The 144179-nt window shown below is 34.3% G+C and overlaps 7 protein-coding genes and 1 long non-coding RNA gene across 17 annotated transcripts; 4 read left to right on the top strand and 4 right to left on the bottom strand.

Moving 5' to 3' along the window:
• Positions 1–16544: 16544 nt before the first annotated feature.
• On the top strand, positions 16545–19546 carry LOC142529318 (APO protein 3, mitochondrial-like). Of its 7 annotated transcripts, none has more exons than XR_012815882.1 (4): positions 16547–17434; positions 17564–17994; positions 18468–19352; positions 19393–19500. XR_012815882.1 is itself a non-coding variant. In XM_075634827.1 (4 exons), the coding sequence occupies exons 1-3, from the start codon at positions 17049–17051 to the stop codon at positions 18872–18874; spliced, it is 1224 nt and encodes a 407-aa protein (XP_075490942.1). In that variant the 5' UTR covers positions 16547–17048; the 3' UTR covers positions 18875–18878; positions 19415–19546. The 7 variants fall into 7 exon arrangements, 6 of the variants coding, with proteins under 6 accessions (XP_075490943.1, XP_075490942.1, XP_075490939.1 ...); XM_075634827.1 differs by having other exon boundaries at positions 18468–18878; positions 19415–19546; XM_075634824.1 differs by lacking the exon at positions 19393–19500 and having other exon boundaries at positions 18468–18878; positions 18982–19388.
• A 4375-nt stretch (positions 19547–23921) lies between these two features.
• Positions 23922–28094, top strand: LOC142529301 (putative LRR receptor-like serine/threonine-protein kinase At1g74360). The gene is made up of 2 exons (XM_075634805.1): positions 23922–24379; positions 24734–28094. Exons 1-2 carry the CDS (start codon positions 24271–24273, stop codon positions 27946–27948), a joined length of 3324 nt encoding a protein of 1107 aa, XP_075490920.1. The 5' UTR covers positions 23922–24270; the 3' UTR covers positions 27949–28094.
• Positions 28095–43484: 15390 nt separating this feature from the next.
• LOC142528314 (uncharacterized) lies at positions 43485–44659 on the top strand. Its single transcript, XM_075633356.1, has 3 exons — positions 43485–43803; positions 43944–43987; positions 44138–44659. Exons 1-3 carry the CDS (start codon positions 43485–43487, stop codon positions 44657–44659), a joined length of 885 nt encoding a protein of 294 aa, XP_075489471.1.
• Positions 44660–58232: 13573 nt separating this feature from the next.
• Positions 58233–62195, bottom strand: LOC142528205 (uncharacterized). Of its 2 annotated transcripts, XM_075633228.1 has the most exons (7): positions 61617–62195; positions 61450–61539; positions 59633–59734; positions 59483–59557; positions 59252–59404; positions 58634–59164; positions 58233–58530 (listed from the first exon to the last, which is right to left on the bottom strand). In XM_075633228.1, exons 1-6 carry the CDS (start codon positions 61747–61749, stop codon positions 59013–59015), a joined length of 705 nt encoding a protein of 234 aa, XP_075489343.1. In that variant the 5' UTR covers positions 61750–62195; the 3' UTR covers positions 58233–58530; positions 58634–59012. The 2 variants fall into 2 exon arrangements, with proteins under 2 accessions (XP_075489343.1, XP_075489344.1); XM_075633229.1 differs by lacking the exon at positions 59483–59557 and having other exon boundaries at positions 61617–62192.
• Positions 62196–62586: 391 nt separating this feature from the next.
• LOC142528313 (uncharacterized) lies at positions 62587–63359 on the bottom strand. The gene is made up of 3 exons (XM_075633355.1): positions 63330–63359; positions 63141–63194; positions 62587–63084 (listed from the first exon to the last, which is right to left on the bottom strand). Exons 1-3 carry the CDS (start codon positions 63357–63359, stop codon positions 62587–62589), a joined length of 582 nt encoding a protein of 193 aa, XP_075489470.1.
• Positions 63360–66745: 3386 nt separating this feature from the next.
• On the top strand, positions 66746–70743 carry LOC142528312 (uncharacterized). The gene is made up of 8 exons (XM_075633354.1): positions 66746–66914; positions 68041–68160; positions 68279–68431; positions 69166–69279; positions 69400–69614; positions 69848–70026; positions 70129–70324; positions 70600–70743. Exons 1-8 carry the CDS (start codon positions 66746–66748, stop codon positions 70741–70743), a joined length of 1290 nt encoding a protein of 429 aa, XP_075489469.1.
• Positions 70744–84640: 13897 nt separating this feature from the next.
• LOC142528590 (uncharacterized) lies at positions 84641–87617 on the bottom strand. Its single transcript, XR_012815685.1, has 3 exons — positions 87523–87617; positions 84939–85329; positions 84641–84862 (listed from the first exon to the last, which is right to left on the bottom strand). It is a non-coding gene; the product is annotated as an uncharacterized LOC142528590 (long non-coding RNA).
• A 6086-nt stretch (positions 87618–93703) lies between these two features.
• On the bottom strand, positions 93704–98758 carry LOC142528921 (uncharacterized). Of its 3 annotated transcripts, none has more exons than XM_075634210.1 (9): positions 98590–98758; positions 97555–98328; positions 97039–97475; positions 95097–96821; positions 94876–94990; positions 94707–94796; positions 94299–94364; positions 94112–94215; positions 93704–93984 (listed from the first exon to the last, which is right to left on the bottom strand). In XM_075634210.1, the coding sequence occupies exons 1-9, from the start codon at positions 98662–98664 to the stop codon at positions 93876–93878; spliced, it is 3495 nt and encodes a 1164-aa protein (XP_075490325.1). In that variant the 5' UTR covers positions 98665–98758; the 3' UTR covers positions 93704–93875. The 3 variants fall into 3 exon arrangements, with proteins under 3 accessions (XP_075490325.1, XP_075490323.1, XP_075490324.1); XM_075634208.1 differs by having other exon boundaries at positions 93705–93998; positions 94120–94215; positions 98590–98757; XM_075634209.1 differs by having other exon boundaries at positions 93705–93998; positions 94120–94215; positions 97561–98328; positions 98590–98757.
• Positions 98759–144179: the final 45421 nt, after the last annotated feature.

Raw genomic sequence — 144179 nt, 5'->3', positions numbered from 1 at the left:
GATTCACGGCAAAAGATATATCAGGCCTTGTACAATTTGTAAGGTACATAAGGGCACCGATGGCACTTAGATATGGTACTTCTGGACCAAGAATATCTTCATCATCTTCACATGGACGGAATGGATCCTTTTCTATGTTTAATGATCTAACAACCATTGGAGTACTTAAAGGATTTGCTTTATCCATATTAAAACGTTTAAGGATCTTTTCTGTATAATTTGTCTGGTGAACAAATATTCCACATTCTTTTTGTTCAATTTGTAAACCCAGACAATACTTGGTTTTTCCAAGATCCTTCATTTCAAATTCTTCCTTCAAGTATGACACAACTTCTTGAATTTCTTTATTCGTTCCAATGATGTTTAAATCATCAACATATACAGCAATAATTACGCATCTGGATGTTGTTTTTTTAATGAAAACACAAGGGCATATTGAATTATTTACATATCCCTTTTTCATCAAGTGATCACTTAGTCGATTATACCACATTCGACCTGATTGCTTTAACCCATATAATGATCTTTGTAATTTCACAGAATAACATTCCCTGGGTTTTGAACTTTGTGCTTCAGGCATCTTAAATCCTTCAGGGATTTTCATATATATATTACTATCAAGTGATCCATATAAGTAAGCTGTAACAACATCCATAAGACGCATTTCTAAATTTTCAGATACCGCCAAGCTAATCAAATACCGAAACGTAATTGCATCCATCACAGGAGAATACGTTTCTTCATAATCAATTCCAGGCCTTTGAGAAAAACCTTGTGCAACAAGTCGAGCTTTATATCTTACTATTTCATTTTTCTCATTTCGCTTTCGAATAAAAACCCATTTGTATCCAACAGGTTTTACACCTTCAGGTGTAAGGACTATAGGTCCAAAAACATTACGTTTATTTAGCGAATTTAATTCAACCTGGATGGCATCTTTCCATTTTATCCAATCCTGCCGATTTTTACATTCACCAAAAGATTTTGGTTCAAGATCTTCGTTATCATTTATGATGTCGATTGCCACATTATAAGAAAATATATCATCAATTTCATCTATATCTTTTCGGTTCCATATTTTTCCAGCATTAATATAATTGATAGAGATTTCATGATTCTCGTCAGTTTGTGGTTCTGACAGAACATTTTTATCATCATGTGTTTCTTCAGGAACACCATTCTCTATTTTGTGATCATCATGTGTTTTTTCAGAAACGTCATTCTTTATTTTGTGATCATCGTGTTTCTCTATGAATTTTCTTTTTCGAGGATTTTTATCCTTGGAACCGACTGGCCTTCCACGCTTCAGGCGTTTAATGACATCATGAGTATCTTCCATTTGTTTCTTTGGAATTTCAATTCGAGCAGGGGCATTTGCAGCATGTATATATGATTTAGTTACCCCTTTTGTGTCTGCAAATGCATCTGGTATTTGATTTGCTATTCTTTGCAAGTGTACAATTTGTTGTACATCTTTTTCACATTGTTTTGTTCTTGGATCCAGATGTAACAATGATGATACATACCATGTAATTTCTTTTTCGGTATGTTTCTGTTCTCCCCCTAACATTGGGAAGATTTCCTCATTAAAATGACAATCAGCAAAACGTGCTGTGAACACGTCGCCTGTCTGAGGTTCAATATATCGAATGATTGATGGACTATCATAACCGATATAAATTCCAACCTTTCTTTGAGGTCCCATTTTCTTTCGTTGCGGTGGTGCAATAGGCACATACACCATACATCCAAAAATTCTCAGATGAGAAATGTCTGGTTCTTTACCAAATGCAAGCTGCAATGGGGAGTATTTATGATATGCACTTGGTCTGATGCGAATTAATGAAGCAGCGTGTAAAATTGCATGTCCCCATATAGAAATAGGGAGCTTTGTTTTCATTATCATTGGTCTAGCAATCATTTGCAGACGTTTAATCAATGATTCAGCCAATCCATTCTGTGTATGTACATGAGCAACAGGATGCTCAACAATGATTCCCATAGACATACAATAATCATTGAAAGTTTGGGAAGTAAATTCACCAGCATTATCAAGTCTAATTTTCTTGATTGTATAATCGGGAAATTGATTCCTCAATTTTATTATTTGAGCAAGTAATCTTGCAAATGCAACATTTCGAGTTGATAATAAACATACATGTGACCATCTGCTGGAGGCATCAATCAATATCATAAAGTATCTGAATGGTCCACATGGTGGATGGATTGGTCCACAAATATCACCCTGAATACGTTCAAGAAACATTGGTGATTCAGTTTGGATTTTGACTGGTGATGGTCTTATAATAAGTTTTCCAAGAGAACATGCTTTACATTGAAACTTATTATTCTGAAAGATCTTCTGGTCTTTCAGTGGATGACCATGTGTATTTTCTATAATTCTTCGCATCATTGTTGAACCAGGATGTCCCAATCGATCATGCCAATTGGTTAATATCGAAGAATTATCAACTACCATGTTTGATTCAATGGGACTTATATGTGTATAATGCAATCCAGTAGGGAGCATTGGTAGTTTTTCAATCACATATTTCTTTCCTGATTTATATGTGATAAGACACATATATTTCTCATTCCCTTCATTCATTGTTTGAGTATCATACCCATGGGAATATATATCATTAAAACTCAACAAATTTCTTTTCGATTGTGGTGAATATAAAGCATCATTGATCAAAAATTTTGTACCATTAGGTAACAAAAATTGTGCTTTACCACATCCTTTAATCAAGTCTACAGGACCTGATATTGTATTCACCGTTGTTTTTGTTGGTTTTAGTTCCAAGAAATATCTTTTATCTCGGAGGATAGTGTGCGTTGTACCACTGTCGGGTATGCAAACTTCAACTTTGCTCATAGCATTTTTCATATTTGAACTTCAAAAAAATATGCAATGAAATAAATTACTTGCAATATATATTTAAATATAACACAAATCATAATTATACAATAAAACATTATTCTATGAATACATGAAAAATAGATTATTGTACATTTATATTCTACCATTATATTGTTCATTTTCAGAGAAATCGTTGAGAAAATCTGCAGCATCAATATTGTTCATTTCTATCCCACCAACATATTGATCATTTCCAGAGAAATCATTCATAAAATCACCAGCATCAAAATGAGTTGAATCACTCAAACGGTCACTGCGTTCAGTGAAGTTGGTCTCCTTTTCTTTCCCCTTTAATGATTCTTTATAAAGTTTACAAAGGTGCTCAGGGGCTCGACAAACTTTGGACCAATGTCCTGGAGTACCACATCTGTAACAAGAACTTTCATATCTTTTTGAGTGCTTCTCATTAACACTTGTATTCTCATGATGCCTTTTCTGTGGATGGTTTGGGACGTTCTTTTGAGATGAGTTATAAAAATAACTATCTCGATTATTTTCAAAACCACGGCCTTGACCACGACCACGGCCAATTCCACGTCCACGTCCACGTCCACGACCTCGACCTCGACCTCGACCAAAACCTTGTCTTTGAATTTGATTTTGGTTTCCAGGTTTAAATTCATTTTTACTTACAGCATTTACTTCTGAAAATGCTGTTGATCCAGTGGGTCGGGACTGATGATTTCTCATTAATAGCTCGTTGTTTTTTTTTCCGCCACAAGAAGACAGGCGATGAGTTCAGAATATCTCGCGAATCCACGTACTCTATATTGTTGCTGTAGAGTAATATTTGATGCATGAAACGTGGAAAATGTTTTTTCAAGCATCTCAGATTCTGTGACCTCATGTCCACAAAATTTTAATTGCGAGATTATTCTATACATCGCCGAATTGTAATCACTGACTTTTTTAAAGTCTTGGAATCTCAATGTATTCCATTCATCCCGGGCGGTCGGAAGTATAACTTCTCTTATATGTTCGAATCTTTCTTTTAATCCCTTCCACAAAGCCATGGGGTTTTTTTCAGTCAGATATTCACATTTCAATCCATCGTCGAGATGTCGACGCAAAAATATCATGGCTCTTGCCTTTTCTTGTGACGTGCATATGCCATTTTCTTTAATGGTCTCGCTTAGACCCAATGACTCAAGATGCATTTCTACATCTAGAGTCCATGGCATATAATTCTTTCCCGTGATGTCGAGCGCAACAAATTCGAGCTTTGTTAAATTTGACATGGTGGTACTAAAAAATTACGATGCATTTTATTAGTTAATAATTATTGCAATACAAAGTAACGGATAAACAACAAGTACAAGTATTTGTAAAAATAAAGAAAACACACGAGGAGGATATTCTCCGATAAATAAAAGACTCGTGAGTATGATAACCAAAATAATTAAAAATAACCTTGAGAAAGCCATCTTCTTTTTTCTTCGAAAAATTTGATGATGAATAATTTTTAGAGAAGAAGAGAAAGTTGGAGTGATGGAATGTGTTTGTGAGATCATATTTATAGGGCAAAAAATAGCCGTTGTTTACCATTTATGACCGTTGGGGTACAAAAAAAATAAAGGTATGTATTTGTATAATTTTATGATAATAATATGATATATATAATATTAGACATGTTTAAATAATTATGTATATCATATCATAATATTATAATGAGTGTCATAATTTATTTTTTTTAAAAACCTTATAGGCTTTTATACTTGTCGTATCCCTTACCGGGAGTGTGGGATGTCGTCTTAACATCCTCCCAGGATTTATAACAAGTTTTTGAAAAATTTATTTTTATTATTTCTAATAATAACATTATATTGTATATTAAATAAATACACAATAAATAAATAACAGTAAAATAAATATAATTATTTTTGTTACCTTTTTCTTCTGTTTGGAGCTTGGAAAAGTATGCAGGACTTTTAGAGCTTCGTGCTGATAACGTGTTGTGAAAAAGTAAAAATTTATGGTAAAAAGTAAAAATCTCAAACTCTCAAAATTTACCAAACTACACACTTTATAATATTTTTCTCTCTACTCAATTGTGATTTTCTTCACAAATGAGAGATCTATTTATAGGAAATCTTTACAAATAATCCAAAAATAAAATACATCATTACCTACATCATCACACACTAATTTTCAATATTTACAACTCTTATTTTCAACATTCAAATATTCAACATTCAAATATTCAATATTCACATTTTAAATATATTTTTCAACATATATATCTATATTTATATCAAGATCTACAATATAACACTATTTCAATATAATGAATATTATTCATCACATAAAACAGTAACATCGGAATTGATCATGTATCTTGAGTTATATTTGATTTTGGTCCTCTGATTTGTCGAAAGTAGGTCGTGATGTAATAACTTGATTTTTATTTTATATTTTGTATTTCAGTACTTTTTCGTCGAAGTAATGCCATGACACCGAACATATTTTCATTCCAACTACTATTTTGTCCTATAATAATTACTTTTTAATAAATTGCTCCACTTCTAAAACTGTATTACCATATATTTTAAGAAAATTTTATATAATAATTTTGACGTGATTTTTCACTTACAATAATAATTTTATTTTCTAAATTAAGCACATATATAAATCAGGTGACAAACCCAAACAAGACAGGGGGATAGTTTGCACAGGCCTCTTAGTTGAATACTTAAAGCCCAGCCCAGATTCCTGCCTCTTAGTTGAATACTTAAAGCCCAGCCCAGATTCCTGCCTCCTTTTATTCTACAAGCAAACCCGGCTCCTAATTTATTATAAGATTTCATTTTTTTATATATATTTTTTGATTAATATAATTTTTATATTGTTTAAATTAAAAACTTAATAATAATAATATTGATAAAAAGAAAGAATAAACTATGTAAAATAATAATAATAATAATAATAGTAGAAAGAATAAACTATGTAGAATAAACTATGTAAAATGAAACGATTTAATTCAAATTTTTGGTTAGATTTGAATAAAAAGAGGTTTAAACTGAGAATTTTGAAAGTAATATAATTCATTATTTTTCTTCTAAAAAAAGAAAACTTGAGAAATGAAGGGCCAAATAATATGCTATTTGTGACTAGTTTTACAGAGGATTATTTTGCCACATAGGTGATATGATTGCATTTAATCTCAACACTCCCTTAAGTTGGTGCCAAGATGTCTCTTATACCCAACTTGTCTAATGAATCGTAATTTTTAATTTTTAATTTTTTTTACTAGAAACTGCTTTTGATTTCTCTTTTTATTCAATGAAATTTGATTTGAGTGTACTACAGATTTCTGGTTTTTTTTATTACAACTCACGCGAATAGGGGGGAAGTGTAGTATTAATGGATCTACAGTCAATCATGCTCACTTCGGATAACAAATCCAATACATATTTTCTTTCTGAGAGAAATATTCATTGACTTGATCTGACTACTTCAATCCATGTATAATCATATCATCTACATAAATGATAAAAGCAGTTATCTTCCCTTTTCTTTGCTTAAAGATTAGAGTATGAGTCGAATTGTTTTGTTGAAATCCATAGTCTTTTATTGTCAAGCTAAATCGACCAAACTATGAATGAGGTGATTGTTTTAGCCCGTATAATGATCGCTTTAATTTGCACATTGCTCCAATATTGGATGTTGCCGCATAACCAGGTGGGATATCCATGTACACCTCTTCATCAATATCACCATGAAGGAAAGCATTCTTCACGTCAAATTGGTGTAATAGAAAATCTAAATTTGTTGCCAATGATATCAATATTGGAGTACCGTTTTCTCGTACCCAAAACGCTTCGGAAGTATAAAATTTTTCAAAGAATTATAATTTGACAATAAACTATTTATTGGATGCCGTATGATTCAAATAACATCCATAGTGTGTTCAGAGTTTAATTATCTTAGCGTTCAAAAACACTTGCATCAAACTGGTCTGGAATTAATGGATATACTCTTCTTGTATATCCTAACGAACGGCTTGAAATCTTCTTCGATTTGCCTAATTAAGTCCACAATCAAAGATTGTGTCCTTCGTATAGATCGTAATATAGATTTATGAGAAATTCTGCATTGAAAGTAGGGATGGGAATGGAGCGGGACGGGGGCGGGTTTGCCATCCCCATTCCTGTCCCCGAATTCCATCTCCACCCCTATACCTGTTATCCAAAATATATGGAATGGTACAGAGCAGAAAGCAATGTGCAAAACAAGCGAAGCAGTGCGATAAACAAAACAGCAGGATAGTGCAAAAAATAAAGCAAACCGAGGCCTGTATGAAATACAGTGTCTTTAAAACAGATTCGTCCCCTCCGTTGTGTGCTGCGAGGATGAACGTGGACGTCTGTTTCCCAGGATACAACGGAAAACCAGTAGTACCGTAGCACAAGGCACCACCACGGCGAACTGAAAAAAATACCCGAACTTTATCACGAGGGCAGAGGAATGACAGAGGAACAGCAACAGCAGCCGAGATAGGAAAGCAGAAGAAAGCTTCGAAAATTTGAGAGTGCAGGAGAGTGTGTTGGATTATCCCTGATGGAGTTGAGGCTGCCTCTGTTTATAGGCACTCCGGTTCCATATGACTGTAACTGTTGGTCATCCGAAAGGCCAAAGGCCAGCCCAGCTGGAGCACCAACCGTCACCCAGCTGGAGCACCAACCGTCACCCAGCTGGAGCACCAACAGTCACGCAAGCCATATGAAGAGTCAGGCAGCTGGAAGGTCATTCATAACTGAAATTTCGGAAAAGAAAATTAGCAAAAGCCAGGTGAACCTTGGTGGGAAATTTTGCCTTGATCGGTCCGACATTCGACACACTCAGGTCGCGCTCGTACGCTTGCACATAAGTCAAGCCTTTTTCCACTGCAAATCGGGCCCATGATTTGCACCCTCCCCTGCGCCGGCGGGCGCGAGAGAGAGCCTCTTGACCAATCTTACTTACACCTCTACAAAGTGTAAATCAATATAAGCTCACCAATGCCTAGTTCTTTTTCTTATGTGGGACACTTCCCACTTACCATCCACAAGCTAGTCCAATTTTTCATTCAAATGGACCAAGCTCAATACTACAAAAGTCCAACAATAGTCCAACAATACCTGTCCCGATCTTCGCTTTTTCGGGTTCGATGAATCCTCAAACCCGAAACTTCGGGGATCAACTTCCCATCTCCGCCCCCATCCCCGTTTCAAAAATATTAATATGGCAAGACGATGATGGATTCGGAGCTTTTCTCAAACCAAAACTTATTATTATCTATTATTATTAGTGATAGTATTAATATTAATATTAATATCAATAATAATATTATTATTATTATTGATATTTTAAAAAATAATATTACTATTATATTATTGATACTATTATTTTATTATTGATATTATTTTCGGGGCGGGTTCAGGAATGGATATAGTAATCTCATACCCGCCCCGAACTACATCGGGGATTTAAAAAATCCCCGAACCCGAAAAATCGGGGATCTCCATCCCCGTTTCGTGTTGTCACCGTGGGACATCAAACCCGTGGGAAAAATTTCATCCCTAATTGAGAGTAATCGTTGGAATGAAGCGGCGGTGCAACAGCGATGTGGCGACATGCTGCGGTCGACGACAACGTTGTGGTTGCTTGGCTGCGCTCCAAGGGCTAATGGTCGAGAGTTTTGAGAGAGAAAAAAAAAATTTAGTTTAGATTTTCTTGCGTTGTGTGTATTATCAACTCTTGGTAACCAATTTATTATTTCTCAATTAATGAATCATCATAATATTATGACTATTTCTTTATCATGTATTTTACCATGTCAAAACCTCTCTATATATTTTTTCAATTTTAGAATAAAATACTGCATGGTATGATAATTAATTAATTATCAAATAAAGTATCTTATAGCATCTAGATTGTTTAATGACAATTTTGACTTAATAGTCAAATACCAATAATCAATATTTAATTTTTAAATTCTAAAGTCACTAATTAATTAATTGTCGCTTCATTATAATCTCAATTAGCTATCATCAACGTCGATGTGACGAAAGTACAAATCTCGTTCATATAATCAAAAAATGAAAATTTTTGAGGAAATTTTTTCTACTGATTCATTTTTGGCAGCTGTCTATTTTGGAAATTCCTTAACTAAATTAAGCATTTACACTCTCTAACTTAATTTTTAATCATGCGAACTTCCACAACTTCCAAATATGGCAACAACTTATAAATACTTTTATAAGAAATATGTTTAATCTCCATCAAACTACAGTCGACAAATTCAAATCTTTGAACTTGACTATCTCAATGGAAGCACGAAAATCAATACTCGTGTGACTCTCAATGGTTCAAAGTTATAACTAACAGTGGATTCATAACTTCATGTGATTCAAAACAATTTTTTTTTCTTGTTAGGTCTTATCCTAATTAGCCTCATTCTTTTCATCAACCTCTTGATCAAGAACGCCATAACTCAAATTTGATCGAACCCATCAGATCATAATAAAAGCGACTAGTATCATCACCCTATGATCTAGTAGGTATTACTGATAGAGTCGACAAGAACCTGTAAGATATGGTTAGTGCACAATACGTCCTTCTACTCATATATCTTGATCGAATTAACAACCATTAAAATCAAGGGTTGCGTATGAATTCTATAACAATGTGATGTATATTTGAGTAATAATAGTGAAATAGTATGTGCAACTAGTACAACACCTTTATATAAAGTAAATGTCTTTCTCTGAAAAAGAGACTCTTTGTAATATTAACTCATCATATCACATATGATATTTTCACTCATAGATGAGTGATGATCATCGAATACAAAGCGTTGACTCCTATATATTTTGGAGCTATACCCAACCTCACCACCTGAAGACCGTTATGGAGTCAGTAAACGAGTCAAAGTGCACTTTCAGTACATAGAACCTCCATATTATCCCAAGTTTAAGGACTAATGATGTTCGACCATAACCGCGGATTATTCCACTTGATAAGTGATATATTTATAAATAGATATCTTCTTGCCTTTACCAATGAAACGTGACATTTGCATCACATATGCTAGTCTAGAGCTCAAAAACATTTATCCTTATTTTAGGCGGTTGAATCGACTAGGAACTGATTTATAATATACAATACACTTCTTAATGAATTTCATAATCTACGTTGCGAGATAGATCTCATTGTTTGGATTTATTAGTTTCAAAGTTTGACAAACTGGCCAGTAACTGATTAGAAGATCTGAACTTAACCGATATTGAACTGGTAAAGTGTAACTAAATTGAAGGAGACTTGGCAATTTAATGGAACTAGTAGAACTGAATTAAACCAAATAAAGTTCTTAAAGGATTTAAAGTCTCAAACTGATGAATCGAAGATTGACGAACTGATACCAGATCTAAAGAACTGAATGTGTTATTCACATAACTGATACAGCTTAATCGAAAACTGAACTGGAACGTCTAAACTGAAAAGACATCAGTTAGACCTGAGGTCGTCCAGCTGAACTGCTCAATCGACTAGTTTGACTGCTGATCAGTTAGCAGTGAGTTTGTACAAAGAGTTGTCCTTATTAAATATTATAGTGAAATCCTTCTAGAAATAGAATAAGGGGAGAAGTGGAAGTTTAGTCTTCGAATTTTCATAAACAAATTCTCGTCCCTATTTACTTACAGTTATTTATTTTATCTGATATGATATGAGTATTTAATATTCACTTTGCATTTTGAGTTATTCCTGTATTGATCTGTTTAGTTGCTCTTATACTTAGTTTGATTAAAAAATCAATTTAACCTGCTCACATGGCTTGAGTTATCTCATTTGTCAGTTTTATATGAAAATGTTTATTCACCCATCTTAGCTTAGTTTTCAATCCTAACAATGAAGATTACTTTTCAAAATGTATATTTCATGATCATATTTAATTTATATTTATTTTTATTAATTATTTTTAATTATTTAATGTGTGGTGTATTTTATTGGAATTTTCGAAAATGAGGTGTTTTGAGTTGTTTCTATACGTTGATTCGTATTTTAAATCGGTAATCGATTTTTGATAAAACTATGGTTTTTTTGAGAACTCAGCTAATATTTTCACAAACTTTTCAAAATAAAATATTTTAAATATTAAATAATGGGATTAATAGGCCTATTATACTAGGTTAATGTGTCTAAGCTTGTATCATGTATTTTATATCAAATAATCAAGGCTTCCAAGTCTTATATTTCCTTCAAACTCACGCCCCATCACCTACAAAACTAGGACTCTCCCATCAGCACACACCACACAAAATTTTTGAGAGGAATTCACGCAGTTTGAAGAAAAATTCAGCAAGCTTCTTCCCCCGTCTCGCCGCCAACGTCCCTCGCATCACAAATTGATTTTCGTGCGTAATATACTCAAAGGCACGTCTTAATCTTCCTTCAAACATATTTCACACCATATTATGTTTATTTGATTATGTTTGCATGAAAATATTATGCACCACTTGTATTTTCGTTTTTATGATTAAATATGCATAAAAGTATAGTTTTATTTTTTAAAAACTCTTCCTAATGATACACAAAGGAGCTGCCATGGTAGGGGTACTTGAAGGGCTGTTTTTCCACATGTTTAAGGGTCCGTAGATGCATAGAGAAGGTCTGCACGTGAAGGGCTGATGGATTGAACGAAAATTGGAGTTTTATGAAGGTTAGGGTTTCGGCTAGGGTGCGGTTAGCTTTCTAGGTGCATGCGGCTACTAGCTGCTGTTAGGGGCACGTCCAGGGGTTTTAAGAGGGCTGAGCCATGGTCTTAGATAGGCTACACGATGGCTGGTTCGAAGGCTAGGCATGAGCCGCGCCTATGGGAGTCGCGCATGGCTTCCTAGGGAAAGGGTGAAGGGCTGCGCATGTTTGGGTTGTTAGGTTTAATCCATTGACTTTCTCTGGGCACAGTCATGGTCCTAGGAGAGTGGTCTAGGGGCTGGTCTTGATGGATAAGGGCTACGGCCGAAGGGTGCATGGGTAGGAGGCTAGGGTTTCCAAATTAGGACAAGAAGATTTAGTAGCAGATCTAGGCTTGATCGAAGGTCTTAATTGGATTGATTTAGGTTGAATATGGTATAGTTAGGTGTTATTAAGCTATAGTTCAAGTTTGGTTAAGTTTCGAGTCAATACGACTCAAAATCGGGATGTACGTCTAAGTTTAAAAACGAATTAGGAAATTAGTCGAGAAGATTAAGTTTAGATATTTATGGATGTATTTTAAGGTGTCGTGTTAAGTTTGGATAGATTTGGGTCGTCGTTTTAAGATCTAAGGATAAATTGGGAAAGTTCGGGTTTCAGGGGCAAAACGATCATTTTACATCTGAAAAATGTTAGACGTCCTGGAAGTGCCCTGAATGCTGTAATAAATGTTAACATGTTTATTTTAAATTTTTATGAAATTTTATGATGAAACGTGTTGGAACATTTCATGTTCGCAATCTTGATTTTGATGTTAACAAAACTTGTTATTTTGTTTCTAATGATTTTACCTAAGTGCGCAGATATTGGAACTGATCAGGATTCAAACTGATCAGTTATAAAGCCAAAACTGAAGCTATCGAGACGCTAACTGAAAGTGCCAACTGAGTGATCGAACTGAACCAATCCAACTGATGTATCAAGAGCAGTTCAACCGATTGTTCAATTGATAGGTGGTTCAGCAGAAGACCTTCATAAGCCCAGGCCAGCTGATGAAGTGCTCAATTGATGAAGAGCACAGCTGATCAGTTCAACTGAAAGAGTGAAATCAGTTCAACTGACGAGTCAACTGATTTCACCAGCCAACTGAAGATCAGTTCAGATGACCAGTTATGAGCATCAGTTAGGAATTAACAAGTTGCAGATCAAGACAAGCTTATCTAAATGGATTCCAGCTACGCACAATGGTACCAAAGCATATGTACTATTATATTACAATAATGGACGTTGCAACAAAATTTAAAGACAAAATGTTCCAGCATAGATTTCGGAAAAGAGACACGAATCTCAAGGAACACATTCAAGCTACAACAGATACAATGGTTGAGTCTCACTGTATGATTAGTTTCCCGCCTATAAATAGAAAATCAGTGAAGAACAACAATAAGAACATCAACAACGAGAAGAAGAAAAGTGTGTGGAAAAACAATAGAAAGGGCACACATATTGCATATCAGCTTACTAGAAGCAATTTTCCCAGATGGAACACTTCATCATGTTATCAAGCTTAGTTTAGAAGCACAATTCTCTCAGTGTGTGAGAACACTTTCTGATAGTGTTCATTGTTCAGTACTCACACACAAACACACACCACCACCCAAATACAGTCTTGCACAAAGACATTAAACTTGTGTATGTAGTCTTTGACACACAGACGTTAAACAAGTGTTGACTGGAAGGTGCTGCCTTCAGTCTAGTCTAGGATTTCAGTTAGGCAGTGGGTAAGTCCTAAGCTGGGTGGGTTATTAAACATGTTGTAATTAATCAAAGTTTTCTAGTGTATCTTACCCGAGAAGGTAGAAGGGGTGACGTAGGAGCAATTGAAGTCTCCGAGCATCCATAAACATATCTTGTGTATTTAATTGTTTAACTGCTGCTTTCAAACTGATTTGATCAGTTAGAGCATCCGTCAGTTCAGTTTTCATCATAACTAAACTGATATATATCACAACTGATTCATGATATTTTCAGTTATTCAGTTACACATGATATAAAATATATACTACAAGAAAAAAACAAAATCAACAACGCACATACGACAACGGTATTTCACTAAAACTGTTGTCGTAGACTTTTTAACAACGGTTTTAGTGAAAATCGTTGTCGTATGTGCGTTTTTTTAAGCAAAAGACAACGATTTTAGAAAATCGTTGTCTTTTGAGGGGTCAAAGACAACAATTTTCTAAAAACTGTTATCTTTGAGCGGTTTTTTAGAGTCAAAGACAACGGTTCTGTAAACCGTTGTCTATTAGCGTGTTTTTTTAGACAATCGACAACAGTTTTACAAAACCGTATTTTTTGGACAAACAACAACGGTTTTGTTATATTTAGCGACATTTTTGCTAAAACCGTAGCTAAATTGTTTGCTGAAAGCCGTCGTAATTTTTAAATTAGCGATGGTTTAATAAAAAACTGTCCAAATTGTCTATAAATATCCGTTTTTTCACTCCATTTTCCTCCACACCACTTCACAAAGGACGTTTGTGCGTCCTAAACATCAACATAATTCAACATGAAGTGATGTCTGAGTAATTTTTGTTATTTTACTAAAAAACATAGCGACTGAAATCATGAAAAATCGTCGCTAAAATTAGCGACGGACATTATGGAAAACCGTCACGAATTTTAGCGACAGTTTGTTATGATTTCCGTCGCTAAATTATAAATTGTCGCTATGATAACCGTCGCTAAATAGCGACAGGTATAATCCGTCGCTAACATCGACGGTTTTTGATAAACCGCCGCAAATAATGAATGTACTTTCAACAGCACCATCAGTTAGAACAGTTGTAAACTACCTACAACGGATAATATCCGTTGTCGTTGTCGTATGCCGTTTTTGTTGTAGTGATATCAATGTTTCTTATCGAAGGATTACTTCTAGTGTTTTCCGCTTGATTTGTAACCAAACTCGATTTAGTTCATTGGTGTATACATTCTTAGAATACGAGCTATTGTAGCTCATTAATTTATTATATTCAAGGCACCTCAAGGTTCCCAGCACACGGTCCTTGAAAACATTAATTCTAAAAGACATATTGCATGTTTGATTTAAAAGAAAAATGATTTATATATGTATGAATTTTTATAAGTGATGAAAATATGAAAAGTTGAAGGAGATATATTGATTGTGACTAATACGATGATATGATGATATGTAAGGCCGCTGCTCAGTTGACATGTGGGAGTGTCGCTGTTGTCCCCGTTGTTCGGTATCGTGGTAATACGTAGATGGATCCATCGACCTAAGACTAATACGAAAGTCACAATTGAGGATCTGAATTCAATAAAAGGGAAACATATACGTATATGATGAAAGAAAAGAAAAGTATATGATGAAAGAAAAAATGTTTAAGTTTATGCATGTTCAGGAAAGGCTAATTTCTTAAAAATATTTTCACTGTTGCTTGTGAATGCATATGCATTGCTTGCTATCATGATTAAGGCTTGCTGAGTCAATAAATTCACTAGGTGTGATCGATGCAGGTGAGCATGATATTGATGAAGGACTTGATGGTTGAACTAGCTGGACTGAAGATGCACACAACCCGAGGACTGTCGCTAATTTTCCGCAAATAAAAATTAAGTTTATGATTTAAGCTACTTTAAGGGTTTTACGATGTTTATGACTTTTATGCTTTGGAGGGATTTTGAGAGATTACAATGTTTATGCTTTATTTTGAAAAATGTTAAATTTAGGTTTGGTTAACGATTTGCGATTTCAAGTTTTGAATTGCGTTCTTTTGGATTTTTAATAATAGGTTGGTTGGTATTTTAATATCAAAAATATTTATACACATATGCATAAAATTTCAGCCGAGAGTAGTAGAAAAAAAATTTCTAGTACATTTTAAAGAAAAACGAGTAGTGAACGTTTCACTTTAATTGCTATAAGGTTTAAAATATTTGAGTTACACCATTACCATTGACTGTAATTTTTGATAAAACAACAATCGGTTAGTCCTACAATTTGTATCCAAGGTCATGTGTTCGATTAACATTGATTGCAATGAGAGTAATTATTGGTTGGGTGATTGTTGGGTACAATAATTGTCTATGTTGTGTATAACAATCGAAACATTACGTTTGAGCTGCTATAAAATTTAAAAGATTTAAGTTGCACCATTACCACCAGCTATAACTTTTGATAAAACGACAATATTTACTTCTACAAAAATAATAATAATAATAATAATTTAAATTTAATTCTCTTTTAAAATGTTTAATTTTGCAGATAAATATGAAATACATGAATAGAAAAATTGTCAGATCTATCAACACGATGACCAAACATAAAATTGTTTTATATTAAATTTGTAAAAATTCCAAAATCGAAAAGTTTATGTCAATATGTATTTGCTAAAAAACATAATTATATCACGTTTGTATTTACATAATGTATCCAATGTTTAATGATAAATATATAATTAATATATTATTACATTTGAAATCATTCAAAATTTATTTATATAATAAATGAAAAAAAAAATTAATTTTTAAAAAATATATATTTTTTAAAAATTTTTTGAAAGAGAGAAAAAATTTTATTTTTTAGATTTTTTTAATTTAAAAACAATTACATTCAGTCAATATATCGAATACAATAATAAATAAATTATTATTGACAAAAAATTATTATTTTTGTTTAAATTTTATCTCAAATAATTTAAATATTTATAATAATATTTTAAAATTAAAAACATTCGTTACCTAATATGAATAACGAATTTTACTAATTTTAATAATTGAGAAACTAGATTATTTATTTATAAATAAAAAGGCTCAACACTTGCGAGGTGAATATAACAGCCCACACTCCATCCACCGCTTTCGCCGCTGCCGTCGGCCGCGCTGAAATTCCCGTTTTTACTTAGGTTATTTTCTCCTCTTATTACCCCATAGTTTTCTAGTTTTTAATGCAAGTTTGTATCTTCAGTTTTTTGTTTTTGAGCGAAGTTTATATCTTCATTTTGATAGCTGTTGAACCGGTTTCTTTTGGATAATTGACGCTATTTTCTGGTTAACAGTCTATTAGTCTAAGCTTTATCTGTTTTATTTATTTACTTTCTCGATTGCTAGCCCACTGTTTCCCGCTTTCGGTTGTTTTTTTCCTTTTTTCCCCCTCAAATCTTCAACTACATTTGTTACTTTGTGATCGGGGCTTGCTTTGTTCATTTCTTGGGTTTTAAAGAAGTGGAAAAATGTACAGATATGTGAAGACTTTCTGCATTCCTTATGTTAGAAAAGCAAGAGCTTATTTTGGTTCTTGATTAGCTTTGAAGAGGCTGGGAGGAAGCCCGGGAGGGAAGGAAGGAAGGAGGAGGAGTAGAATGACCTGAAATTTAGGAGTTTATGAAATTATAAGAATTTCTTTTAGCGAGTTAAATAGGTGATGCTCACTGCACGAGGCCGAACGTTCTCGAACCTACGCCAGATTTTTATAAGAAATCTTTACAAAGAAACTCGAACGAATGCATCAGAATCAAGAAGTTTTGCTTGCGCATCGAGCTCAAACAGGTTGGATTCGTTGGAGCTACCAAGAAAGCTTAGAAAGTTCGAACGGAAGCCATGGGTGACAGATATTAACGAAGTGAAGCGAAAGGCTAGATTGGAAAAGCAAGAGAGAACAATGGTTCGAGAGACTAATTTCAAGCCTCCCAAAAATGGGCTGTTGGTAAAAGGACTAATCCCAGTTGCTCATGATGTTTTAGCTGCCAGAAATCAATTACTATTTTATACATCAAGAGTCGCTCATAGTATATCCATTTATTTTTGCAGGTAATCAAAGATATTAGGATACATAATTAACCTCTTATATGCTTGATACTGTATTAGAATTGTGTAGAATTATTGTTCTCTTTTCTTTTTTGGCAATGATTGGCTAACTTATATTCTACTTATTTGTAGTGTTTGTGGAGATGTTCATGTGGGTGATCCACCACATAAGATTCGGACATGTAACGTGAGCGGAAGCCAAACAAATAAAGAACATGTGTGGGAGAGAGGAGGAGTTGAGCATGTGTTACCTGTTGTGAAATCTTTTCATCTGTATGATAGACTGGGAAGAGCTGTTTCGCACAATGAACGTCTACAAGTAGATCAGATTCCGGCCATCGTGGAATTGTGCATTCAAGCTGGTGTGGACATTCCTAAGTATGCAACAAGAAGACGTGAGTTCCCTGTTTACTACGTTGCTGGAAGGCTGATTGATTTTGAGAAGAAGTTTCCGAAAACTGATTCACATGAAAAGGACATAAACACATCTGGCTTTTGGGCATCTCCAAAGAGTTCGAACGATGATCAGAAATTTTTAGATTTTCCATTTGACAATCTCAAAGGTTCATCTCGATGATGCTCGAGTTTCTAACTTTAGAAATTTTTCAACGCTCTTGTAGCATAGTTTTCATCTTCTATCGTTTAGTCAACCTGACACCTTTTAATTATATTATTAGATATTTAATTGCTTGTAGTTGTGATTAGTTGATTTAGCTTAGGAATTTCCACTCACTGTCACACTAATGCTGTTGAAGTTGTAAATACGATAATTGTGGCTCTTTCCCCTTGTTCAAACTTTTGAAAAATACTGATTCCTAACATGGTATTAAAGCAGGGGATCACAAACTCGATTCCTACATGCACAATTCCTATCATAGTTTATTAATGTGGTCTTCGACGGTTTTTATGCGTTTCTGTTGTCCAATACTTATCCACATGTATCTGTAGATCTTAAAAGTTACAGGAATAAATGTATTGTTCAACCGCATACCTTGAAGTTGAGCTGCTTCTAAGTATTGCAGTGCCATTTGCATAGGTTTTGCTGTGCGAGGAATGGAAGCACTGGATAAATTACATTCCGGAGTCCTAAAACTCATGGAGAAATATGATGTCCAAGCATGTGGATATTGTAATGAGGTGCAAGTTGGGCCTAAAGGGCATAGGGTGAGGCAATGCCAGGCATTCAAACACCAAATGAGGGACGGCCAACATGCTTGGCAACAAGCGTCCACTGACGACATTATTCCCCCTGTATACGTGTGGCATGTTGGGGATTCACAAGATAGACTTCTCATTGATGCTTTGAAGCGGTATTACGGGAAGTTACCTGCTGTGGTCGAGTTGTTTGCACAAGCTGGAGCATCAGTAGGAGAAAAATATCAGGGAATGATGCAGGAAGATGTGATCGTACCTAGTTTAGATGAAGAAAATCTTGTTGTTTGAAGAGGTAAATTCTTTATGTTTGGTTTTTCATAAATAATTCGATTCTGGTGTCTCAACAACTGTATACTGACAGTGAAGATGTCAAACATCTCTGTTGTCATGCATAGATCTCAAGGATCTTGATTACTGTGCTCTCTGATATACATGGAGATGTTGGTTAGTTCGATGCTGGCCGGTGGGTTACCACGGACTTGGCCATTGATCATCCACCCTTTGGGCAGCATCGAAACACCAACATGCTCCACAGTTTGCAGTTTCCGATCAGCATCAGTCAGCTCATATGAAATTCTCATATCCTCTCATATCTAAAGATCATCGGTATAATCCGAGGTTTGCAACAGCGGGATCAGAATTGAGTTCCGTTGTATGAAATGATGGATGCTAATACTATATAGGAAATATGTTGAAAACATGTTTTGTAGAGCAGATGAGCTGGATATGAATTTTATATTTGACGCATAGATTGCTATATCTTGATGTAAACTTGTGCTCAAATAGAATTGATGGTTGGATATGAGACTAGTTTCATGTTTCGTGCAGTAATAACGCTATTTTGTGGAGCACACAAGCATGGAAACCAATACAAGCAACTCCAAGTATATTTTCTTAGTTCAATTTGATGGCCTGTTGTTTGGCTTGAGCTCCATTGTTTAAATCGAGGGATATTCGACTCTATGAATTCAAATTCCATTCAATTTTTTTATGAGTTATCATTAAATGTTTAGCATTAAAATATAAGAATTATATTCCCATTACCCCTTGGTGAAGGCTAAACTTTTAGGAAATAATCATCCTTTTATCTCATGTTTGTTTCATTTTTAATTTAGCATGTAGGCCCTTGATTATGATTGAAAGCCCTCACTATTTATGTTATTTGTGTGATTAAATATGCCTCCTCAAAGTGTGATAATGTATAATTCTTGAATAGTGATAATGATAAATTAATATAATATTTAAATTTTTATTATATTTTTTTATAAATTAATTTTATATATTTTCAATCATTTTAAAGAAAATAAACTGTAATGCAAATCTATCTTAAATTAAATTTTTATAAATTTTTAATCTTCTTAGTTAATTCTTTTATGAAAATAAGTATTTATTAAATTCTAATTTATTTTGTTTAATGATTACCGTAATATTTTCAATTATATTTTTAATAAATATATTTAAATTAATTTTAATAAATTTAAACTATAATTATAAATATTTAATTATCTATCAAATTATTTTAAAAATATTTATAATTATTTTAAAAAACAATAATATTGTAATTATTACTAAATTTTATTTAACATTAACAGTCAAAATATTATTGTTATTTTAATTATTAAAGTAAATGCATATTTACAAATTTATTTCTAATAAATATATTTAAATTAATTTTAATAAATGTAAATTATAATTATAAATATTTAATTATCTATCCAATTATTTTAATAATATATATTTAATTAACATTTGAGGCATTTTGATTATTGCAATAAAATTTACAAAATTAATCCATCATTTTAAAATCATATCAAATATCATGTTATTTATCCCACCATACTATTAATCCATATATCTCATTTTTTAATCACGCTAATTACTAATCATTTACTTATCTCATCACACGTACCAAACGGAGCCTTATTTTTAAATAAAAACTAGAAAGAAAAATTGCATTCTTTAATAAAATACAAAAACTTGTATGAGACGGTCTTACCGGTCGTATTTTGTGAGACAAATATCTTATTTGGGTCATCAATGAAAAAATATTACTTTTTATGTTAAGAGAATTATTTTTTATTGTGATATCGTTAGGGTTGACCTGTCTCACAGATAAAGATTTGTGAAAGCGTTTCAAAAGAGAGCTACTCTCAATAAAATTAAATATTAGATTTTCAATTTTGTCTTGTATAGGCAAGTGGTGAGTTTATTTTCTAGACCGGAAATTGTTTGTTATGCCAACTTTTTCCCCACACGTGAGTGGAATTTTGAGTCAAAATAAAACTTATTTCGGTCAAAATAAATTACTAATATTGGGAAAAAATTTAAAATAATTCAGTCAATGTTAACTTTTCTTTTCTACCTTTATTATTAATTTGATAATTTACCAAAATGTGGTTGTCGTGCTGTCCAAGGCAACAATCGATTGATATTTAATTAAAACATATAATATAAATATTATTTATAAGTATATGATTAAATTAAAGTCAAAGGACTCTAGTATTATATTTAAATTTTAAATGGATGATTTTAAGGATAAAAGTAAGATAAGTGCCAAGTTTATACTTATTATAATAAAATGTTAAACCAAAACTGTTATTTTTTTTTATAAAATTAAATTAAGTTACATTTTCTTGAATGAGAATACTTTTAAAAACAATTTAATAAAACAAATATTTAATTATATTTAAACTTTTTATTTCAAAAATGATATAATTATTTCTTAAGATACAAAAGTTAATGATATTCGACCGTTTCAAATATATAGTTTAATTTTCATATTTAGTAAACTATGTTACTAATATATTTTTGAGTATGTCTCTTGTGAGACGGTCTCACGAATCTTTGTATGTGAGACGAGTCAACCCTACCGATATTCACAATAAAAAGTAATACTCTTAGCATAAAAAATAATAATTTTCCATGTATGACCCAAATAAGATATCTGTATCACAAATACGATCAGTGAGACCGTCTCAAACAAATTTTAGCCTATATTCTTACTTAATTCTTATAACTATATTCAATTTGTTTTTCTAATATCATTAAATAATGATGTATTACAGTATTAGCAAATTTATTTTTCTAATAATATTTTTAAACTACGTGAAAAAATAAAGTAAATTATATAATTGAGACAAAGAAAATAATAAAGAATTACAGCGACTAGTATTGATTAGTGGAGAAGTCAATACGTAATTAATGTAATTAATTATTTTGGTGAAGAATTATTCTGTTTATCTGTGTAAAACATAAATTGAATTAACTGGTCTCAACATTTTTCTCACCACAATTAATTTCAAAGAAAATCTAGGAATCTTCCCCAACACCACCAAGAAAATCCAAGAATTCCTTTTCACGTTTTTCTATTATATATATTATCATCATTAATTTCTTATAGTTTTTTACAATTTTGAAAATACTTTTTATTATTTCATATTTTAATTTAAAATTCATTTTTTAGAAAATGTTTGACAATTATTTATTCAACTACATCTATATCAACAATTTAATTTATCTAAATAAAAACAAACACATTTTTTATTTTCCCAAAGTATTTAAATATTTATTAAAAAAAATTACCTCAAAACTTCCAAAAGATATAAAACCACAATTTCCAATTTACTATTTTTTTTAAAAAAAAATACATTATATATATATATATAAATATAAATGAAAAATAAGATGTATGACTGCTCATACTGGTCGGTCGACCCTCTTTGTTGGGGACAAAATGAAACAAAATGAGGTCGAAATTTCTTTTCCTTCTTTTTAAGACAAAACTGAAATAAGCCAAAAGCCCGACCACTTTTGTACCCGAAACCACGAAATAATTACAAGGAGATATTGATTATTAGACTAGATATTTTTGGTACGTCTTGCTTGTCATTAATATACATGAAATTTCTCTACCCATATAAATTTATGAACGATAAATATTTTTGTAAAACATAATTACGTTCTTCTCATTTAAAAAAATTGGGTTTTGATATCGTTATGTTTTAGTTCTATCTAGAAAAAAATTGGTTCAACGCAATATTGCGGCCTAAGAAGGTTGATGAAGAAGACAAATATATTAAGTTGTACTATAAATTTTTAGTGAAACAAGAGTTGTTTCGATTATAGTTTTATCGTTAACAATGAAACAACAGATGACATCTTAAATCTATGTCTTACTTATTTACATATTAGTTACATAAAATAGAATAAATTTCAAATAACTATGTTATAAGATGAACTTGAAATTTATTATATTTAATACGAAATAATATATAAATATTTTTTCAAACACTCTTTAATAAAATCTTTTTATAAATTTTTAATTTTTTATATGTAGGAATCACTACAACGCTTTCGTTTGACCAGTCTCCACCAATGAATACAATTGTGTGCACATCATCAGCCACTAAAATTTGTGGTTTATTTCATGTACTTTTCTTCCTCGGTCAGTGTCTTTGGTACCAAAGATTTTTCCATAAATTTTTTCTTGGAGTATTCTAAATAACGTTTCATTTTGGGTTATGATTATTCATAAAATTAGCATTTTATACATGAAAATGTTGTGTGAAATGTGTATCTTAACCAAATCTAATTAACCTTTTTTTATTCAATCTTATTTTAATGAATTTTTCTAAAGAAAAATCATGGTAGCTAGGCTTTCAAGTTCGACTTTAAAATTTCGTCATGTATCTTTGCCTCTCTGAAATTTTGGTGTTTTATATTGTCCAAATTTTATTTTAATCTTGTATCTTTCAATTTGGAAAATTTTAGTCAATTTTCATTAGAAGTGCTGATGTCACAATATATATTTGAATGTTTTATTAGAAAAAAATTGTCAAAAAAAAAAAAACACAAAGAATAACAGACTAATGCTTATATTTGACCACACGAAAACCCAAAATCTCAAATAGATAACTATACACGACCAAAATTACAAATTTTCTGGGGAGATGTGATAATTGAAATAATTATAAAATCAAGATGCTTAATACCGTAAAATTTTACTATTGACATCAACAAAAAATGTAAAAAAAAAAAAAAAAAAATCGAAAATTGCTTCTAATATGATACATTGACAATTTTTTTTTTAGAAAATACATAATTGAAATATTTCAATATAAATATTCTAGACCACCAATCTCCATATCATTTAATTTAAACTCATTAACTCCAAAAGTTGAAAAAAAGAGCAAAGCGTACTTTTAAAACTGAATTTATAGGGTGTTTCTTCAGTCAATGATCAAGGAAATCAAAGAAAATTTCTGTTCTTGAAATATACAAGAAGATTACATTTACACGTCAAATTGGGCGGCTTCATTTAAAACTGGAAAGCTTTCCTTTTCACAACTAAACAAATAACCAAAAGGGAAGAAAAAACAAGAAGAAAATAAGCACTAATCCACTTATTCATTCGTAAATATATTCTTGAAATCAAATTTTTTATCCAAAGAGTGCTTGGAATCGACTATAATATTTTTTTTTGGTGTACGTGCATCTGTCTCAAGTTTTTGGATCTGTCCTTCTGCAGGCTCTTTATTATTCAACTTACACTTGACAAGCCTCAACTTTCTCATTTTTTTTTCATATATTTGTTGATCTTTCATGTGTTCTTCCATTCTTTGATTTTGTGGAGCATGAAATGAAATCCAACCGGCTTGTCTGAAAGAACCCGAAAATCGAAGAGCATGGGGAAGACAGGATTGAGGTTTTATGTTCCAATGATCATGCCAGAAGAGGAAACCGATCAGTGTCTGTTTCGTGCTGCTTTGCTCTGTTTCTTGATCCTCATTACAGGTATCTGTAGCTGAAGGAACTGGGAATTTTTCGAGGGCCGAAAAAGTTCAAATTACAATGAGAAAGTTTGCGATCTTTGATAAGATTATACGTGAAATCCGCCATTATGTCACCGGTTATATTAATATATAGTGTTTGGGGTAGCATGTTTTCTTGTTCAATCACATGTTTCCTCAATTGTTATTTTGCTTGGTTTTGGTGATTTTTAAAGAATTCTGCAGATTTTATTCTTTGTTTGAGTTGGGTTTTCGAGGATGATCGTTGACTTGCATTTTACTAACATATAGATAAATAAATGTATGTATTATATATGCGTGTGTAATTTTATTAATTTGCATATTATTTCATTTACAGCAAAGCTTGCCATTGGAGACTCACTACAATCTGATAGGGAAGTACTGCTAGAGCTTAGAGCATATCTTGAGAAAGAAAATCCCGTCTCTATGAATCGAAGAACATACACACAGTGGGATCCTCAAGAATTGTCTCCATGCAACTGGCCTGGAATTTCTTGCAATGAAACGACCAATCGTGTGACGAAAGTCGATCTTTGTGACTGCAATATATCGGGTAATCTCTTCCAAAACTTCTCTGCCTTAACAGAGTTATCCTATCTCGACTTGTCCTTGAACACGATTGGCGGGGTCCTACCAGAAGATTTAGGCCAGTGCCGGAACCTCAGATTGTTGAATTTGTCACACAACATTCTAAATGGTGCACTCAACTTCACTGCTCTTGCAAATTTGGAGGTTCTTGATCTGACCCTGAACAGAATTCAAGTTGATATAGAACTAAGTATACCCAAAAGTTGTGATAATTTGGTGGTTGTAAATATTTCCAATAACAATTTCACTGGCGAGGTAGGTGGCATCTTTGAAACGTGCAGTAATTTGAAGTATCTTGATCTGAGTGCAAATTCTTTGCAAGGAGATATATGGATTGGACTTGATAGGATCGAGGAACTTTCGATATCTCAGAACAAGTTCTCCGGCACGGTTCCTTCGTGGATTTTCACTCAGAATTGCAGCTTGCGTTTGTTGGATTTCGCGGATAATCAGTTATTCGGAGAATTTCCAGCAGAAATCTCTCTTTGCGAAGGCCTGGAGGTTCTTAGTTTGTGGGGTAATGATTTTACTGGGCTTATTCCTAAGGAAATAGGATCACTACCTAACATTCAAGAACTTTACTTGGGAAACAACAACTTTTCAAGAGAGATTCCAGAAACTTTACTGGACCTGAGAAGCTTGACGTTTCTTGATCTGAGCAGGAACAATTTCGGAGGCGATATACAGACGATTTTTGGAAGGTTCACGCAGGTGAAGTTTCTTCTGTTGCATAAAAATTCGTACACGGGAGGAATATATACGTCTGGTGTTCTTGGGCTATCCAATCTTTCTCGGTTGGATTTGAGTTACAACAATCTCTCTGGTCCATTGCCGGTTGAAATATCCCAAATGGCTGGCTTAAAGTTCTTGATTCTTTCCTACAATCAGTTCACAGGAAGCATACCCAGCGAGTTCGGAAATCTTTCTGGCCTTCAAGCACTTGATCTTTCTTTCAATATGTTGCAAGGTTGGATTCCTCCAAGTTTAGGGAATTTAACCTCACTTCTGTGGCTGATGCTTGCTAACAATTCACTGAGGGGCGAAATCCCACCGGAAATGGGGAACTGCAGCAGCTTGTTATGGTTGAATCTTGCAAATAACCAGCTTTCAGGATCAATACCACCTCAGTTGACAAGAATTGGCATGAACTCTAGGGCTACGTTTCTGTTAAACAGGAAAAACAACCAGAGTCCTGGCTCGGGGGAATGCTTGACAATGAAGAGATGGATACCGGCAAATTATCCTCCATTTATCTTTGTGTACAAACTTTTAACAAGAAAGAACTGTAAAAGCTTGTGGGACAGGATTCTCAAAGGATATGGTCTGTTTTCTGTTTGTTTACCGGGGTCTAATGTTCGAACTACTCTGATATCTGGCTATGTCCAACTTAGTGGGAATTGGTTATCTGGTGAGGTGCCTCTAGAAATTGGAAATATGCTGAATATCAGTATGTTGCATTTGGGATTCAATCAATTCAATGGTACACTACCTTCAGTGATTGGAAAGCTGCCACTAGTTGTCCTCAATATTACGAAGAACAATTTTTCTGGCCAAATTCCTGGGCAGATTGGCAACCTCAAGTGCTTGCAGAATCTGGATCTGTCATATAACAACTTTTCTGGTGCATTTCCTAATAGCTTGAATAACTTGAACGATTTAAGTAAGTTCAATGTTTCCTACAATCCTTATATATCTGGTGTGATCCCACAGACCGGTCAGTTATCAACATTTGAGAAATCGTCATTCCTTGGGGATCCCCTTTTACACCTTCCATCCTTCATTGAGAATGCTACAGACCATTCATCAGGAAGAAAGGGTACATCAGATAAGAAGTCTAAAGGCCTAGTTGTAGTTCTTTTTGCTTTAATACTAGCATTCTTGATCTGTGGGCTCATGACACTCGTAGTTTACCTCGTCGTAAAAAGCCCTGTTCATGAATCTGGATATCTTTTAGAGTATTCTAAAAAACAGCAGCTCGAATTTGCATCAAGCTCTGGTACATCTTCACCATGGTTGTCAAACACAATAAAAATCATTCGCCTAGATAAAACAGCCTTCACTCATTCTGACATCTTGAAGGCCACCCGAAGCTTTTCAGATGACAGAATCATAGGTCGTGGAGGATCTGGAACCGTTTATCGAGGAGTTCTACCAGATGGCAGGGAAGTAGCCATCAAGAAACTCCAAACAGGAGGCATTGAAGGGGAAAGAGAGTTCAGAGCCGAAATGGAAGTCCTAACCGGAAACGCCTTCGGTTGGCCTCATCCGAACCTCGTTCCTCTATATGGATGGTGCCTCGACGGATCAGAAAAACTACTTGTTTACGAGTACATGGAAGGGGGAAGCTTAGAGGATCTCATCACCAACCGAATAAGCCTAAACTGGAAAAGACGTATAGAGATCACAATCGACGTAGCACGAGCTTTAGTCTTTCTGCACCATGAGTGCTTCCCTAGTATAGTCCACAGAGATGTGAAGGCTAGCAATGTGCTCCTCGACAAGAATGGAAAGGCTCGAGTCACGGATTTCGGCCTAGCACGGGTAGTGGATGCTGGAGGAAGCCATGTCAGCACGATGGTGGCAGGAACCGTGGGATACGTTGCACCAGAATACGGGCAGACATGGAAAGCAACAACAAAGGGTGACGTTTATAGCTACGGTGTTCTAGTGATGGAGCTAGCAACCAGTAGAAGGGCTGTTGATGGTGGCGAAGAATGTTTGGTCGAATGGGCTAAACGGGTTGTCGGGGATGGGAGACACGGTTACAACCGGACAACTATACCCGTCGCGTTATTGGTATCAGGCTTAGAAGGAGGAGCAGAACAGATGAGTGAACTGCTTCGGATTGGTATCTGGTGCACAGCTGAGAGCCCTCATTCGAGGCCTAATATGAAAGAAGTTTTAGCAATGCTTTTCAAGATTTCTTGCAGCCAAAAGGATGGATTTTCTGTTCCCTCAGATTGATGTAAATTAATTGGTGTGGCATATTAGAGTGGATCCAACAACATATTGTGTCTCCCCATCAGTTCAAACTAGAAAGTTAGCAAACACACACACCTTTATATGATGATTTTTGTTGTGAGTAAATAAAACCTCCCAATTTGATCATAACCCAAATAAAAAAAGTCCATAACGTATGCATTTCTGGTAAATGTCGAACTTCATCTATTCATCTTTCTACACCAAAGATACCTAAAATAATCAACTTTATTATATTATTTTTTCTATAATATTATTGAATCATATTACTTTCACAAAATTACTTTACTTTTATGGAAAATAATATCAAAATAAAAGTTCAAATACAAAATAAAGTAGAAAAAATTATTTTAACATTATTACATTTCACATAAAAATTTAAAATTTAATGTGAATCCACGGACAGCAGCCTAAACAAAATGAACAATTATAACATAACATCTAAAATTAAATTTTACTTCAAATATCATATTTTGCTCTTAACTTTGGAAGATAATTTGTTTCGTAAAAATTGCATCTTTATTAAAATAAAATAACTTTTAGTTATCTAACAAATTAAATTTAAATACAAAGAAAAAATTTATAACCTGCAAACAATGGTTTTTGATACCACCTTTTCAAGCTTGCTTTGCTCAATACTACAATAAATGTTTAGTTGGTCTTAATGTCCAACTCCTTAAACCCACTTCCCATAACTAGGGGCATTTGCAAATTTGAGCTCCAAACAAAAAAATATTAAGGTCAAAGGCTTTAAAATATATTTTTTTTTGGTCAATAGACCTTATTATAATTAATAGTTAATCTAAATATTAAGTAATATGGTTTTGAGCTAATTGAGAAAACCCAACTTCCCCTCCTCGTTCTTTCACGCTCACAACTTTGATCTCTTCTTCCTTTGCATCAACGCTATTGTCCATTTACTCCCATTTTTCTCATTCTCAATCTTCATTTTATTCCTCTTTCATTTTCTTTTCTCCAAGGAAACAGAAATTAGAATCAAAGTTTAATGACATTTTCATTCTCATATAATATGTTTTTTCATAGGATAATTGAAAGATCAATATAAGGTATTTTATTTGGCCATTTATGTTTTCATGTGTGTGTATTATCATCTACTCAAGTAATTTCGTTTGTCATTCAGTTTGTTAAAACATTTATTTCAGTCAGATAAGCTATATATTGCAGTCGGTTAATATCATTTTTTCAGTCAGTTAAGTTTCAGTAGGTTAAATCATATAATGCAGTCGGCTAATAGCATTCAGTCAGTCGGTTACTTTTCTGTAGGTTAAATCATACATTGCAGTAAGTTATTGTAACGTCTCACTCATTTTTAAAAATTCCACTGGACATTTTTTTTAAAATAAAAGCTCGAATTTTCGAAATATCATTTAAAAATTTCGCATGCATGCGCTCTACCGAAAATATAACATTTAAATAATCTTAAATATTTGACATTAAAAATAGCGCATTTTAAAATAACCAAACATCCAAAATCATACGTAAATATGAACCAATCCAATAATTAAAAATCATCAACGTAGGAAAATATTCATCTCCACTCAATCTCATAAATTATAATGCGGAAAATATGCGGTCCTCGGGTCGTGTCACCCACCAGGTCTGCCTACTCAGAGTTCGGCACCTCCAGTCTCCTCATCATTAAGCTCACCTGCATCACACACGCCTAGTGAGTCTAAAGACTCAACACAACTGCACCGTTAATAGCAAATACATATACATAGCACACAGCAGTGAAAAATATCATACTCAACATACCTTTCATGAACTTTAAAAATGTAACATAAATGTGTCGTGTAAAATCATGGCGTGTCAAAACAGCTCATCGTTAATCATCATTCATCATTAATCTTTTATCATTTATTGTTCATCATTCATCGTTCATCGTTTATCATTCATAGTTCATCATTCATCTTTCATAATTTATCATTGGTGAATTAAGCTCATTAGAGGTGACTATCGTACATCATCATTTACGATGGATCCATCATACATAGAACTGCGGTACCCGACGGCTGTCGGACATCACTGACATGATCACCCATCCACTGTGCCTAGGCCTCATCATCAGCATTCACTATACGTCTTAAACATTTACATATACTTCGATAGCCACAACTAATTCCCGTCATTCAAAACATTATCATTTTCATCACTTATAAAATTCATGTATAAATGCAATTTCCTTTAAATTCAAGCATGCAACGTATATTTTTATAAAATCTTAAAAATCGTGAATCATGATGCGTGAACATTTAAAATATCATGAATTTACGCTCAGGGCGCTGCCAGGACCAAAATCTCACCCCGGGTGCAAAATGACTATTTTGCCCCTGGAAACCCAAAAATTACCGTTTTGCTTCTAGACGTAAAATTTCAAGTTTTCGACATTTTCTTAATTTCATTGACTCTAACATGTCCCAAATAATTATTTAAGCCTACATGAATTTTCTCATATTTTTATTTCGCTTAAATCGATGACCTTTAAATAAATCTTTAACTATAAAATATTAACGCGTTTTAATCCCGAATTAAACCAAACATTAGCATAAAATTCTCAAATTAAAACATTATACTTCTAATAATTATTTGAGTTTAAATATAATTTTGAATAATTTTATTAAGCTTAAATCTAGGCGTTTAAATTAATTCTTTAATTAACGTTTCGTACGGCGATTAAATCCCGGATAAATCCAAAACTCAATATTTTGATCCGAAATTTACCAAACTCCTAAAAACGTCCCAAAACATATTTAAAAATATTTCTTAGACGTAAACTCGAACCCATTTGCATAACTTAATCAAATTGTTTTAAAACTTGTACCGAGGTCCCGGTTTTAACCCGAATCGAATCGAAACTTAACCAAAACTTTCCCAACTTTTTACCACATCTTCAGAACACTTAAAAGGTCCTAAAGATCTCAAAATCAGGCCCTTAAGCTATAGGTCAGACCCCTGAACAGCTGCTAAAAAAAAATCTGCTACTTCCTTTCTTCAAACCGCAAAGAACCACTCGCATCCTAGCGCTCCTTGGCTCGCACCAGCTTGCACCAGCCACGAACCCACCTACAAGGGATCAAGACCAGACCCTAAGGGACCTACTGAACCCACGCAACCAGCCCAATACATGAAGCACAGCTCGCCCGATCGCTACTCTCATCAAAACACACAATTCGAACCCAACTCGCCCAACTCTCTCTTGCGGCTTCTAGGATAGGACCAGCAGCATTCGTTCCTTTCCAGGCCATGGTTCAGACCTACCAGAGTCTGTCCAAGGTCTAGAGTTGCCCTTGCACCACCGGCCCTCGCCTACACCCCGATCTAACCAAATAAAACAAGGAACCCCTATCCCTCTACCCTCTCGGTCTTCACTCTAACCCCACCAAACCTTACACCAGCTTCACAACCTCGCTCTGCTCTCCCGAACATTCCCTTAACATCAACAAAACAGCAGTCCCTTTGCACAATTCCAGAAAACGTGAGTGGATGCAAAGCAAATATACATTTCGTGCTCAACCGAAACATACCCGTAAAAACGATGCATGAACTGAAAACAACATGAATGACACACATATCAGCATGTATTATGGCGTATAAGATGCAGAAATAATGTACATGGCGTGCCTTATGAGTTTGAAGAGCAAGAACGAGACGACGGAACTCGGAAGAACTTTTCCTTTGCAAGAACAAGAGAAACCGAAGCACAAAGAGGTTATTTAATGAAGGAAACCGAGGAGAGTTGGCTGAAAAGGAGAGGAATTGATGGGGGATGGGTTGTGTCCGCTGTTGGGCGATGGTAATAAGTTTAGTGGAGCCTATGATTTAATTAGGAAATTATTTAAAAAGACAATGGTTCCTAAATGATCTTTTAAGAATTTTAAAAAAAAGTTTTAAGTCAAATAAACTTAAAAATAAACTCATTAAATCGAAACATACTTCCGAAAAATATTTCGTGTCGGAAAGATTTTAAAAATATTAGTCGAACCCTCAAAAATTTTCCCGATTTGATAAAATTTTTCGTACCGGTTAAAATAAAATCATGCGGGCCAAATACCCAATAAAATCTCATTTCTTGAAAAATACATTTAAAACACCTTATATTAGTTAATAAAAATTAATCATGTAATAAAATAATTTTTTCCTGAAAATTCTCCGGTCTCCGTTCCTCGTTCGAGCGCGAAATGAAACTTAAAAATCTTTAATGAATGAACCTTTATAATTTCATGAATTAAATTCTACCATGCATGAATTATGCATAAAATGCATAAAAATATTTAAACACAAATTAATGAAATAAAAATGCATTTAAAACTTTAAAACAATTTAATAACTTGCATGCATGTGGTTCACGTGGACCTTCAAATTTTTTCGGGACATTACAATCTCCTCCCCTTAAATTGAATTTCGTTCCCGAAATTCGCTTATTCTTGATAATCACAAAGTTTAGACTTAGTTCTAGTATCCCAATACTCCATGCTTCTGCGACGCTACTCTGATAAAATAATAAATCTTAAGGTGTCCTTATGTCTCCCCGATCCTAATTATTTTGCCTGTCAAAATCCTCGTTTGTGAATCACAAGTTAAGACGATTTATAGTGACTTAGTTTTATTCTACTATGTTCTCGAATTTTGACTTTTCTCGCAATTCCCAATATTAGAAATGACAGTCCAAACTTATCGCATCTTACTTTCCTTATAATATATCCAAGATGTTCATTGACCTATTATATTCTAATATTGAAATCTTAACAGCATCATTTCTTAAATTTGTTGAACTCAAGATATGTTAAAGCTTCAAATCCAATTATTGGCATTCATGCAGTACGAATTTGGAGATCTTAGCATCAAAATTTTCTAATCGACCTCTATCCTGGGTAAAACACTTAAAAGTTAAACCTTATCTCAACCCTATAATAATATTAACCTAAGATCCTTGAATCGAACATTGTCTTACGGCACCAAACTTACATGACTTAATTATTTAAGAGTGCATCCCAAATATTAAATTGTTGCAAATCTTAACTTCGAGTAGCGTTAATCCATAAAACCCAAAATGTACAACATCGATCTTCTACTTTGATAATAAAACCTTCTAGTATCAATTACATGCTTAAACTATTATCTTCTCAATTGCAAGAAAGTTGAGGCCTAAGACCCTTAGATTTTCCTCATTGGAACAAATGTCGCATTCTTACGTATCCTTAATGCTTAATTAGTACTAGCGTATAAAACTTAATATGTCATCCCATGTTTGCCTTAGACTAACTCTAATAAATCAACTTCACTTATAACCCATAGAGTTCTAGAATCCCCATATCAAGGTTTTAGATTTCTTACTCGATAAAAACCTTGACATTGGTCCATTGGTAACCTATGTTGAATACAACTAATTCTCTTTTATTTTTATTTCACCCAAAATTTCCGTATGAACAAATATCCCATAAATTTGAAATTCAAACTTACATAATCCAAACAGTTTTGGATTAAATAATTCCAATACACATGTCCGCTTAGCCGTATGACTTTCAAAATTCCTCAAGACAAGGTGTCTACCTCACCTCTTACATGCGTCTATCAAATATCTTAACCAACAATCACATCCAACTTTCTAGAAAAACTAAATTCCAATAAATGTATAATTTTAACTATTAAGATCACGATTTAAAATCATGATACATCAAACTTAAGTTCCCAAAATTTTGTTAACTCCATGTCTACTCTTATAACTTAACTAACTGATCAACTTCACCTTAAATTGTCATCACTTTAAATTCTTAATTTGTCACAACATTATTTCACTAACACTTAAATTTTTAAGCTCAAGATTGATTCATCCTACAATGTCCTTGATTATAATTTCTTATAACATTATAACCCAAATATCTCAAGGTTCCAAATATCCCTTCAAATCTAAATTATCAAAAATTCCGGTCATTTAAACCATTCGCTTCTCACTTACTGCTAAACAAATCCCCCAAATTTCTTAAAAATTGCAAAATTAGTTCTTAATTTACTTGAATATTATCCGATTTGTCCTTAATCTCAAGAATCCAACAATTATCCATAAGTTCTTGGCGTTTTTAATCCCATTTTATAGATTTCTTATAACATAAAGTTCAATAATTTTAAGATTATTAGACCCAAAATCAATTCCCATAACCTCGAAAAAATTACTAATTTAACCCAAGTATTCCTCAAAATTTTCAGAATTTGCAATTTGGCCATTAAAGTTCTCAAAAATTACATTTTTGGCCCTACAACTCTTCGAAATTTGCATTTTTGTCTCCATAAAATTCTCGACTTGGCCTCATTAAACCTTAAAATTCTCGAAACTCAAAATTTAATCCCAAACTTTGGTAAATTCGAAATAGTCCTTAGAATTTTATTATTGCACTTAAGTCCTCAAATTATTGGTTAATACAGTTAGATCCTTAAAATTCTCAATTCGTGTGATTCAATCCTTAAATCAAACTAGGTAGAGCATGTATCCTAAATAAATTCTACGTTTTTATACTTCCAAATATCGTCGTAATCTTCGAATATTAATCCTTACATGGAATCCTCAAAAATTTTATTCAACTGGTAACCACGAACCATCAGTAATTTCTTAGAAATTCTACAAGTCCCAAAAGCATTCATAATTTTCAAGATTAACTTATTACCCCAAAGAGTAGAACATCAGTACTTACTAACCTAAAAATCAATATAATCAAATCATTATCAACCTCTCCTAAAACCCAATATTCGAATTCTTAGACAAGTCCAATTCCAAACGTAACCAACAACAATTTAATCTAGTTTTTAAAACAATAAATCCTTAAATCATAAAAGCAGTTAAACATATATCGTAGATCATCATAAAACGTAAATCATGTTAACATGCAGATGATAAGAGTAAATCATTTAAAACATTTAAATCATAAAAGCTTACAGACTTGAGGCTTGAAGACTGAGCGGCAGAAGCTGACGGTGGCACAACCCTATACAGGACCCTTGCTCTGATACCAACTGTAACGTCTCACTCATTTTTAAAAATTCCACTTGACATTTTTTTTAAAAATAAAAGCTCGCATTTTAGAAGTATCATTTAAACATTTCGCATGCATGCGCTCTACCGAAAATATAACATTTAAAAATAATCTTAAATATTTGACAGTAAAAATAGTGCATTTTAAAATAACCAAACATCCAAAATCATATGTAAACATGAACCAATCCAAATCTTAAAAATCATCAACGTAGGAAAATATTCATCTCCACTCAATCTCATAAATTATAATGCGGAAAATATGCGGTCCTCGGGTCGTGTCACCCACCAGGTTTGCCTACTCAGAGTTCGGCACCTCCAGTCTCCTCATCATTAAGCTCACCTGCATCACACACGCCTAGTGAGTCTAAAGACTCAACACAACTGCACCGTTAATAGCAAATACATATACATAGCACACAGCAGTGAAAAATATCATACTCAACATACCTTTCATGAACTTTAAAAATGTAACATAAATGTGTCGTGTAAAATCATGGCGTGTCAAAACAGCTCATCGTTAATCATCATTCATCATTAATCTTTTATCATTTATTGTTCATCATTCATCGTTCATCGTTTATCATTCATAGTTCATCATTCATCTTTCATAATTTATCATTGGTGAATTAAGCTCATTAGAGGTGACTATCGTACATCATCATTTACGATGGATCCATCATACATAGAACCGCGGTACCCGACGGCTGTCGGACATCACTGACATGATCATCCATCCACTGTGCCTAGGCCTCATCATCAGCATTCACTATACGTCTTAAACATTTACATATACTTCGATAGCCACAACTAATTCCCGTCATTCAAAACATTATCATTTTCATCACTTATAAAATTCATGTATAAATGCAATTTTCTTTAAATTCAAGCATGCAACGTATATTTTTATAAAATCTTAAAAATCGTGAATCATGATGCGTGAACATTTAAAATATCATGAATTTGCCCTCAGGACGCTGCCAGGACCAAAATCTCACCTCGGGTGCAAAATGACTATTTTGTCCCTGGAAACCCAAAAATTACCGTTTTGCTTCTAGACGTAAAATTTCAAGTTTTCGACATTTTCTTAATTTCATTGACTCTAACATGTCCCAAATAATTATTTAAGCCTACATGAATTTTCTCATATTTTTATTTCGCTTAAATCGATGACCTTTAAATAAATCTTTAACTATAAAATATTAATGCGTTTTAATCTCGAATTAAACCAAATATTAGCATAAAATTCCCAAATTAAAACATTAGACTTCTAATAATTATTTGAGTTTAAATATAATTTTGAATAATTTTATTAAGCTTAAATCTAGGCGTTTAAATTAATTCTTTAATTAACGTTTCGTACGGCGATTAAATCCCGGATAAATCCAAAACTCAATATTTTGATCCGAAATTTACCAAACTCCTAAAAACGTCCCAAAACATATTTAAAAGTATTTCTTAGACGTAAACTCGAACCCATTTGCATAACTTAATCAAATTGTTTTAAAACTTGTACCGAGGTCCCGATTTTAACCCGAATCGAATCGAAACTTAACCAAAACTTTCCCAACTTTTTACCACATCTTCAGAACACTTAAAAGGTCCTAAAGATCTCAAAATCAGGCCCTTAAGCTATAGGTCAGACCCCTGAACAGCTGCTAAAAAAAAATCTGCTACTTCCTTTCTTCAAACCGCAAAGAACCACTCGCATCCTAGCGCTCCTTGGCTCGCACCAGCTTGCACCAGCCACGAACCCACCTACAAGGGATCAAGACCAGACCCTAAGGGACCTACTGAACCCACGCAACCAGCCCAATACATGAAGCACAGCTCGCCCGATCGCTACTCTCATCAAAACACACAATTCGAACCCAACTCGCCCAACTCTCTCTTGCGGCTTCTAGGATAGGACCAGCAGCATTCGTTCCTTTCCAGGCCATGGTTCAGACCTACCAGAGTCTGTCCAAGGTCTAGAGTTGCCCTTGCACCACCGGCCCTCGCCTACACCCCGATCTAACCAAATAAAACAAGGAACCCCTATCCCTCTACCCTCTCGGTCTTCACTCTAACCCCACCAAACCTTACACCAGCTTCACAACCTCGCTCTGCTCTCCCGAACATTCCCTTAACATCAACAAAACAGCAGTCCCTTTGCACAATTCCAGAAAACGTGAGTGGATGCAAAGCAAATATACATTTCGTGCTCAACCGAAACATACCCGTAAAAACGATGCATGAACTGAAAACAACATGAATGACACACATATCAGCATGTATTATGGCGTATAAGATGCAGAAATAATGTACATGGCGTGCCTTATGAGTTTGAAGAGCAAGAACGAGACGACGGAACTCGGAAGAACTTTTCCTTTGCAAGAACAAGAGAAACCGAAGCACAAAGAGGTTATTTAATGAAGGAAACCGAGGAGAGTTGGCTGAAAAGGAGAGGAATTGATGGGGGATGGGTTGTGTCCGCTGTTGGGCGATGGTAATAAGTTTAGTGGAGCCTATGATTTAATTAGGAAATTATTTAAAAAGACAATGGTTCCTAAATGATCTTTTAAGAATTTTAAAAAAAAGTTTTAAGTCAAATAAACTTAAAAATAAACTCATTAAATCGAAACATACTTCCGAAAAATATTTCGTGTCGGAAAGATTTTAAAAATATTAGTCGAACCCTCAAAAATTTTCCCGATTTGATAAAATTTTTCGTACCGGTTAAAATAAAATCATGAGGGCCAAATACCCAATAAAATCTCATTTCTTGAAAAATACATTTAAAACACCTTATATTAGTTAATAAAAATTAATCATGTAATAAAATAATTTTTTCCTGAAAATTCTCCGGTCTCCGTACCTCGTTCGAGCGCGAAATGAAACTTAAAAATCTTTAATGAATGAACCTTTATAATTTCATGAATTAAATTCTACCATGCATGAATTATGCATAAAATGCATAAAAATATTTAAATACAAATTAATGAAATAAAAATGCATTTAAAACTTTAAAACAATTTAATAAAATACCAAAGAAATTTAATAACTTGCATGCATGTGGTTCACGTGGACCTTCAAATTTTTTCGGAACATTACAGTTATTCTTCTTCACATGTATTTTCAGGGAAGATTTAGGAAAATATGATTTAAGGTCAAATGCCTCATATAGTTTTTTTTGGTCAATAGGCATTCTTTTAATTAAAAGTTAATCAAAATATTAATTAATAGTTAATCTAAATATTAATTAATAGGGTTTTTGGGCCAATTGAGAAACACCACCGAAATCAACGTAAAGTTCACTTCTCTCTCTTCCTCTCTTCTCTTCATTTCTTCCTTCCATCGCATCTTGCCCTTTTTTCTCCCATTTTTTTATCATTCTACATCTTCATTTCATTTCTAACTTTTTTAACCTCTTCATTTTCTCTTCTCCAAAAAAATATAAATTAGAATCAAAGATTAATGACATTTTCATTCTCATGCAATATGTGTTTTTATAGGATCATTGGAATATTAGTATAAGGTATTTTATTTGGCCATTTATATTTTCATGTGTGTGGACTATCAGCTATTCAAGTAATTTGATTTCTCATTCAGTTTGTTAAAATATTTATTTCAGTCGGTTAAATTATATATTTCAGTCGGTCGGTTAAATCAGATATTACAGTCAGTCGGTGGGTTAAATCATATATCACAGTCGCTTAATATCACTAGAAAAGTGTACGTGCGTTGCATGTGAGCAACGAAATTGCTGGAAATATAAGTACGAAATTTTGATAATATTTAAATGAATTAAAATATGGCTAATAGCATTTATTAATTGAAACAAACCAAACCACAAAATCAAAAATCATGACCATAGACGGTATATGAATCGGAGAAGTTATCTTATCCACATGAAACACTTTTCAATATACTTCTTGGTTGATTTTGATAACTTAACAACTCTTTGTCGTAGTTTGTTATAATATACATATAACTATTTTGGTACACTCAGCAAGTATATATATAATCGTCTTTAACATCTATTATGTTATTTAAAATCATCATTTGGGATATGACATGCTCGTAGTTTACTTCCATATCAGGACGTTTTTTGGGATTTCTACATTGTTTTTATCCTGTAATCTTATTTTCCAAATATTTATTTTATTGTTGAATGATTTTTCAGTTTTCGACAATCATCAACTATAACTCATAAGAATAAATGTTGTTTTTAGTCGTGATTGGTTTTTACTTGTGACTAAAAGTATGTATAACCTATATATTCTTCAACAACATAACCAATGAATGGTGCTGTAATTTCTTCAAATATCGTGATATTTGTAATATCATTTTTATATATTTAGTAATATTATCAACATATAACCATAAGTTTAATAAATTTTTAACAATTATTTCTCAATCAGTGTGAGAAAAACTTGAAAATCTTTTCAAATGACTATATCTTAGAACTGTGTTATCGTTTAATTTGACGCAATTCAGGAAAGTCATTTCGTTCATCATTTTTTAGAAGATTTGGAACAATGATTGCGTGCATCATATCATGGGGATGATATAGTTTCAATCTCATAAACAAAACAAATTTTATTCTATCGAGTTTACATTTTGTTTTATAATATTTTATATATTGTAGGACCGAGCGCTTGTCCGCTTTACCAAAAGTTATAGCTAGTAGTAATGGTGTAACTCGAATCTTTTAAACCGCACAGCAGTTCAAGCACCACGGTTCGATCGCTCTACGAAGCAGGGACAATTATTGTACCCAACAATCTCCCTCCCAATAATTGCACTCCTTGCAATCAATGGGAATCAAACCCGTGACATTTGCTCTGATACCAATTGCAAGCACTTTACCAAAAGCTATAGCTGGTGGTAATGGTGCAACTCAAATCTTTTAAACCGCACAACATCTCAAGCACCACGGTTCGATCGCTCTACCAAGCAGTGACAATTATTGCACCCAACATATATTGTGGAACAACATACAAAATTAATTATTGTATTTTAAAAATCTTGAGAAGGACACGAATAACGTAATTAAGATATGTATATGAGATATCATTCAAATATATATATCAAAATATTTGTCTTATTCAATATCTCATCTAATAATACAAATGTTTAGATTTCATGAACATCTTATAATAGACAAAATTAATTTGATGAAATATTGTATAATTCAATTTGAATTTCAGTATTCGGCTAAGGAATTTTTTTGGGGAGTAGTTCTCTATGTTACCATCATATATCTCATGATTAGTTTGTTAGCCATTTTAACTAAAATAATAGACAAAAACAACCTCTTAGCCACCTCGAAATCTATCGAGATAATATTGGAAGAAATAAAGTGCAACCGGCTTAATGTCCCAATTTACTAAAAATGCATAAAATTGATCTATTGTGTCCACAAAGCTTTAGAATTATTCTCATACTATTAAAAATAGAATGAGAATTATACAATTTTTTTTTTCATGTATTTCTTTTTCTGAATGAAGAATTTTTTTCTTTTTGTTTATTCTTTGAGAAATATTGATATTTTATATGGCATCAATATGTTGCAAACCATGAAGTAGCAACATAATTACTATATAACCCTTAAAGGTTTACATTTACAATTTTCCAATTTCTTCTTCCTTGTGCTGCGTTGAAATTTAAATATGAATCATTCTTGATCTTAATATTTTGCTTTAAATACGCCTTCAAATATATATGTATATGTTTCATGTCACATAGTTAGGCCTAATTTCAAATATCTAAAAAAATGTGTTTGAATTATATCATACAGAAATAAGAACATAATAATACACAACATTATTTTTTTAACATATCTTTTCCATCCATTATGTTTGTCATAAATTTTTTGTTCAAAATTTGATTCATTTCTTAACTACATGTATGAAGAATCAATAAATTAATTAATTCACAGAAATCATTTATTACCCTCTTCGTAGAACACAAGACCCAAAATATGTGACTTTGATTGGTGTACTCTCATACATAGTTTCATATAAACAACAAGACAAATAATAGAATATCAGAAAAATCAATTGCCGCCAACAATACTAAACAAAACGAATTAAAAAAATTCATGACACAAACAACCTCCATAAAAAAATGATAACTCAAAGTTCAAAAATAATTTATTTAATACAATAACAAAGAAATTGAAGTATATACGAGCAACAAAAAGCATAAATCACTCTCAAATTAAATACTAACTCATATTATTCAAAAAATTTATAAATTTTTTGATATTTTTTCAAATAAAGAGAAGGCGCCTTATTAACGTGATGGTTTCATAAATATTTTATTTTTAAAAAAACACACAAAGGAAAAAATGGTGCCTCAAAATCATCATGAAAAATCCTTTAATAAAACCTTAAGAAATAAAAATATAATATGAAGTCTCACAATTTTCTTTAAATCAAAGAAAAATATTAAACCGTTGACAAAATATATCTGACAACGACAAACATATGTTAACTTGTGATATAATTAAAATTTAGAATCATGCATCATATAAAATGTCAATATTTCTCAAAGAGTAAAATCGTTTTATAAATATACGAGTTTGAGTTGTGAGCTTATTATTTTACACTTTAATTTATTTTACAATTTGTTATGTTCATAATATTCTTTAAGTCATTTTGTATGTTAGTTTAATTGAGTTAAGTACACTATTAATGATCTTATAAAACCAACATAAAAATGGCTTAAATAACATCATGAACATGACAAATTGTAAAACAAAAAATGGTAAAATGGTAAAGTTACAAATGAAAAATCAAATATTTAATAGATAATATTTATTTAACACCATATATCGAAAATTGACTAAATACCTTAAATGTTTATATTGAAATCACCTACATACAAATATTTTCTCTCAATCACATATATTTGTTGATACATAAGTAGTCTTAAAATATCTCTATTGTAAATGGGAAGAAAATGTTTTATATGACATTAATATTTTTTAATTATTTAATTTTTTTCGATGTCACTCATCTCCATTCGTCTTCCTATTATTACTTTAATGTTCGTAATATTAATAATTTTTTTAATGTATAACATTATTAGAGTGATTTTTTATTAATTTGATGTCATTGTATAAATTAAAGTAATTAAATTTAAATTTAAAAATTAAAGTAAAATTAAAATAATAAATAGCTTGATTGAGTTAAGTGCTTTATTAATAATCATATTAAACTAACGTAGAAAATAACTTAAAGAACATCATGATCATTATACAAATTATAAAACAAAAAAATGGTAAAATAGTATGTTTACAAAGTAAAATCAAAATAATAATTAATTTGATTGAGTTAAGTATACTATTAATTATCAAATTAAACTAATATGAAAAATGACAATAAAAAAAGGTAAAATAGTAAGTTTACAAATAAAAGTCACATATTTATAATAATAAAATAAAATAAAATAGATGTTAGTAATATTAGAAAATTTTTTAAATGTATAACATTATGATAAATTTATAAGTAAAATCAAAATAATAATTAATTTGATTGAGTTAAGTACACTATTAGTTATCATATTAAACTAATATGAAAAATGACTTAAAGAACCCTATGAACATGACAAAATATAAAACAAATAAAAGGGTAAAAAAAACTCACAAATGATAGTTAAGTACACTATTAATTAACATATTAAACTAACATAGAAAATTAATTAAAGAATCAAATGAACATGACAAAATATAAAATAAATAAAAGGGTAAAAAGGTAAGCTCACAATTCAAACTCATATATTTATAAAGTTTACAAATAAAAGTCACATATTTATAATAATAAAATAAAATAAAATAGATTTTAGTAATATTAGCAAATTTTTTAAATGTATAACATTATGATAAATTTATAAATAAAATCAAAATAATAATTAAATTTGATTGAGTTAAGTACACTATTAATTATCATATATTTATAAAGTTTACAAATAAAAGTCACATATTTATAATAATAAAATAAAATAAAATAGATGCTAGTAATATTAGCAATTTTTTTAAATGTATAACATTATGATAAATTTATAAGTAAAATCAAAATAATAATTAATTTGATTGAGTTAAGTACACTATTAATTATCATAACACACATACTTGTGACCTTTCATATCGGAGGAAAATGCATCGACAAGCAACATCAGACTTTGTAGCAAAGATTTTGGTTAGAAAATTTTAAAGGACAACTCAGTTTGCCTGAGCCAAAAACCATAATTACAATGATGCAAAATAAAGGTGTTGAAATTAGTTACTTCAAAGCATGGAGGGGAAGACAACTTGCTTTGGACAAGTTTACTTGGCAGTCCTGAAGGGAGTTATCGAATTATGCCTTCATATTTGTACATGATTGAACAAGTGAACAGATGCTCGAAAACTGATTTGGTGACAGATTCAACAAGTATATTTAAATATATGTTTCTAGCATACGGGACATGCATTGATGTATTTCGTAGAATGAGAAAAGTTATATATGTCGATGGAATATTTTTAAAATGCAAATATAAAGGTTGTTTACTTGTTGCTACAGCCCAAGATGGTGACTTTCATCAATTTCCTATAGCATGGGCCATTGTTGACTCTGAGAATGATGATTCATGGAATTGGTTTTTGCAGAAGTTGAAGGAGTTTATTAATGATGATCCTAACTTGGTAATCATTTCTGATAGACATGTATCTATTATTAATGTTGTTCGTACTGTATATGAGCATGCATCACATGTACATTGCTCGTGGCATCTTTCACAGAACCTTAAAAGAGTTTCTGGCGGAAAAGGTGGGATTGATTTGTTTATGAAAACATCATATGCATACAAAGTGTCTGAATTTGATGAGTTGTACGGATGTTTGAAAGAGAGGTATCCCAACATTGCATCGTATCTTGAAATGTATTTATCTCCTGACAAATGGTTATAGCTTATTCCCCTGGTGCTAGATACAATTTAATGACGACAAATGGGGTATAGTCAATAAATGAAAAAATTAAGACTGAAAGAGAGATGCCTATTGTAGCATTGTTGGATGCAATTCATAAATTAACTTCGAAGTGGTTCAACAAGCATCGAAATACAGCATGTTCAGCTACGACGACACTTACTCCATCGACATAGGCTATCTTGAGAGCTAATTTTACATTGTCACAACGGTTAAAAGCATATCAACTCAATGCATTTGAGTATCAAGTATATGGTGATGGGAAGGATGAAGTTGTTAATTTATCTGAGAGATCTTGTAGTTGTCGAGTGTTTCAAATTGATAAAATTCCATACGCTCATGCAATTGCAGTAATTTATGGGGCAAAATTAGATTTGTATGACTTTTGCTCGCCCTACTACTCATCACAAATGTGGGCCTTCGCTTATGCTGATACCATATATCCGGTGCCCATTGCAAATGAATGGAACATTCCAGATCATTTTAAATACAATGTACTTCCCCCGGATGTCAAGATGAAACGTGGTAGAGCACAAAAGGAAAGAATTCCTTCTATTGGGGAGTTTGGTCGGAAGCGAACTAAAAAATGTGGTGTATGTCATGAATCTGGCCATTGCCGGAAAAATGCCCTAAGAGATAGACTGATGTGTAGACGAGTTGTTCAATTTTTTGTTTACGATGTTTTTTTTGCATGTTGATTAGTTTTTGTCAAGTTTGTTGTTTGAACAGGTTGTGCATGCATATATAATTTGAATTGTCATTTACTGGTTTGATGCATATATATTCAGTCAGTTCAATGTGTTTAATCAATCGATTACTGTATGTAGTTCAGTAAGTTCAATGTGTTTCAGACTGATGTGTATTATTTTTTTGTCAAGTTTATTGTATGAACAGGATGTGCATACAGATATAATTTGAATTGTCATTTAGTGGTTTAATGCATATATATTCAGTATGTTCAATGTGTTTAATCAGTCGGTTAAACGTATATATATCTGTTGATTCAATGTTTTTAACCAGTCTGTTGCTGAATATATTTCAGTCGGTTCAATGCAAATATATTTAAGTGTTTAATCATTCAGTTAATGCATATATTTCAGTCAGTTCAATGTGTTCAATCAGTCAGTTAATGAAAATATATCAGTCAGTTAATGCAAATATATCAGTTGGTTCAAAGTGTTTAAAATCATTTGGTTTAAAAACATACATTTCAATTAACGTATAGCGTTTCAGTGGGATACACTCTTTATTTCGGTCGGTTATACCATACATTGTGGTCGTTTATACCATGTATTTCAGTCAGTTTAGCGTGTTTAATCATTTGGTTAATGTAAATATATCAGTTGGTCAAATGTAAAATCGATCGGCTTATGAAAATATATCGGTCGGTTAATGCAAGAATATCGATCGGTTAATAAATATTTTTACTAAATCAATCGGTATAATTACTAAATGTCATATAACTCTAATAGTCTATCTGATAGCAGTATAATCGACTGAAATTATATGTTACATATAGAGTATAGTTACTAAATGTCATACAACCCTAATTGTGTATAACAAATTGAAAGGATCGGTTAGAAGGTGATAATGGTTTAGAGAGGGGGGGGGGGGGGGGGGGGGGGGGGGTTGAATAAACACTCACGGATTATGTATATTTTTCGAAGATTGTGTTCAGTTTAGTGACAAACTGACACTCGGTATCTCGTCTGTCGATAACAATCAGTTTAACTGAAGAAAACAGTTGCGGAAGTAAACTGACTGAGAGATATAATAACTGACTGAAAATAATAACTGAAATGAAAATGCACACGGTTTGTTTCTGGATGTTCGGAGAATAGAATAACTCCTACGTCACCCCTTCTATCACGAAGATAGGATTTTCACTAAAAGACTTTGATCGAATACAAGAGTTGTACTGACCCACTTCAGTTTGGACTTAACACTGCCAAAACTGAAACTCTTAGTTCACAAAATCTTTTACAGTGCGTGACTGAATTTAACACGACTGAATAAATCTACCAAAGATTTCAAAGTGCTAGCAAGCTCGTAAATATAGCCTTGATTGTTACTGATATATTTGATAAGAGTGAGCTCTTGATATTTGAATACGAGTTGTGATTTTAGCAGCGTAACAGCAAGCTTGAATAGAATAGTAGTTCGTGTTGTCTTCTTCGACTGCTCTTCTCGCCTATTTTTATGCTTCTCTTCCAACGGTAACATTAAATAATATTTGAATCTTTATATCCGTTGATTGCCACGTCAATATTCCTCTGACAACCGTACATTGCAATCTCTGAAATGCGGCGTTCCACTAAGTAACTGTCTACTGTGTACTATTGTCAGTTGAATGTTATTTATCGATAACTGATGACGTGTTCAACTGAAGAATCAGCTGCTGGGCAATAGCTTGTGTGTTTTCGAGGCTATATTTACGAGCTTGCTAGCACTTTGAAATCTTTGGTAGATTTATTCAGTCGTGTTAAATTCAATCATGCACTGTAAAAGATTTTGTGAACTAAGAGTTTCAGTTTTGGCAGTGTTAAGTCCAAACTGAAGTGGGTCAGTACAACTCTTGTATTCGATCAAAGTCTTTTAGTGAAAATCCTATCTTCGTGATAGAAGGGGTGAAGTAGGAGTTATTCTATTCTCCGAACATCCAGAAACAAACCGTGTGCATTTTCATTTCAGTTATTATTTTCAGTCAGTTATTCTATCTCTCAGTCAGTTTACTTCAGCAACTGTTTTCTTCAATTAAACTGATTGTTATCGACTGACGAGATACCGAGTGTCAGTTTGTCACTAAACTGAACACAATCTTCGAAAAATATACATAATCTGTGAGTGTTTATTCAATCCCCCCTTCTAAACACTTATCACCTTCTAACCGATCCTTTCAAGTGGTATCAGAGTAGTTGTATCTCGTCTCAGAATATTTCTACTCAAACTGATTATCATGGCATCTTTCAATAAAATACTTTAAAATATTGTAGATAAAATAATTTTTCTAGTGTACAGATTCGGACAAAGAAAACAAATATCCTTCAACTAATAACTGACACCAGTTGTCTCTTCAGTTCTGATCCTCTCTTATTCCTTCATCAATCTATCTGCTTCCCCTTTTTTGTCAAGCACATCGACTTTTCGAGATAAAATTCTAACATCAGCTGCAATATCTTTGACAGCATTCAATACAGTGGTTTGCAGCAAGTCGATTTTCTTTGAAACAGACATCTCCATAGATTCAACTCGTTTGCTAATTTATTCTTGAGTTAGGGAGAGACTTCCACCTAAGCCTCTGTTCTTTTTAAGTTCGTCGATCGTAAAGGAGATAGAGGTCACATCAGTTTGAATTGACTTCAGTTTCCCTGAATTGAATTCACTTGAGGAGTTCAGCTTCAGAGAGTGAGCAAGTTGAGAGAGTTGAATTTCCTTAATTTCTTTCATCATCTTTGACATGTTGTTCTGAATGTCCTGAATCTCTTCAAGGACTAATTCCATTTCTGATGATGAATGAGGAGATACAGGTCCAGATGGCTCTGTTTCTTGTTCCTTGGTAGTTTGATCAAAGACCACCAAAATCCTGTCAGAAACTTCCGTTTCAGCATGTATTAGCTCTTGTAGATTCTGTGGAGGAGAAGAGATAGTAGGATGATCCAGTAAAGAAGATGGTTCTTCAGTTTGTTGAACTATTGGTACTTCAGTTTGCATATCTTCAGTTGAAACTGAGATCAGTTGAGCCTCTTCTGTAGAATTAAGAACTACCTATTCAGTCACAACCACCGACTAAACTGGTTCATAAAGTACTTCAAAATTAGCCATTTCGGTATGTTCTTCAGTTGCTTCAGTTTGAACATCTGCTGGTTTTTCAGTTGATGCAACATCTTCAGCTGTTCTGACTGTTTCTAAGCAGAATGTCATTCAAACTGACTCGATGACCTCATCTAGATTTGCCAATGTCAATTCAGCTTCAGAGTAAAGCTGTGGATTATAAGTAGGAGGTGTAGAAATTGGTGATGTTGGAGCATCTGAAGTGGGAGGAACAATTGCTTTTTGAGAAGAAGCAACACCGTCCTAAGGAGACTCTTGAACTAAATCTTCAGTTGAGAAGTCTTGAGTGGCTGCTGGGATGATTAACTCCTGAACCATTTCCCAATGTTTTATTTCCGTTTGCAGTCTGATGAGATCCGTTTCCAGTTGAGCATTGGACTGGTCGGATCAAATTTTTTCCGCAGCTTAGAAACTAACTTATGTAGTCTCTGTACTCTCATAAGATCGAAGAAATACTTCTTCCCTTCAAGAACTTGAGTAATAGTCAATGCCTTTACTGTCTTCATCACCACTTTTTCAAGATTAATAAACCTCCTCAGTTTGGATTTCTTCTGAAGTTCTTTGGCAAAGACATGAGTCCTGAATCTGACCCATTCATCAAAAATTTTGAGCTTCTCTGCTGCAAATTCATTAATCTCCAGCCAAATGAGATTAATGTGTGTCTGTATAGCATTTGTAGGTCTGGGCTCTTCTTGCATTTTTCCTTTGCCCTTTGGATCAGTCAGGATATGTGGAATGCTTAATCCTGAAGTAGTTGCATCAATGCCTTCTCTGATCACTACACCTTTTGGTCTGGCAAAAGGTAAAGGACTATATCCGGAGATTTTGATCAGTGGAGCCGTAACTCCAACAAGCTTCTTCTTGTCACTAGATTCAGTGACTTTCTTCTGTGGTAGAATCTTGGATAGAGGTAACTGATCCTCAGTTGAGGGTTCAGTTGGGATTGCTTTCAAAGGGACAACCCTGATGGGCTGTTGAGTTTCTGATACAGTCAACCTATCAGTTGGGAAAATGCCAACTATTTCAACAGGCTTGGTCTTCAAAGTCCGTGGTTTTTTGATGATCTTTGGAGATGGAGTCTCCTCAGAGTCAGATTTAGTTACAATCAACTTGCGTTTGATTGTCTTTTTCTGAACAGTTTTCTTCTTTTGGACTGATTTGGGAGCTTGTTCAGTCCCAATCTCCTTCTTGATCTTCAAGAATTGTTCATGAGACATTTCCAACTTTGATTTTGGTGGCTGAACGTTTTTGGCGTTGAAGATTTTCAGTTTTGATGATCTCTCTGAATCATCAGCCACCAGTCCTTTGACTTTCATCAAATAACTCAGTTGCACTGCGAATCCTTTGGACTGCTTGGTTGATTGAAACATATTCCTCAAGATATTGAAGATAAGATGCCTTCAGTTTAGTTTTCGACTAGCCATAATAACAGTAATGGCATGAAATTTCTCCAAGGTTAGTGCAGCAAATGATCATGCGTTCGCTAATAGTCCCTTGGCTACAATATCAGCCAACAACTGAACTTCTGGCTTCAGTTCCTTCTTTGGATCGGTGAGCAGAAAGTAGAGTTTGCATCTCTTCGAAATCAGATGCCTTTACTTCAGTAAGGTTTGCCAGCCCATCAGAAGGCAGCTGGAATGAATCGCAGAAGAACTGTTCCTCGATAGTCAGCAACTGACCATTCACAGTGGTGGTGTTATGTACGTTCTGATCGACGAAGCCATTAGCATAGAGATCTTGAATCTCTTTGGTATAAATTTCTTGGAAAGATAAACCCAGAAATTTCTTCAGTCCGGCCTCTTCTAGTTTAATGAAGATGTTCTTCACTGCGTCATCAGGGACAGTCATAACTGAATTGAAGTCAATAGCCATTGCGTTCATGATGTGAGCTGGAATCTGATTTGCCATTAGAACTGAATGATTTTCATTGAGAAAGAACGCTTGAATTTGCTTTTGCTATGAGAATCTTAGGTAAGCGTAAGAAAGAAAAACTGAAATGGAGCGGGCAAAGTACTTATGTACGTGACTGTTCAAATTCTTGGACACGTGTTAGTCCAGGAAATTTTGAATAAAAGACGTGTGTACGTGTGGTAAAAACGTGTGTTGAGAAGACATGGATTATATGGGTCCACGTTTCAACCTACTATTTGTTGAAAGACAGCATTTAATGCTTTGATAATCAGTCACGTCACTTAATATAGAATATTTTTCGATTTATCAGTTAATGTATCGGAGAAGATCAGTTAAATTAGCTCCTGACTGACCAGTTGAGAACTTAGTCAGTTCAGTTGAAAACTACCGACTATTGTCTTCTCAGTTAACTTTTTAAATCGTCATTCCCCCTCAATAAATGCATATATAAATTACGAGAAACTAAGCAAGGCGATTTAAAGTAAATCTTATGCTTAATCAACTGCCGTAATGATTTCGTCCTTTCAGCTTCCTTGACCCTGGGCTATAAATAAGAGTAACTCGGTTAGTTTCAATCATATTAGCAAATAATTATCCAAAACTTAAAATGGCAGGTGCAAGTAGCTCGAATACTCCTGATATGGCCAAAGCATTTATGGACTCAGCTATGGAGAAAAGAAATATTGCTATGGAAGATGAGGTCTTCCACAAGATTCTCCGACACTGGGAAAATCTTCAAGAACTCCAGTTCCTCTATGAGTGTGGAGAGGTTACCACCCCCAAACTGGTGGCAAAAATAAAGAAATATCGGCAGTGTTTGCGCGTTGTTGATGAGGTGGACTTCTTCGCAGATGAAGGTGTCTACCTACTAATGCTTCAGAAGGAAAGGAAGATCTTAGAGCATATAGCTGAATCAGATAGCTTCCTTAAGACTTCCACCGGAGGTTTAACCGGTTGGTTGGCCAAGTGGAGGTCTGTTGTTGAGGAAGAATATTTTGATGTACTCCGAGCTTATTTCTTTCAATGAATAAAATGATTATCTAGTTTATCTTTGTCTTTTGTCTTCCTGCAAGAGTTAATCTTAACAGTTGATAAGTAAATCACGAACTGAACATAGTAGTTGACAAATAACAAACTGACAAGCTGACATTAGTTAAGAATTAAGAACTGATAGATGACACAAATTAATTGATAACTGGCATATAAGCAGTAAAACTGATTATGATAAATCAATTAATCCTAGTATATTGCGAAAGTGAGAAAACTTAGTCTCGGGCAATGGTTTGGTGAAGATGTCAGTTGCTTGTTGTTCAGTTGAGACATATTCCAGTCTCATGTCCTTCTTCAAGGCATGATCTCTGATAAAGTGATGCCTGACATCTATGTGCTTGGTCCTAGAGTGAAGAACTGGATTGTAGGTTAATAGCAATCGTGCTTGTATTGTCACAAAATATGGGCGATTCTTTGGCAATGACTCCATAGTCTTTCAGTTGTTGCTGAATCCAGAGCAATTGAGCACAGCAACTCCCAGCAGCAAGATATTCTGCTTCAGTTGTGGAAGTAGCAATGGATGTCTGCTTCTTGCTAAACCAAGAGATCAGTCTGTCTCCTAGAAACTGACATGATCCACTTGTACTTTTTCGATCAAGCTTACATCCTGCATAATCTGCATCAGAATATCCAACTAGATTGACAGAGGAGTCTTTAGAATATCACAACCCAACATTTTGAGTGCCTTTCAAATATTTTAAAATACGTTTGGCAGCTGAAAAATGTGATTGCTTAGGGTTTGCTTGAAATCTAGCACACATACAGCCATCAAATACAATATCAGGACGACTAGCAGTTAGGTATAATAATGAACCTATTAAATCTCTGTAAAGTGTCGCCTCAACTGATATTCCCCCTTGATCAGTATCTAGTTTAACTGATGAACTCATGGGAGTACTTGCAGCTGAACACGATTCCATGCCAAATTTATTCAGCAACTCCTTCGTGTATTTATTCTGATTGATAAAAGTGCCTGTCTCCAGTTGCTTCACTTGCAGTCAAAGAAAAAATGTGAGTTCACCCATCATGCTCATTTCAAATTTATCCTGCATCAACTTAGCAAATTTCTCGCATAATTTGGGGTTAGTTGACCCAAATATAATGTCATCAACATAAATTTGAACGAGTAAAATGTGATCATTCTTTGAAAATTTGAACAATGTCTGATCAACTGATCCAACAGAAAAATCGTGATCAGTTAGAAATTTCTAAAGAGTTTCATACCAAGCTCTTGGAGCTTGTTTAAGACCATATAAGGATTTGTTCAAATGGTAGACATGATCAGGAAAAAGGTGATTGATGAAACCTGGAGGTTGTTCAACATAGACTTCTTCTTGCAATGACCATTCAGGAATGCACTCTTTACATCCATCTGGTAGACTTTGAAATTCTTGAATGAGCATAGGCAAGGAATATTCTGATAGCTTCCAGTCTTGCAACTGGTGCATATGTTTCATCATAGTCAATTTATTCTTCTTTCCTGTACCCTTGTGCTACCAGTCTCGCCTTGTTGCACACAAATGAACCATCTTCGTTCAGTTTATTCATGTACTCCCATTTTGTACCTATAACAGTTTTTGAAATTGGTCTTGGAACTAGGTTCCAGACATTGTTATGGGTAAACTGATTCAGCTCCCCTTGCATTGCATTTGTTCAGTTTGGATCAGCAAGAGCTTCATCAGTTTTCTTCGGTTCCAATTGCGATACGAAAGCTGAATGAATAAATAAATTGAGCATTTGATTTCTAGTTCTTACTGGGTCAGATGGATTACCTATCATCAATTTTGGAGGATGTGATTTCTTCCATCTGAGTTCAGCGTTTGTTGCTTCTGTATCAGCAACTACTTCTGTCGGCAACTGAATGTTTTCAGTTTCAGTAGGAACTGTTTCAGTTGGTAACTGAATATCATTTGTTTGCTCTACCAACTGATTTTCAGGAACTACTTCCTGTTCAACTGATTGATCCACAATTTCAGGTTCAGGTGTTTGAAGGATGTTTCGATTGATATGATTTTCTTCTTCATGATCATCCTCCAAACTGATATCTGTAAATCGATCAACTAGCTCAACTGGATCAGTTGGCTTATCAGTTAGTACAGTTTCATAAAAAACAACATGTATAGACTCTTCAACATTTAGTGTGCTCTTGTTAAACACTCTATAAGCTTTGCTGACTGATGAATATCCCAGAAATATTCCCTCTGCAGATTTAGCATCAAAGGCTTTTAAATGATTTTTTCCATTGTCAAGAATAAAACATCTGCAGCCGAATATTTTGAAGTAAGAAACCACACTTTTTCGTCCATGCTAGATCTCATAAGGTATTTTCATATGATTTTTATTAATTATCGATCTGTTCTGAGTATAGCACGCAGTGTTTACTGTCTCTGCCCAAAACCTTTGAGAAATATCAGAATCAGCAAGCATTGTTCTAGCAGCTTCTTTAAGGGTTCGATTTCTCCTCTCACCTACACTATTTTGCTGAGGAGTTCTAGCTGCTGAGAGCTCATGCTTAATTCCAGCATTTTCTAAAAAATATGAAAGAATTTGATTGATGAATTCAGTTCCTCGATCGGATCTGATTCTATCAATTCCAAGTGATTTCTCATTTAATAGTCTTTTGAAAAGCTTGATCAGTTGTGCAGCAGTTTGGTCTTTGGATTTTAGAAAAATAACCCAATTAAATCTTGAAAAATCATCCACAACCACCAAGGTGTATTTCATTCCCCCTAAGCTCATGACTGGTATTGGACCAAATAGATCCTTATGTAACAGCTCTAAGTATCGGGAAGAAGATTTACTGCCCTTGTTTTTAAAAGAAGATTCTACTTGTTTACCAAACTGACATGCTGAACAAATTTTATCTTTGGTAAAATCCATTTTGGGCAAACCAGTGACAAGATCGTGATTTCTCAGATATGCAATAGATTTAAAGTTCAGGTGGTTTAATCTCTTATGCCAAAACCAGTTTTTAGAAGATTTTGAAGCAATAAAACATACTGATGCATAAGGTTGATCATTCCAACTGACTTTGTAAGTGTTTCCACACCATTTGCCAGTTAGGATGACCTCATCAGTTGAGTCTCTGACTGAACAAGAATGTTTGTCAAACTGAACTGAGAATCCATTATCGCATAACTGACTAATGCTAATCAGATTATACTTGAGATTCTCAACTAATAAAACATTATTAATGATAAAGTTACCATGAATAAGCTTACCCTTACCCACAGTTTTACCTTTGGAATTATCTCTGAAACTGATGTTTGGTCCAGTGTAATTGATCAGTTGAGATAACAAGTTTGCATCTCCCGTCATGTGTCGTGAGCATCCACTACCCAAGTACCAGATTGATTCCTTGCTTGTACCTGTTACCTGCAATCACACACAAGATATAATTTTGGTACCCTTATTTATTTGGGTCCTACACTGATTAGTCCTTTAGGAATCCAGACTTGGATTAGTCTGATGACTGTCCAGTTGTTGTATTCCAGATGGTCTTTCTCGATTTGTGTGTGCTTGGTGTGTAGTGTGCAGGTGAGACAACATGTGATTTAGCTTTGTTCAACTGATTGTTCAGCCGATACCTTTTCTGAACTAGCTTGTTGTTATAGTAATTGGAGTAGCCATTTGAATAATTCCTGCTGAATCTTTTTGACGACTGACTGCGTGAGTCAGTTAAAACTGTTGGGCTATAACCAATACCATATCTTCTAGCCTTGTTCGTACTTTCAGTAGGCTGTTCAACTAGTTTACTTGGCTCAGGTTGTTCTTGTACCACAACTGATTTGACAAAGTGAATGTATTTTCCTTTATCCATATTCAGTTTTGGTCGAGTATCATTGGAAGACATTTCATCTTGGTTACTGAACCCTAAACCAGTTTTATCAGTAACTGATTTCTGTGAGTTCTGTATTTCAGTTAATGCAGCAGATGATTTGTTCCACGCCTGAATGAGCTCAGTTTGCTTTGAATTTTCAAGCATCAACTTCTGAATCATTGATTGATTCCTGCTTCTTTCAGCATTGAGCTCAGCAATCTCCCTTTTTAAACTCAACTCATCAACTGATTCATCAGTTTTAGTTTTATTGTCTATGAGATCAGTTTGCTTTGCTCTGGCCTTTTCAAAAGATAAGGCAAGCTTGTGGTACTCATTAACCATGTCATGAAGAGTTGAAATAAGTTCTTCTCTAGTGAAATCAGTTGAGGTGAAGTCAAATACATGTTGAATGCTTGACTCCACTTCTGTATCACCAGCCATTAGACACTTCACTTCTTCTTCACATCACTGGAACTGCATGAGGTTTCTGGCTCTGACTCCTCGCTGTCAGTTTCTGCCCATTTAGATTTACTTTCTTCAGCTAAGAGCACCTCATGCTTCTTCCTGAAAGACTTCTTATAATCCTTAGATCTCTTTTTGTGCTCATATGACTTCTTCTTTCTTTCAGTCGAGCCTTGACTATCCTTCTTGGGTTTGGTACAGTCAGCAATGAAGTGACCGGATTTGCCACAGTTGTAGCAAGCATTTGATTTCTCTTTAGAATTGTTTCTTTGATAATGCTTCTGAAAATTCCCTTGATTTTTCCTCATAAACCTTCCGAATTTTTTGATGAACAATGACATAGCATCATTGCTCAGTTGATCAGCAACCTTCTCGACTGAACCAGTTGGTTCTGTTCTGACAGCAGCTAAGGCAGTTGTGGCTACTGGAGTAAAAGGTTCTCCTTCTCGAGTTTGCAGCTCAAACTCATAGGCCTTCATATCAGCGAATAGGTCATGAAGCTCAACCTTGTTTAGATCCTTGGATTCCCTCATTGCCATGGTCTTAACGTCCCACTCCTTGGGAAGACCTCTGATCACTTTTAATGCAGCTTCTTTGTTGGTATGCACTTTTCCAATTGCATTTAGCTCATTGATGATACAACTGACTCTTTCATCATACTCTTGCATCGATTCTCCAGTTCTCATCTTTATGTTGTCAAACTTCTGAACAGCAACAGAAAGTTTATTCTCTTTTGTTTGTTCATTTCCTACACAAAGCTGGATCAATTTTTCCCAAATCTCCTTAGCTGTCTTACACATCTTGATTTTGCTGAAAGTTACTTTATCCAGCATTTTGTATAGTATATCCTTTGCCACATTCTCCAAATTTGCTTTTCTTTTATGCAGCAGTCCATTCATCTCTAGGCTTTTCAATTCTATGAGGTGCCCCATCGGTGATTGAAACTGCTGTGTTGGCTTTCAATATTTTCATTGGACCTTTAGAAATGACATACCACATGTCATCATCTTGTGCAGCTAAGTGAGTCTGCATCCTGATTTTCCAATCATCGAAGTCTTCTCTAGAGAACATAGGAATTTTATTGAAAGATACCATGATAATCAGTTTGAGTAGAAATATTCTGAGACGAGATACAACTACTCTGATACCACTTGAAAGGATCGGTTAGAAGGTGATAAGTGTTTAGAAGGGGGGGATTGAATAAACACTCACAGATTATGTATATTTTTCGAAGATTGTGTTCAGTTTAGTGACAAACTGACACTCGGTATCTCGCCAGTCGATAACAATCAGTTTAATTGAAGAAAACAGTTGCGGAAGTAAACTGACTGAGAGATAGAATAACTGACTGAAAATAATAACTGAAATGAAAATGCACATGGTTTGTTTCTGGATATTCGGAGAATAGAATAACTCCTACGTCACCACTTCTATCATGAAGATAGGATTTTCACTAAAAGACTTTGATCGAATACAAGAGTTGTACTGACCCACTTCAGTTTGGACTTAACACTGCCAAAACTGAAACTCTTAGTTCACAAAAACTTTTACAGTGTGTGACTGAATTTAACACGACTGAATAAATCTACCAAAGATTTCAAAGTGCTAGCAAACTCGTAAATATAGCCTTGATTGCTATTGATATATCTGATAAGAGTGAGCTCTTGATATTTGAATACGAGTTGTGATTTTAGCAGCGTAACAGCAAGCTTGAATAGAATAGTAGTTTGTGTTGTCTTCTTCGACTACTCTTTAGGCTTATCTTCCAACGATAACATTAAATAATATTTGAATCTTTATATCCGTTGATTGCCACGTCAATATTCCTCTGACAACCGTACACTGCAATCTCTGAAATGCGGCGTTCCACTAAGTAACAGTCTATTGTGTACTATTGTCGGTTGAATGTTCTTTCCCGATAACTGATGACGTGTTCATCTGAAGAATCAGTTGCTGGGCAATAGCTTGTGTGTTTTCGACTGAATATATCATCGACTGATAGGTTTACGACTGATCAGTCAATTGTCTTGAAAATTCAGTTATCAATTGCCTTTAATATTGATTTGCGAAGCCTGGTTACTTGATCAGTTAGTCCAATAAATTTGATGCTTAGTTTTGTCAAATCACTGAAATTTAGTTTCCAACACAAATCAATCACATATAGAGTATAGTTTCTAAATGTCATATAACTCTAATGATCTATGAGATAGTCAGATGATTTATAAGGTTGAAATGACATTCTCATCGATTGCTCATTACAAATCAATCATATACAGAGTATAGTTACTAAATGTCATATTTTAGTCGGTTAATGAAACTTTAGTTGGTTTAGTGTGTTTAATCAGTCGGTCAAAGCATATGTTTCAGTCGGTTAATAAAATATTTCAGTTGGTTCAATGTGTTTAATTAGTCAGTTAATGAATATATTTTAGTCGGTTAAAAAATATATTTGGACATTTGGATTCTTGAACTCATCTAATCGCTTGAACATACTTAATACTCCGTCTTCAATCATCATCAAAGCTGTACGATCGAGTATAGTTACTAAATTAATCACATATAGAGTATAGTTACTAAATGTCATATAACTCTAATGGCTTGTATGTGTGTTATGTTAATGTTAATGATGTTTAAAAGCATGATTATGGTTATGAGAACATGGAATGAAAGTTTGTTGAAGTATATGTTTGTTTGGTTGGTTCGAATTGTGGCGGTAGTTACGGGTTTTAGCATAAATATTTGGATATTGATTCAAATGATATGAGGTTTCTTCCATTAGATAGCTAAGATATAATACTACAACTTTCCTTACCCGGGGTCCGTGTATTTAACTTTTGGCAGCCGTAATGGCACGGACCCTTACACGGACACTTACCTAGGGTCCGTGTATGTGCAATTTTCCCAAAAAAAGGATGATATTTCAGTAAGTTCAATGGGTTTAATCGGTCGGTTATTGCATATGTTTCAGTCGGTTAAAAAAATATTTCAGTTGGTTCTGTGGGTTTTATCAGTCGGTTAATTCATATGTTTCAGTCGATTAATAAATATTTCAGTTGCTTCCGTGGATTTTATCAGTCGGTTAATTCATATGTTTCAGTCGATTAAAAAAATATTTCAGTTGGTTCAATGGGTTTTATCAGTCGGTTAATGAATATGTTTAGTCGGTTAATAAATTATATCAGTTGGTGCCACATGCATTTCAGTCAGTCCAACACACCCACAAAATCATTCATAAAAAACATCATTCAACCATACATCACTTCGACAAACCCATTTCAAATCTATTACATTTGAGAGACCATCACATCAACATAAATTCCGAGAGACTCACATCATACAAAATCATTGCAACTTTATAAAATCCATTCACCATACCATACAGATGTTGCTAAATAATTTCTATATGAATTCACAATCTGATCATTCAATGAATATGGAGACTGCTGAGACAACTCCACCTCAAATGTCTTGATCATCCATGCACCGCAATCAGAACTGTAAAATAAATTATTTTAAACTCATAAAAATATATTGAGATCAAATTATATAGTAGATCGTGTATTCTTTTTTAAAAAAATCCAAAAATTCAAAAACATACCTGCTGGCATTTTGCAGAAAATCTTTGGGCCGTGCTACTGTCCAAATGTCTGGAATCTTGACCTTGCAATAATGTAGAAGATGTTGAACTACATCTTCAACCGGCTCAATATAAACATTCATTTCAGCATCTGTGTAGCAACTATGATTGCAATCATACATAGTAATGATTCTATCTTTCATGTTCACTACAACTGCTACCCAATGTATAGGCAAATTTAATGGAATCAATACGAAAGATGCATTTGCCCATGGTACTGAACTCCAACGACGACAATATCCATCAACATAGCGAAATAAATTCTTCCACTTGCTATTTTCAAAATCATCAGAAGCATTACGATATGCGAAGACTATATCTTGAGAAAAATATGGATCTATTATGGCAATACTTTCTTAATGGAAACACATTGCACCGGTTCAAATGAACCATTGTAAGGACCGGTATAACCAAGTGCTGCCAAAGCAGGTGTCTCGGGTAGCTGTACATATGGAGAGCGACAAAATTGAGATTTCGTACTCTTTCGAGCATCTACATATGTAATGCATGTGTTTTAGATACTAGTACATATCGTCAAATCATAATTCCAAAAAAATAAGAATAGAGTACAACACATACCCTTGTGAACTACGAGAGATGGTGTGATTTCCTGTGGTAATGGCTTATCGTTAACAAACATAGTTGCTACATCACCAGCACCAACTAGGCTAGCATGTGCAGCTTCTTTATCACCACATTCAACGATAGAGGTTTTTTGTGGCTCACCTACAACTAAAATAAAGTATTGTATCATAATAAAATAAATGATTATTTCAAATATATAATTTACAGACACTTAACACATATTACTATTCTTTTTCTTGGACCATGCGTAGAAAATAATCCGTTCTCCAAATCGTTGTCGTTTGGTGGAAGGTGGCTCATCTACGATTCAACAAATAAATCAAGTTAAATAAAAATATGTAAACGTTTAAATTAAAATTTGAAAATCAAGCGTACGATGATGGGTGGCATTGTTAAGTGGATCAAACACTTCTTCCTCTCGGCTCATTCCTTCATTCAAGTCTCGATTGACAGAAGTTACATCTTTCACCGGGTTATCTATGATTTAACAAAATTAAATATCATTAGTGAAATAAAAAATGTTGGAACTTTTCAAGTTCGCAATCTTGATTTTGATGTTAACAAAACTTTTTATTGTGTTTCTAACATATTTACTCAAGTGTGAAGATTATTAAAACAAGAAGCAAGCCGAAACTAAATTCTGCACAAACTGAATTTCTGGTAAGTTTCGGTGTTTTGATGATATCTCTTAAGTGGATGATCCAAATGACAATCCGTCAACTGAACTGATTAGAAAACTCAATTTGAAACAAATCGTATTTCACGTCAGTTGGGCAAAATCGGATGTTATCATGGTCTAACTGATCACTGAATTACCGAACTGATCACACAAAAACAGCAATCAGTTGGGTTTGAGCAGTTGCGGTATTTTGGTCATATCTCTCAGCTCATTCATCGAAATGAAGCGATTTAGTATGCGTTGGAAAGATAAGACAAAGATCTATAAATTATCTTCAGAAGTCAAAGTCTGAATCGAAGTTTAAGATGCTGATAAATGACGATGAAGCTACTGGTTCTGCGCAAACTATAATCAGTTAGGCTGATTTCAGCACACCAACTGAAACTGAACTAGACCAACTGAACTGAACCAGCTGCTGACCAACTGAACCAGTTTCTGATCAACTGAACCAGACCAACTGAACCAGTTGAACTGAACGACCAGTTGAGTTGATCCAGTCGGGAAAATGTCCAGCAAGGAGAATTTGACCGTTTCAATTTCAGAAACAGTACAGAAACTTTTCAAACGGTCATAATTGAACGACCAGTTGAGTTGACCAGTCGGGAAAATGTCCAGCAAGGAGAATTTGACCGTTTCAATTTCAGAAACAGTACAGAAACTTTTCAAACGGTCATATTCTTGTGTCTAACGTATATATCATTGTTGGAGCTTATAAATACAACATCTTGAAGATCAAACAAGAGCTTTTGAAGTGGATTCAAAGCATGAGCAGTTAGCATTAAGAAATCAGCTAGTTGAGAGCACAAGCTCTTGTGTGAGGATACATTTGAGATGTACACTGTAAAGGATAAATTTCTCACACACAATCACTCACATATACAAGAGAGTTGAACTTCAAAGTTTAGTTGAGTGAGTTTTCACACAAAGACGTAAAACAATGTGTTTGTAGTCTTTGCATATGAGACATTAAACAATATGCTGATTGTGAGGTGCTGCCTACAATCTTGAGTGCTAGAAGTTCAGTTTAGGCAGTGGGTAAGTCCTAGCTGAATGGGTTTGTACAAGGTGTTGTATAAATCAAAGTCTTCTAGTGAATTCTTCCCAAGGGGAAGAAAGGGTGACGTAGGAGCTTTTGAAGTCTTGGAACATCCATAAACAAATTCGTGTCTATTTGTTTATTGCATTTACTTATTATTTTCATAGTTTTAAAGATGCATTGTTGAAACATTTTATGTGTTCTTCAAATACCAAAATATTGGATACCAAATGTTTGATAAAATGCTTCAACTAAAATATTTTTATTCATTCAACTTGCATATATTTTAAATGGTTTACAAAATATTTAATCGGTTTCTACGAAGAATTATTTCGAGTATTTTCCGCTTGGTTTGAACACCAAACTCGATTTAAGTGTTCAATATCTCAAGAACCGAGCTATTGTAGCTCATCGGTGATCCCCCCATCGATCCTATCAAAAAAGCATACTACAATTTGGATTTAAAAGAAAATATACCAAGATGTGTAAGAGGAGATATGAATGGTTCAACAATCGCCTCTTGCCCAAGAGTCACTCTTTGATTGGAAACAGTTGTCCCTGGCTCACCTACAATTAAAAAAAAAACATATTATTATAATCAGATAAATAATTATCTCTAACATTTTAAAACTCACAGAGCTTACATTTTTCATGGGTCTTCTTTTTCTTAGATTGTGCAAAGACAGTGGTTGGTTCATCCAAACGTCTTTTGGATGAACTTGAAATGTTCAAAACTTCCATTATACGTTCAAGTTTGCTATCCAAATTTGAAATCATATCTTTCAACTCCACAAAGTTTCTGTCCACGTGCTCTTGTAAAGCTTTAACTTGTCCACTAGTATCTGATTTGCCGAGGACATCATCTCGTTCGACTTGATGGGATTGTTTTTCTAATGCTTTCTTGGCTGGACAAAGTTTAGAAGACCTCTTTGACTTATTTTTGGGACAAAGTTTTCTTTCATGGACTTTTTCTTTGGAATGAATGGTCTCTTTAGATTCACAAAGAGTGGGATTCTTAGTGCAGTACACAGATTTTCAGTCCAACAACAATAAATTAATATAGGACAAATGGGAATCTGTACAAGAATCTTCAATGAAAATATTTCTAATAAAAGGAGCAATATATTCTCGATCTGTAGGTGACAAAATACTCCTAACAATATGTAAATTTAACATATTTTAAATTAGCAATACACAAATAGAAAATATATTAATAAAACTAAATTATATGCTAAATACACTAACCTTTTTACCACTCTTTGATGCATCTAAAATGTCAATATATCTAGGAGATCCTTTTTTTGACCAGTTGTTGGAAATCCATTGGCACATGCGTGGAAGAGATGTATTGTCTCCTTCTCTTTGTTTCGCAAAACGCTCCCCAATACCACGAAAGCATTCGTATGCAAGAATCTAAATTCAAAAATTATAAAAACACATATAATCAACCATATTTGAATCATATGGAAAAATGCAAAAAAAATTTAATTACCTGTAGCGGATTGATGAATCCAACCATATCATGGGTTCACTGTTCGAAGACTTACCATTTTCTGCTTTTTTGCTCAACACAATTTCTTTTTTCTTCAAATCAAGCTTCAAATCACAAACAACTCATTTGAAAGCTATTGTACCCCAAGGGTACTTATTAAAAACATCAAAATCATCAATCAGGCTAAAAATATCTTTATCAACTTGAGGATTCTTAACTGGAGCTATAGGCCATAGTACACCACAGACGAAGTACAAACAAGCCATCTTCACTCTCTCTATACTCAACAACTCATCCACACTTTTCAAATCCTTTAACTTCATTTCAACTTCCTTTACAGATACTTTATCACTACCTTGAAAATATCTATCACAAAAGTCTGAAACTTCTACTACTTCATCAGAAAAATTATCAGAACAATCCAACCTTGTTATCAATGCATACTCCATTCTAGAAAACCTGATTGGTCTATCATTTACAACAAACCACATTTCATCATCGTTTGTTGCATACACTTGTCCCATCACCATAAACCATAAAATTTTACTAGATAAATTATAATCTACAGCATACTTAATCAGATTGCCAAATTGTGTGTTTTCAACCATGAAGTCCATGTCCTGCTCATTCAAGAAATCTAATATAAATTCACTGACTTTTGATATTTGGAATGTACACTTAACTTGCAACTAAAATACTTCTCCTCTGATAGTTGAGATTGAAGATTAACCTGAAAAAAAATTAATCAAGTCAACTAGTAGTATCAATAAATTAAATACTCAATTATGTGAAATTCATGAAATTTATATGAAATTTAAAGAGCAATACAAAAAATAAATATTTTTCAAAACAAAAATGAACATACCCAAATCTTTTGTGCAACCATCTCCGACATTTTTCGTTCTACCAACAAAAAATTTCAAAGAGAAGAGATCTTGATCGAAAAAAAATAATCAACTTCAAAATTCATAGATTACATGAAATCTTTGATATTAAAAGATTGAGACAAAGTCAATCAATAATATCAACAACTCAATCATTTCAATCTACAGACACGCTTATTGGTTAATTCATTAACAAACTGAATTTGTTGAAATTCATGAAATTTCTAAAGCAATAATGAACATACCTAAATCTTATGTGCAGCCATCTCCGATTTTTTTCTCCTTTAGGAATTTCAGTTGGTTGATGCATTTAGTTGGATATAGACATGAATAATATACTTAATCCATCCAAAAACTGACAGGGATTTCAAGTGGATACATTGGAATAGAGGGAAATCCAAATGTGAGATCACGGATTGAGGCAAAATATCCAGCTTTATTGTTCAAGCAACATCTAACAGCCTGTGTAGAGAAATCAAACCAATCATAAATAAAAATCGATTGAGACTTGAGAATAGCAGTTCTGGGAAAAAAAAGAAGGTATTCTTGCCAGAATACTGTTATAGTGAATTAGTTGATAAAATAGCCCAAGTGAAAAGTGTCAATAATTAATCGGAAAATGCTATTGTCATAGTAAGCTGCAACAACTATTTTTCGGTGTGCACCGGGTAAACCTCCTGAGCAATTTTTTTGCAAATATAGAGGAGAGAACGTACCGTCATTGACTTTAATTTTTTTTATTTGGAGACTATTATTTGCAAATGGCCCGTGACATTCTCCTTTGTATCCCCACAATAATCTTAAGAATTTCTATGATAGATGACACAAGCTAATCAATCCAATACATTTTTTGGCAAGGTTAATTCACATACATTCTTGTTAAAATAGACTGGAATATGAAGTAAACAAATCATACGTAATAAGATAACGAAAGAGAATAACTTAGCCCCATTCGAGTATGAAGTTGTTATGATTGTAACCCCAACATCTTCTTTTGCTTTGAGTGCTTGAGCAATAGAAAAAGCCCTCATCCTGCATCTAGTTTAATAAAACATTGATACTAAGAACCCTAAATTACACGCACATATACATGAATGCAAAAAGGACAAAACTCAGACAAGATATTAATATTATTGTCCAAAAAAAAAGAATACAGTTTTGATTTTTCGGTTGATATGAGGGAAGAAGGAAGCAGACCGAGTTGAAGAAGAGAATTGAATGAAATGGTCGAGAACGAATGGAAAGAGAAGAGGGGCTGGGGAGTAGATTAGCGATTAAGTGATAGATTAAATGATAGATTAGGTTTTTTATTATTTAAAATAATAATTTAAAGAGGGGTAAGAAGGATACTTGTAGTGAGAGGATTATTTTCTTAAATGAGTTTTCGATGGAGTCTATTTTGCTAAATTTTCCCCGAGCAAGCAAATTCAAACGTATTTCTCACATTTTTCCTGTGAATGATCCGTTGCAGGAATCTTTTCTCTCGAACAATTACTGGGCATTGTGATTTACTCCGAAAAGTCCCATTTTACCTGTTCACTTTTCAAAATCGGGGCTGCTTGGATTTGTGGAAAGCATGGATAATCGGGGCATGTTCATGAGATGGGAGAACGTGAAGGCGCATTCTCGAGGTGGGATTGGGGGGCCTGGGGTGCGGTGGGGTCACACATGTAATGCCATTAGAGGAGGGAAGCTTCTTTATGTCTTCGGTGGCTATGGCAAAGATCAATGCCAGACCAACAGCGTTCATGTATTCGACACTGGTGTGTACCCTCTTGCTGTTATCTTTTGTTTATTTTTTTTGGGGCCGTGGCTTTGTTCTTACAGTTTTGGGTTCTTTTTACTGGTTTCGTATTCCTAGAGTTTTCAATGAATCTTGGAGTCTTAGTTAATATCAGCACAGATCGCACTAAGTTGTAAGTCTAGAGCCTAATCACAAAGCCTAAGGCGAGGGGCACACTTTATGTGTGTGCGTGTGTGACTTTAGTTGTTGGACTTAAGGTGTAGAATTTGTTGTGTGGTGGCTATTGTCATGACCTTCGTGGCGCCACAGATTAATACCGATGTTACTTGCAATTATGATTCAATAATGTAGAAATTTTTGACATAGTCTCCAGTAGACTTGACCGCATCAAAATCCAGGTATTATCAAAGTCCAGGTATTCAGAACCTATATTTTCAATTAAAATTTATCCAAAACATATGTAAATAAATCAGAATTAAGGAACACAAATTATCGGAACATATGTACGGAACCATATTTAGATGATGGAAGTGCTGATCAACATATAAATTATAATACATGTAAGATTTGCAAGATTAGGTTACAACACACATTTCTATACTGCCAAACTCAAGCTAATCTTTTTCAGCCACCCCCTGGACTGTTCCATGGCTACAGCTCTCTTGTTCCCACAGAAACATTTCTAAATGGGGTGAGCACACAACCAATAATATGCTCATGAGTCAATTCATGCAATGTGATATCCATTGCAAGAGTAATATCTACTTGAAATATGGATTTAAAGAATACTTGGGTGAAATGATTATCGTATGTCAAAGTTTCTCAGTGACATCTTCATTGTTGTAGTAACTCAGCGGTCATAACAACAGGTCTGCGTCACCGTAGCATACTAACATCATATTTTTGTATAATATGCGCGTGTTCATTGGTGTGAGAGTGTAGGTGAATATTGTTTTCCAAACATGTCCAAGTTTCTAATGTTGGTATATTTTATGAGCAGTCAATATGATATGGAGTGAACCCGTGATGAAGGGTGTGCCACCTACCCCGAGGGACAGCCATAGCTTTACAACGGTTGGAGATAACCTGTCTGTATTTGGTGGTACAGATGGAAGACGGCCACTTAATGATCTGCATATATTGGACACTTGTGAGTTTGCTTATAGTACTTGCAGTTTTTTCCATATGTTATAATCATGGTTGTACTTGCTGCAAGATTTCATTTAATTGCCCTTTATTCTGTGGAATAATGTTGGATGGAGAAATTATTATTGGCTGAAAGCCGTAATTAGTTTTGTTGTTGCCAAAAGAATAGAGGCATGGAATTCTGTCTAAGCTTTATCCGTCAATAATCTCCATTAGATTGCGATGCCAAGTAGGTTCTTAAAGTTTGACATGCTTTATTCATTTTTTCCAGCCAATTTCTGGTGCAACTCGGTGTTGTGATTTTTGAGGAAGGAAAACGTAACGGCGTCCGATGAACCTTTTTGTTTTGTTGACAGCCACTGTTGAATATAAGATTTTATAAATTTATGATGCTTCCTTTATTTTCTTTTTGTTTTTCTTCTCGCGATTAATTTTATAATGAGGAAATAACATCTGAATTTTGGCCCGACCATTATGCACGGTCTATTTGTTTGCATATATTTGTACATGAAAGCCACAAACTCATGGATTACTCCAAGTGTAAGAGGTGATGGACCAGAATCAAGAGAAGGTCACAGTGCAGCACTTATTGGCAAAAGACTCTTCATATTTGGTGGATGTGGGAAATTTGAGAACAGTCAAATTTATTATGTTGATCTTTACATTTTAAATACCGGTACACACTTCTTATTTTTCTCATACTTTAACTTTGACGTAAACAGTACATACGGTCTTCTATGTCACGTAGAGTCACGTTTTTGTTTCTTTGTTGACATTGTGAACCATTTTCTTCCCCGACACTAAATCCTTAACTATGAATGAAGTTGTCACGGCCTAGCCCACTTGTGATATTGTCCGCTTTGTCCCGAGTCCGCACGACTTTAAAATGCGTCACAACGTGTGGCGTCCACACACACTGGTTCTGATAAAAAATGTCACGGCCGGTGGGCTAGGCCGTGACATTTAGTATCAGAGCCAGTGTGTGTGGACGCCACACGTTGTGACGCGTTTTAATGTCGTGAGGCCTCGGGCCAAAGCGGACAATATCACAAGTGGGCTTGGCCGTGACATTTGGTATCAGTGCCAGTGTGTATGGACGCCACACGTTGTGACGCGTTTTAAAGCCGTGAGGCCTCGGGCCAAAGCGGACAATATCACAAGTGAGCTGGGCCGTGACAGAAGTAAACTCTTGTCAAAGCTGAGGTTCCTTTTTCACATGAAATGTTATTTTTTGGATGTACAAGAGGGTCCTGGAACAAAGCTTTTAAATAAAATGATATACACGAGGTTCCTAGATCAAAGATTTTTAGAAAATAAAATGAATGAATGAATGAATGTCACACCATGCTCCCTGCATGCGTTTACTGTATGTTTGCATTGCTGTCATTGTTTTCCTTTTTCTCATCTGAAGCTTGTATGGATAATTAATTGGGAAATTTGGTTCTGCTTGAAAATTGATACTGAATTTTGTTAGTTGATTACCAAGTGGCTTTACTTAGACCTCTAAGGGATTCATCATTGGATCTTTGATAGTTAATTCAATAAAAATAAGTTTTGGCCAATCAACTTAAAGCAGCCCATACACAGATTTTTGTTTGCTTAATCACTTTGCATGATTTATTGAACGGTGCATGTTGGGTTTATGGTTTACCCTCACACTCTTAAGGAATTAGATCGTGGTTCCCAGTGTCACAAAAAGAACATCAGTGCATTATCTGGGTAACTTAGGGAATATCAACACTGAAAATTCTGTCTTCCATTATCTGCAAAGACATTCTCATGGAAAAGTGTTGTACCTTCAGGCACTCCTCCGAGCAAGAGGGATAGCCATACATGCTCATCCTGGAAAAACAAAATTATCGTGATTGGGGGAGAAGATTCATGTGATTACTATCTGTCCGATGTCCAAATACTCGATACAGGTGCCACCACTTTTTGTTTCAACATCATTATCTATGACCAACTTCAGCAAAATTTTGTACATATTGTGATTTATGTTTGTGTTGACACAACTAATTTTTCCATCCTTGCTGCAAATAGATACTCTTGTATGGTGCAAGTTGAACACCACTGGCCAATTGTTGTCACCTAGAGGTGGTCATACAGCAGTTACTTTTGGCAAGAACTTAATTGTCTTTGGAGGATTCTCAGATGAGCAAAATTTGTATAACGATTTATATATGCTGGACATTGGTATGTAAGTTTTTTATTTTTATTGATATGCTACCTTGTTATTTATAATCACATAATATCTTGGACCCAATAAGCAACTTTGATGATTCACAGGACAAAGAGAAGGATGGTTTTTACTTTGTGCCTTATGCCTCTATGGTTTTATTCGAGAATGACTATGGAGATTTTTGGGCAATGAATTGTCTGTTACAAAAAGGCATTAGCCTCACAAATAACAAGATCAAATGGTTTCCTGTACAGTTTGACCTTTGAGAAACTCATAGGCTTGTATTATCAGCCTCACGTCAAATTCCTGTAATTGTCAGTTTGCATTGAAGTTGTTTTGTAATGAGTTTTGTGCGATTGGTTACCCGAAGGTTCTTTGTGGGAAGTTTGAAAAATTGATGTGGCGAGTTTGAAACTAGTTTTCATTGTAGAAGCTTACTTGGTAGACATTGGTAGACATTATATATATCGAACATTTTCACTTCGGATGTCGTTTGTTGAATATTTATGCATAAGATGTTTGTGTAATCTTTCACATACTAGTTGATAAAAGAAGGGGGGGAGGGTTAAGCTCTAGTTGTAGCGTTATAATCTATCTGCTGGTCAGTAGAACATTATTTCAGCTACGTTGTGTGCATAGCTGCTGAATATGATGATCACCTTACACTCATACCTTATTCAATCTTGTTGATTGTTTCTATAAGTGAAGCTGGGGAATTTACTGACACTGAATATTTTTTTTTTTTTAGAAAATGGCACGTGGGTGAAAATAGTGTCCACTGGCGAAGGCCCTTCTGGCAGGTTTTCTATGGCCGGTGAAAATTTGGTTCCTCAGATGGGAGGTGTACTTGTTTTTATTGGTGGTTGTGATAAGAATCTTGAGGCACTGGATGATGTATTTCTTGCACACAGGTTTGATCTTTTTCCCTTATTTTAATGGTGATATGCCATTGTTTTTTGCTTGTTGTTTTATTGAATTTCAGTACCAGGGCTTTCTAGAGAAGTTGAGCGAAATGAGCGGCGAATAGAGAAGCTATCTCTGAGGAAACAATTGAAGTTGAAATGCCAAGATCAATCCTCCATTCCTCGTGTGTATGAGAAGGCTACCTCTGGAGTCGAACATTTACATGACGCTACCATTTATCAACCCATGCCAATATCAAGTTACATGCCACCATGTAAGAAACAGCTGTTTTTTGTGAAACTTGATTTGGGTGGGAAATGAAGTATGTAGCTGACTAATATGAAGCATAAACTTACGCGTGATGTTTCTTCATCCAATACCGCAGCTTGACCTTTCAAGTTGTTATTTTGATCAGATTCCAGATTTTTTTTGCTTTAAAAAAGCTTTAGAAAATGGAATTCTTTAGATTATTTTATGAGTTTTTGATATCTTCTCACTGACTCATTAATTTTGTTACGGGTTGGCAGAATTTCTATTTGAACGAATACCAGACTCCTTTAGGGAAGAGAACTTTCCAAGCTAAAGTCACTAAAAGCATTCTTGATGGATATACTATTGAAACTATCATCGATGGAAAGCCTCTTCGTGGAGTGCTATTCTCCAACAAACCAAGTTCCTTTAGTGCAGGATCTGATCATTGCAAGAGGTGAAGATGTACAATTGTTTCGATTATAATCTGTTAATGTACATTAAACATGTGTTAGACCAATATATGATCAGGCTTATAATTATAATCATTTTATTACAGGAAGGAAAAAGCAACGCAAAATGATGATCCAAGTCTGAATGGTCACAACTTGTCTGGAGAAAGTGAGAAATCTAAGGAACATTTCGCATATGATGTTAGTCCAGTAGGTGATGTTCAGAAAGAAAAAGTAGCAGCGGAAGTTACTGCTTCAGAAATTATGAATCTAGCACCTGTTGATTTATCAATACACCCAGAGGTTGTTTCTTGTTACCCCTTAATTGATGAATAAACTTTTTGATGATGAATTAATTTGCTTCCTGCATAGAGGCCCCGTTGAGTGGAAAATTGTTTTCCAAATTGTTGCATTCACTAATTTTTGTAGCAATCATAGCTCAATATCTAAAGCATAATCAGATTTTGTGACAGTATTGGTGATATTTTTTGCTTCTATTTTCGAATGTTCGGAATCGTCAGATAGAAATATGTGGTGGGTAAAGGATTTGATCATTCTCTCTCCTGTCTTCCCAACAGGTTTCTGGAGCCTCGGCACCATTTGGGGTCCATGATACTGTTGTGGGAAGTCGTACCATTATGGATGCATTTTCCCCCAATGCGGAAATTTTTACTGAGAATCCATCGGCAGTTTCTATGGATCAGGACCCTCCCATTAACTGAGGTACTTGTAGAAAAATTCTGGGTGATATTGCAAGTCAATTTATGGCATCTGTGATGCCTTACATCCAATGTAACTGATAATACTGGCCTAGGCGATAGATCTTTGTGGATGGCACTTGGGTGTGGACATTTAATTGCGACTGTAGACTAGCATGCATTGACTTCATCTATAATGTCCATTTAACTCCAGAATCTCCAGTACTCAGTTGCAAATTTTAGTTTTATATTGTTAAGTTGAGTGGACGATGTCATGTGTGAAGTTTAATCATTTCACCCAGTAATGTTTGGTTTTCCTCAATAAGAGTGACATTGGAAATTGTGTTCATTCCATGGATAATTCCAAAAATTGGCTCGTGGAAAATGATTGTTATTCTTAAAATGATGTCAATTTGCAGCTACTCTTTTTGCCACTTTTGAGACAATATTGTTGATTTTGTTGATCACCCAGTTTCTAAATTTTTAAAAATATCCTAGGCCATGTTATATAATTCTTGGTTTTGGCTGATATATTAGCATTAAACACAGCATCCCAACACCAGCATGGGTATAGAAACCTCTGGACCCTTCACTCAATTGTGGACACTTTTCAAAATTTAACCTAAACTCACAGCTTGTGCAAGTGGGTGGGAGTGGGGAGAGTGATGAAGTTTTCGAGGCTTGTGCTTTAGAGTTTAGAGTGATGAATGAGAAGGTCGTGTTGTGTCCATAAAGTTTAATATAATTTTTTCAGTTTTCTTACGAGTCACTCATATCCTCGAAATTGAAAAATACACGCAGCTATATTTGGAATGGTTATATTTGGAAAACTGCGTATTTTCTATCTGTTGTCCGTGTTCGTCAATCATGAAAGTACTTGATAGAAGTTTATAGTTTCTGCCTAAATTTAATCTTTCGATGTAGTTTGTCAGATTTTCTCATATATAATCTCTCGAATGCATAATAAATACGATGGACCTCTTTTCCCAAAGTTTTCATAGATATCATTATTGATAAATCTAACAAAAGAAATCCAAACATAGATATCATTATTGATAAATCTAACAAAAGAAATCCAAACATAGGAATTAAGCACCGTCCTTTTAAATGTCATATAAACTAGTGTTCCAGCACATGTCTGTGCATTGTGAAAATGTTTAGTGAAAATTATTTTTCTTGACAAGCCGATAAAATACCTAAGCAAACGTTATGTGGGGTCTTGTTGTAATCTGTGAGAATCTCCTTGATAATATTGAAGGTGGTGCAAATTTACAATATAAATTTGTAAAATTCACTATTTGGAAATAAATGGAGTAATATTTTGAGTGGAAATAAGCATACCATTACCCTATGCGTGTCCTTGCTTAATAAATAGTGTAGATAGATTATGGAACACCTGTTCACTTGGTTCATCGCCTGTATCTTGCATCAATTTCAGCCTAGTTCTGAATCCAAGTCAACAATTATCCTTTTGACACTCTTAGATATCATTGAAGTCTTACCAGAGTGGAGTTGATGTGAGCGCTGAGACGGAATGCTATTTATATGTTCCTGTCTGCTCTTTCTATGCACCATTTATAAGGTTTTAAAATCCATATGTTTGAGTAGTCCAGTCACTTTCCTTATAAATTTCGTGTTTTCATTTTTTCAACCATTTAAATTGCTATAACTTTTTGAGATCTCATAATCAAGTTTTTATGCGAAAAAGTCTTTTTCGACATGGGAAACATATATTTGTTTTCAAGTATGGCAGTGCTTTATGATAATGTGGGTAATCTTGAACATATCATAAAAGTGGAGTGATATTTGCTGTGTGTTCTCGTAACGGTTGGCCGTTGGTCCATTACCAGCTATAACCTTTCCCTCGGAGATATACAAGAACGCATATTTTCAAATCACGGTACAATAAATTCACGTTTTTCTCCCCCTTCCTTGTCTTTTGAATCTTGTCAGTCGTATGGGATTTTGAGGATTACTTTTACCTTACTGTCCAGTTTATATTTTGCGAGAAGGTGGTGGGCGGTTGATGTATTTGGTTCTCTTATCTAGTTCATTGACTTTCAAGGTGGTGTTGGGGGCTTGTTATTCCTGTTTGGGGTTGTTTCTATTAACGAACTGGATCATAGTGTTTCTATCAATTTAGGCTTCAATGTCGCAACTAATATGGATATAATTAGAATCATTTTCTGTTCAACATGGAGGATTAGCAATTTACCGGCGTGTTATGTATGCTGTGAGATGATGAATGAATGATAGACTGATGTAATATGCGGATATTATATGAATCATTGCATAGAGTTGCTATTTATTATCATTTTTATCACTGGATTTATAAAATCTCATAAACGATTCGATTACCTTCTTTGTGATAGAGAAATTTTTACGCGTTTAAGATTTATAACCGGTTATTGATATTATATTATTTCCCTTTTATCGTTTTGCTTCTTACAGTTGATTAGGTGCAAAAACGAGAAATAATTTGGATTGCCATTCTAAGCATTTCCAATTACTAATTCACCACTAGATGAATATGATGCAAAAAATTTCTAATGCAAATGGGAGCTTCGCTTTTGCAACGAGCCTTTCATGTGAAGTGATGTTTATGAAAGATGACTCTCATTGTTTAGCACTTTAGCCGAGGTTGGCATTGGAAAAGATATTGATTAAGCTTATATAAAATTGTTATTACTAAATATATGAATGGGGCCACTGAGGTAAAGTCGTAAAAAGATGAAGAGGATGCATACTTTACTGAGGATGTACAATAGAATAATATCGTCTTTGTGGAAAATGTTTCTTAGACGCAGAGTAATCAAAAAGCACAAAATGAAGAGATGCTTCGGCTTCAAAAAAACATTCGCAGTAACTTTTAGGCTGATTATATTTTACTTTGTCATAAATGAGGTCTTTATTTCAGAGATAAGCTTGATGGTTTAGAAATATAGAGTGATGAGTACGCACAGTCTTATCTGTGTTGGTGGGATTCTGATCGACTTTCCACTCAAGAATGAAGTTGGAGAAACAAGAAAGTGATAGGAGTTTATACTTGTGTATTTATAATGAGCTCCAAGAGTTGTTTCCATGAAAATCTGTAGTTCTGTTATTGTATATTCTGTGATAATTGATTATTGGCTCTCATACTAAACCATATTTCAGGAGGAGATGGATGGCGGATCCTAAGAAATGACATTAGACTATCGACCTATATTTTTCTCATGAATCAATTGTGAGATCAGAAAGCTGTCCAGAAAATTGTATGGCTAGTGTAATTTTTTTTGCTATTTGTGGAGTTCTTGTTAGTCGTTTACCTTTTTACCTAATGCCAGCAAAATATAGGAGGAAAATTTCTCGCTATGACTGATATCTGGGGTATTATCTACAGAGTGTCTTCATTTTTTTTTTTTTTGCAGTTCTGTGTATGTCAAATATTACAGTGTTATTTGCAACAATATTGTATTCGACACAAACTTGAATTTTCATGATAAACGATTAAAAGAAAGCTAGGAATGGTCTTATTTTGTCTCTGGTATTTTTCTTAGTAGAAGTCTTTCATAGAAAGCGTGTCGAGTTCTCAGTCGCATTTTGAATTTATTGGCTCCTTTAAGTTGCTATTTTCTTTTGTTTTGCAGTGACATGTGGGCAGTGGCAGAAGTTTTGGTCACCCATCTCCACGTGGAAATCCTATTTGGCAGCAGGATGGTGAAGTTGATAAAATCCAATTTTAGATGCCATCTTACGAACTGAATTTATATAGTTTCTGACTAGGAATCACAACTGGAATTAGTATTTTTATGTTCCCACTTTTTCCAGTGGACATGCCGCCGCTTTTTTTGTTATTTCTACTTAGATGCTCATTGCATGTGCATAACTGAGCTAGGCATATTTCCATCCTCTGTACTCTTGACATGATTCCATGTGCCCTTGATGATCCTTTGTTCCCAGTCTTTTTCCCCCACGTTAAGCGACTATTTTTGACAGGTGGTGGCAAGAAAAGCTTTAAGCAACTGGTTGTTATATGCTTGTTCACAAGAACTCTCTATTCGTAGTTTTATGAAGAACCTTCAAACTTGAATCCTGCCCTTTTGTTGCAGAGGCTGTGTGGCTGGTGACCGAAACTAGAAAGGTGTACGAGCGTTGCACAATATCCTTATCGGACGTACATTAAAACATGAGAGAAATAGAGGATTCTGGGGTATGTTACATAATATTGTATATCATATACAATGTACTGTCAGACGTTACTTATTCATTGAAGCAAGAATTAATTTGTTGAAGCGTTTGTTGAGAATATCTTTGAGTTGAAATCCTCGTTCGATCATACGATTATGCTATAGATAAGGATGCATCGCTTGTGATAAAAAAATTATTTTAATAAATGATGCAACGTCAGATCCAAATTTGTTATCTTTTGGCCAACCAAGAAAAAAAAGCTCTGATTGCCCTGCCCGACTCATAGTTTATCTGAATTCCTAGTGGGATTGGACTTGCAATAATATATTCATCAAATAAAGTTCATAAGTTCTGTCATGCATTTTGAAATCCTTCAAGCATAGACAAAGATGTCCTCTTAGCATTAGTGCAAAATTATGGGCACTAGTTGAACAATTGTGGCCACAACCTGGAATGCAACTTCATTAAATTAATTAAGGGAAAAATTATCTGTCTGATTGAATTAATGTAAGGACTATTGGACAACTTCAAATATAAAGCTAGCGTCGTGAAAGTAAAAACATGAAAGGTGGGATCACTACTACCTTCACGTTCTCATAGAAAGGAATTACAAATTCTAAATACAAAGAAGAGTGTATCTATCATTATTAGGCGATACTGCCAATACATCAAGTTAAATTTGTTCGCAAAACATCGTGGCATTGTGTTCTACCATATGGAAGTGGTGTGTTATTACAGAACAATCCGATACATTTAGCACATTGTATTCTAAATATTTTTGTAATGTAATGATTTACACACATTATCCTAATTATGGCTTTTAATAGGTATATTCTGCAATTCAGGACATCGGATTAAGTTATGTATTTATGTCTTAGTTCACAATATATTGTTATATTGATATCGTTATGCCTGCCTGGATTGCACTATGCATTGTGTTATTGATAAAAGATCATAGACATAACATGTTCGAACATATGTAACATCATATTGATAAAGTAAAAGTTTGGAATGGAGAAGTAAAATGGTTGATAGTGGTTCTGTGGAAACTTATGTTAGGACGAAAATGGATAAACGATATCATTTACGGTTTCTAATATGATAATTTGGATATTAATCCAAATGAGATGAGATCATTTCCATTAGAAAGCCAAAGAATAGGGCTACAATTTTTACTTTTTGAGTTTTGTCCAAATAGTTTTGGAAGAAGGGCCCAAACCTTCCCAAATTGTGTTGTGCGTATTGTCGTTACTGCACTGATATTTTTTGATAGAATACGATAAATTTCCAGTCTGATCTTCAAATCGAGGGAGACCAATTGCAAATGAAAGCTAAGACATAGAAAAATTAAGTTTAGGGCCGTGGAATGCACTAAGGCGGTTAAAAACGACCGTCTCAACACTCCACAAATTGATAGAAATGTTTTGGACCATAGGGGCATGCTAGGGCGGTAAAAAATGACCGTCCCAGCGCCCCACAAGTTTTGAAAACACGATTTTAAGTGTTTGAATGCAGGAAGGTGGGGTTTCACTCATTTCTTCCATCCTAAATACTTCCACCATTCAGAATATCACGAAATTGACAGAAAGAACTTTCTTCAATTTTCTTTCTTTAAATCGCCACAAATATCTATTTTCAACTCTAAATGAAGGTATGTTCAAACTCTATGCCAGAATCTAATCCTAATTGTGTAAATCTTCATAGAAATCACCTTTTTCTGAATTAGATGGTGACCTAGGATAAATGTCGAGATTTAGCATTAAAATGATGATATTGATTGATGTTAATGTAATTTTGACAGCTTAGGATCAAGAAAAATCGTCTCAACCATTATTTTTAAGCTTTGATTGTAAGTTGAGTTGTTCTTTGAAGCAATACATGAATATAGTAAATTGTTTCTATGGTTTCAAAGAAATTCTTTTTCAATTATGCTATATGCATTTATATTATGCATTTCATTCAAGAGTCTATAGTTTGATGATTCATTTCCTTGTATTGAAAGGCAAGGGCACAATGAAATATTGTGTTACATATGAATTGGAAGTTTGATAATGAATGTTTACAAAATAAGCTATATGGTTGAACAAGAAAAATAACTACGGTGGTTGTTGTATCATATTGAGTTTGGTAATGGTTGTGTCACAATAACTACGAATGAGTGATTAATACCTGAAAGATGGAAACACCACCAAAACTATGTTATTTGCCAATATTGAACATGAACATGGAATATGTGATCATTCATAATTTACTTATGAGCACTGATAGGATCGATTTGGGGGATAATCGTTGAACTACAATAGCTCAGTTTTTGAAATATTTTATACCGATTAATTAAATCGAGTTTGATTTTCAAACCAAGCGGAAGACAATTGAAATATCTTTCGTAGAAACTGATTAAATATTTTGTAAAGCATTTAAAATATACGCAAGTTGTAACGTCCCAGATTCGATGACTGTCCTCACTGTACCAAGACGAGTCTTTCCAGCGTGCTTATGTCCTCACTCACACGCACCCTAGGAAATTTCTCAGGAGGTCACCCATCCCAAAATTGCCCCAAGTCAAGCACGCTTAACTTTAGAGTTCTTATGTGATGAGCTACCGAAAAGAAGATGCACCTTCGTGATATGAGTAGTACATTTCAAATCTTTTAAGCCCTCTTCAACTGTACAGTCCATTACATTGAACAGTCTCGGAATCCCTCTCATTCCGGTGTGGGATCGATTTATTCATGTTCCCTCCACCTAGAAGCCTGCCAGGAGCCGCTCGTTGTCCGTGCAACCTCATGGCACCAACGATCACCCCCCGCCCTCTTCGACCCCGGGTCTCACATGCCCACCAGCTTCCGCTTGGTTCGTCCCCGAACCACACCGTACTAAGAGAGGTCGGCTCTGATACCACTTGTAACGTCCCATATTCGATGACTGTCCTCACTTGTACCAAAACGAGTCTTTCCAGCGTGCTTACGTCCTCACTCACACGCACCCTAGGAAATTTCCCAGGAGGTCACCCATCCCAAAATTGCCTCAAGTCAAGCACGCTTATTTTTGGAGTTCTTATGTGATGAGCTACCGAAAAGAAGATGCACCTTCGTGATATGAGTAGTACATTTCAAATCTTTTAAGCCCTCTTCAACTGTACAGTCCATTACATTGAACAGTCTCGAAATCCCTCTAATTCCGATGTGGGATCGGTTTATTCATGTTCCCTCCACCTAGAAGCCTGCCAGGAGCCGCTCATTGTCCGTACAACCTCATGGCACCGACGATCACCCCCCGCCCTCTTCGGCCCTGGGCCTCACACAAGTTGAATAAGCAAAATATTTTGGTTGAAACATTTTTTCAAACACTTGATATGCAATATTTTGACATTTGAATAACACATAAAATAGAAATGATAAGTAAATGCAATAAAAAAATAGACACAAATTTGTTTATGGATGTTCAGAGATTAACAACTCCTACGTTACCCCTTCTTCTCCTTGGGAAGGATTCACTAGAAGACTTTGATTCATACAACTTATTGTACAAACCCAATCTAGAAGGACATCACCCAACTAGAACTCCTAACACTCAAGATTGCAGGCAGCACCTCACAATCAACATATTGTTTAATGTCTCATATGCAAAGACTATAAACACATTGTTTTACGTCTTTGTGTGAAGAATCACTCATCTAATCTTTGAAGTTCAACTCTCTTGTATATGTGAGTGATTGTGTGTGAGAAATTTATCCTTTATAGTGTACATCTCAAATATATCCCCACACAAGGGCTTGTACTCTCAACTAGCAGATTTCTTCATTTTAACTACCTATGCTTTGAATTCCCTTCAAAATCTCTTGTTTGATCTTTACGATGTTGTATTTATAGGCCCCAACCTTGCTGATTTCAGCCTGCACAGAACCAATATCTTCGTCATCATTTATCAGCATCTTAAACTCCTATTCAGACTTTGCCTTGTGAATATGATTTGTAGATCATCGTCTCGGCTTCGTAACGCATACTGAATCGTTTCATTTGGATAATCGAGCTGATCAAATTGACCAAAATACTGTAACTACTCATGCCCAACTTATTGTTGTTTTCGTGCAATCAGTTTGTTCTTTCAACTATCAGTTTGTCCTAGATAACATTCCATTTAGCCCAACTGACGTGAAAAATGACTTGTCCCAAATTGGGTTTTCTATTCAGTCGTCTTGGTAGCTGGTCATTTGGATTAGCGAGCTGTGAAATATCATCAAAATATCGAAACTTACCAGATTTTCAGTTTTGCTAAATTCGAGTTTTAGCTTCCATCTTGAGTTAATTCACACTTGAGTAAATATGTTATAAACATAATAACAAGTTTTGTTATCATCAAAATCAAGATTGTTAGAATTTCTAAACCCAACAACCACTATATAACTTGATTATTGTTTTCATATAAATACACCATGTTTCAAATGATTAATTAGTTTAATCACATATTGATTATTATCCTCTTCCTATGCATATTGCGATGTATAAAGCCAACTTGTTGAGTTTTATAAACTTATATAGCTCATGTATTGAAGGATCATGTAATGAGAATAACTAGAATGTCGATTCACCAATGAATGTTTAACATGTATCTTACCTCGAAAAGGACCTGGATATGGCATAGATATAGCTTCCACTAATATGCTTATATGTTATATAAGTTAAAAGAAAAGTATGTCAGTTAAAATGATGATGTTGTGGGGACATGATTTTACATAACCAAGTCTAATGGATGTCGGTTTTACACATATTGTGATGTAAATATGTTTTCTTATGTTAAGGATTTGATAGTAATACATCTTTTAAACTGCTGTTTGTATTTTTGGATAATCCAAAATATGAGAAAGCTTTGGTGAGATTTTTATGTAATGAAAAATAAATTTTTAATGACATTTTCCTCTATATTAGTTCATCGCATTCTATTTAAATCATAAAACATTGTAAAATATATTCTCGCGATACTATAATTACTACGTAGGAGCACGCGTTACAAATTTAAATTTTGTGATCCATTTCCTTGAATCACATGTATTTTTATATAATTCATCGAGTAAATAGGATATCCAAATTCGAGCTGAAACCCCTAGATACAAATCATGGTAGTATCATGATACTCTGAGGCTCGATCTAGTTTAACAACCAAAATAGGCTCCATCAATTGAAATCGAAGTAAAAAAAAATAGTATATATATAAAACATAAAAAAATAACAGTGTATACTATTATACAACATAAATCCACATTCAACTAGCTTGTTGATAACAGAAATACAAGCAAAATTTTCTTTAGAAAAACAGAACAAAACAAAACAAAACTTCCAATCCACAAATATACATAAATTTTCAAATACCCGGTCACAACCCAAATCCGGGATCAAATATAGATTAGATGGATATTCAAGTTATAGGCATGTGTCACAGAAATGTAATATTCTTTTTTTATCTTCGACCTTTTAGGCTCCGTTTGGTATGTGTGATGAGATAAGTAAATGATTAATAATTTGATTGATATGTAGTTGATAAGGAATTATGTGTAATATTGTGTGATTAATTATTTCATGTGGTATAATTTTTCTTAGTTGGATAATTTTTTTTTTAACCAAAATGCCCTTCAGTACCTCAATTTAATCCCCACAATACCCTTCAATACTCAATCCATATTCCACAATCGAAGTTGACAAAATTAAATACCCTACTCTTATGGACAGAAGGTAGAAATATCTTTCTGTGGTCGACGGCGTTTTTTCTTCTTCTACAGTGCTTCAAAGGAAATGAATGGTGAAAGCACCAAGCACGATTCAGCGAGGACTTGCAATTCTGCTTGTGTACGAGTATTTTCATATCTGCAAGTACTGCAAATTTATTTTTTTCAGTTTTACACAGACCACACAACTTATAGATCTGAAGATGGCCGGTTGCAATCTCTGGGAGATGGATGGTTGTTGTAAGTAATTTGTTTGTTACAACTTCTGATTTAATATTTTTGTACAGAGACAAAATTATAAATCTGTTCGGAAGTTGTCGTGCAAACCCAGTTGAAGAAAAAATTGGAAGTTAGGAATACGTTTTTCTGAGTAAGCTTTGATTTGCATAAATTTCCCTATTTTATTTCGTCACACAATTTTATACCCTAAAAATTAATTTAAATATTATAGTGATTGACTATAATCTCCTTCCATGTTGATACAATAGTTAAATTTGTTTTGAGAAAAGTGGATGTTGTGACTTTTTTTAATCTGGAAACCATTTTATTGAAGTAATAATATTAATTACGACTATTTGTATACAAAACAACTGAAATCTTCGTTTCGAACTTGTCGACTTGTCGTGCAGACCCATTTGAAGAACACATCTGAAGATAAATAAGGAATTTTGCATAAGTTATCCGTGTACTTTTCTTAGAATACAATGTCAAAACTTTAATCTTAAACAATAATAATTGTTTAATGTATATGCATTTTGATTTTGATGTTTATGCAGTAGTTAAATGTGGTTGGAGAAGTTTTCTTGACAGAAATTACATTTTACGTGCAAATTTTTACTTAACATAACTTTAATTTTTAGATGATTCTCAGTTATCAATGTTTGTGATATTGCTGTAAGACAACAATTGAACTACTCGGTTTCTAATTTATGAGGACTTACAATGTCAAACACCATTCTTTGTTGTTGCGTAGGTATCATGGAATTGAATATGCCACCACAATGTGAGTGTGGGAACGGGGCCATGGTTTTAAGGACAGCTGGTAAGTACTCAACCCGTCCTGGTCAACAATACTACATATGTCCCGTGGGACTAAAACATCGGAAGAGATTCTTCTGGTACAATGAGTACCATGCCAGAAATGAAACATCCACCGCTGAACAATCGTTTAACAACGAAAGCAACTCATCTGCTTTTGAAGATCATTCATGTTATAGTAGTAATAGAAGGTGTTGTATGAACAACACAATTAATTCATCCTCTAGCCCATATGATTATCCTTCAAACCAAGGTCATCCGTATTCTACGAATAAATATGACAAAACAGTATGTGCCATGTCCTCTGCAACACAAGAGTTACCCAGTGAGACCATGAAGAGCACATCTTATGGACGTGAACAAGCTTGTTGCTGTTTTGGATTCCTTTGCGCATTGATCTGTCTCCTCTTTCTACTCATCATAATCCTTGTCATTATAATGTGATATATGTTGTCTATGTATGCTTATAAAATTGAAACACTGCATCGTTGAATCCCATTTGCCATGTATTTTCTGTAACTTTCTTAATATCGCATTGTGTGCAAGTGTTTTATTCAATTTGTTACTGGTTGTTCATTAATTTGAATGCTTCATGCATTCATCCAACTTATGTGACTATCAAACTAACATCGAATAATAGTGCAGCAATGTTTATATGCACAGGAAACAATCAACAGTAAGATATGTTTATCAATAATTCAATATTTTATTACTTCTTAATTTCTTTTCATTTGCAGTGCATAACAATAAAACTAACAGCAAATGATAGTGTCACAATGTTTATATTTCTTCCTACTGTATTCAGAAACTTGTACACTGAATTTCTCTATTATTTGAAGTTTAACCAAGGTGGTAGACGCTGTTCAAAGTGTAATATATAATGTCCTCATATTTTGGTATGTTTTACTATTGAATTGAGAATATATTATTTATACTTGTTCCAACACGTTTTTGCTTCTTTTTTTTTTTTGGATTTTGTCATCATGAGTTTTCATAATTACACTAGGTGTTGACCTATATTGGTATATCACATCATTATTATGCATTTTTCCTTTGGAATGACCTGCATTTATAGTTGGGTTGGTAACTATATTTAATGGTTAGTTTACTTTTCCAATCCTTAAGTACCATGTTCCTTTCCTTTTACAGTTCAAGTCTAGTGAGTGCTCTTAGTTTTTGAAAGTTATTTTCAACAGGCACACAATGTCAGTGACATACAAAGCAGCTTTCGATGAAAGTGTAACAACGAAGTACAAAGTCGAAGTTGTTACCCTCTCAGATGACGAACATGAGATGCAAAAAGAGATAGTTGTTTCTGACCAGAAGAAGACACAATCTGCTGCAAACAAAAGTCCAACTGTTGAGTTGAAGTCCACGACACAGAAGGAGAATACACATTGCATGTGGATGGATGACTACAATAAAGTTATGAAGCTGGCTATTAAAACCTCAAGAAAATGTTGTGTCAATAATCCCACAGCTAACTCTGCAAAGCGGCTTGTGATCAGGAATGACACAACTCCGTATATAGTACTTGATAGCTCCAACGACGAGAAAGATGCACAATGAGACTTCATCTACAGATCTCATCATTGTAGTTCGTTTTATTGGATGTGTTGGTTGCTGCAGTTTGCTGTTGTAGTTGCCCTCGTTGTTTGGCTTCTACCTTTTTGCTACATTTTCCTAGTGGTGTCCTAATGTTTATTCAGTGTATTGTACCTGTGTTGGTTTCCCAGTCATGAAGTCCTTTGGTTATATGCAGAGAAAGGCAACATGACACTGGGTTTAGTTTATTTTAATGTATTTTGGTTTTGGTGTCATGCTACGTACTGAAAATGCATCCTAGTTCTATTTAATATCGTCTATGTTTTTATAAATAGTTGTTCCCAACTAATACAATCCGTTTTATTATGTCAAGCATCTGAAGTTGAGCACTATTTCGGTAATTTATATTCTTTCACAACATGTTTTAACTTGTTTCAGATATTTGTAAGTGGGTATTTATTCACCTAACCAATTCCCAGTTTACGTATTCATAATAAGTATATCGAAAAATATTCTATATTGCTTTCAGACTTGATATTCAATCTGGATACTAAGATTTGGCATAAGAAAATGTAGCAAAGTGTGCAGTAAGAGCCAGTTCGTCAGTTTGCTTTGTAACTACGAATTTCTGATTCATGTTTCCAGTGCCTGTGTTTGAACGCTGTTATAATTGCACAAGAAAAATTTTCACAGAATACTCGTTGATCTAATATACTTACAAGTCATGTGAACTCTGAACATAATCAGACCAAAATTAAATATAGGTTTGCAACCAAGGGACCAATATTATTTTACAAATTTCACTTAGATTGAGCATATGTGATATTAGTATGGCAACATACTAAAAAAAGTAATAGAACATTATCAAAATCCATTACCACGTAACAGATAGTATACGTACACATTTAAGGCACTTTCAATAGAACTTCCACCAACATCAAGTTATGATAGTAACTAGCAAAACACACTTGACTTGTACATAAGTTACACACCGAAATCAAACAAAATGAGCAAACACAGCCTAGTCGTATTCGACGCCATACCAAAATGTTATCCCATCAAAAAATTCAAAACACAAACCAGCAAGACTTATGGATTCAACAGCCTTTTGCTTAAGCTAAGCCTACCGTCATGATCGATCTTCAAGAACATAATTATTTTGCGGGTTATCCACCAACATCTCCGCAACATAGACTTTCTCATCATAAGTTAACTCCGTAATGGTTTGTAATGTGTCCAGCACGCTGTCCATAGCATTTGTCATCTGTGATTCAGCTAACTTCTTTTCAGCAGCCATTTCTTTTATGAGGTTTGTCATTGTCTCTTTCGTGATATCTGGTAAGTTGTTGATTGCAACAACAATTTTATCGTCTCCTTCAATTATTTTTTCCGTTTCTTTGACTTCATCTTCCTACCTACACTTGGGTTGGATGGTGATGCATGATTTACAGACATTGATTCTCCATCTCCTTCCATGGGGCGATATATATCTTCCATGTCAACTTCGACATCATTAGGTACTTGTTCTGTCAAATTTAACACACCATGGACATCAGCTAAAAAAATCTCCGCTCGGCTACCCGTTGCCCTATCATTACCAAAAATTTCACACCATTCTTCATAGTATGGCCACCGCTTGTATCGCATAACACGTACACTATTGTCCACCTACAACATGTTTTTGCAAGGACATCACATAACTCTAAAAAAAGCGAATGTAAACAATTTGACGGAAACAAACTACCTTCAATTGTGCTTCCCACGCCTCATTTGTAGCATCAAGCATGTTTTCCATCTGATTCCAGCCAATTCCACTTTTCGCTAACATAGACGACAAAGAACTGTAGTTTTTCTTCCACACGTGGATTTTGGAAGTTATATGTGGGATGGCCGCGTATATCAGTATCTGAAAACGCACTTTTCATGGCCGATTCCAATAAAGGTAAATAGCCGTTACGAAATCCATTTTCACTTTTATATCCTTTGCTTATTACATCTTTCAAAGCTACAATTAACACCTCTACCTCAGGTGTTGTCCAACAACGACGCGACTTATCCGCCTTTTTACCTTGGCAATTAATGCTCTCGTTTGTTGCTAAGCTATCCATCGCTTCAGATATTCCTTTGACGTATTCCTGGAAAACATAAAAAAAACAAGAGTTAAATGCAAAAAGATGAGTTCTGTAGGGTATACAGAAGAACACATCTTAACAACAAATTTAGTATAAAATATCTCCAATTTCATATAAAATACTTGCTACACAACATTTGTGCATCCACAGTTTCAAACATAAGCAAACACCATCGGTATATTAATTGCAAATGAAAGTAAGTTTGCAAACACAATACAAAAACAGAAACAATTTTTTATTAGTTGTGGTACATCGACATTGCAAAGTTATCTCTCCACATATCCCATGCATTTGAGGAATTGAAATTGTCAACGAAATCATCATCTGTCTCGGAAGGTGGGTTTAGTGTGTCATCTTCCATGTCCTCGATAAGATTGTCCGGCATCTGAGATCGAATGAAATTGTGTAGCAAAATGCAAGCCATAATTATTCGATTCTGAGTTTTCAATGGGTAGAAAGAAGGACTTTGCATGATAGCTCATCTTTTTTTAAGCAAACCAAAAGCTCTTTTTATCACGTTTCTCGCTTTGTGTGTCTCCAATTGAAGAGCTCTTTAAAATTCCGTGGGACACATGTGCGATTGCCCCAAGCATCCCTATGGTATGGTACTCGTCTATATGGGGTCAAAAATCCATGTACGTTTGCGTATCCGTTGCCACACAAGTAATAACAACCTACAATTAAAGTCATATATTATATTCAATACGTAATATTGATTTTAATTCATGAAAACATGAATACAACATATTGAACTGATACCACAATATTAAAACAAATATTTTAACCTCTTTGAACTTTTAGTCCATCCTCCCGAGTTAATGCATCACGAAGAACTCTTGCATCTGCAGCCGATCCTTCCCACCCACATAGTGCGTAAATGAAGTTCATATCTCGGTTGCACACACCCAAGACATTAACGGCAATGGTTCCTTTTCTAGTTCTATACTTTCCCTTTTCAGAAATTGGTACATGAACGTTTACATAGGTACCATCCAATGTACCAACACAGCCCTGCAAAAAAAAAAATTTCGCATACAACAATTATATGTCAATGTCGGTATTGCAAATCATTATGCTTGACATATCCTTCTTCTCTTCTGACATTTCCAAAAAATAATATATTTAATAATATGTAAGTATTACCTTGAACCACTTTCATGTTTCATCAGTGCAGGTATCATCGAATGCAGAAGGCTTCACAAGCAATATAGTATGTAACTTGAGGACCGAGCCTAGAACTTCATGGAAATGAGCGCTGATTGTTTACCGCTTCGTACATAATCATGACCAATTATTCGATTCTTCTTATGATGTGCCAAGATAGACAAAAACATAGCCACTTTTTCTTCAATCCTAACATATCTAGAATCACCCAGCCCCCCGACATGAGTTAGCAAGTAACATAAATGGGCAACTGCATTTCTATTCATCCTCAAATTCACAACACATTGAACATCTCCAATTTCGATAATCCTATGCAAATGGTTTATTTGTGCAGTCAGTCTTTGAGTCATGGTGTAGGAAGATGATGTTCTACGTACTTGACTTCGTCGTCTTTCGAGTAATCTCGTACGATGTCGTATTAACAGACATACCATAAAAAACGTACGAATCAGCATGTGTTGCAGCATCACAAACAATATAGCTTAACGACGTCTACTGTCCATTCCGAAAATAACTTCGAAAGCGAGAAAAATTTTAAAAAAAAATCTTAATCTGCAACAAAATTGGTTAATAAAAATTTGAACTCTAGTACATCAGTATAATTTTCTACATGACAATAAGAAAATCATATTACTTGGGCAATATATCTGCATCATTGGGATTTCATGACCAAAAAAGCCATGTCACATAAATAGAAAATATCAAAAAGTATGAGGGGACAAAAATTTCAGCTCACAAATATGAGATATTTAAAGGTTCGTCAATAAAGTCAGAAAAGAAAATATTACATACATATAAGTTCTGCAAATTAATATATACTAATGGGAAGGTTCAAAAATAAACTGCTAATACCATGAAGTTACCGAGCTTTCCTGCACCAGCAGATCTAACGAGATGCGTAAATCCAACAAAAGTTTATGACATATACATTATTGCATGTAAAACAATTTTCAGAAAATATTCGGAACGGATTTCTTCATGCTAAGCATATAACAAACGACAAGCTTCGAAATTTAACTTTCGAAATTTCACCTACGAAACAGGTGGATGAGTCTTCAGATCTGTTCTTCGATATTGTTTTTTGCCTTCATTCCTTCCATTTCAAAGCTACTGTTTCAGATGTGGGTTGCCTAAAAAATTTTCTGTCGGCAATGAGATTGTGAATCAGAAGATAGGTTTTACAATTGTCAAATTCGGTTGATTTAATGCAAGGACAATTTTGTATTTTCCCAACAATTTCCTTGTGTACTTGAGAGGGATTGATATAATAGTTGGCAAATGAGTGGACCGCTTTTCCCACACAAACAGTACAATAATCTATGATATTGACAGTCAATCTACTTTAATCGAGTCAAACATGGGATACACAATATATCAATATTTAATAAATCCTACCAAATGGAGCCTTAAGGAAGGTGACATCTTGTCTTTACTACTGCACACTAATATTAAAAGAGTGAAGCAAGATAATAAAGCACCGGCCCATAAACAATTTCGAGGTGAATGACGGAAGAAAGTTTTATTGGGGCTCACCTAGACTCGGAAGCGAAGGGCTACCCCTTCGGATTGAAGAGCATGTGATAAATGAGCCACTTCAACTTTATGCCCTCCTTCCAAGAATTCCTCGAATCTTTTCTTGTCCGACTGTTTTTGGACCAGAAAGCAAAGTTTGACAGATAAATTCGCCCATATGGATATTAGTGTCCGAGTCTCAATTGTAAGTGGGTGATGTCATATCGTATAATTTATTTTAAAAAAACTCCGAATCTCCATTTCAAGATCATCACCCTTCTAAGGCTAACATGTCCCAAGACAATTTACTATAATAATATGGTACAGTTGATAAATAAATTTGACTCAAACCCGAGCAAGCGGGATCCAAAACAGTCCTGCCTATAATTTTCACCACTATTATGTGCTTGATTTGTGAACCCTTTCTGCAAGAAAGTTTCAGGAGACATATTAGCTTCTTGTTACAAGTAGTTACAAGGAAAGAGTATATATTTCAGTGGTTGAGTTTACGGAGACGTGAATACATGTAACTAATAGTTATATGCAAAAAGGATGTTAGAAACTCTATTTTGCAGCCAATATTTACTAGTTATAACATCCCTTTTGCATATAACTATTACTTACATATATTCATGTCTCCGTAAACTCAAACACTGAAATATATACTCTTTCCTTATATATATCTAATACTATTATAAATATATGAGTTTCAATTGTGAATTTACTTGATTACCCTTTTCCAACTATTACTTAATTAATGTCTTATTTATTTATTTAGGTGACTTTTCAATTTTCTTATCTAATTACCTAATTTGTTTAATTAATACATTTTACTATGCATTATTTCACATCAATATATTTTCTAAGCTTTATAATCAAAAATGATTCGGACTTAATTTTTTTAAACTTCAAGTTACAATAATATATAAATTTTTGGTTATCGGTTCGGACTTAATTTTTTAAACTTCAAGTTAAAAAAACATATATGTTTTGTAACTAAAATATTTTAAACTTTATTTTTTAAACTTCAAGTTAAATGAACATATAAATTTGTGGTTAATATTTTTTAAACCTGCAATATATTTTCTATTTTTTAGCGGTCCGGACTTAATTTTTTATTTTTTAAACTTCAAATATTTTCTATGTTTTTTTAAAATTCAAATTATATTAACATATAAATTTTTGGTTAGCGGTAAACCTGCAATATATTTTCTATTTTTTAGCGGTCCGGACTTAATTTTTTATTTTTTAAACTTCAAATATTTTCTATGTTTTTTTAAACTTCAAATTATATTAACATATAAATTTTTGGTTAGCGGTTCGAACTTAATTTTTTAAACTTCAAGTTAAAAAACATATATGTTTTATAATTAAAATAGTTCAAACTTTATTTTTTAAACTTCAAGTTGATTTAACATATAAATTTGTGGTTAGTATTTTTTAAACCTACAATATATTTTCTATTATTTTAATATATTTTTTATGTTTTATAACCAAAAATGGTTCAGACTTAATTTTTTAAACTTCAAGTTACATGAACATATAAATTTTTGGTTAGCGGTTCGGACTTCATTTTTTAAACTTCAAGTTAAATAAACATATATGTTTTATAACCAAAAATAGTTCAGACTTTATTTTTAAAACTTCAAGTTAAATAAACACATAAATTTGAAGTTTAGTATTATTTAATTTAAACCTACAATATATTTCTATTCTTTTAACAAAAAATGATTCATATTAATATGTTTAACTTAAAGTTAATTAAAATATATAAATTTGTCATTATACCATTCATATTTATCTATAATACGCATCCATACATTGTTGGTTATCTAATATTTGATTTACATATGGTTTCAATCTAAAAATTTAGCTTAAATAAATTTGTAGATGTTGGTGATTTATTGTATTTGAATAATTGATATATTTTACTATGCATTATTTCACATTAAAAATTGGACTATTATTAATATTTTTTAAACCTACAATATATTTTTTACGCTTTATAACCAAAAATGGTAAAAACTTTATTTTTAAAACCTCAAGTTACATGAACATATAATTTTTTTGTTAGTGGTTAAGACTTAATTTTTTTAAATTTAAGTTAAATGAACATATAAATTTTTAGCTAGAGGTTCGGACTTAATTTTTTAAACTTCAAGTTAAATAAAGTTAATTTATTTAATTTATAGATTGATACATCATTATGCATTATTTTCCCCATTATTAGTTAATAATTGATATATTTTTAATTTAAGTTAGTTTATTTATTTATTTAATTGATACATAATTATGCATTATTTCAAATAAAAAGTTGAATACTATTAATATTTCTTACATATTTTTTTATTATGCATTCTTTAACATGAAAAGTAGACTACTATTAATATTTTTTATATGTACGATATATTTTCTATGTTTCATAACAAAAAATAGTTCGAACTTAATTTTTTAAACTTCAAGCCAAATAAACATATACGTTTTATAAGCAAAAATGGTTCGAACTGTATTTTTTAAACTTCAAGTTAAATGAACATATAGATTTGTGGTTAGTGGTTCACAGAGTAAAATATAAATCAAACAAAGAGAAGAATTATATTTTCTGTTATATATTTTATTTATTCAGCAATGAGCCTTTTATAGGCAAGTACACATATGGAAAGAACCATAAAAATAGCAACAATATTTGACCACTAAACCATGAAATAACAAATATGCTAAGATAATTATTTTCTGTAATACATTAATAATAAACAATGACTAACAGACTTTATTTGACAAGACATATAACTAAGTACATCGACAAACTTTTAACAATTCAATAATCTCTCCCTTAAACCGATAAGGTCAACATCCGCTTAATAAGAATATCATCCCTCAAATTTGTTTTGTAGTATGTTAATACCAAGTAGTTCCCTTAGTTTATGAAATGCAGGCAGTTTCAGGGACTTGGTAAACATGTCAGCTACTTGGTTTTCCTTCTACAATATATGAGATCAATTGTTTCATTATTTGTGAGGTCACAATTGATATTTCACATCAATGAGCTTGCTTCTTCCATGGAGGACTAGATTCTTAGATAGTTTTATGGCTGAAGTATTATCATAATAAATTGCAAAGGGATCATGATTCTTGAAAAGCTCTTCAAGAATTTTTCTCAACCAAATAGTTGACATGCACGTGAAGTTGATGCAACAAATTTAGCTTCAGTGGTTGATAAAGTAACAATTGATTGTTTCTTCGAAGTGCATGGAACAACCGCTTGATCTAAGAAAAAAAATCATCCTTAAGTTTTTTTCTATCATCTCGATCTCCTGCATAATCACTATCACAAAAAAATCCATCAAATCTGATTGTTCTCCTTTCTTATAGTAGAGACCAAGTTCTTGTGTTCGTTGCAGGCATCGCAAAATCCTCTTAACAGCTTAAAAATGCATTTCTATAGGATTCTCAACGTATCTGCTTATGAGAATGAAAGAATACATAATATTCGACATTGTTGCTGTCAAATACATTAAGCTTCCAACAATTTGCTTGTAAAATATGTTGTCAATCTTCTTTCCTTCACAACTTTTTGTTAGCTTCAAACTATACTCTACGGGAGTACTTGCAGAATTGCATTTCTTCATATTAAATTTGCACAAAACTTTTTGAACATATTTCTTTTGTGAAATAAAAATCTCATAAGTAGATTGAACTACTTCATACCAAGAAAATAATGCATCTTGCCAAGATCCGACATATCAAACTCAACCATCATGTACTTCTTAAAATTTTCAAACATGACACTATCATTTTCAATGAATATAAGATCATTAACATATAAACAAACAATGAGATTTTTCCTTCATCTTCAATTTTGTACAAAGTTTATACTCACATGGACTTTTTTGAAAGCTTACCTTACAACATGGGGGCAAAAAAAAAAAAAGAACTATACTAAGCTCGTGGGACTTGCTTTAGCCCATACAAAGTTTTTTTCAATTTATACACTTTATTCTCATTTCCAACTTACTATAACAAAGAGGTTGATGGATACATATATGTTCTTCCAAGTCTCCATGTAAGAATGCCGATTTCACAGCCAAAATAAAAGATAGACCATGAATATTGTGTTACTAAGGCAATTACCAATCTGATCGTATCATGTCTTGCAACTGAGCAAATATTTCTTTATAACCGACTCCAAACTCTTGTTTGTAATCTTTTGCTACCAACGGTGCCTTGAATTTCTCGGCTTTCCATTTTCTTTCAATTTAATATTGTAAATCTACTTCACACATCGTTTTTTGACCTTTTGGAAGTTCGATGAGTTCCCAAGTTTTATTTTTATCGATGGATGTAATTTCAGCATCCATTTCCTTTTGATATTTTGATTCTTTGACACCTTCTTAGAAAGTTACTGGATCACAATATGAAAATAGAGCAAAATGAACAAATTAATCTTCAATTTGATTATTACCAGTTACCTCATAATTTGTCATCCATGTTTCTCTTCTTCTAAATCGTTGAGATCTTTGTTCATTTTCTGTTTCATTAACTGAAATATGTTGATTGATTATTGATTGTTGCTTGTATTCTACAGATTATGCATTCTCCAAAGGATGTGTCATCCATGTTGCTCTTTTTTCTAAATCGTTGAGATCTTTGTTCATTTTCTGTCTCATTGACTGAAATATGTTGATTGATTATTGATTGTTGCTTGTACTCTATAGATTATGCATTCTCCAAAGGATCTGCATTTCTTCTCCATTTTCTCCATCAAAATCAGCTTGAATTGGTTGTCTAACAATATTTTCATCAACGAAAAACTACTGAACATCATGAAATTTTTTGGCATTGGGATAACTGCATTTACCGATTATCGTGTTAGTATCCATTTGTTCAACTTTGAACACAATTCTTTTTCTGTACATATATTTTACCTTGCTGACTTGTAACTCAACTGACAACTTAGTTGAGATAAAGCGATTGTATTTTGTTTGCTCAAACCAATCATACCGAAGTTTTAATAGGGTATTCATTCATTCACTCCCTCTAAACATCTAGCCGGTCCTAACAATATATGAGATTGAGTACATGCTGATAGTCATAGACTAAAAAACGAAAGCTAGAGAAATCCACCATTCATTGTTGCAATTGCAATTATTAAATAACAAAAAGACACTTGGTTATTGTATGTTGTTGAATTAGTTAAATATAATTTGACATAGTATATTGATAAAATAATGAATTCCTTCAAAAGCATTGCTTAAGAATTGATATGTACATTAACCGATATTCGAACAGTCGTTTATTAATTTTAATTTAAATTATTTAAATTGTGTTTGTTTAATCCTTTTATTTTAATTTCAATTTATTTTATTAATTTATTCAAGTTTTTGTTCAAGTTAATTAAAGAATTGTTTTTATTGTAGATTTGTAGTATATCAAGTTTTATCGGACGATATCCGTACTTGTTATTAAAATTCGACATGTACACAGAAATAACAAAAAAATTATATAACGAAAAGTAAATTATTTAAAATAAACATGTGAAAACATGTAAATTTCATATATGTAATTAATATGAATTTATAAAAAATATAATTTTCATTTTTATTTATTATATCAACTAATTTTATCTCAGATAAAATCGTTTCCACGTGCAACGCACGTGCACTTTTCTAGTATATATATATATATATATATATATATATAAAAGAAGAAAGAAAATACTCGTCGAGTAAATTACGAACATGTCCTGTGAAAGCCACACTGTTCCTAAGTTGCCAATATAAAAAAATTTGAGCCATTCACAGATCAGACTCACAAATAAACATAATATACATCGAGAAAAGATTGTGAGCAAGAGCATTCTTTAGAATCAAGTTTTATACAGCTGCAACAGGCACTTCAACCACTTTATTCCTCTTTGGTCGTCCACACCTTCTTACATCTTTACCTTTCAGTAATTCCAGAGCTTTCTCTAAAGTTATCTCACTAGGCCTCATATTCTGCGAAGTAAGGTAAGAGCATAATTAAGTCAATAAACATCAAGTTTTTCTGACCATGTAAATCAAGCACAATGTTCACTCAAATGGACACAATGTTAAAGAAAATCAAACACAAGTGTACCTTGGGGACAGAAGCAATTGTGCGCCTGTGTCTAATGGTGAATCCTACCCTGGCAAGCTTTAAAATTACCGGGTGGTCATCATCTGGGTGGTTCCCCTAAGAATAAGACCGCATTCAAGATCGGTCAAAAGAAATTATAACATAACGAAAGAAAAAGGAAAACTGCACAGGAAACATACCAAAGTCAGTGGATACTGCAACAAGTTGAGGGCATCTTCCAAGGTGATGGACTCAACATTCTTTATCTAGAAGAGTAACACCTTCACTTAAGTGTATTGTGTGAAGGCAAACAGGTATACAAGTTGAAATTTGGACCAATAAAAAAAATGTATACACATGAGATACAGGCATGCAAATATTCATAAATGGTAGCAAATATTTCAATTATAAACAGTAGCAAATATTTCAGTTTAAATATTTATCTAGGATAAAGCATACAGGTCTGAAGTTCTGCATCTAAGAGAGATTAAATATAGCAACATGATAAGAGAGAGTATGAATTTTCAGACATTAACACTGTGTGCATACATGCAGGGGAGGACAGAGTAAAAGTTTCTCGAACTTGAGGCACCAAAACGCATACATACTTGAGACACTGAAGCTCTCTTGGGTAAATGTCCCTTTCTGTCTTCACCAAGCTGCACGTAGTTGCCATAAGGACCATTCTTCAAGAAAACCTGAAAGTTGAATTTTAATTATTTAATTAGAGAAACAACAGTTATTAGCAAACAGTGAACACATGTAGATTAAAAAAACCTTCTCATTGGATCCTGGATTAAGACCAAGCAACTTTGGCTCCGGTATATTCTTTTGTTTGTTTTCAGGATTGATCTCTTCGTCATCTTCACCATAGAGTGTCTTAGCAATGTACCTGCGACAGAATTACATGTTAAAACTACATAGAGAAAAATTAAGGTCCTTAGAGGCACAAGAAATGAAACTCCATTGCATGCTAGTATGCTACTGGTTAAACTCACTTGCATTTTGGGTGTTGATCACAGCCAATAAAATATCCCGCTCCAAACCTGCTAACTTTAAAAGCCAACGTACCTTCTACACAACTTGGGCATGTTCTATTTCCAACACGAAAAGAAGCAAATAAGAAATGACCAAATGTTTTCTCCAACATCTTTTCTACATTATGGATATGAAGCTTTCCAGCATTCTCACAATACTTGCTAAATCTTGTCCAGTAATCTCTCAAAAGCCCTTTCCATTCCGTCATTCCAGCGGAAACATTATCAAGTTCAGTCTCCATATCAGCAGTAAAACTATAATCTGTGACCTCCGAAAAATAGTGAGAGAGAAATGCTGATACCATGCGACCACGAAACTCAGGATACAGTGTCCTACTTTTCATTGTAATATAATGTCTATCTTTTAGCACCTTAATAGTGATTGCATACGTAGAAGGTCTCCCAATACCAAGTTCCTCCAGTTTCTTCACTAATGACCCCTCAGAATAGCGGGATGGAGGTTGTGTATAGTGCTGACCAAGTTCAACTTTGGACAAGCACAATTGCTGGCCACACTTCAAACCACTCAAATTCTGAAACATTTCAGTACGATAGTTCTCTTGATCATCATTGCTATTTACACTGATCATTTCTGTGTCTTCATAAACAGCTTGGTAACCAAGAAAATCGACTTTCGAGCATGTAGATTGAAACATTATTGACTGGTTAGCATTCCCAAGATCAAGTTGTATCTGCTCAATGATGGCAGGTTCCATTTGACATGCCATTGTACGAGACCATATAAGAGTGTATAACTTCAGGGAATCTTCGTCAAGCAACCCAAGCATTGACGGTAATCTTCGGATATCCGTGGGTCTAATAGCTTCATGGGCCTCCTGCACGTTTTTCACCTTTTTAAAATACTTGTGTGTACTCTTTGAAGCAAAACTCCTCCCATAATTTTCGATAATTAAGGATTGGATATCCTTAGCTGCTTCATCAGACAAGTGCAGTCCATCTGTTCTCATGTAAGTTATTAGTCCTGTAGACTTGCCATCCATTAACTGCACTCCCTCATACAGCTTCTGTGCAAGTTTCATTGTATATGAAGCTGTAAAGTTCAATTTGTTGGCAGCGTCTTGCTGAAGTGTTGATGTTATATATGGAATGGGCGGATTTCTTCGAATCTTGATGGATTTTGAGCCAACAACTTCAAATTGAGACAGACAAATCTTGTCTTTTATATCCTTTGCCTCTGCGTGAGAGCTAACTGACAGCAGATCCAACTTTTTGGAGTCAAAATAGGTCAGATGTGATGAGAAAGAAGCATCGTTGACTGAATTTAGATCCGCCCTATTGAACTCGACTTCAAATGTCCAATACTCTTGGGCATTGAACTCATCAATTTCCTTTTCCCGGTCACATATGAGAGCCAAAGCAGCAGATTGAACTCGTCCAGCAGACTGACAACCAGGTAACTTCCTCCACAACAACGGAGAAACATTGAATCCAATCAAGTAATCAAGGGCCCGTCGTGCCAGGTAAGCATTAACCAAGTTTGCATCAATCTCTCGTGGAGCCTGTAGAGCACTTTTAATGGATGATTCAGTTATCTCATTAAAGACAACTCGTGCAACAGTGATATCATCATGCAGAGCATCCTGTTGATTCAACATCTCGATAATATGCCAAGCAATGGCTTCTCCTTCACGATCAGGGTCTGAGGCAAGAATAAGAATATCTGCTCTGTGACAGCGTCATAATATATTAGTCAATTGACATCAAACTAAATAAAAAATTGAATATAAAACAACTGCATGCATACCATTTGAAGAACTAAAACTAGACTTAGGACTTCAAAAGAATAGGATTGAGTTTTATATACTGACATAAAAGTAAGTATCCAGTGAAATGTGAGTTTATAGCAAGAAGAAAACAGATGATTGAACAGAAAACATCGTACCCACTCAATGCAACCTTAATACTCTTAAGATGAGACCAAGCAGCAGATGGTACCTCCCAAACCATACTGAAGTCATCATCAGGTCGCACGGATCCTGATCTAGCAGCCAAATCCCTGACATGGCCATAACTGGGTACAACCTCAAACATTTCACCAAGGTATCCTTGAATGACTCTCGCTTTTGTTGCAGACTCAACCACAAGGACAGATTTTGCAGTGGGTGGATATAACTGACGCCATGCTTTTTGCCTTGGAGACTTGCTTTTGTTTGTTATGCACGATTTCTGTCCAATTAATACCTTTTCTTTGGATGGAGCATGAGCTTCTGTAACAGATTTATCCCTTCTATTGGAGTTCTTGGTCGCCTTAATAAGAACACTTTCCACTGAAATTTCTTGATTAACCACTTCTGTCACAGTATTTGAATTTGAGTCAACCTGAAAATATGCTCAGATAGTCAAATCACTAACAAGAATTAGCATGAATCCAATTTGCTTAGAAGAAAATATTTGTAACCTCTACAAATTTAGGAGATGGTTTACTTTCTTTGTTTCCAGTCATTTTAGCTTTATTAACTTTCTTGGACTGCAATGGCAGGTCTATTGTATCAGCAGTAACAGTAGCAATGGAATATTGATCTTGTTTACTCTCACTTCTAGACTGCCTCTTCGCTTTCACTTCAGTCTTATAGGTTTGTGTACTTTTACTGATTAACGAGTTCATGTCATCCTGAACAATTGGGCCTTTTGAAAAATCCAAATCAACACCTTCTATTTTCAGTTCCGATGCCTTGCCTACAGAAGTGGCACTTGCCATTTTCTCCTTTGATGTTGCATTTCCTTTGTGACCGGCAAAAGTCTTGTGCCTCATCCCGTGCCTACCAAATATTTTAACTAATTGATTCTGCCCATTGCCCCCATCTTCTGTACCTACGATACGACTTCTCGTACCTGCTCTTGGGACCTGAGAAAATGGCCTTTTACTGATACAACAATAACAAGTTGGGTGCAGCGAACACAATGATGCATTTTCCACAATCATATGCATCCCAGTGTCAGAAAGTCCATGCTTAAATTGAGGCTTGAGGTTGAAGGGAGAAAAGGAGCGAGAAATATAGTTGCCACTTGTAAACAGCTGAAGTTTGCTATCAGACTTGATTCTAAGAACTTTTGTTTGGACACCGGTAAGTGCATGAGGCAACCGAACTATAGCAGGGCATTTTTCAAATCTCTCAGCTTTTGCAAATGAAGACCGTACACAGATACCTGAATGATGCTGTAATACTCGGTTCTGCAAATTAAAAAGAACCTTTAACAGAAAGAAAGAAGAAACATTCTAGAAAATTTCCTGAACTCAACCATCAACTAAATTTGATACTAAACCAATAACCAATAACATCGTTTTACACAAGAAATGACGATAATGGAATCAAATTACTAATGCCATCTCTCTTCTCCACTAGCAAGACAAAGGTAGCAAGCAACTGGAGGACTGATTCCATTTACCACAGCCATTCAAATTAAACGATGGAAAACCAAGATTGATTATTACCATAATAAAGGGGCGGTGGAAGCTAGAAGCACAAGCGGATGAAAAAGCTGTGAGGAAATATTGAAGAAATGCCATCCAAACCCAGCAACATCAGTAGCTATTAAACTTCAACCATATCAAAGAATCGGATCGCAAATACATACACATATATATTAGAAATGGTGGGAAAGATTTTGGCTGATGCTAAGAAATGGAGGAGGATCGAAGGACATTGAGTTTTGGGCCAACCAATTGGGCTTCATAATAACTAGACCATTAAAGCTGACCCAGCTGACCTAATTAAAGTCAGGTTTGGAGAATACACAGATGATTCGGCCCATTAAGTCGTTTGGATTCCTTTTCCCCGTATAACTTTTGGGTATATTGGATCTAGATTATTAATGATTTACATAAAATTTAAAAATTTAGAGATATTTAATCTAGATTTTTATATATTTTATAAAATTTTAGTTGATATTCGATGTAAAATTTTGTAGAGTTTTACAAAATCACGTGACATTCAAACTTGACTTTTAAAAATTATGCAAAATTTTAGAAGTATTCAAAATATCAATTGATTTTTAATGACTATAAAATTCTATAAAGTATAAGAACTAAAGCCTAAAATACAAATATGAAATGTTAAAAATTGTCTTTAATTCAACCTAAAAATTTGAATGAACATTTAATTAAGAAATATCTCAAACTCACATGCTCACTTTCATTTATATTAAAAATAGCATTCATATAAACAATAGTTAATAATCCGTACCGCCATCCAGAAATATAACTGATTAATCTTGAGTCAAAGAGTCGATAAACTCAACGTCACTATTCTTCAAAGTTCATACATATGATAAAATGTGTGTGTGATTGATTGATAATTAATATACTTTTTAAAATTTATGAACACATATATAAGGATAATTATATGAAATTATATATTAAAATTTTATAAAGTTAGACTAACTGAAAATATATCAACATATTTATTCTTTTATTTTTAGGTACAAATAATTGTCTTATTTATTTGTTATTAGACATATTGTAAAAAAATGATATATTTGTTCATACAAATTTTTTTTACTCCTAACCCTAACCAACGAGTCACACACTAAGCATAGCAATTATATCAAAAGGTGAATCAGATTTTTATTCAACTCTAAAATTATTTAAAATGAATGAAATTATTTTACGTTCGATTATTTATTAATATTGAAAATTATTGTTACATATTTTTTAAAATTTTAATTAATTAAATAAAACGATGAATTGATCTGAATAATTGAATTTTAATTGTAATAAATTTATTACTCACTTATTTATTTTCTTTCGTAAATTAAATCAATAAGTAAAAAAATATTAATAAATAATTTTTTTAATAAATAAAATATATTCACGTTCAACTACTATTGTAAAGATTCTTTTTTGAAAAAAATCACAATAATATGTTACAAAATCTATAGGGTGTTCTGTCAAATAGTTTACAAATGTCAATAAAAAACTTGCAAAATAAATATATAATATTATGTGAAGGTCTTTATAAACCTATGAGACTCTATAAAAGTCAGTAGAAATCTATCAACTCCGTAAAATTCTTTTATTTAAAAAATACAGTGAATACAGTCCCTTATAATATCGAGAAGTTGAGTTTCTTATAATATATTTGGAAATTCATTATATATGATCTTTACTATTTGTGAGGTCCAGACCGAAGAGGACGAGAGGTGATCGCCGGTGCATGAGGTTGCACGAACAATGAGAGGTTCCTGGCAGGCTTCTGGATGAAGGGAACTTGAATGAACTATTCTCACACCGAAAAGAGAGGGATTCCAAAAACTGTTTAGGTATGAGAATGTGCAGTTGAGGAATGCTTAAAAAGATTTGATAAGTATTACACATATCAAGAAGGTGTATCTTCTTTTCAATAGATAATCACATAAGAACTTTAAGGTTAAGCGTGCTTGACTTGAAGCAATTTTGGAATAGGTGATCCTCTGGGAAGTTTCGTAGGGTGCGTGTGAGTGAGGACATAAGCACGCTAGAAAGACTCGTCTTGGTACAATGGGGACAGTCTTCGAATCTGTGGCGTTACAGTTGTTAACAGAGCCGACCTCTTCTAGTATGGTGTGGTTCGGGGACGAACCAAGCGGAAGCTGGTGGGCATGTGAGACCTACGGCAGAACAGGGCTGAGGGGTGATCGTCGATGCCATGAGGTTACACGGACAATGAGCGGCTCCTGACATGCTTCTAGGTGAAGAGAACACTAATGAATTGATCTTACACCGGAAAGAGAGGGATTCCAAAACTGTTCAGGTATGAGACTGTGTAGTTGAGAAGCACTTAAAAGATTTGATAGGTACTACTCATATCAAGAAGGTGCGTCTTCTCTTGGTAGCTAATCACTTAAGAACTCCAATGTTAAGCGTACTTGATTTGAGACAATTTTGAGATGGGTGACCCCTGAGAAGTTTCTTAAGATACGTGTGAGTGAAGACATAAGCACGCTGGAAAGACTCGTCTTGGTACAGTAGGGACATTCGTTGAATCTGAGACGTTACACTATTGGATAAAGTTTTCAATATATTTACACTATTTGAAAATTAATAAACTAAAAAATCTTCTAAGATTTTTTTTTTGAAACTAAGATATATCAATTTGTGAACTAAGATCATATAAACTTAGTCAAGATATGCATAATATTTGTCATTTATACTGCTTCTGTTATACTATTATATTAAATCTGAGACATGTATAATAACTAACTCGACTCAAGTCGCCAAAAAAAAAAAATACCTAGTTAGGGTTATGGGGTGTTCGGATTCGAGTGAGATCTAAAATATGACTCGAATTTTTTTTTGGCTTGGGTTTGGGTTGAACCAAGTTGACCTAAATTAAGAATCAGGTCATCTGTCAACTCGCATCTACCCGACCAGTTTAGAGAATTTTTTGTGTATTTATATTTAATTTTATTTTTAGAATGTATGGTGATTTTTTTTTCTAGCATTTTATATATATTTTGGACATATAGATGCTATTATCCTCATGTACAAGAATACCTTATTATCATTAGTAGCATCATGTAAATGTTGTCTTCATAATTTATTACCTGATAATATATGCTTTAAATATCCAAAATATGTGTTATATTTCAAAATAACAGTTTTCTTAGAAGATGAAAATATTAAATAACTGTTATTACATAATTTGTATCTCAAAAATAAGAAAAGGTATGCAAGATAAGCGTTAATATATTATTAAATTTCTTAAAAATGATTGCTTTTAGCAATGATGAAAAAAAAAAAAAACTGCTACATCTTCTAGGATCAGCTTCATTTCGTATGCTTCTCTTTTCTTTTGAATTGACACACTTTGTATGTAATATATTTTGTGTTTGAAATACACATAAAATATAGAGCTCAAAATCAGTACATGTAAATCCATGTATTTATTAAATTTTTTAAAATTATTTATTTAATTATTTAAAATGATTTTTTTCTACGATGCATGATTTATGATTTATATTATTTAAATTATTACACGTTTATTTGAAGCACGTTAAAATGTCTTTAAGTTTTATGTTTCAGGTGAATATTTGATACGAGATCGGGAAAAGAGACCGGCGATGTTTTAGACGATTTATGAAAATGTGGTATTTTATTTCAAGTCAAGAAAATTGATATTTTAAATAATGAATTTTAAGCATTTTAAAGTCTAATTTAATTTATTAGGTGATTTTAAGCGTTTTAGCTTTTCAAAAAAAGAAAATACTAAGTTGAGTTGTGGGGATTTTAAACCTTGTAAATTATTTTATTAAATCTTTTAGTGAGGCTAAATAATTAGATTAGTATTATTTTATCACTAATTATTTATCTAAGCATTTTATTAACTCATATTAACTCCCTAATTACCCCACTCACACACACTCACACGACACGCACACTCTTTGTATTATTTTTCTTAAGGATCTAGGGTTCTTAGAGTTACAGCAGCCGCCACCCCTTTCCCTTGCAAATTTCTAGAAATTTAAGCCCTTTTTTTGAGCAAGAATCGTGTAGCAAGCTTCTCCCGGTCATCTCCCGCAATCCATCGCATCGGTATTCGTTACCTTCGAGCGTTTAGACGCAAATACATGTATATTCTTTCATTTTTCGCATCGATCTTGTCGTATTATTATGTGCAAAAATTCGTGTATGTTGTGCAGAAGTTTGAACAAAAATGTTTGAAACGATTTTGGATCAAAATTTTAGATCTCAAAACCGAATCTACTGTCATTTTGAGTACTGTGAATTTTTGGTCGACTTTCTGGAAAAACGTTCAACATATAAAACATAGTACTTTTTGATATCTTCGATTTAACAGTAAATTCGTAATTTTTGGACAAGAGATGAGTGGGTTATGATCATTTTTGTGTGACTTCTCAAACTGTGATGTTTTAAAAAAAAATTTTCGGGTGCCGCAGGCGGCTCTCGTGCGCGAGTTTTTACCGCCCGAACGCCAAGCCTTCTGTAAATTTTTTTTTTCTTGGGCAGTCATTTGTATTTGTTAGTATGTACAACGCTATGTAAGTATAATCGACGTGCAAAGGGAAAATGTTTTATATTTTTGAGGTATGCGAAATGTCTTTTGACCAAATATGAACGGGTTTGGAAGCCGAAGAATGTGTCAGGGGACCTCTCCACCCCAGTAAAGTATGACCGGGTTTCGATCAAGATTGGAAAGCGGTAAAGTATGACCAGGGACTAATCCACCCGATAAAGTATGACCGGAGATCTTATGTATGTAGTAGTGGACATCCATGCCAGTTCAGTACTGTGGTTTAGTCTGATCAGGTGCAATATGTATGGGTAACTTGCTTGGAAACATATCTCTACGCAAAATGATGATAATTTTGCATGTTTAAGTATGTACGATCAAGCACGTTTATGAAAATATTTATAAATTGATGACACATCTATGTTTATGTAAGTATGTTCAAAATTTAAATATGTATGTGCTACTTTAAAACGCATGTGGCTTTATTATGTACTACTTGCTATTCTCAGTTTATACATGTTGAGTCTTTAGACTCACTAGACTTGATCGATGAAGGTGAGGACGAATTTGAGGAGATGAGAGGCGGGGATCAGTGAGTTGGCTCGGACTGTACGGAGGACAAACCCAAGGAACGCTTAAGTTTTAAGGATTTTTATGCATGTTGAACTCATTTACTCTGATTTTAACGAATTACTTTATGTTATTTTAAACAAGTACTTGTTGCAAGTTCGTTTTCATTTCAAACAATTGATCAAGCATTTTATTTACAAGTGTATTTTGAGAGATATTTAATTATTTAAGAAAATTTTTTATTTTTCGCAAATTTTAAGTATTTTAAAGTACTATACATTACATAAAATACTTCAACAATGCATCTAAAAACAGTAGCAATAAATTAATACAATAAGTAAAAAAACACAAATTTTTTATGGATATTCAGATATTAACAACTCATTCATTATCCCTTCTTCCACTTATGAAGGTATCACTAAAAGACTTCGATTTATACAATTTCTTGTACAAACTTATTTCAACTTAAAACTTATTAATTGCCTCATTAAAACTCATAGCACACTAGGTTGTAGACCACAATATTACAATAAATAAAATGTTTAACATTTCTTATGTCAATACTACAAACATAATCTTTAATGTCTTTGTGTGAAGACAATCACTCGTCTAAGCTATCAAGATAATCTCTCTTTTGTGTGAATGATTTGGGTGCGTGAGGATTTAATGTATTCATTGTTAGAGTAGGTGTCCAACAAGCCAAATTGTGGCTTGAGCTTTATTGACTCTTATCTAAAATAATCTTTATTTTAAAAATATTTTAAGGTTTTATCCAATTATAACATTTATTTTATCTGTATACTCATACAAGCTGCATAGATAAAGTCCTTGAGTATACAATAGGTATCATAAGGTCTGATTCGCAACGTAAGATCATGAAACTTATTAGAAAGTGTACCGTATAATCTAAACATGTTCCTAGTCGATTCAACCGCATAAAATAAACATAAATGTTTCTTGAGCTTGAAACTAGCATCTATGATGTAAACGCCATGTTTCATTGGTAAGGACATAGATATGTCCATTCATACATATGGATGATAATTTGATGATGCACTGAACAACCATTCCTTGGACTTTTCAAGTTTTTACACTTATCGAGTGTAATAATCCGTGGTTATGATTGTACATCATTAATCTTTTGACCCAGACAACGTGGAGGCTCTACGTATTAGCATGTACCTTGATTCATCTACCGACTCTACCGAGAATCATCAGGTGACGAGCTTGGGTGTAGTTTCCAAATACATAGTAGCCAATGCATCGTGGTTGGGGATTCATCGTTTTCCTATGGGTGAACAGATCCTAGTGATCTGATGAGTTAATAGTACAAGGAATATCTGGCTAGGAAAAGACTGTGCATTTTGGAAAGGTGTTTCCTCATTTGCATATACCATGTCACTATTATTACTCAAAGATTTATCACATTGTTATCGAATTTAGTTTCACCTCTCGACATATCAATGATTGTAGATTCGATCAGGATATATTAGTTGAAAGGACCGTACTATATGCTAACCATAACTTAAATTTTTTGCAAGCACTATCAGTGATACCTAAGGGATCATGGGGTGATGCTACTAGACGCTTTTAGTATAATCTGATGGGTGCAATCATACTTGAGTTCTGACGTTCTTAATCAAGAGGTTGATGAAAAGAATGAGGCTAATTAGGGTAATTCGAATAGGAACAAATGTTGTTTTGAATCACATGAAGTTGTGAACCCATGACTACCTGTATCTTTGAAGCATTGAGGGTCATACAAATATTGGGTTCTATGTTCCCGTTGAGATAGTCAAGTTCAAGGAGTTGAATTTGGCGACCGTATTTTAATGGAAATCAAACAAATAGCTTATAAAGGAGTTTATAAGTTGATTCATGTAGTAGAAGTTGTGGAACTTCACTTAATTTCTAATTAAGTAAGAAGAGTGTAACTAACTGTTTTAGTGAAGTAGTTTTAAAAAGTGATAGCTAGCAAAATGGATCAGTGCAAAATTTTATCCTTCGAAATTTTTATTTTTCATTATATGAATGAAATTTGTGTTCTCGACACATCGACGATGTCTGATCATCGATCAAGGTTATAATGAGTTCATAATTATTTATTCGTAAATTTAAAATGTACTAATTAAATAATAAATTAGCAGTAATGACTACTAAGTGCAAAATTCTCATTAAAGTTGATAATAATTTAATTATGCATGATATTTTCAAGAGTAGAAAATACATACGTGAGAAATTTTGAATAATGAAATTACAGTATCCTGATTTAAGAGAACTTCTGATTTGATCATGAATTAAAATTTATAAATATTTTTATAAGGATTATATGAAATAACATTACTTTTAAAAACATCATTTCCCTCTATCCCTAAAATTTTCGGACACCCCATAATTTTTAGAGAAAAATTCAGCCACCACTCTTCTACTGCGTCGCCACCCCGACGCCACCATAATGCCGCCGGATTTCTAAAATTCCGACGATCCAATCTCGACGTAAATTTCATTTAGATATCTAGTGCAATTTATACGAGAAGTCCAGTTTCTGATCGTTGACTTGATTAGACGATCGAGAAAAGGAGGAGATCCATTCGTAGAGAATTACAAGAATAAATATATCTGCTTAAAACCTGAAATAGTTAGAGTCGACATTATACACAAAAAGGTAAATTGAAAAACACCATATGAATTTCTATTTAAATCATACAATGCTCAAGAAAATTTTGAACGTTAAAACAAAAGTTTAAACTTTCGTTGCATCTTGCGAGTAAGAAAATGGTGTACCAACAGTAGTATCAGAACCAATGTTTCTCAATCGTATGATTAATTGTTGTTTATTGTTTAAATTGTATTGAGTTAATTATTTCTAACTGCTTAAGAATTTTCCAAAAAATCGAAGCCGTGAAAAATATTTTCAGAAACAAAAAAAACTAATTTTTGCGGCTGCTCGGAGCTGTTTCGGGCATCAACATCTCCCAAGAACATTTTGAAATATTTTTTTAAAAAATCATTTGCACAGAGAAGCGCTGCCCTGCCTAGTTGCCCTCCAACGATTGCTCGAATATTCGAGCATCGGGCAGGTAGAAGTGCAGGGCGCCCGGGAATGTCTTGGGAAGCCCTGCCCTCTTTGGGTTCGAATTATTTGGGCTCGGGGTAAATTTTGAATTTTTCAAAAATTTTGGGTAAAATTGATATTTTATGAAAATTTAATCAAAACAGCAATTGAAAATAAATTTTGAAAAAATTATGTAATATTTCTTATAAAATAAATTATTATAATTGTATTTTAATTATTTATAGTAAAAGATTTTTACAAGAAGATGTTGTAAATTTAATGTAAATACTAGATATACCGTGTTAGAATTAATTTTGTTGTGGAGATGCTAGTAAAAAACCAGTAGATGCTGGCTTAAGTACAAAACTAGTAGATGTAAATAAGCAGAAAACCAGAAGCACTTGTGCCAGCGCTAAAACCAGTAGCAGAACTTATCAAGTACTACTTAATCTACTTAACAAATGACTTCTTAGCTAAAACCAGAACTAGAAGAAATACAAACTCGAAATAAACACTAGCAGAATTTTGCGTATCTCAAGTCTTTAAATATTACCGTTAATCTATTAACGTGATACTAGCATTTATTGCTTCATTAAATGCCATTAAATGTTATACGGGAACATTTAAGACGGCTTACCATTTTTGGTATGAACTGAGACTGATTGCTTTAATGTATTCTGCAGGATCCATTTTCAGCAATAAAGCTGAACCACTGAAAAGTTAAAAGAGCCATTCAGATTTTAGAACGTTGGATGAAGCCTATATATGGAGACGAAGCACTTTTCAAGAAAAGAAGAAGAGAACGAATCTCAATCAAAAATTTCATTCGAGCATCGCTAAAACTTTCAGTTATCTCAAAAGCTCAACACTGAAAAAGCAGCACACGCTTCATTGCATATATTTGATCATTTGAGATCATTTTGTGCTAGCTATTTTCTTTATCTCTTCTTAAGCTATTCACTTCACTATCTCATTAATAGAAGAATTTGTAACTGGAAAAGAGTCCTTTCATGAACTTAAGATTATTCAAGTAGTTGAGTTGTAAAACTAAGAGTTTCAGTAGGCGAAGGGTAAGTCCTGTTGAAGTGGGTGTGTAAAACTGTTGTACTGTATTCACCAAAGTCTTTTAGTGATACCTTCTGGAAACAGAAGAAGGGGAGACGTAGAAGATTCATCTTCGAACTTCCAGAAACAAACCCTGTGCCATCTACTGCTTTTCTGTTTTACTATTTTTCACCCACTAACCAACAGATCGTTTCCGCATATTATCTTGTGATCTGCTGGTCTTTAAACTTGAACAAAAAAAACCGCTAGCATCTCTAACAGAATTCTAGCACATCATTCTGAAAAATCGATTAAGTTTGCCGTTGAGTTTATTCAACCCCCCTCTAAACTCAACCCGATCCTCAACAAGTGATATCAGAGAAGGTTATTCTTGTTCTGAAAAATATTTAACAGACATGGCTCACTTCAGCAAAATTTCAATGTTCTCAAAAGAAGACTTTGATGACTGGAAAATCAGAATGCAAGCTCATCTTGCAGCTCAAGATGATGACATGTGGTATTTCATCACAGATGGTCCATTAAAGATCTTAAAGCCAAATCCAGCTGTTGCTATCACCGAAGGTGCACCTCAGATGCTGGAAAAACCAAGATATGAATGGACAAGTGAGGACAAGAAGAAAGCCAATCTTGACAACGTTGCAAAGGACATTCTGTACAAGACACTCGACAAAAATACCTTCAGCAAAATCAAGATGTGCCCTACTGCCAAGGAAATCTGGGAAAAATTGATTCAGATATGTGAAGGAAACGAAGAAACTAAGGAAAACAAACTTTCTGTATCCATGCAGAAGTTTGAGAATATAAAGATGAAGGCTGGAGAAACTATGAATGAGTTTGATGAACGCTTCAGTAGCCTTGTCAATGAACTCTCAGCTCTTGGGAAAGATTTTGGCAACAGGGAAGTTGCATTAAAGGTAATGAGAGCCCTACCCAGAGAATGGGACGTCAAAACGATGGCAATGAGAGCTTCCAGGGATCTAAACAAGTTAGAACTACATGACTTGTTCTCAGATCTGAAGGCATATGAGTTTGAACTTGAAGTTCGAAGTGGAGAAGAGCCCTTAGCAATTCCACCAACCAAAGCTCTCGCAGCTACTGTTAACTCTACTGCTACAGTTGCCCCAAGTTCATCTTCTGCTACTGCTATAGAAAGTACTTCTGAGAGAAGCGCTGAACAGATAAGCAATGACGCAATGTCATTATTTGTTAAGAAGTTTTTCAGATTCATGAGAAAGAATCACAGAACATTTCAAAGTCCCAACCGCAATTTCAAAAAGGAATCACCATCTGGTGATATGGCATGCTTTAACTGCGGAAAAGTTGGAAAAGTTGGACACTTCATTGCTGATTGTCCCCAAAACCAAAGAAGGATGACCAGAAGAAGAAGGGTGTCAAACGCAATGATAAAAAGACCAGAAGAGACAGAAAGGCAATGATTGCAGAAGAAAGTAAGTCCAAATGGGCAGACTCAAGTTCCGAATCTTCTGGTTCTGAAAGCCATTCAAGTGACAGTGATGAAGATGAGATCAAATGTCTAATGGCAAATACGGAATCAACCTCGACATCCGGAGAGGTATTTGACTTTGACTCTGATGAATTTACAAGCATTGATTTAGTCAAAGCATTACACGACATGGTAGAAGAGTATTCAAGACTCTCTCAATCATTCGAGGAAGTTAAGATTGAAAATCAGAACTTAAGAGATCAGAACAGTAAGTTAACTTGCTTGCAATGAAACAGCTGTAATGATTTACAAGTTGAGATGAGTAAATTAAAAACTGAGAATGAAAGAGTAAAAGTAGATTACCAGACGATGCTTTCTGAAAACCAGAAGTTATCGATACTGGTGAATGCTTGGAACAAGTCCTCTATTTCACTCGAAAAGATGCAAGAGTTACAAAAACAATCTGGAGACAGGAGTGATCTCGGATTTTGTAATGATGAAGGCACTTCTGAAACGAATACTAAGCCAAAACTGGATATGTGCAAAGGAAAGTACATTCATTTTGTGAAATCCAGTGTGGTACAGAAACCCGAAGTACCTACTGCTTCAATTGAAAGGAATGTAAATCAGATGAACAAAAGGATGCATTATGGTCTGGGTTATGTTGAACCTAAGGAAAGAGCTGACCAGAGTTCTGGATCCAGTAGAGGATTCAACTCAGGAAGACAACCTCCTATGAAGGTTAAAAACTACCAGTACTACAATTCTAGACCTGTTCAGAAGAGATACAGGCCAGACAACAGAAACATAAGGGAAGAACAACATGCTAAGATGCATAATGTTAGAAATAACAGACTCTCTGTTGCACACACCTCCATGGATACCCGAAGTACGAAAATTGTACAAATGTGGGTTCCAAAGGGAATAATAAGGCTTGGACCCAAGTAGATTGGGTACCAGATACTAAAATTTGTGTTTGCAGGTACATGTGAAGAAAGCCAAGATCAGTAGCTCAACATGGTATTTGGACAGTGGATGTTCCAGACATATGACTGGACAGAAGAGTCTACTATCAGAAATAGTGAGCTGTGCTGGACCAAAGATATGTTTTGGGGACAACTCAAAAGGTAAAACCGTGGGTAAGGGTAAGATTATCCATGGTAACATCACTATTAAGGATGTGCTCTTAGTTGAAAATGTTTGTTATAACTTGATCAGTATTAGTCAATTATGTGATAATGGATTTTCAGTAGCTTTCCAGAAGCACACTTGCACAGTTAAAAATGCTGATGACTCTACTGTTTTAACCGGAGTTAGAAAAGGCAACACCTATAAAATTTCATGGAACATAGATCATATCATTGCTCCTACATGTTTAGTTGCATCTCTAAGTGATAAACACTGGCTGTGGCACAAGAGATTGAATCACCTGAATTTCAAGTCTATCAACAATCTCAAAAAGCAGAACTTAGTCGATGGATTGCCAGACATAAATTTTGTTAAGAATCATGTATGTTCTGCATGTCCACTTGGTAAGCAAGTAAGATCTAGTTTCAAAAATAAAGGCAGCAAATCATCCTCAAGATGTTTAGAATTATTGCATATGGACTTATTTGGTCCAATCCCTATCATGAGCTTAGGGGGAATGAGATACACCCTTGTTGTTGTTGATGATTTTTCTAGATTTACTTGGGTAATCTTTCTTGCTGGAAAAGATCAAACCAGTAGCCTCCTGATCAAACTTCTGAAAAAGATTCAAAATGAAAAATCAGTTTCTGTCATTAGAATCAGAAGTGATCGAGGTACTGAATTTACTAACAAGACTCTTGAGATATATCTAGATGCACATGGCATTCATCATGAATATTCAGCTGCCAGGACGCCCCAACAAAATGGAGTAGCTGAGAGGAGAAACAGAACACTTAAAGAAGCTGCTAGAACAATACTAACAGATGCAGGCATCTCTCAGCGCTTCTGGGCAGAAGCTATTAATACTGCTTGCTACACACAAAACAGAACAATGATCAACAAGAGGAATAATCAGACTCCTTACGAAATATGGAAAGGGAGTAAACCGAATGTATCTTACTTTCATGTTTTTGGTTGTAGATGCTTTGTGCATAATAATGGTAAAAATCATTTAGCTGCATTTGATTCAAAATCTGACGCTGGAATATTTCTTGGATATTCAGCAGTTAGTAAGGCATTTAGAATTTTCAATAATAAAACACTCAATGTTGAAGAATCTATTCATGTTGTCTTTGATGAAGACATCAGTGCTCCCAAGATTACTAACACATCTAATTTAAGTAACAGGTTAGACAGGGTTCATCTGGAACTAGACAGTGAAGATGATGCAGAAGCAAGTGTCAAGGATATTCAAAATCTAGAACCAGACATTCATATGGCAGAACCAGCAGCTGACATTCCAGAACCAGCAGCTGATATTCCAAAACAATCTACTGCTTTACATAAAGATAATCTAAATCCTTTTATTTGGAGAAAATCTCATCCTCCATCTTTGGTGATTGGAAATCCAATAGCTCCGCTAAGGACCAGAAGACAGATGATGAATGAATACATGCATGCTGCTTTTATTTCTCAAGATGAACCAAAGAAGATTGAAGAAGCTCTTCTGGATCCCAATTGGATAGAATGCTATGCAAGAAGAGCTGAATCAATTTGAGAGGAATAAAGTTTGGTCTCTAGTACCTAGACCATCTCACCAAGCTGTCATTGGAATCCGACGGGTATTCAGAAACAAACTAAATGAAGAAGGAACAGTTGTCAGAAACAAAGCAAGATTGGTTGCACAAGGATTCAGACAAGAAGAAGGAATAGACTATGATGAAACCTTTGCACCAGTAGCTAGGCTCGAAGCTATCAGAATATTTTTAGCCTTTGCTGCTTTCAAAAATTTCAAAGTGTATCAGATGGATGTGAAGAGTGCGTTCCTCAATGGTCTACTACAAGAGGAAGTCTATGTTGAACAGCCTCCAGGTTTTTCTGATCATCTATTACCGAATCATGTTTTTAAATTACACAAAGCATTGTATGGTCTGAAACAAGCACCTAGAGCTTGGTACGACACACTTTCACAATTTCTTATTAATCATGATTTCACCGTTGGTACCGTGGACAAGACTTTATTTACCCTAGTCAAAAACAAACACATATTATTAGTTCAAATTTATGTTGATGATATTATATTTGGGTCAACTAACCCCAAATTATGTGCAAAGTTTGCTAAGTTAATGCAGGAACAGTTCGAGATGAGCAAGATGGGAGAATTAACATTTTTCTTAGGACTTCAAATCAAGTAACTTGATACTGGAATCTTCATCAATCAAGCTAAGTATACAAAGGAACTACTGAAAAAGTTTGGGATGGAAGCATGCTCTGCTGCTTCCACTCCTATGAGCTCGTCTACCAAATTTGATAAAGATGAAGGGGGAACTCCAGTAGAGGTAACTCAGTATTGTGGTCTTATTGGCTCATTGTTATATCTTACTGTCAGTAGACCCGATATTATGTTTGCTGTTTGCATATGTGCTAGATTTCAATCAAATCCTAAACAATCATATTTCATTGCTGGTAAAAGAATTTTAAAATATCTGAAGGGTACTCAAAATGTAGGCCTCTGGTATCCCAAGGACTCATCGTTTAATCTTATTGGATACTCTGATGCTGATTATGCAGGATGTAAACTGGATAGGAAAAGCACAAGTGGTTTTTGTCAATTTCTTGGTGACAGGTTGATCTCCTGGTTTAGCAAAAAGCAGACTTCTATAGCCACGTCTACTGCAGAAGCAGAGTATCTTGCTGCTGGAAGCTGTTATTCTCAAATGCTTTGGATACAACAACAACTTAAAGACTATGGAGTTCAAGCCTCTGAATCACCTATATTTTGTGACAATACCAGTGCAATTGCTATATCGCATAATCCAGTACTCCATTCCAGAACGAAGCACATTGATATCAGACATTATTTCATTAGAGATCATGTGCAAAGAAGAATATTCGTCTGGAATACATTCCTACTGATCAGCAAGCAGCAGACATATTTACCAAACCACTTCCTGAGAATAAGTTTTCGTATTTTCGTAATGTTCTTGGATTAATTGATTTATCATAACTACTGTTTATTATCTTCTGTTTTCACGTGTCTTCTGTTTTTTTATTATAATCCTGTAGAAATATTCAGGAATAAGAACAGCACAGGAGGTATGGAAAAACGAAATCTTTTATTCATATAATCAGATGCATTACTTTACAAGGGGTACAATTGAAGATATCAGCAGAATGATTACACAGATTATCCTACTAAGCTTTTCAGTATCATCGATCCACTAGCACTCTCTTATTGCATTAGAATGCTTATGGAAGGGAATGGTGCTGCATCCCAATCCTAATAAGAGCAAACAATCTTTTTGATTGTTCACATTACAACTCCAAGAGTTTGATCCAAGGATCATTATATAAAGAACGATATCTTCAAACATCTTCTTAGAAAACGCAGCAAGTTGTCTTCTGAACATTCTTACTTCGGCTTCTGGATCAGATTCTGCTTCTTCATTCACATTAGTTTTCATTTGATCTTATGTACGCTTAACTTTGTTTAAACTTGTGCAGGTATTTATAATGGTATTCAAGGGAGATAAAGATCCTTGCGACTGTTCATTATCAATGGTTTAGATTGAAAGTTTGCCAAGAGTCGTTTGGAGTTTAATATCCTTTATTACTGCATTAATTGAGGGGGAACATTGTTATGGCATTTATATTAGAAACTGATTTGTCTTTTCGATAAAACAGTGTATCTATCAGAAGTTGTCGAAGTGCTGCATTTGTTTCAGCACTTTACCTTCTTCCAGTAGATATTATCATAAAACGACAAATCAGCTTCTGTTCTTTTAGCAACCGCCTCGGACAGCCCACCATTTTGTTTACTGAATTTTTTTTTAAAATTTGAAATGAGTAGAGTAACTGACACTCCTGTTTTCTCTCTCTACCAACCATAAACATATCGACACGTGTCCCTATATTTACTGACGGCTGTACATTTCATTCCTTTTAATCATTCATTTTCTCTTTCATTGCACTTTACGAATTCAGATCATTATCTCGCATCTACTGCTAATCTACCTCTAATTTCTTTCAACTCAGAAATGGCCGCAACTTATACTTTGAATGCTTATCAGGTGAACTTTGCATCTATTCTCACCATTAAGGATGGGAACCTCGTTAAGATGTTCAAATCCTTTGAAAAATCTGGACTTCGCAAATTCTTGGAATCGCCTGCTATTATCTACAAGTCTGCTCTTCTAGATTTCTATGCCAAAGCAGAAGTTGTCGAAGGAAAGATTAATTATACACAGGGAGATGCATCAATCTCCATTGATGTTGCACTTCTCGGTTCCACTTTCTTTCTACCAATTTCTGGACTTTTCGAGCTTTCGGATAGTCACAGAGGAAGAGATGTCTACTGCTTTGACAAACTTTTCAGCCACTGGAGAAGAGCTTTCACCTTCTTGCTTCAAGAAGCTATTGAAAATTGAGTACCAGGTACTCGCTGATATCGTGGCAAAAGCCTTGTTGGTCAAGACTGGAACATTCGACAAACTGACCAAAGAGAAGGTTCAAGTGATGGTGGCCATCACTTCAGAAAAGAAAGTGGATTGGGGTCGCTTTCTGTTTCGAATTATGAAAGATATGGTTGTAAGGAAAGGTACTGGATTTGCTGTGCAAATCAGTAAAATGTTGCAAGATGCTGGTTTTCCCAGAACAACAGAAGAGGATGGCTCTTCGATCACCATGACTGATGCTGATAGTGTGCTTGCCTTAAGGCCAAAGCCAACAGTTGGTGAGTTTGTGGCTATAAAGAAGGAGATTGGGGAATCTCAGGCTGAGGGGCAGAAGAAAATCAAAAGAAAAAGAGGTGTAGTTTTGTCTGATTCACTGCCTCCCACCCCATCCAAGAAGAAGCCTCGCACCTCCATCCGCATCAAGAAAACAGTAGCTCTTGCTGAATTAGAGGATGTTCCTCTTCGACAAGTTTTTCCACCAGCTGTCCCATCCACCAAAGCTAAAGCCATTGAATCAGGACCTTCAACTGCTCAATTTTTCAGACCAACTTCTGGAGTGGTCATTAGAGAATCTACTACTGGTTCTTCTGCTTTCAAACCAGTAGTCCCTGATACTTCTGAAAAAGGGAAAGGCAAGATTACCGAGTTGTCTCAGTCACCGGTGGCCACATCAACCATTCAAACAGCAATCGAACTTCATCTGGAAGAAATTAATAATTCAACCAGAGAAGACATGAAATTCTTTGATGATTGGCTCAAGGTAAGAGTCTACCATCCAATAACTTTTTTGAGGACTCCCGGTGCTTTTGCTCAAACTGTGAAAAATGAGAAAAAGGTTTTTGCTGCTGCCAAGACACAAAATGTGATAGAAGCCATCAATCGCAGAAACTACATTCTGGATCAAGCCAAACAGCAGAATATGGACACTGTTATGAAAACGTTGAAGTCAAATTTTGACTCTACTGGTCCTACTGCTTTTCATGATCAGATTGTCATTCAAATTTTGTCGGAGCAGCTGACAATTTTGTCTGAGCAAATTGTTACCAAGGAGAAGGCTTTTTCTCAGCCTCCAAAATTTAGTGTCAATACTGTCCCCGCCATATTGAAGACTCAGTCAGTTGAGGAACCGGCCAAAGCTTCTTTTGAAGTCAAGGTTTCTAGTACTCCTGCACCTCAAGAAGCTCCTACCCAATCTTCCTCACTTATCTCTGTTCATGATCTGGCATCGGTTGATGAAGTGATCGAATCGATTGTGCAGACTCAAACCGCACAGGATGACACACTGCCAATTATTTCCACTTCTGTTGATCCTCCTCCAGTCCAATCCATTCCAGAATCTGCTACTGCTACTGCTACTGCTACTCTTCCAGAGCTTGAACATTTTTCAGAAGCTCATCAAGCTGAAATGGCAACTCTGTTGCCTGCTTCATCTTCTGCTGTTGAGCCGAGAGCTATTACTGAACCTGCTGCTGATTTGCAACAACCAGAAATAAGGCCAACAGATCAAACTACTGCTTCAGAAGGTCTTTCTGCTGAACCGAGAACCAGCTTTTATCACTCAAGCAGAAGCTGCACCTTCTACTGCTCTTACTATTTCTTCTCAGCATTCTCCTGAGCGCATCGCTAGAATGGAAGATATTAAGCAACGTGCTCTTGCAGAATCTCCTTCACCTTCTGAGACCTCTGCTCTTGAATATGCCATGGAAACTCTTCAAAGAGGACTTCATAATCTATCTGAGATTGTCAAACAGCTCTCTTATGAACACAGTGATCATAGCGGTCGCGTCAAATCTAGTCAAGAACGTATATCAAAAGAAGTCGCAAACACCAGTGACTCTTTGACGAGATTTTTTATCAAATTCAGTTTGTTCAAGAAGAATATTTTCCACAATCAAGGTCTCATTTTGATTGGTCAAAGTGATCTCACCAAGACCGTATCTGATCATCACTCCTCAATTTCAGCAATTTCTACCAAAGTCGAAGCCTTGGATTCGAAGCTGGAACTCCTTGTACCAAGATTGAATCTCAATTTCAATCTCTTACAAATATGTCAGAAAGAGTTTCGAGCCAAGCACCATACTTGGAAATGCTGAATGCGGGAATCCAAACCCTCACAGGCCGAGTTGATGATCTAATCACTCAATTTAAAGAAAGTGATGCCAAAAAGGGGGAAGATGATAGAGCTGGAGATAGAACTGGAGCGAGTAGAAGCAGACCTCTTTCTTCTGGAAGGGATCAAAATCCAGATGAAGCTATTTTCAGAGATATTGGAACAAATTAGTTTTATTTTCTTGTCTTGATTTTCTCGATACTAATTGCTTTTATCTGCTTCTTAATCTGTTTTCTCAATTCTACTAACGTCTTAAGGGACATCTAGGTTTTGGCATCACCACAAAGGAGGAAATTGTTAGAATTAATTTTGTTGTGGAGATGCTAGTAAAAAACCGGTAGATGCTGGCTTAAGTACAAAACCAGTAGATGTAAATAAGCAGAAAACCAGAAGCACTTGTACCGCGCTAAAACCAGTAGCAGAATTTATCAAGTACTGCTTAATCTACTTAACAAATGACTTCTTAGCTAAAACCAGAACTAGAAGAAATACAAACTCGAAATAAATACTAGCAGAATTTTGCGTATCTCAAGTCTTTAAATATTACCGTTAATCTATTAACGTGATACTAGCATTTATTGCTTCATTAAATGCCATTAAATATTGTACGGGAACATTTAAGACGGCTTACCATTTTTGGTATGAACTGAGACTGATTGCTTTAATGTATTCTGCAGGGTCCATTTTCAGCAATAAAGCTGAACCACTGAAACGTCAAAAGAGCGGTTCAGATTTTAGAACGTTGGATGAAGCCTATATATGGAGACGAAGCACTTTTCAAGAAAAAGAAGAAGAGAACGAATCTCAATCAAAAATTTCATTCGAGCATCACTAGAACTTTCAGTTATCTCAAAAGCTCAACACTGAAAAAGCAGCACACGCTTCATTGCATACATTTGATCATTTGAGATCATTTTGTGCTAGCTACTTTCTTTATCTCTTCTTAAGCTATTCACTTCACTATCTCATTAATAGAAGAATTTGTAACTGGAAAAGAGTCCTTTCCAGAACTTAAGATTATTCAAGTAGTTGAGTTGTAAAACTAAGAGTTTCAATAGGCGAAGAGTAAGTCCTGTTGAAGTGGGTGTGTACAACTGTTGTACTGTATTCACCAAAGTCTTTTAGTGATACCTTCTGGAAACAGAAGAAGAGGAGACGTAGAAGATTCATCTTCGAACTTCCAGAAACAAACCGTGTGCCATCTACTGCTTTTCTGTTTTACTATTTTTCACCCACTAACCAACAGATCGTTTTCCGCACATTATCTTGTGATCTGCTGGTCTTTAAACTTGAACAAAAAAAACCGCTAGCATCTCTAACAGGATTCTTAGCACATCATTCTGAAAAATCTATTAAGTTTGCCGTTGAGTTTATTCACCCCCCTCTAAACTCAACACGATCCTCAACATACCGGGAGATCAATATTTGAAGATGCTGAGCCCAGATCTGCAAGAGTTTTGAAGATTGTAAACATATAAAATATTAGAAACGTATGTAATATTGTATTTGCATCCCTACATTTACCTAGGTTTTGAGATTGTATCCATATTTGGGATATGAATCAATTAACTTTCGGTTATCGATAATCTTTTATTATTTATAATTCATGTGATATATTATAAATAATCATTATGTGCGTTTTTATTCATATAATAAAAAGAGTTGCATGAATCCGGCAAACATACAAACATAGAACGAGATTTTAAAATTAATGATAAGAAAAATTTTAAAAATTAAAATCGCCCATTTTGTACAAGATTCAACATTCAAATCAGGCCATTAAAATGGAAACTTTAAAAAGGTTTAATAATTTCTTGCCTTTTGTCAACAGTGGTTGCATGATGAACGCTACTCGCGATTAGTGTCTGGCTCATATTATCGAGGAGGCCTAGATGCCCGAAAATTGTGACTTCCACTGACATATTTGATGTGAGCTACATGGAATTCCCATGACTTCGGCTTATATTATTTGGGGTTCTCATGGTTACCGTACACTAAAGTTCAACATTGATGGGTCGGCCTCGTCACGTGAAGAGAAAGAGGATCATATTATTGGAACCTCAACAAACGTAAGGTAAAATACGTGAGGGTTGCAAGGGGTTGCAATTGTACTCTACCTTAAGGAAATTATGATTGGATGATAGTATTCAGCATCATAATTTAGCAATTGGGCCTGACGTACTCAATAAGGAAACTAAATTTCCCGTTTCCTTCAGGAGAGGTGAAAATGTCAAAATAGTGGGAGACAATTAATAAAAACAAAAGTACATATTTTATAGCATATAAAATATTTAAAATAGTCACTAATGATTCTCTGTCTCATATTAAGTATATTTACGATCTCGTCACGTGATCTATTTATGTTATTCTAAATTAAAACAAGATAAAATTGTCCAAGAAAAATTGTTTTGAATTCGGAGTAAAATGACGTACACATTAATGTCAGTCTTGATGAACTAGCGAAGCATGTGCGATGATAGGACCATAGTATGTGAGATAAAGTGTAATATGCTCGTTTATATGTCAAATGAAGTGTGGAGACAGTTTGAGGAAATGATGAATGCTGCTAACATTCGAATGCATACCAAAGAGTTGTATGTTGTTGAAACTCGTACAGTGATGCACATTATTTTCAAGGAACTCATGACTACACACATGCAAGATAAGGCCTTGGTCCATGAGCGTGATGTACATATGATTGAGTTTATTAAAAGGCAGTGGGCCTGGAATTGATGATTTCCAACGACTTCAACGATGACAATGTCTTGTTGCCACTATCTTCCTCATTTGATGAGTTTATGGTGAACTACAAAATGAATAAGATAGATGCTATTCCCAAAGATTTAGTCAATATGATTACGACTTAAAAGGTCACCATAAAAATGAAAAAAAGATTTTTTTCTTAGTGAGCTTCTCGTCTGGGACGAAAATAGTTCCCAAAAAGGTAAGGGAAAGAAGTGTTCTACTCCTAAAAAAAAAAAAAACCAATAAGAAGCAAGCTCCGAAGAAAACTTAAAAGGCCCATAAAGCCCGATAAGTAAGAACATGTTTGTTTCTACTGCAAGAAGCAAGGACATTGAAAAGTATCTAGGCCAGAAGTATTCTAGAAATAGCTAGATTTCAAAGAATATGGTGATATTCCATTAAATAATGCCAAAGTAAACACAATATCAATAACAAAAAAAGAAAACAAGATAGTCTAAATCAAGCAAACTTTTGGCATGCTAGGCTAAGACATATTTCCTAAAAAATATGCATGTAAAGATACACACTCATGATCTATTAGATTTGATCCATACAGAGGTGTGTGGCCCGCTAAGTATTAGCACGAAATATGACTAATCCTACTTCATTACCTTTACTGATGACTTTTCGAGATATGAGTATGTCTATTTAATGAAATACAAGTCTGAAGCCTTTGAAAAATTTGAAAAATTCAGAGCTGAAGTAGAGAAACAATTAGGAAATATTATTAAAACACTTAGATCTAATCGAGGTGGAAAATACTTAAGTACTGAATTTCAATACTATCTTAAATAAAATGAGATTCTCTCACAGTGGACCTCATCTGTCACACCCCAGTTGAATGGTGTGTCAGAACGACGTAATCAAACATTGATCAACATTGTTCGATCTATGATGAGATTCACTTAATTGCCGCTATCCTTTGGGGATTTGCGATTGAAACTGCAACAATATTTTTGAACCAAGTCAATATAAAGAGAGTGAATAAAACTCCAAATGAAACAAAGATATTTTTTTTCGAGGAATACCACATTCTTGGAGAAGGAGTTTCTATTAGATAGAAAATGCGGAATGACATAACTCGAAGAGATTTGGAAACAACCTGATGGGATCGATTAACGTATCAGGAGTGTTTAGAAGGGGGGGTTGAATAAATACTCACAATTAAAACTGATCTTTTCGAATTTTGAGTTCAGTTTTGTGACAAACTGATTCTCGGAATCTTGTTGGTCAATGACAATCAGTTAAACTAAAGTAGTTGCGGAATATAACTGACTGAAAGATAGAATACGAAACTGAAATAAAGTAGGCAAGAGTTGTTTCTGGATGTTCGGAGAATTTAATTACTCCTACGTCACCCCTTCTATCTCACGGATAGGATATCCACTAAAAGACTTTGATCAAATACAAGAATTGTACTGACCCACTTCAGTTTGGACTTATCTCTACCAAAAACTGAAACTCTTAGTATTACAGAATGTTCTCAGTGCGTAACTGATCTTAGCACTATCGAATTTCAACGATTATTACAACTTGCTAGTGAGCTCAAATTGTAGCCTTAACTGCTACGAATATATCAAGTAAGAGTGAGCTGAGATTTTGACAGAGTGACAGCAAGATTTTGATTAGAATAATCTCGTTATCTTTTTAGCTGTTCTTCTGTCATATTTATAAGCTTCCCTTCCAACGGTAACTTGAGATGAATTTGAATCTTTGTATCCGTTGAATTCTTCTTGATTATTCCTTGGGCATTGTTTGCTTCATTTATTGTGATGCGGCCTCTTAATTGCTTTCGCCGAAATGCGTTGTTCCAAGTGCGTCGTTCCACATTCAGTTACCATTTGCTATGTTCTTTCCCGAGACATGTTCAGTTGAAGAGTGCTTAGCATCAGGCTGAATATATCAACTGATCAGTTTCCAACTGATCAGTCATTTGATTTCAGTTATTAAGTTCAGTTGCTGAGTTAAGTTACTCGATCAGTTGGTTCGTATTTTTCAGTTGATTCATATTTTGTCAAACGCCGGAATTTAGTTTCCAACAATTTCCTCCTTTATGGTGTTTGACAAAACTAAGTAGATAATAATTAAACGTCTGAGCTTATTGTAGATAAAATAAGATATTGAATTTCTTGAACTGAAAGAAGTCTTGATTTAATAACAACTGAATCTAATAATCTGGTTAACTGCTTTTTAACAAGATGATTTCTTCTGCTGTTTCTCAAGATGCTCTTTGATCTTTGATTTCTTCCCCCTTTTTGTCAAACAATTCCGTCTTCTCAGATAATTTTCGAACGTCAGTGGAAAGAATTTTGACATCTGCGGAGATATTTGAGACAGCAGTTTGTAAACAAGTCTGCATCAATTCCATTTTATTAGAAACAGAAGTTTCCAATCGCTGAACTCGTTGACTAATTATATCCTGAGTTGTAAATAGACTTTGAGCTAGACCTCTCTTCATCTCATCCACAGTTTTGGTAAGAAACTCCATGTTTGCCTGAATAGCTTTCAGTTTTGCAGAGTCATATTCAATTGAAGAATCCAATTTGACAGTATGAGAGAATTGTGTAGATTGAATTCTCTTGATTTCAGTAATCATCTGCTGCATATTGTGCTGCATATTTTGGATTTCTTCAAGAACAAGATCCATTTCTGTGGATTGAGGAGGGGGTGACTGATGAGAGGATTTCGGTCCTCTTGTGGTTTGATCAAATATAACCAACTCTTGGTTAGTTGCTACTGTTTCAGCAACATTCTGAACTGAAGTGATTGTTGCAGCAATTTCTTCTAGAACTTGAGACGGAGAAAGTGGATTTTGATCAGCAGATGAGCTGCCTGGAGGAATAATAGAGTCTGATGAAGCCAAAATTGGTGCCTCTAGAGGATGATCTTGGGGATCAATTGGCACAACAGTTGGAATAGTTTGTTCAGCAGGTGAATCTGGCTGAACTGGTGCTTCTGAAGAGATAGGAAGCTCTGGATTGATTTGATCAACGGGATGATCAACTTTATCAGAAATAGGTTCACTCAATTGGGATTCTTGCACCACTGTTTGAATAATTTCATCAATGTTTGCGAAAGATAATTCTGCTTCAGTGTACATTTGATGTTCACCAGTGGGTGATTGAGACATATCCTGAACTGGCTCTTCAGTTGGAATACTAGCCTGTTCTGAGGATGACTCTTTCTGCTTAGAGGGAGGTTCTTCAATCATTTCCTTATCATCATCGTCTGAATCTCCTTTATGAAGGACTAACTCTTGATCCATTTCCCAAAACTTTATCTGAGATAGCAAGCCAATCAGATCGGTGTCTAGCTGAGTAATCACAGCATGATCAGCATAGGCAGTAGGATTTGTTGGAACGTAGTTAGCCTTCAGTTTGTCAATAATTTGTGCTAACTTCTTGACTCTCATCTGATCAAACAAATATGTTTTTCTCTCCATAGCTTGAGCAATGGTGGAAGCTTTGACTATCTTGAGGACAGAAGCTTCCAGTTTGATGAACTTGTTCAGCTGAGATTTCTTTCTCAGTTGCTTGGCAAAAATATGTGTACGACAGGCTGTCCAAGCATCATAGAGTTGAAGTTTTGATGCTGCAAAATTATTAACCTCATCCCAAACAAGGTCAATGTGGGTTTGAATGGGATTGGATGGCCTTGGTTCTTCAATCAATTTGCCCTGGCCTTTATCAGAACTGAGGATGTGTGGAATTTCCAGACCAGTTCGAGTAGTATCCACCCGTTCTATAATACTGATGCCTTTGGGTCGAGTAGGTGCCAGAACAGTAGGACGAATAATATTAATCAGAGGGGCTTTGATCTTAACTGTTTCTCTCTTTGCCACCAGCTGATTTTTCTGGTGGGATGATCTTCAGAGAGACTGCTTCAATTGGCTGCTGAGCATCTGAAGATATTAGCTTGTCAGTAGGAATAGATTCCTCTGTAGTTGTTGGTTTAATCCTCTGGGTTCTCGGTTTCTTGGCGATCTTTGGGGAAGGAGTTTTCTCTGAATCGGATTCTTCCACAACTAATTTCCTTTTTGCTGACTTCAGTTGAGCCAATGTCTTGGCCTTTTTCACTGATTTAGGAGCCGCCTGTTGAGTCCCAATCTCCTGTTTTATCTTTACAAACTGAGCAGGAGAAATGTCCAATTTTGTCTTGGGTGGCATAGTATTCTTCGCATTGAAGACTTTGAATTTGGATGATTTTTCTGAATTATCTGCCACTAACTCCTTCACTTTCAGCAGATAGCTCAGTTGCACTGCAAAGCCTTTGGACTGTTTGGATGATAGAAACATATTCTTTAAAATATTGAATATAAGATGCTTCCAGTTGAGTTTACGTTCAGCCATAATGATAGAAATGGCTTGAAATTTTTCCAATGTAAGTGCAGCAAAAGATCCAGCTTTCGCCAAAATTCCTTTGGCGACTATATCAGCAAATAACTGAACCTCGTGCTTCAACTCCTTCTTTGGATCGGAAACATTGGTTTTCCGTCCATCAGCAGAAAGTGAGGTTTGCATTTTTTCAACGTCAGATGTTTTAACATCAGAGAAGTGTGCCAGTCCATCAGATGGTAAAGAAAAAATTTCTCCAAAGGAATCTTCAGAGATGGTCAGCAACTGACCATTGATAGTAGAAACGATGTTTCCATCAGAATTGATCATACCGTTAGAGTAGAATTCCTGAAGTTCTTTGGGGTAGATCTCTTGTGATGATTGTCCAAAGAATGTCCTTAACCCAGCAGTTTCAAGTTTTTGAAAGACGTTCTTGACATCAGCGTCGCCGAAAGATATAATGGATCCGAAGTTGATAACCATTGCATTCAGCATATAAGCAGGAGTTTGATTCGCCATTTTGATAAAATGATCTGAAATTCGTAAACGATAAGCTCTGGAATTAGTATGTTCTTAGAAATTGATTGTATGCGTAAGAAGAAAGCTGATTTGAAGCGGGCTTAGTACAGTTGTTCGTGACTGTTCAAATTCGGGACACGTGTCAGTCCATTAAAAATTTTGAGTAAAACTATGTGTACGTGTGCTGTGGGTTTTTGAAAAAAAATGAACGGTTTAAAATATGCCACGTTATGAAACTGCAGTCACGTCAGTTGATTTGGAATATAATAAGTTTTAAATTTGTTAACTTATGGGAGAAGATTTGTAAAATATCCAGCTGAACGATCAGTTGGGAAACTGATTCATTTCAGTTGAGAGTTCACAAACAATTGTCTTCTCAGTTAACCTCTTCAAAAATGATATTCCCCCTTAATCGGTTCATAGAATAATTAATGAGACGATATAGATAAGTTTAAAGGTCAGAAAGATTATCGTTTGCTGAAACGTTGACGACCCTTCAGCTTCCTTGATATTCTGCTATAAATAGAGGTAACACGGTTAGTTTCAGTCATATTGGTGAAAACATTCAAGGCGAAAGAATGGCAGATGCGAGTAGCTCGAGTGCTTCGCCATTTTCTCTGGAAGCTAGGAAGGCTATTATAGAAGACGAAGTCTTCTACAAGAGTCTTCCTTACTGGGAAAAGTTACAAGGAGCTTGCGTTCCTGTATAATTCTGGAGAGGCTACCACTCCCGAACTGATGGCAGAGTTAAGAGAAGTGCGGGAGCACTTGAATATAGCTGTGTGGGTGGACATCTTTACGGATGGTCGTATCTATCAGCTGATGCTTCGAAAGGAACTGGAGATCCTTAATCTCGTAGCTTCTTCTCACAGCTTTCTCAAGACATCTTCCTCATCTCTATCCGTTTGGTTGAGAATGCGGATAGATGATATAGAGGAAAAATATGAAAATGTAATCCAAGCAAATATTTATGGTTGAATAAAACATTTATTTTGGTTTAACTTTGTTTTTCTTTTTCCTTCAAGTAATAAGTTTCATTAGTTATATGAATTGCGATCATAAACAGACGAACTGATGATTGGTTAAGCGTTAAGTAATAAATGTCAAACTGATATCAGTTGATAATGAACAACTGATAGTTAAGAAGCCTCGGTAAATGAGAAAAACGTTTCGGTTGATTTGAGTCTCTTCAGTTTCCTCAACATTTAAGTTTCATCTGTCTATAAATAAGATGATTAGAATGTGATAATAACAGTTCAATATGTCGGATTCAAGTAACTCTGATGCATGCACTAGTTCGCATATTCAAGTTAATGAGAAAATAAGTCCTTATTTAGAAGAGTTGAAAAAAACAATAGAAGAATATGTCTTGATGAAAGTGATGTCAACATGGTTCAAGATTCATGATTTGCAGAGGGTAAGTAATAGTGGTGTTGTTCCTACTCGTGCTCAAGCAGCAACAGCAAGAAAATACATTGATCGTTTTGAAGTTAGGCATGTTACAGATTTGATTGATGACAAATGTCTGTTAGAAGCAATGTTATGGAAGGAATGGCATGTGGTTGAGAAGATTTCTAGAACTAGGTCATTTTCTAGAATCCAAATTTATGAGTTGAATGATTGGATTAGAGAATGGCAGGATTCAGTTGGTTCTATGATGTCTTCTGTAAATTGGGATCGATGGTATTCTTAATAAAGTATTATTTTTAATTTGTTGTGTTCTTATTTTCTGCAAATAATTCTATTAGTAAAGCAACATGAGTAATAATTTTAAGACAGATCAATTAAACCAAGAATATTGCGAAAGTGAGAAAACTTAGTCTCGGGTAATGGTTTGGTGAAAATGTCAGCTGCTTGTGGCTCAGTTGATATATACTCCAGTCTAATGTCCTTCTTCAAAGCATGATCTCTGATGAAGTGGTGTCTGACATCTATATGCTTTGTCCTTGAGTGAAGAACTGGATTATAGGTGATGGCAATTGTACTCGTATTGTCACAAAATATGGGCGAATTATTTGTAATTACTCCATAATCTCTCAGTTTTTGCTGGATCCAGATCAGTTGTGCACAGCAACTACCAGCAGTAAGGTATTCTGCTTCAGTTGTTGAGGTAGCTATAGATGTCTGCTTCTTGCTGAACCAAGAGATCAGCCTGTCTCCTAGAAACTGACAAGATCCACTTGTACTTTTACGATCAAGCTTACATCCTGCATAATCTGCATCTGAATATCCAACTAAATTGAAAGTAGAGTCTTTAGAATACCATAATCCAACATTTTGTGTGCCCTTAAGATATTTCAAAATTCTTTTAGCAGCTGAGAAATGTGATTGCTTAGGATTTGCTTGAAATCTAGCACACATACACACAGCAAATACAATATCATGGCGACTGGCAGTTAGGTATAACAATGACCCTATTAAACCTCGATATAGTGTCGCCTCAACTGATATTCCCCCTTGATCAGTGTCCAATTTTACTGATGAGCTCATGGGAGTATTTGCAGCTGAACATGATTCCATGCCAAATTTCTTCAGCAGCTCCTTTGTATATTTAGTCTGACTTATGAATATACCAGTTTCCAGTTGCTTCACTTGCAGTCCAAGAAAGAATGTCAGTTCCACCCATCATGCTCATTTCAAACTTATCATGCATTAGCTTAGCAAATTTCTCGCATAATTTGGGGTTAGTTGACCCAAATATGATATCATCAACATAAATTTGAACTAATAAAATGTGATCATTCTTAGTAAATTTGAACAAGGTCTTATCAACTGATCCAACAGAAAAATCATGATCAGTTAGGAATTTTGAAAAAGTTTCGTACCAAGCTCTGGGAGCTTGTTTAAGACCATATAAGGCTTTATTCAAATGATATACATGATCAGGAAAGTTGTGATTTACAAAACCTGGGGGTTGTTCAACATATACTTCCTCTTGTAGCTGGCCATTTAGGAATGAACTTTTGACATCCATTTGATAGACTTTGAAGTTCTTGTATGATGCATAAGCAAGAAACATTCTGATTGCTTCCGGTCTTGCAACTGGAGCATATGTCTCATCATAGTCAATCCCTTCCTCTTGCCTATATCCTTGTGCTACTAGTCCCGCTTTATTGCGCACAACTGAACCATCCTCGTTCAGTTTATTCCTGTACACTCATTTTGTACCTATAACAGTTTTTGAAACTGGTCTTGGAACTAAGTTCCAGACATTGTTATGAGTGAACTGATTTAGCTCTTCTTGCATTGCATTTACCCAGTTAGGATCAGCAAGAGCTTCATCAGTTTTCTTTGGTTCTAGTTGTGATACAAAAGCTGATAGATAAATAAATTTAGCATTTGATTGCGAGTTCTTACTGGATCAGATGGATTTCCTATTACCAGTTCAGGTGGATGTGATTTTCTCCATCTGTACTCAGTATTTGTTGTATCAGCAATTTCTTCAGTTGGTAATTGAACACAGTTTTCAGTCTCAGTTGGTGCTTCGTCAACTGGTATTTGAATGTTATCATTATGCTCTCTCAACTGACCATTAGGAATGGCTTCTGGTTCAGCTGATTGATCTGACACTTCTGGTTCGGGTGTTTGGAGATTGTTTTGATTAATATGATTGTCTTTTTCATCATCATCCTCCAAACTGATATCTGTGAATCGATCAACTAGCTCAACTTGATCAGTTGGCTTATTTGTTAGTTCAGTTTCATCGAAATCAACACGAGCAGATTCTTCAACATTTAGGGTTTTCTTGTTGAAGACTCTATAAGCTATACTAATTGATGAGTATCCAAGAAATATTCCCTCTGCAGATTTAGCATCAAACGCTTTTAAATAATTTTTACCAATATCAAGGATAAAACATCTGCAGCCGAATATTTTGAAATAAGTAATTATACTTTTTCTTCCATGCCAGATCTCATATGGTGTTTTCATATGATTCTTATTAATCATTGATCTTTTCTGAGTATAACACGCAGTGTTTACTGCCTCTGCCCAAAACCTTTGAGAAATACCAAAATCAGCAAGCATTGTTCTAGCAGCTTCTTTAAGGGTCCGATTTCTTCTCTCAGCTACACCATTTTGCGGAGGAGTTCTGGCTGCTGAGAGCTCATGCTTAATTCCAGCATTCTCTAGAAAATTTGAAAGAGTTTGATTGATGAATTCAGTTCCTCGATCTGATCTGATTCGATCAATTTCAACTGATTTTTCATTTAAAAGTCTTTTGAAGAGCTTTATCAGTTGTGAAGCAGTATGGTCTTTAGATTTGAGAAAAATAACCCAAGTAAATCTTGAAAAATCATCTACGACTACCAAGGTGTATTTCATTCTCCCTAAGCTCATGACTGGTATAGGACCAAAGAGATCCATGTGCAACAGTTCTAAGCATCAGGATGGAGATTTAAAACCCTTGTTTTTAAAAGAAGATCGTACTTGTTTACCATACTGACATGCTGAGCAAAGTTTTTCTGTTGAAAATTCTATTTTGGACAAACCAGTTACAAGATCATGTTTACTCAGATAGGCAATTGATTTAAAATTTAGATGACTTAGTCTCTTGTGCCACAACCAGTTTTTAAATGATTTGGAAGCAATAAAACAAACTGGTGCATAAGTTTGATCATTCCAACTGACTTTATATGTGTTTCCAGAACGTTTGCCAGTTAGTATGATTTCATCAGTTGAAGTTTTGACTGAACATGAGTTTTTGTCAAAATGTATTGAGAATCCACTGTCGCATAACTGACTGATGCTGATCAAGTTATACTTCAGGTTTTCTACTAATAGAACATCTTTAAAAGTAAAGTTACCATGGATAAGCTTACCCTTACCCACAGTTCTACCTTTGGAATTGTCCCCAAAACTAATATTTGGACCACTGTATTTGATCAGTTGAGATAGCACACTTGCATCTCCTGTCATATGTCGCGAACATCCACTGTCCAGATAACATATTGAGTTCTTGTTTGTACCTGTTACCTGCAGTCACACATATAATATAATTTGGTACCTATATCTATTTGGGTCCTGAACTGATTAGTCCCTTAGGAACCCATACTTGGATTAGTCTAACAGACTTTTCAGTAGCTGTATTCCAAATGGTCTTTCTTGGCTTTTGTGTGCTTGTGTAGTGTACGGATGATACAATATGTGTTTTAGCTTTATTCAACTGATTGTTCAGTCTATATCTCTTCTGAACTGGCTTGCAGTTATAGTAATTGGAATAGCCATTCGAATAGTTTTCGTAAAATCTCTTTGATGACTGACTTTGTGAATCAGTTGAGAATTTTTGACTATAACCAATCCCATATCTTCTAGCCTTGTTCATATTCTCAGTAAGTTGCTCAATCAGTTTACTGGGCTCAATTTGTTCTTGTACCACTGCTGATTTGACAAAGTGAATGTATTTCCCTTTGTCTATTGTTAGCTTTGGTTGAGTATCATTTGGATACATTTCTCCTTGAGTGTTGAACCCTAAACCAGTTTTATCAGAAACTGATTTTTGTGAATTCTGCATCTCACTTAGTGCAGTTGATGACTTGTTCCAAGAATGAATGAGCTCAGTCTGTTTTGAGTTTTCAAGCATCAACTTCTGGATTAATGACTGATTTTTATTTCTCCCTGCTTTTAACTCAGCAATCTCCCTTTTTAGACTCAACCCATCAACTGATTCATCAGTTTTGGTTTTATTGTCTGTGGGATCAGTTTGCTTTGCTTTGATTTTTTCAAATGATGATGCAAGTTTTTGATACTCATTTACCATGTCATGTAGTGTTAGAATGAGTTCTTCTCGTGTAAAATCAGTTGAACTTAAATCAAATACCTGTTGGCTAGATGACTCTTCTTCTACATCATTAGCCATCAAACACTTGACTTCCTCATCATCACTGGAGCTGTATGAGCTTTCTGGTTCTGACTTCTCACTGTCAGTTTCTGCCCATTTGGATTTGTTTTCTTTAGCTAAGATTACTTCATGTTTCTTTCTGAAGGAATTCTTATCTTCCTTGGGTCTTCTTTTGTGTTCATATGATTTCTTTCTTCTATCAGTTGAGCCTTGACTGTCCTTCTTGGGTTTAGGACAATCAGCAATAAAGTAACCTGATTTGCCACAGTTATAGCAGGCATTTGGTTCATCTTTGGAATTGTTCCTTTGGTATGGCTTCTGGAAGTTCCCTTAATTCTTTCTCATGAACCTTCCAAATTTTTTGATGAACAATGACATAGCATCATTACTCAACTGATCAACAGATTTTTCGACTGAATTGATTGGTTCAGTTCTGACAGCAGCTAGAGCAGTTGTGGCTGCAGGGGTGGATGGTTCTCCTTCTCTGGTCTGCAGCTCGAACTCATAAGCCTTTAAATCAGCAAATAAATCATGAAGTTCAATCTGGTTTAGATCTTTGGACTCCCTCATTGCCATGGTTTTGACATCCCATTCCTTGGGAAGACCTCTCATTATCTTTAGTGCAATCTCTTTGTTGGTATACACTTTTCCAAGTGCATTTAACTCATTGATGACACTGCTTACTCTTTCATCATACTCGTGCATCGATTCTCCTGCTTTCATTTTGGTGTTATCAAACTTTTGCATAGCAACAGAAAGTTTATTTTCCTTGGTTTGATCATTTTCTTCATACAGCTGGATCAGCTTCTCCCAAATTTCTTTGGCTGTTTTACACATCTTTATTTTGCTGAATGTTACTTTGTCCAGCGTTTTGTACAGAATGTCTTTAGCCACATTATCAAGATTCGCTTTTCTTTTATCTTCAGTTGTCCATTCATCTCTGGGCTTTTCTATTCTTTGTGGTGCCCCTTCTGTAATGGCAACTGCTGTATTTGTTTTTAGAATCTTCATGGGTCCATCAGTTATGACATACCACATGTCGTCATCTTGTGCAGCTAAATGAGCCTACATTCTGATTTTTCAATCATCAAATTCTTCTCTGGAGAACATAGGAATTTTGTTGAATGAAGTCATGCTGACAAGTTTATAGATCAAAAGTATTCAAGAACAAGATTCAACCGCTCTGATACCACTTGATGGGATCGATTAACGTATCAAGAGTGTTTAGAAGGGGGGGTTGAATAAATACTCACAATTAAAACTGATCTTTTCGAATTTTGAGTTCATTTTGGTGACAAACTGATTCTCGGAATCTTGTTGGTCAATGACAATCAGTTAAACTAAAGTAGTTGCGGAAAATAACTGACTGAAAGATAGAATACGAAACAGAAATAAAGTAGACAAGAGTTGTTTCTGGATGTTCGGAGAATTTAATTACTCCTACGTCACCCCTTCTATCTCACAGATAGGATATCCACTAAAAGACTTTGATCAAATACAAGAATTGTACTGACCCACTTCAGTTTGGACTTATCTTTGCCAAAAACTGAAACTCTTAGTATTACAGAATGTTCTCAATGCGTAACTGATCTTAGCACTATCGAATTTCAACGATTATTACAACTTGCTAGTGAGCTCAAATTGTAGCCTTAACTGCTACGAATATATCAAGTAAGAGTGAGCTGAGATTTTGACAGAGTGACAGCAAGCTTTTGATTAGAATAATCTCGTGATCTTTTTAGCTGTTCTTCTGTCATATTTATAAGCTTCCCTTCCAACGGTAACTTGAGATGAATTTGAATCTTTGTATCCGTTGAATTCTTCTTGATTATTCTTTGGGCATTGTTTGATTTATTTATTATGATGCGGCCTCTTAATTGCTTTCGCCGAAATGCGTTGTTCCAAGTGCGTCGTTCCACATTCAGTTGCAATCTGCTATGTTCTTTCCCGAGAAATGTTCAGTTGAAGAGTGCTTAGCATCAGGCTGAATATATCAACTGATCAGTTTCCAACTGATCAGTCAGTTGATTTCAGTTATTAAGTTCAGTTGCTGAGTTCACTTTACTCGATCAGTTGGTTCGTATTTTTCAGTTGATTCATATTTTGTCAAACGCCGGAATTTAGTTTCCAACACAACCATCTTATGAAATAGCAGAACCCACACCACAACAACCAATTGAAGAAACACATGCTCCTAGAAGATCCGAAAGGGTCTCAAAGCCACATAAGAGGAAGAGTCTGGTTCTTGAAGAAGGTCAAGATGAGCCCATTCCTGAATTTGATCAAAGAAACTTTAAATAATCATTATCCGATGTCGATTCATCTAAATATCTTGAATCCATGCAGTACAAGATGGACTCTATGTATTCGAACCAAGTATGGTCTTTAGTAAATCTACGTGAGAGAATTGTTGCCATAGGAAGCAAATTGATCTACAAAAAGAAACTTGGGGTGGATGGGAGGGTGACGACCATCAAAGCAAGATTGATAGCAAAATTATATACTCAAAGACAATGAATTGACTATGAGTAAATCTTTTCTCCAATTGCAATGTTCAAGTCTGTTGGAAACTTAATTTCGGTTGTTTGACAAACTATGTGTTTAATTTATTGGACTAAATGATCAAGTAGATTGAAGTAACTGAACTACATAAATCAACTGACAGTTGCCTAACTGAAGATTAATGCGAAGTTTATCGAAGGCAACTGAAACCAGCTGAACTGAACTTACGAAGACAACCGACTGATCAGTTGAAAACTGATCAGTCGATATATTTAGTTGTGAGCTTACCAGCGATTGCTTATCAGCTGATCATTCAGCTGTACACGTCATCAGTTGTCGAAAAGGACATTAAACCAACAACAGTACAAAGCAGACTGCAACTCATAGTGGAAAGCCGCATTTCAGAGCTAACATTGTACGAATGTCAGAGGAATATTGACGTGGCAATCAACGGGTATAAAGATTCAAATTATATTTAATGTTACCGTGGAAGAGAAGCCTATAAATAGGTGAGAAGAGCAGTTGAGGAAATAATCGATCTATCTATTTCTTAAGCTTGTTGTTACCCTGCTGAAATTATTGCTCTTATTCAAGAATTAAAAAGCTCACACTTATCAGATATATTTGTAGTATTTGAGGCTACTTTTCGAGCTCATAAGCACAAACTATTTTGTTGTTTATTTGATCTTAAACTAGATCAGTTGTGCTAAGTTCAGTCGAAGAAATGTGAGATATTTTGTAAACTAAGAGTTTCAGTTTTGGCAGTGTTAAGTCCAAACTGAAGTGAGTTTGTACAAGTTTTGTATCGATCAAAGTCTTTTAGTGTATATCATATCCTTGTGATAGAAGGGGTGACATAGGAGTAATTAAAATCTCCGAACATCCATAAATCTTTGTGTGTTCTTACTTCAATTATTTATTCTATCTTTCAGTCAGTTTATTTCCGCAACTGTTATCAGTTAAACTGATTGTTATTGACTGACAAGATTCCTAGTTTCAGTTTGTCACAAAACTGACACTTCATTTTAAAAGATTCTAAAATCGTTAGTGTTTATTCAACCCCTCCTTCTAAACACATCTTAACCAATCAACCGATCCTAACCAGTGGTATCAGAGCCAAGGTCATGGGTTCGATTCCCATTGATTGCAAGGAGTGCAATTATTGGGAGGGAGATTTTTGGGTGCAATAATTGTCTCTGCTTGGTAGAGCGATCGAACCGTGGTGCTTGAGCTGCTGTGCGGTTTAAAATATTTGAGTTGCACCATTACCACTAGCTATAGCTTTTGGTAAAGCGGTATGCACTCGGTCCTACAAAGTCTATTAGGATATCACTAACCATATCAGTATGGTATGACTATGAAACATGGCAAATTGATATGAAGACAACGTTCCTTAATGGTGACATTAAGAAAAATACTTACATATCTCAACCTTAAGGATTCACTTCAGTAGAAAGTGAGCATAAAGTATAAAAGCTTTAAAGATCCATCTATGGACTCAAACATGGAGCAAGGAGATGGAACCTCAGATTTGACAACACTATCAAATAGTTTTTGTTAAAAACCTTGATGAACTATGTGTATACAAGAAGGTAAGTGAGAGTGCAGTGACATTTATAGTACTTTATGTTGATGATATACTACTCATTGAGAATGATGTAGGGATGTTGCAGTCAAGTAAAGCATGATTAGCTAGTAAATTCTCCATGAAAGATATGATTGAATCAACCTATGTATTAGGAATATAGATCTATATGGATGGATCAAAGAGGATGCTAGGGCTCACCCAATCCACTTATATCCATACTGAGGAGATTCTTTATGGAGGAGTCCAAAAGAGGATATCTCCCAATGTGTCATGGTGTGACTATATCTAAGTCTATGTGCCCTAAGACTAAAGATCAGATAAAAACCTTGAGCCACATCCTATATGCATCTGCTATAGGCAATATAATTTATTGTATGATATCTATTCGACCTGATATTGTCTTTGCACTAAGTTTTAGAAGTAGATATCAGTCGAATCACAGTCAAGTGCATTGGAAAGGCATGGGGGATATTCTTAAGTACCTAAGAAGAATTAAGAATTTGTTCATGGTTTACGGGAGTGAAAAATTAAAATCATAAGGCTACACTAATTACAGCTTCCAATCACATGTGGATGATTCAAAATCAACATCTGGATTTGTATTCAAGCGCAATGGTGGTGCTGTCTCTTGGAATATTTCCAAGCAAGACACCACAAAGGATTCAACCACTAAGGTCGAATACATAGCAGAATCAGCTGCAAAAAATGCGGCTGTTTGGATGAGAAATTTCGTTCAAGACTAAGGTGTCATTACTCAAGGAGTTGATCCAGTCCCGATCTAATAATACAACACCAATGTCATTGTGCAAGAAAAAGAATCGAGGTCTCATCAGTGATCCAAATATGTACTGAGGATGTTCCACATAATCTGAGAGATTACGGGAAGATGAAACATATCAGCCGAGAGAGTCGCCTCTACAGATAACGTTGCTGATCCACTGACGAAGCCCCTGCCAGGATAATTGTTTGAGAAGTATCGTGAAGCAGTGGGTTTTAAATTATGGGTAGTTGGCTATAAGGCAAGTGAGAGATTGTTAGAGTAGGTGCCCAAGGAGACAATTTGTGGCTTGAGTCTTATTGACTCTTATGTAAAAACAATCTTTATTTTAATAATATTTTACGATTTTATCCAATTAAGATATTTACTTTATATGTATACCCATGTAAGCAGCATATATAAAGTTCTTGATTATACAATAGGTACCATAATGTCTTCCTCGCAACAGAAAATCACGAAACTCATTAGAAAGCGTACTGTATATTTTAAACAGGTTTCTAGTCGATTTAGCTGATTAAAAAGGTCGCTTGAGCTTGAGACTAATATATGTGATGTAAACTTCATGTTTCACTGGTAAGGGCATGAGAATGTCCATTCATATAGATAAGTGATAATTTGATGATGCACTGAACAAACTTTTCTTGGACTTCCAAATGGTTATCACTCATCAAGTATAATATTCAACGATTATGGTTGTATACAATTAGTCCTTTGACCCGCGATAACGTGGAATATCTATGTACTATCATACACTTTGATCTGTTTATCGACTCAATTGAGGTCATTAGGTGGCGAGTTTGGTGTAGTTTCAAAATACGTAGGAGCCAATTCATTGTAGTTAGGGATTCACCGCTCATCTATGGGTGTAAAGATCCTATGTGATATGATGGATTAATAATGCAAAGAAGATCTGGGCATAACAAGACATGTGCATTTTAAAAATGTGTTCCCTCAGTTGCACAAACTATGTCACTGTTATTACTCAACGATATATCAAATCGTTATCGAATTTAGTTGCAATTCTCAACATACCAATACACATAATTCAAAGTTGTTTATTAGAAATGTTTATAGAAATTCCAGAAATATTTGGAAAATTTGCTCAAGCAATTAATCCAGAAATAATCGAGTTTCCTTTAACGTATTAAATAGATATCCAGATACCAGACAAACCGATTCTACAAATGAATCAAAGTCTTTGACTGAAACCAAAATGACTATATTCCCAAAGAGATAGGATCACAAGTCACATGTGGCGAGAACATCTGTCCAACAAATCAACTAGTAACAAAAAGCTTTTCAAAAATGAGAAAGCTTGGAGGGAAGTCAAAATAATATTTGATATTACAAGACAAAAAAATCTTTTTTCTTGTAATACTATATACTATTTGGAACAACCTATAATATGAACTTACCAAGTAATCATAAATATCGGGAATTTGAAGTTTATATCAAAGAAATTCCAGGAAAAGAATCTGAACAATTGGTTCTTGGATGAGAGTTTTCGAGGAACATTAACCTTGGAATGACCTAAAAATGGAATGAAATTCAGGATAGAAGATTAAATGTAGAAAATTTAATTACCACTAGTCTATTATCTCTATACATTCTATTAGGGAAGTTATATGAACAATATAAAGAAGAATACATTGCTGCTTATATTGATTTAGGGGCTGGAACATGTACAACAAAATGAGTAGTTTTTCTAAAATAATTGGTGGAAAAATGACCTCAAATAGCTGGACCAGATTTCTTTAAGAATATCTTAATATTATGCAAATAGATTAAGAAAGAAGAAATTTTAATCGGAGGTATAAGACACATACCTTGGTACAAGGTCAAACACCACCTATTTACTTTCATGACACATGAGCGAACATTTTTTCAAGAAAAAAATTTCCTAAAATTTTTTAAATCCTACACACAAGAAAATGAGATTAAAATATTAGTATTCACGATACCATGTGATCACAAGGTTATAGTTCAGAGACTAAGAGAGGTATTTTATAGAAAAATGTCAATCTAGTTTCGTAGCAAGCGTGGTGATGAAGGAGAAATTTTATAACAAAAAATGAAGGATTATTTATGGTTTGGATAAACAATGCTCCAATTAAGAGCATATCAAAACCTCCAACTAGAGAAAATAGAATTCCTCAACATAGATTTATGCCAGAAGGATGTAGAGTTTGAATCCAAAATATCCATAGAAAATGTCAAGATAATGATAAAAGAAAACTACAGTGAAGATACATTGGTATAGTGGGAAATTAACCAACTCCAAGCCTTTCTTAAAACTAAGGAAGGCGAGGTGAAACGTCTGCTATTCGTTTTCTTAAATCGTGCTAGAAAATTTTTTTTCCTCCTTAATCTCCATAATTCAAAATATACATATATATAAGTACTTTAAAATATCTTGTCACCATTTTAAACATACAACTAACATTTAAAAATCCAAAGGAAAATATTTTAAAGCATAAAATCGTCAAAAGTTTTACCAACCTAAAAACATTATTTGAAAAGTATAGCTCATACTATAACCTTTCAAAAATCTCTCATAACATAAATAAAAGTCATAAAAATATCTTTAACATAACTTAAAATCGTGAATCATAACTAGTGCGGAAATTAGCGTCAGTCCTCGGGTTATGTGCACCTTCAGTCCAGTCAGATCAACCATTAAGACCTCCATTAACATTATTATCATAATGACCTGCATCAATCACACCTAGTGAGTCTAAAGACTCAACACATCATATTCTTGATAACAAGTAATACATATACAGATCACATACAACAGTGAAAAATACTTGTACTTAAAATATCGTTTTCATGAAGATGTATAAACTTTAACCAAAACCATTTTCATAAACATTTTCATGATGCATAAACTTTAAATAAAAAAATTTTCATAATGCATCAACTTTAATAAAAATATTTTCATAATGATGCATCACTTTAAATATAAACATGTCCATATATTTTTCATAAACATTTTCGTAACATTTTCATATCAACATATTCATGTTCAATATTCATATTCGTGTTTGTTAAATTCAGATCGTGATTGTGACTCGTATTCTTAATCGTATTGGGCGATGGATCCATCTACATAAAACCACAGTACTGGGCGGCGGAGACATCAGCAACACTCTCACCGGTCAACTGAGTCCATGTCCAACGTATTACATATCAACGTATTCGTATTCGTATCACGTATTCGTATTCGTATCAATAGAAACACGATCGTCGGGCTCCCACTGGGACCATAATCCTCACGATATTTCCAACATGTCATCGTGTTAGTCACAATCCCTTCACGTCCTTCAACATTTCGTATTTCCAAAACGTAATAAAAACATGCATATAACAACGTTTTTCTTTAAAATCAAGCATTCAACATGTCTTTTAAATGTCCACGTTAAATCATAAAATCCATAAACATCTTAAAAATCATAATTTAACATATTAAAAATCATAAACATCCATAACATTTTAAAATAACATTTTAACATATTAAAAATCCGCAAACATTTAAAATAAACGTTTTAAATATTAAATCCTAAAAATCCATAAACATAAACATTTTAACATATTAAATCTATAAACAGTTAAAATACATATTTTAACATATAAAAATCTATAAACATTTAAAATAGTCATATTAGCATATAAAACAGCATTCAGGACAATGTCATGACGTTTACTAATTTCTAGGTGTAAAAAGACCGTTTTACCTCTAGACATAAAATTTCACGTTTTGACTTTTTCTTAATTTCATTGACTCTAACATGTCCCAAATAATTATTTAAGCTTGCATGAATTTTCTCATATTTTTATTTAGCTTAAATCGAGGACTTTTAAATTAATCTTTAAATGTGATGTATTAATGCGTTTTAATCCCGAATTAAACCAAACTTTAATATAAAATTCCTAAATTCAAAAATTAGTCTTTTTATATTATTTTAGACCTCGTGAACTACGACTCGACCACCGTTAGCCGTGTTTCAATTTATTTAGCTTTTAAAACCCTCACTTGACCCTTGAAAGTGTACCCCGAGCCATCTTTCGATTTTCTCGAGCCACCCTCAAACCATGTTGAACCAAACCCTGACCAACCCATTAGTGAACCCTCTTGAACCATTAGAACCCACGGATCAAGCCCCTATCATCAAACCGAAGTTCCTCAACCAAGCCCTAAGCTGGCCGAGAAACCCATGTGGACAAGGACTCATGTTTAGGTGCCTAGGACTCTAATCATCGACTCGGCTCTCAAACCAGCCTCTCTAGCATTCACCTAGGACCCTTAGGACACACTCTAGCCCAGACTTTGAACCCCAGGCCGAGCCCATGACTCCTGCGCAAGCCTGCAACCCACGCCATTATGGAAGGCTCTCGGGTAGGAGTCCTTGTTGGCAAGGACTCCTCCCAGCCCACTTAGCTCGAGTCCTAGCATGACTACGACTCTAGCCCTAACTCCCCCACGACCCTGGCTAACCCCTAGACCCAGCCAAAGCCTAGCCGAACCCTCAAGGACCAAGACCGAACCCTTATCCTCGCATGACAGCAACATGTTTTACCAGTTTATTATTTCGTGGTTTCCAGCGTGTGTAGTGTGTGTCTAGGATCCTATATCATGTGTAAAACCATTCTCAATCATAACCTAAATCATGGCAGCCCTTAAACCATACAAAAACATGATTTTTTAAGGAATATACACGCCAAAAGTTGACATATGATGAAATTCTGAAAATAAATCAAAGTAACACTTGATTTCCATACTTTTCATGCATAAAAACATATCATGGTGTGATGATGAGTAAAAGGAGAATATGGCGTGCCATTGCATTTTAAACGCACGAATTCACGTTGACGACGAAGAACGATAACGCGGAGAGCCTATGCTTGAAATTCCTTGAAGCTTTCCCAATTTTTTCTTCAAATTCACGTGTGAGTTGTCGTGTGTTTGGAAGTGTTTTTGGGGAGAGAAAATTCAGAAAGAGGCGTGGGAATTTTGGGGATAATGAGGAGGGTTTTAAGTATTATATACTAATTAATTCACTAATCAAGGCTTAAGCTTATTAAGCACCCAATTTAGGCCCATTAGTCTTTAATTAGAATTTAATTAAAATCTTAAAATAGTTTTGTTAAAATTAGTTTGTGAATTTATTAGCCGGGTTGCCAAAAAAGTTCGTATTTTTGTTGAAAAACCAACACCGATAAAATTTACGTCTCGGCGTATAAAATCACCTCAAAACCACTCATTTTCAAAAATAAGAAAAATCATCACCCATATTTTAAATAAAATAATTATTTAATAAAAACATTTTCTATTTTTAGCCCTCGGTCTCCGTTCCTCGATCGCAATTCGAATAACCTTTAAAAATATATTTTAATGCAACCATGTAGAAAAATATATTTTAAACATATCAATATGCACAACATAATTAATTCATGCAAGTTAAAACATTTAATTAAAATAAAAAAAATTTAATAACTTGTGCATGTGGTTCGCGTTGACTTTTAAATTCTCGAGTCGTTACACGAGGAATATGAGTTCGTCTGATGCAAGCCTATTTCGATTAACATAGTTGATTAAAATGATATACATTTTATTATCAAGGAACATTTGGACCTTGGTTTAATCAAATCAGAAATATCACCATACGATAGTCCAAGTTTTCTAGTAAGAAATCACGGTAATCAGGAGGAACAAACTCAGATTAGTAATTAATTATCAAGAAATTAATAAAATTTTGGAGTTTGACGAGTATTTTATACATAGCAGAGATCATTTAATTAGTTGTATATGCAAAGCAAAAATGTTCTCTAAATTTGATTGTAATTCTGGATTTTTTCAGATTCAGATGAAGGAAGAGATCAAGAAATTCACAGCTTTCTTTAAACCACAAGTAATTATATTTGAGAAGTATTACCAATGGGATTGGCTAATGCATCACAAATATTTCAAAAAAGATGGGTAATCCATTTAAAGATTATATCGAATATATGTTTGTCTTTATTGATGATATTTTAATACCATTTAAAAATATGATGAACATACTAGATATTTAAATATTTTCTATAAAGTATGTAAAGAGAAAAGACTAGTCCTATCTAGAAAGAAAGCAATTATCGCAACAAAGAAGATTGAATTCCTTGTCATATAAATCGATGAGTCAATAATAATTATGCAATAACACATTACGGAAAATGTAAAAAATTTTCCAGATAAACTTGAAGACAAGAAACAATTATGAAGTTTTTTAATAGTTGTTAACTTTGTGCTGGAATGTTCATAAAGAATGTAGCAAAACTTATGAAAGTGTTTTGTCTTGTTAACGAAAGATGCAAGATTCATATGGACATAAGAACATTAAAGAACTTCTACAACTAAAGAATATTTGCAAAAATCTTTCAAAAATGGCTAATAATCAAGACAAAAATGATCTGGTATTAAATATATATGTCAATGATCATTGGTGGACAACAGTTCTTACAAATCTCACACTAGAAGGAGACCAACCATATAGATATTGCAGTGAAAACAAATTATATACAGTAAAAAAGAGCTTTTGAGAAATGATCATATTTTTACTTGCTAAGAAATTTAATTTGAAAGTTGGAGATACATAGGTAAAAGAATTCAAGAAAAATAAATTTGAATCTAAATCTAAGAAGGCAAGATTATTAAGATGACAATCTTTATGTAAAAATTATAATTTTGATATTGTTATTATTAAATCCCAAAAAATATTCTTGCCTGTTTCCTAACAAGAAATGGAAAACATAGATATCCATGTCATCATGAAAATGCAGAGAAATTTGAGGGAACACGTTGAAATACTTGAAAACGAGTTCAACAACATTGCCCTAAATGCAAAAGTTGCGGGTAGGCTACAAAAAGTAGATAAGAACATTTTCTTGGATCGAAAAATAAATTTTTTTACAGTCTTATACTCAGTTATGGCTCGTATTACAAAATTCTATCCCTCCAGCTATTGAGAAACCATTGGCTTCTCAAATAGAAAATTTTCGAGTAGAAGGCTCTATACCTAGAATAGGGGATTCAAATACCCTAGTACAAGTGCTAAGTCGGAATCATCCTTAGATGAGTTAGTTCAAGAAAAAATTGAAGCTCCGGATCCTAATCTCGAGCCTTCAAGTCAATCCTTAACCTTGGTGATTGAAGAGGGAGAGATAAAACTTATACCTCAAACATGCAAAGGAAAATGTAAGGTTGGTACTAATGAGTTTGTAGTTTCTCTATTTCAGCTATATCAGAAAAACTGAAGAAATATAAAAAAGTATAATAAAAATTAACCTAGCTATAGCTCGGGTTGACATAGAAGGAAAGTATCCAAGGTTATGGATGAAAACCAATGCCTATCCTAAGGAAGTTAAGACATGATATAGTTTGGGGCTCTGGTCTCAGTTATACCATATCACCCAGCTTCCTGGAGATATCAACACTACCAAAATGGATCCAGGAAGTTGTTCATGAAACGTGATCAAATAGTTACTATTTTTCTAGAGGAGATATTATGGATCTACATGTGGGGCCCCGGGTCCCACATCTAATATTAATAATGATAAATGTAACAAACCAAACGATTTAGTAAAACAAATAATCTGTGGTTTACAAACCAACATAACATCGTCAAAATAATTTTAAAGGTCTCAAATGTTTGAAATATAAGTTTTAACATGCCAAATAAACTAATGAACCAAAGTAATTCAAAACATAATCAAATAGCTCCTAAGACCCGAGAACCCCACTCTAACTTGTATCTCCTCGCCTAGAGCTGGACTCTGGCATCCCAAGTCTCGCCTCACCTACCGTCAAGCACACATGAAAACAAGAGGTAGCCGACGTGCCGGTGAGTATAAACCCAGTATGATACAATCAATAAAACATGAGAATTAAAATGACAAATAGTTCATATGAAATTCATAAAGATGCAATAAAATGCAATTCATGATCAGAAGCTGTGGACGATCAATAAATCTTGAGATCAAGTGAATCATCTGGTCATAGGGTACCCAAGGAAAGAGAATCCCCTAGCAACATCCACCGACTCATCCGCTCGGGGTGGGATGCTGTGTTCTACAATCCCAGGACTATGGTGCGCCTATAGTGAGTGTTCAGGCCATAGCAGTGACCTTCGCATAAACTATGCCAACTCCACTATAGCCCCATACGTCCAACAAATCAATAAATCAAGGCGACCTCCTCCATATCAAATCTGAATCGACAAGTGGCTCAATATGCAATGTAATGATGCAAATCAATATCATCATCTCGATACCATAAACTCATCTCAAGATAACAATCACCATCAAATCACAAGTAATTCATCGAACCATAGTATTTTCAATTTAAAATAAAAAATGATACTTTTACCTCATATGTTACCGACCGTAACATACCTTTCAAATATTACCAAAAAGAGATCGAAATGTGTAGTTGAGAAGCCTTGAACCTCTGAAGTATACTATCTCAAGAATTCAGATTATTTATCAAAAGAGAGAAGTTTATGTACAACATTCATAGTTAATTCAATACTGCTTCAAATCATGATCTGCAAATTGGATATGCAAGAAAACTCAAAGCCCAACAATTATTCTTCAAAAATTTTTGTTAAAAAAAATCATTTAATCAGTCGTTCATAATCTGAAACAAACAACATCATTCTCATGAATTCTGCTTCAATGAATTTCTAGCACATTTTAGTATTTTGAGCATAACTTCCTCAATATCCAATGGAATCGAGCCAATTTGGTATCATTTCGAAGACAATACAATGTTCTATAACATTATTTTGAACACTAAATTCAGAATCCCAAACAATAAATCCCAGAATTCGAATAAACAGAAGGCATGTACACAAATCTGCACTAACTTGAAATTTCAGACCAGTTTTAGTAAAAATCAGGTATCTCTTT

Source organism: Primulina tabacum, chromosome 16, assembly GCF_025594145.1.
Source record: "Primulina tabacum isolate GXHZ01 chromosome 16, ASM2559414v2, whole genome shotgun sequence".
Lineage (NCBI taxonomy): Eukaryota > Viridiplantae > Streptophyta > Magnoliopsida > Lamiales > Gesneriaceae > Primulina > Primulina tabacum.
Note: the sequence above shows the minus strand (reverse complement) of the source record. Positions and strands in the feature narration are given on the sequence as shown.

Bases quoted from the DNA above. Each gene is read 5' to 3' on its own strand.
- LOC142528205 (XM_075633228.1), bottom strand. From the start codon at position 61,749: ATGATTTCAAATTTGGATAGCAAACTTGAACGTATAATGGAAGTTTTG. The intron at 59,558-59,632 runs GTACGCTTGATT...GTTGAATCGTAG, and splicing joins TAACAATGCCACCCATCATC to ATGAGCCACCTTCCACCAAA. The intron at 59,165-59,251 runs GTATGTGTTGTA...TTACATATGTAG, and splicing joins ATCTCTCGTAGTTCACAAGG to ATGCTCGAAAGAGTACGAAA.
- LOC142528314 (XM_075633356.1), top strand. From the start codon at position 43,485: ATGAGAAAAGTTATATATGTCGATGGAATATTTTTAAAATGCAAATAT. The intron at 43,804-43,943 runs GTGGGATTGATT...AAATGGTTATAG, and splicing joins AAGAGTTTCTGGCGGAAAAG to CTTATTCCCCTGGTGCTAGA. The intron at 43,988-44,137 runs GTATAGTCAATA...CCATCGACATAG, and splicing joins ATTTAATGACGACAAATGGG to GCTATCTTGAGAGCTAATTT.
- LOC142529301 (XM_075634805.1), top strand. From the start codon at position 24,271: ATGGGGAAGACAGGATTGAGGTTTTATGTTCCAATGATCATGCCAGAA. The intron at 24,380-24,733 runs GTATCTGTAGCT...TTTCATTTACAG, and splicing joins TTTCTTGATCCTCATTACAG to CAAAGCTTGCCATTGGAGAC.
- LOC142528313 (XM_075633355.1), bottom strand. From the start codon at position 63,359: ATGTCGGAGATGGTTGCACAAAAGATTTGG. The intron at 63,195-63,329 runs GTATGTTCATTT...ATTTTTTTTCAG, and splicing joins TGGTTGCACAAAAGATTTGG to GTTAATCTTCAATCTCAACT. The intron at 63,085-63,140 runs GTACATTCCAAA...TTGAATGAGCAG, and splicing joins ATTTTAGTTGCAAGTTAAGT to GACATGGACTTCATGGTTGA.
- LOC142529318 (XM_075634827.1), top strand. From the start codon at position 17,049: ATGCTCACTGCACGAGGCCGAACGTTCTCGAACCTACGCCAGATTTTT. The intron at 17,435-17,563 runs GTAATCAAAGAT...ACTTATTTGTAG, and splicing joins ATATCCATTTATTTTTGCAG to TGTTTGTGGAGATGTTCATG. The intron at 17,995-18,467 runs GTTCATCTCGAT...CCATTTGCATAG, and splicing joins TCCATTTGACAATCTCAAAG to GTTTTGCTGTGCGAGGAATG.
- LOC142528921 (XM_075634208.1), bottom strand. From the start codon at position 98,664: ATGGCATTTCTTCAATATTTCCTCACAGCTTTTTCATCCGCTTGTGCT. The intron at 94,365-94,706 runs GTATGTATGCGT...TTACTCTTCTAG, and splicing joins AGAGAGCTTCAGTGTCTCAA to ATAAAGAATGTTGAGTCCAT. The intron at 93,999-94,119 runs GTACACTTGTGT...CTTACTTCGCAG, and splicing joins CAATTGCTTCTGTCCCCAAG to AATATGAGGCCTAGTGAGAT.
- LOC142528312 (XM_075633354.1), top strand. From the start codon at position 66,746: ATGAAAGCCACAAACTCATGGATTACTCCAAGTGTAAGAGGTGATGGA. The intron at 66,915-68,040 runs GTACACACTTCT...TTGTACCTTCAG, and splicing joins TCTTTACATTTTAAATACCG to GCACTCCTCCGAGCAAGAGG. The intron at 69,615-69,847 runs GTGAAACTTGAT...ACGGGTTGGCAG, and splicing joins GTAAGAAACAGCTGTTTTTT to AATTTCTATTTGAACGAATA.